Source organism: Diadema antillarum, unplaced genomic scaffold (assembly GCF_040938485.1).
Source record: "Diadema antillarum isolate AM-2024a unplaced genomic scaffold, OU_Dant_1.0 seq00001712_RagTag, whole genome shotgun sequence".
In the NCBI taxonomy this organism is placed as follows: domain Eukaryota; kingdom Metazoa; phylum Echinodermata; class Echinoidea; order Diadematoida; family Diadematidae; genus Diadema; species Diadema antillarum.
Window position 1 is genome coordinate 37828 of NW_027272401.1, and position 125949 is coordinate 163776.

Sequence of the window (125949 nt, forward strand, 5' to 3'; positions counted from 1 at the left end):
AAATTCTATTCATTTTCCCAGTCCATACATGTACAAAATTGCTCTAATATCACGGTTTGAATTGCTCTATCAATATTTTTTTTTTTAATTTTCACTTTATCATTGCCAACCCTATAGTACTTTTCATCACGTACCATCGTAATCTCTACCACCACGACCATCATTGAAGGAAACCAAAACCCAAAAAGAAATGTGGATTGAGTGAAAGCAGCAATATTGGTAGAAAACATCAGTGAAAGTTTAAGGAAAATTGGGCAATCGATGCAAAAGTTATGAATTTTTAACGTTTTGATGTTGGAACCACTGGCTGCATGACATCATGTGTGGGCAACAACATAAAGAAAATATAAAGAAAACAAACATGTTTTCACTTTTCTTGAGTAATGGAAGAGCATTTGATTAACCACTTTCAGAAAGTAGGGGGAATGATTACTACCCTTAACATAAATTATGTCAGTATCAATTAAGTTGAGGGAATGTGTAACTTTACTGATTTTTTTTTTTGGTGGAATTCTTTTCATATTTTCTTTACATTGTTGTCCACTAAAGACTTCATGGTCTCTATAGTAGTCTCTTTATTAAGTGATTACAACACCAAAATATAAAAACGAATAACTTTTGATTGTCCGATTTTTCCTCAAACTTTCACTGATGTGTACTGCTAATGTTGCTGCGTTCACTCAATTCATATTGTTCTTTGGGTTTTGGTTTCCTTTCCCAGGTAAAAAAAAAACCCAGTAGAAACCAGTAGAAACCAGTAAGCATTTTTCACTGGTCGTTACTGGTTTTAACTGGTCTTAACTGGTCTTAACAGGTTTCAACTGGTTCCAGTTGAAACCAGCAAGGTAACTCCAACTTTCCAGTAAGAAAATGAGCAATTCTAATTGAAACCAGTTGAAGACGTACTGGTACCAGCTGATACCAGTTTAAACATACTGGTACGAGTTTATACCAGTTGAAGTTGCACTGCTTACCAGTTGAAACCAGTAAAAGTCTACTGATGGCCAGTTGTAATAACAGTTCAAGTATCACTGTACCAGTTGGTAACAGTTTCTGTCGGTTGAAGTCTTACTGGTACTAGTTGATACCAGTTCAAGTGTCATTTTGTACCAGTTGATACCAATTGAAGGCTACTGGTCTATAAGTTAATACGAGTTGAAGTTCCCAGTTGATACCAGTTCAAGTCTCAATGTGTACAACGGTGCCACTTGATATATCAACCAATCATTACTACCATCATTGCTTTTATTAGATCACCATGCACGACCATAAACATCATTACTATCATTTCACAACTGGATATCATCTTATCATCATCACCACGATTATCACTTGTATTACCATCGTATACATATCACCACAAGCAATAAATCTTCCACCACTATCAATACCTTTTTGTTCATGTCATCAATCCATCAACAACAACTTCACGAAATCTCTTTCAAAGTTTTCAGCATCATCATCATTATTCTCAGTCTGAATAAGCATTGCGATTGGCAATATATTACTACTCGATCCCTCCCTCCAATGCCCACATGGCCTAGCACCCTTAATTGAATTGATGAAGAGAAACGATTGAATATTAAAACACTGATTTTTGTTTGTTTGTTTGTTTGTTTGCTTGTTTTTTGTTTGTAAGAACACTAGCCGCATTCACACGTACAAAATAGCTGGTTACCGAGCGCGCTCCAAAAGTCGAGTTCTTGTTATACTCGCAACTTTTTATAAACTTCATGATCGATATATTATAGAAACAAACACCTGGCTTTAACTGGTATCAGATTCCCAGGTGGGTTCATGACTTTAAATGTGTATAAACCATTTGTTGTCGACCGACACCCAAAAAAGGGAAGCCATGAGTGATTTGTTGTTTCGAAGTCGTGCAGTATCGTACACATAAAAAGTGATGAGATATTAGAGCTGTGATAGAAGTTTACCAGTATGAAGTTTATCAATATCAGCATAACCATTTATGTCTACCATGTGAGAGAGAGAGAGAGAAATAATCCAACCCACCACCTCCGATTCTCAATTAAAACACATTTGTAGAAGAGATTTGAAACGATCGTTTTGTAATGTGTTATTTGGCACAAAATAATTGCACTTATTTTTAATAATGGTAATCGATAACCAAATGAAAATCAATTTGCCAGATATTAGCCAGATTTAAGATCTTTTCATTAAGTTGGAGCAACGAGTATCAGTTCAGAGTCACAGAGGCTACTTTCGAGTTTTTATAAAATGCATTCATAGGAAACTGATAACTACAAGTTTAATTGAACGATGATAGCACCCATTATTATGGTTACAGATCGTTATTGAGAAGGTTCGTTATTCAGAAGGTGAGTATTCCGAAGGTTCGTTGTTCCGAAGATTCGTTACTCCGAAGGTTCGTTATTTCGAAGATTCGTTATTCCGAAGGTTCGTTAATCCGAAAATAAAACAAAGCTCGTTATTCCGAAGGTTCGTTACAGACCCTTTTTCATTGTCGGATCAACGAACCTTTGGAATAACGAACCCTATTTTATTTCCGGATGAGCGAACCTCCGGAATAACGAACCCTATTTCAGTTTCGAATAAACGAGCCTTCGGAAAGCGAACCCTATATTTTTTCGGATGAACGAACCTTCAGAATAACGAACCTGCGGAATAGCGCCACAAATGTTCGGATTAACCTAGGCCTACCGTTTTTGATTTTAGAATTTTAGGAACCTTCGGAATAACGAATATCCGAAACACACAAATTCCCTATACCTATTATAGAGGTTTGTTAACCCGAAAATCAAGAGAGGTTCGTTAATCCGGACATTTGTGACGTTATTCCGAAGGTTGGTTAGTCCGAAAATAAAATAGGGTTTGCTATTCCAAAGGCTCGTTTATTCGAAAATGAAATAGGGTTCGTTATTCCGAAGGTTCGTTAATCCAAAAATCAAACCCATTATTCCGAAGGTTCGTTAATCCAAAAATCAAACAGGGTTCTGGAACGGGTCACAAGACTGTTTGAACGTTCTTAAAACGTTTTTAAACGTTCTAGAGGACTTTCAAAAGTTGTCTAAATGTCTATAACGTCCAAACGTTTTTCTGTCGTCCTTAAAAATCATGTACAGAAAGGTTTTTAATTGTTATTTTAACGTTTATGAAACGTTTTTATAACGTCCAATTGAAACGTTTTAAATACGTCGAAAAACCTTCCAGAAAAATGACGTTCTGAAAACGTTTTGACAAAACGTCCAAATAACGAACTTGGAACGTTTCAAGAACGTTTAGAAAACGTCCAAATGTTAGCTAGGAACCAGATTTGTATCATGGTTGTATCTTAAGGTGCTCACATGCACTTTATTAGACCTTAACCGGCCAAGATCTAAACATGACGTCAAAATCACGTCCATTTTCCTTGTTTAGTTTTCGTGAAAAAGGCGTCTTTCAGACATTTTTCTTGTTTTCTTTACCAATATACATCAAAAAGGCATGAATTGACGTGAGACGACGTGCTCATGACGTTATTCTGACGTACATCTTGTCTTTAGAATTGTATTTTACACGTCATTAAGACGACTCTAATGACCACCAATGACATCTTTGGGACAACTTCCATTTGAGCAAAAATACGACATATTGACGTCAGTTTGAAAAATACGACATATTCACGTCAGTTTGACACGTTTATATGATGCAAGTATCTTCCTGTTATTTTCGTTTATAAGACATTAAATTAGTAATTTACACGTCTTTACGACATCTTTGTATAACCAACAAGGCGTCAGAAAGACGTCACAAATATGACGTCTTTTAGATGTCTTCAAACACCAATACGACTTTTTGGCGTCAGGTTGAGACGTCTAAATAGCGTCTGTTTTCTTTGCTTATTTACGTCAAACAAACGACAATCATTACGCCTTTCTGAAATCTAGATAATGAATTCTCTCTATGTGTTCCATTTGAGCAAAAAACAATCTTATTTTTGACAGTTGACTGACGTGAAACTGTCGTCGTTCTGACGACAGTATATGTCGCAAACTGATATAACTCTATAAATCTATAATTCGTAGGCCTTAATTATATGAAGTCACAAAGACGTCGCAAAACTGACGTAAATCTAACGTCACGTCATTAATATGACGTGGTAAATAGGTTGCAAAGCAATGTATTTTTTTTTTCACTAATACGTCGTAAATACGAAGTGGATAATACGTCACAAAACTGACTTGAATTTTACGTCTTTACCCAGCTAACACAAAGACGTTTTCTAAACGTTCTTGAAACATTCCAAGTTCGTTATTTGGACGTTTTATCAAAACTTTTTCAGAACGTCTTCTTGTGGAAGGTTTTCGACGTATTTAAAACGTTTCAATTGGACGTTATAAATACTTCTTTTAAACGTTAAAATAACACTAAAAAACCTTTCTAAATTTTTAAGGACCGACAGAAAAACGTTTGGACGTTATGGACATCCAGAAAACTTTTATAAACCCTCTACAACGTTTAAAAACGTTTTAACAACGTTCACAAAGTCTTATGACCCGTTCCAGAACCCTGTTTGATTTTTGGATTAACGAACCTTCGGAATAACGAACCCTAGTTCATTTTCGAATAAACGAGCCTTCGGAAAAGCGAACCCTATTTCATTTTCAGACTAACGAACCTTGGGAATAACGAACTTTCGGAATAACGTCACAAATGTCCGGATTAACGAACCTTTCTTGATTTTCGGGTTAACAAACCTCTAGGTATAGGGGATCTGTGTGTTTCGGATATTCGTTATTCCGAAGGTTCGTTAATCCGAAAATCAAGAAGGGTACTTTAGTCCGAATATTTGTGGCGTTATTCCGCAGGTTAGTTATTCCGAAGGTTCGTTTATCCGAAAAAACTAGGGTTCGCTTTCCGATAAGGCTCGTTTATTCGAAAATAAAATACGGTTCGTTATTCGGAAGGTTCGCTAATCCGAAAATAAAATAGGGTTCGTTATTCCGAAGGTTCGTTGATCCGACAATGAAATTGGGTCCGTAACGAACCTTCGGAATAACGAGCTTTGTTTCATTTTCGGATTAACGAACCTTTGGAAAGCGAAACTTCGGAATAACGAACCTTCGGAATAACGAATCTTCGGAATGACGAACTTTCGGAATAAAGAATCTTCTGAATAACGAACCTTCTAAATAACGAACTGTAACCATAATAATGGGTGCTATCATTGTTCAAACTTGTAGTTATCAGTTTCCTATGAATGTATTTCATAAAAACTCGAAAGTAGCCCCTGTGACTCTGAACTGATGCTCGTTGCGCCAACTTAATGAAAAGATCTTAAATTTGGCTAATATCTGCATGACAAATTGATTTTCATTTGGATATCGATTACCATTATTAAAAATAAGGGAAATTATTTTGTGCCAAATAACACATTATAAAACGATCGTTTCAAATCTCTTCTACAAATGTGTTTTACTTGAGAATCGGGGCTGGTGGATTGGATTTTTTTTTCTCTCTCTCTCACATAGTAGACATATGGTTATATATTGATAAACTTTATACTGGTAAACTTCTATCACAGCTCTAATATCTCATCACTTTTTATATGTACGATACTGCACGACTTCGAGACAACAAATCACGCATGGCTTCCCTTTTTGGGTGTCAGTCGACAACAAATGGTTTATACACATTTAAAGTCATGAACCCATCTGGGAATCTGATACCAGTTAAAGCCAGGTATTTGTTTCTATAATATATCGATCATGAAGTTTATAAAAAGTTGCGAGTATAACAAGAACTCGACTTTTGGAGCGCGCTCGGTAACCACTTTGTACGTGTGAATGCGGCTAGTGTTCTTACAAACAAACAAAAAACAAAAAACAAACAAACAAACAAACAAAAATCAGTGTTTTAATATTCAATCGTTTCTCTTCATCAATTCAATTAAGGGTGCTAGGCCATGTGGGCATTGGAGGGAGGGATCGAGTAGGAATATATTGCCAGTCGCAATGCTTATTTAGACTGAGGATAATGATGATGATGATGAAAACTTTGAAAGAGATTTCGTGAAGTTGTTGTTGATGGATTAATGACATGAAAAAAAAAAAGTATTGATAGTGGTGTAAGATTTATTGCTTGTGGTGATATGTATACGATGGTAATACGAGTGATAATCGTGGTGATGATGATAAGATGATATCCAGTTGTGAAATGATAGTAATGATGTTTATGGTCGTGCATGGTAATCTAATGAAAGCAATGATGGTATAAGTGATGATGGTTGATATTAAAGGAAACCAAAACCCAAAGAACAATATGGATTGAGTGACAGCAGCAATATTAGCATTACACATCGGTGAAAGTTTGAGGAAAAATCGGACAATCAATGCAAAGGTTATTCGATTTTATATTTTTGGTGTTGTAATCACTGAAAAACAGAGATTACTAGAGACCATGACGTCTTCAGTGGACAACAATGTAAAGAAAATATAAAGAGAATTCCACAAAAAAAAATCAATAAAATTACACATTCCCGCAACTTAATTGATACTGACATAATTTATGCTAAGGGTAGTAATCATTCCCCCTACTTTCTGAAAGTGGTTAATCAAATGCTCTTCCATTACTCAAGAAAAGTGAAAAAATGTTTGTTTTCTTTTATTTTCTTTATGTTGTTGCCCGCACATGATGTCATGCAACCAGTGGTTCCAACATCAAAACGTTAAAAATTCATAACTTTTGCGTTGATTGCCCGATTTTCCTTAAACTTTCAGTGATGTGTTCTACTAATGTTGCTGCTTTCACTCAATCCATATTTCTTTGTGGATTTTGGTTTCCTTCAATGATGGTCGTGGTGGTAGAGGCGACGATGGTACGTGACGAGAACTTCGGACTATAGGGTTGGCAATGATAAAGTGAACATCAAAAAATTGTTGATAGAGCAATTCAAACCGTGATACTAGAGCAATTTTGTACATGTATGGACTGGGAAAATGATTTGATTTTGTTGGACATAGCACATCTTTTGATTTTTGAATGCCGATCCAAAATGCCTTTTTAAAGCTGATTGAATTAAACTATTTATAGAGAGATTTTATCGATCAAAATCGATGATTACTAGCTCTACCCCAGTTTCTCTTCCCTCCCCCATCTTCATCTTGGATGTTATTCCTTGAGAATGTAATCATATATCTTGATATACATGAACCTGAACTAAGGAGCCTATACTACGCCTTTCTGAATCATCGTGAAGTTGGAGGATAAACCCAAGTTAAAGGGTGTGTACAGTTCTGGTCGAGGTGAGGATTTAGCTTTTAACATTTTGTGAGATATTCAGAACCCACTCTATGAAATGCCAAAGAGCATGCAATTCTAAAGGGTATCAAAAGTTTATTTGATGAAAATCGGTTTTGAAATGGCTGAGATATCCAAAAACAAGGTGAAACAAAGAGATCCTAATAAAGTTGTGGCATGTCGCCTTTTATTATTTTCACTTTTTGGGATATTTCAGCCATTTCAAAACCAATTTTCATCAAATAAACGTTGAATCCTTCTTAAAATTACATGGTCTTTCATATTTCATAAGAGGTTTCTTATTATCTCACTTAGAAATGTTCAAAACATGAATCCCTTACCTCAACCAGTACTGTACAGTCCCTTTAACCCAGTAGTTCATCCATGTTACCCAAGACCCAATGCCCATTTCGAATCTGATTTTGTGGGGCTTAATAAACATGATCAATGTTAATAACAATAGCAATCGCTGCAACTGTAGACCTAAATATATAATACTTTGATTATAATTTATTCCAAGCTTCAATTAGATTTCCAATTTACTTTTTGCAAGATATTGATGACGACGTCGAGTTTGCATGCATCCTAGTAGGGCTCACACCTGTACAAATAAAATGGAATGTCCCAGACCCCTTCACAAATTCGTACCAAAGATACCAAAATAAACGAAGAAAAAAATTAATTTAGAATCAATGATGTAGTTTGGCAAAAACTGAATAGCTGTAAATATTGAGTATGAATTCTTCTACAAGCTGCATTTTGGTTGGAAGATGAAAGCTTTTCTGATTGAATTTGAGGGGACTTTATTTCATGGCTGCATGTAAAGAAAAGAGGTGATTTTTTGAGTGAAGAGAACTCGTAGTTTGGCTTTGCGGACCCAGGTTAGTGAAGATGAAACATCTCATTTCTCCCAGCTATTTACGGAATTTTTTGAAATTTGAATTTTAACACACGTTTCTAAGGGGAATTATTTACCCGTGTGAGCCCAGTAACGCAAGTCTTGCGAGACATAGGAAAAGTGTCACCAGACGGCGAACAAAACCACACCTATAAGGCAAAGGCGAACGCGATGCCGATGACATGTGAAGTGGAAACACACACACACACACACATACACACACACACACACACACGCTTACACACACGCATACACATACCCATAAACACAAACCCGTTATGTTTCTGTTTGAAGGACGGCGTCTCATTCTCACATTTATGTAATCTGATTCTGTGGTTAGCAGACGACCATGCCAATGGTACTGTGTATAACAGTACAAACTCAACGCCTAACTGCCCAAGTCATGCGGAGTCCACGCACATGCGTACAAAAACCAACTTGTACACTGATAGTCTTTGCTCAAGTGACACAATTGGCACTTTCGACGCGTTAGGGTTACGGAAAAAAAAATCGCTCCCGGGATCCCACGCACTGACGCCGTATCTTAGGCGACGTCCGTGCGGTTGCGGATTTTGTGTCCAAGCTGCGCTACATTGTATTACATGTACATGGTATCAGCACCAGGAAATGTTTGCTGCCATCTGGGTATCAGAAGGATTCAATTTCATAAAAAGTTACTACGACGGCAACTCTTGCTGCTCAAGTGTCTTGGCAATGACAAGAATCCCTTCCTGATTGGTTGTTGCTACGAGAAGTAGATATCTAACAGAACTGACTATCAAACTGCTTTTCTATGAAATGAGACCCAGAACATGCGAGCAAGAGTGCACCGGCGGCTCCGCTTTGCTGAGATTGATCCGGGTATAATCGTCTCCGTTTAAAAAACGGAACGGTACAAAGATCGGCGTCTCATCTCGTTGCATGGTTTCAATGCTATAAGCCATCGAAGTGCAAGTGACGAGGTAAAGAATGTACAACTTGATAACTCACAAGGTGTTTCTCATAACATCGTATACTAGTATGAAGTAGATATCGTTGAAATGCGCATAGATTGTGACGATCATCATTGAACTGGAACACAGACAACGCCACAAGACTGGAGCTGGGTGGAGTTTGGAGGACATACCGTCGGCTGGCGAGCAACCGCAAGGTCCAAGCGGCCGTTCCGTTCCCCCGTGTGCTCTCTGTACGGTGCAGTGTCTACGTACTTTCAGCACATCGTGAGCTGAGCTGAGGTAGGCCTGTCGTTCTCTCTCTTACGTACAGTACACAGTACAAGATTCCCTGTCAAGTTTCAATGTTCTAGCTTCCCTCCTCATTGTATGGCCTGAGGCTGCTCGCCTTTTACTCCACTTACTAAAAAAAATCAATGCTAACCTAATGTCAAGCTTGGTTATAGGATGCAAGGCAATCAAGGCTTCATCACAATAAAAAAAGTGCTATAAAATAATTTATTAATAATAACTGCACTAGGGCATTTGAACAAAATCTCTGGTGAAATGTTCTTCTGTCTGAAATAAAAACCACCAGCTCAGTGATTTTATTACAATGAAATGCTGGAATACATTTTCTCTAACTAGTTTGTGTTAGCAAATAATTTAAGGTAGGTCTCAGATGTAAGCTTTTCTAGGCCTACTAGAGTAAAATATCCCGTTTGCGGCAGTTTAAGCATTGTTAAGGGTTTTTCCAACTTGTAAACAAATCAGGCAAATTATTTTCAACCATTTCATATATCATAGACAAGATTATTCATTAACGCAACTGTTTTCATGAAAGAAATTTACCATTGACCAACGCAGTTTTCATGATTTACGAGGGCAAAACCCGGCACAATTTTCGCCGATAAGGGCGATATGCGACGTAGTATTTCTGCTTGCGGCACGATGTACAATCCCTATGCAATACGCGCGTGCTCCGCGATCTTTAGCTGAACGCCTTCACATGTCTCGCGAACATTGCGTAAGCGCCAATTCCCATTGCGAAAGCACGTGAAAATAGCGTGCGCACATGCATTGGCCGCAAACAAGATCGCAATTCTGGCGGTGTTGTTGATGTCTTTCTCGTGTTTTTCTCATTTTTTTCGATGGTAACATCCACTTTCCGAAAAAAATGGCGGCCCACATCGGCTCGCGAAAATTCTATTTTACGTGAGGATATGTTTTCAAAATCCATGAACATCGAGAAAACGACACAAAATCCAGTTTCTTGGACCATTGTTTCTTAACTGTTATGTTAAGAAGTACCGAAAATTTCATTTTGGATGCGATATGTTGTCATTTAGGTGAGAAAATTTCACTTTCGTCAGAGATCGTGCCCATTTTATTGGTTGGTTTTTGTTGATTGCTAGTGTGTTAGTATATGTGTAGTGTGCATGTAACAGTGCAATGCTGTGTTTAGCTGTATATTACCGTGTATGTTGTACCTGCCGCGAACGGCTGCACGGCCGCTTACTGACGCAGTTACTCTATGCATGTCCACCACTTTCTTTACAACAGGTTATGTTGGTTGAGCTGACATGCTTTACAAAAATATTGTGTCACATGATACTGAATGTATTGTTATGAAGTACAATGTCACACCTAAAGATGTCAAGTCAACAATTAAAAACTTGTATGCCATTCCAGCAAAGATATAAATGATTTACTTTTGTGATATTTATATTTAATGCACATATCATATATTATTAATTCATTTCAACTTGGATCAAAAGTGCAAATTTCTTCTTTATCAATAAGAGAAAGAGAGAGAGAGAGAGAGGGAGGGAGAGGGGGAAGGAAGGAGAGAATAAAAGAAGGAAACATCAAATTGATAACAGGAAAATAACTGCAGCTAGTAGTACTGCATTTTTTTATAGTTTTGTCATGTGATCATATTCACAGCTGAGGAATATAACGACTATCCATGTTGGTAATAGAATCAATAACTGTAACAGCATGAAACGAATGATGTAATTCATTAATGATGTTACTTGAGCAGAAATAATATGAGGTCATAACAGCAAATATTTTCCCACAAAAATACAGCTGACAAGCGGAAATGCGTGCACTGTCAGTCTATGTCTATTGTAATACATTCTAGGGGTTGTTAGTGCGAACTCTCAGATTTAAGCATTTCTATTACTCAGAAATCATGTTGTAGAAATAGTGTGTATTGCAATATTTGATATAGAAACACTACTCAATGTTTAAGGTGACTGTACTTTAACATAGAGAAGATAGGCCTATATGTAAATACAACATTGGTAGAAAGTTAATGAAATCAGATGTAAAATTAGAAAGCTATGAAATCTAGTAACCTTTTCGGTCTTTGCCCCTGGTTTTATGAAAATTATTTCATTCTGGTCTGTGTGTGATTTTTTTTTTTGATTGTCCAATTAAGATTATATTAACACAGTGTGGCAGTTTACATTAAGTGTATTAAAACATTATCTCTTGCATTACAGTGAAGATGAGAATCAAAAGGTAATGCTATATTGATCAACAGTAATTATCATCATTGACATTAGCATTCCAGCTGTTTGACATATAATATACCACAAAACCAACAAAAAGTCACCAGGCAAGGATTTTTAGTGAAAGACACATTCTGAAAGAGCAGACTTTAAGCTTTAAAATGATGTGTAACTCAATTCAAATTGACTCTCCTGTCCTATCTTGATCTTGAAAATAAAACACATACTCTGGAAAAATATTTACTGAGAAAAGAGGCTCAAAAGTATTGAGTCTATTCAAGCACTTAATCTTAACAAGCCATGCTAGCTGGACAATGAATGGGACAAAAAGCAGGATGTGAAACTCTGCAGCATAAACAATAAAGGGATTATCAAATTAAGCTGAAATTAATCATGCTCTATTAACACATTTCTACCCATGACTAATACCAATGTTCAAAGTAGTAGCATCATCTTCTCAAAAATTATATGTGAAAGTGAAGTGTGTGGAAAGGGTCTTTAACAAATGAAAAGGGGACTCTATGACACACCTAATCACACTCTTCTTAAAAAAAAATAAAAGTGGTCTAGAAATAAAAATGGCTAAAAACACAATTTCCTATTTGTTTTATGATCCCAAATCTTACCATAATGTAGACAAAGTCTTGTTCTGTCAGAAAATATAAGAAAAACCCCTCAAGATTGGCTAGGTTGACTCAGCTCACATATTTTGAGTCCTGACACAAAATCAGTGTGTGCGACTTTCTGTTTGTTTTGTGATGCACGGTCACATATATTGTGGTGATAAAAAAAGAAGCTTTTACTCCCATAGGACCAAAAGCAGTCTTGTATTATATATTAGTAAATCAAGACACTGATGTATGCTTATGAACATACATGAGCAAAGGCAAAATTGCACCAATGTCAGTAAGGTTTGAATTTAATCTTCTCTTCACTATAATATAGTCACATTCATGTTTCAGAAAAACATCCTACCTCTCTATGAAATGTTTTGTTTCATTTTCAAATCAAATGTTAATTCCAGTATCCCAAATTCGTTAGATTACAGCAATGACAACAAATCATGTAATACAAAATATATTTAATATATAAACATATGTGTACATGTACATTTGAAAACAGAAACTATCAAACTACTTTTCCAAAATCCTTGTGTCATTGGAAAAGAAAGGCCCACATGAAAGCAAAGGCAAAGGGGGAGGCTGAGGGAGGGAACCTTGACCCCAACCATCCCACAGGTACCAGTCAGACCGCAGCACGTATGCTAATGAGCCGATCCAGCAAGATTTATTCAGCACTCTCATTGACGATCTTTGCATTTGAAAGGTGTCTTGTCGTGCGAGATTTTGCGAGAGTTTGACAGAGCTATGGTTTTCACAGTGTAGTGACTTTAACATACATTCATCATGGCTACAAGTCATGGTAAATTGTTCTGCAGACTCTGATCTTTATTTTGATACTAAATTTGCGTATAACATCGGATCTTATCATGGCGATATAGTCAATTGAATTTGCGTAAATTTTGCCTGCTTTTCACGGAAGATTTTGCCTTCTAAAATTCGTTTTTGGTTCCTGACCGGTTTAAGAAACTGTTGTTTCTGATTTTGGCTTTTTCGTAGAGAGGAAACTTAGATACTCATCATATATTGGAGTCAAGGAGATGCAAGCATGATTTATACTAGTTTTTCTGTTTTGAAATGTCTGTAAAATTCACTCCTAAGCCGGAAGTATGCTCCACACAAAGTGTACAGTGGCGCGAAAGAGCTCTCTCATCGGACAGTGCTTGCATTCAGCACTTGAACTTGGCTTGAACTACACGCGTGCCAAGAAACCGCAAGTGGCATCAAACCGTTATGTAGCAGCGTAATGACATAATGCAAGCGCTGAATGCAAGCGCTGTCCAATGAGAGAGCTTACTCTTGAGATTGCAAGGTTTCAAGCTGATCAGCACTGACATGGATGGATATTTTACTGGTTCCTGACCGGTTTAAGCAACAAATTGTTAAGATATTTACATGTATAGAAAGAAAAGAGATAAACTACCAAATAATGCATTTTCATTGAGATGCAAAGTGAATTCGGTATTCTTTTGACGTCTTGAACGTGTACTGCATGAATTACTTTTTTTGTCACTTTCCAAGCTCAAATTACACTATGGTACTTTTCATTTACAATAATTTGAGTAACATGCGACGATAGTTTACATATTTTCCTTGAATTTGCTACCAAATTTGTGAATATAAGGTGTATTTTTGTTGCCGAAAGCCAAAGGACAAAATCCCCTTCCACAGCTCATTACGTATGCAAGCCTAGAGCGGGCTTGCATACTAGTTGAATAAATACGAGCGAATTTTTCAGGTGCTGCGGTCTGACTGGTACTGCATGTATCTCCCCACCCCCCTGCTGGAGACTCCCCCCCCCCCCCCCCCCACACACACACACACACTGAAAGATGTTCTGCATCCCCTATTTTCGTTTGTAGTTCCCTTAAGAACAAAATAAAACATATACATGTATTCATATGGATTGTGTGAATAATCACAATTTTTTCCAAACTCACTGTAAAATGATTTAAACAAAAATACAACAACAACAACAACAACAACAACACCTTTTGAATAATGTAAAACTTGGCTTGTTCTTCTGAATTGTCATAAAATGCATATCTGCTGTGAAGGGAGAACAAATTTCAAATTTGAGTTTACCTAAATGCTAATTTTGTAATAATTCTGTAATATAGATATGAAAGACTCATGCACTTTTATGGACCTTTTAGCTCAAAATGCTTAGTGCCCACCATATGAATGTTATACGATCTTTCAAGTAAATTAACATTTTTATATGATTACTTTTATATAGCACTTGATTAATACTGCATATTATTTTTGAAGAAGACAACAACTTTAAGAACAAACTTTCACATTTTGTGATTTTTATGAGAATTCATGAGGTCATATGTAAACATGGATCACTCTTTTTTTGTAGCCGGATGCACTGGCCAAAGATTCTTAAATTGTGTATATTATCTAGTGAAATAATGTTTGAATTTCTCCATGAATCTTTGATACACATCGTGGAAAGCTCCTCTAGTGAAAAATTATAAAATTTCAAGTTATGTTTTCCTAACATAAAGATCTTTCAAGTTGCTATGTAATATTCATTATGGATGGATACCAAAAGAAATTTTTAAATTTCAGATTTGCCCTGTACTTCTAATCATTACTTTTCAACCGTCTTCTTCTTGAATTTGATTTGTTCCATGGAGTCCTTTCAAGAATTAGAATTTAAAACAAACCCCCAAAAAGTCATTTGTATATAAGTTACTGTACATGTGTCATGTAGAAGTTTGAGGTGGACACCATGGATCATGAATATTGCATGATATGAAATATTGTGATTTATGATTTAAAAGAAAAAATAACCCACATCCCAAGACTTTCAACTTTATCCAATTGGCATGTTTCGGATAGATCTGCACTTGCCATCACACAATATTTGCACGTTGCATAGTCTTGCAAATTTGTAGAATACCTAATCTCGAAATTTTAGGGTTTTTTTTTTCCAAGTCAAGTCCCCTTAAGGGCAAAACAATGGGTTTATACTGAACATTTGATTGGAAACTGCTGGATTTGAAACACAAATTTATCTTGACTACATATTTGCAGCTTGGTATGACATGATAAAATTAATACTACAGTATGCTCACTTATTTCTATTGAATCTGAAATATTCATGGAGAAATATCTCCAGTATCGTAAAAATACCCATAGTATATGTTTCATTTACCAGAATCACATGTAAATAATTACCTGCCTATAATGACAAGTCTCTGTCCATGCTCCTAATATATGGATGCCCTATCATCAAACTTTTCTTATTAATGTCTGATCCTAGGTCTCCAACATTCATGCTTAAACTGCAAAATCATGTGATTTGCAGCCCACAAGATTTCACAAGTTCAGTGAAAAAAAAATGGAGCAGATTCAGGAAGAATTGCTTGACTTTTTTTGAAGGATATGAAAGATTTCAGGATGTGTTTTTTACATAGATTCTTTAAAGAGGTGTAGCCTACTTGGCATAAAAAAGTTTGTTTGATCAAATATAGCAAACCCAGTTGGGGGCCAATATCAGCATACGTAATCCCCCCCCCCCCCACACACACACACACAAACAAAAAGAATAAAAAAAGAAGAATCTATTTGAATTGAAGGTGTATTTCCCTGATGGTTTGTTAAACCAAGTGAAAATTAACTAACGAAACTGCAGAGATGATGACGTCACAAAACTACAGACATTATAAATGTACAAGTTCCATGCCTTCCACAACTATTAATAGTGAACATGCACCAACTAGCTTATCATGTACTTACGGTATGTAGTGGTCACAGTGCCACGGTTAATGTAGTGTGTATTAGAGTCAGTATCAGGGCTGAGGGTAACACACGGCCCTGTTTTATGAAGAGTTAAAATTGATTATACAGTTGATTTCAACTGTAAGTCTATGGCTGCCTGTGTGGTAAGGAAATTTAAAATCGATTTTATCTTTTGATAAAACGGAGCCCACTGGAACATTTTCAGATGGAGGGAGGGGGTGGCTGACCAGCCTACAACAGGGCAGATGGGAGGAGGAGGAAAATCTCTAAAAATGATTATTTCATTAATCTTAGTGTTTTTTTAATGCCTCCGCCATCGAAGTGGCCGGAGGCATTATGTTTTCGGGTCGTCCGTACGTCCGTCCGTCCGTCCGTCCGTCCATCCCATTTTGTTTTTGTCGATATCTCAAGAACCTTGTGGTGGTTTTACATCAAACTTGGTATGAGGGTATATCCTGGGGGGGGGGGGGGGTAATACTTTGTTTGGATTTTAGGGTCACAGGGTCAAAGGTCAAAGGTCACAGGTGATTTTGTGGAAAAAAAAATTGACATTTCATGTTTTTCTCCATATCTCGCAAATGGTTCAAGGTATCTTCATGGAACTTAGTATATGCATGTACCGATGGGCAGTGATTATCTAGGGAAGTTGGGGGTCATGGGTCAAAGGTCAGGGGTCAAAGGTCAAGGTCAACTAATCAAAATATTACTATTTTCCTTATATTTATGCAATGCCTGAAGGATTTTTTTTTTTACTTGATGTATGCATGTATTACCCAATATATATTGTGTGGGAAGTTTCTTGCCAAAAGGTCAAAGGTCAAGTGAAAAGGCTAAATTGCACTTTTTCCTCCATATCTCGAAAGTAACTCAAGGTATCATCATGAAACTTACATATTTATGCATGTTCTACCTAACAGTGATTCTCTTTGGAACTGTGAGGTCAAAGGTCAAAGGCCAGGTTTAGATAATACTATTTTACCATTTGATAGTGAAATTATACCTTTTCTCAATACCTTGAAAATTACTCAATGCATAAACTTATAAAAGGGTCAAAAGTCAAGTAAAAATCATCAGTTCCCCAAATACCTGCACTCTGACGTTTTTATCATTTATCCAATTGAACCTAGTTCTAGGAAAGTAAACATTCAGCACATTTGTGGCAAACCTGTCATTTTAATATTTTGCCAATTGTGTGAAACTGTCATCACACATTGTCAAGACATTGTACTGTAGACCTATTAGGAGAACCATGCATTATGGCGGAGGCATACCAGTCGCCGTAGCGACATTTCTAGTTTTATTTGCTTTTGCAGTACACTAGACAAATGCAAAACAACACAGCACAAATAAACAGTATATATCACACATACACATAATGATAACAGTAGGTGTTGCATGTTAATTTCAAGCACTAGTGTAAAGACTTACAATTCAACCATCAATGCAACCATGACGCAGTCAAGGGACCAGTAATCAAAAAGGCAAATAATCTTTCATACAAGTGTGTATTCCGTGGTTATTGAGAAATTGCCTGTGGTATTGAGGATGCAAGGAATACAACTTAGCCAATATGTCATTAAGATTCTTGACTCTTATTATTCTTTTACTAAATTATCACTAGTTATCAAAATAGGATTGTTGTCATTGATGTAATTTTTGTAGTAGCAGTAGTACAAGTAATTTGAGGTGGTGATGGAGATACTTGCCATAGTCTTCCCACATATAGAGCTATTAACAAGTGTGTGAGATTGCATATTACATTACCCAAGCTAAACTCTTAACACAAGTGGTCAAAACTAGTGGAGTGATTTACTTGCAGTTTCGGTAGACCAAAGCAGCATGTCGGTACTACACAGACTTGAACAATTTCCGCAAGGAAATCTCTTGCATACATTTCCAAAAATGTGTTACTGCTTTTCATCTTGAAGAGAAACAACATTTCAACAAAGATATCATTGGCTATCAAAGCAAGTGAGAATTTTGCTCTGAATGTAGTTTTACAGAAGTTTTTTTTTTAAAGCTTGAATTATGACAGTTTTTCCTACAGCCTTTGAGTGCTTCATGGTGCACTAATTAGGGTTATGACAATGTTGTTCTGCCAAGACATTTTCACTAGCTCTTTCTATTGCGCATTAACAGTGATGATCAAATATTCACTTGTTTTTCTTTGATTATATTGAAGGAGGATTGACACCTGTGGGAAAATGTATGAATGTGATTCTAAGGCTTAATATGTAGGAATGTATATTTCCCCCACCCTCTCTTAAGTGTAGTGACTTCCACCACCTTTGAAAAAATGCTTGTTCAACCCTAGGGGATAAAAGATTTGTATATTAAAGCAAGATCACCCATGTTTCTGCTCAAAATTCCAGGCAGTTGAACCACTGTGTAAAATAGAAATCAAGGCTAAAAACAGATCATGTGAAATAATGAGGCATGGTTTTAGAATGTGTGACCTCTTTCTGTAATATATCCACTGATAACAGTAATAATGTGTTTCATTTGATTCTCATTATGGGCTTCTCATTGCAGATGATGGCTTTATGTCTCCTGATAGTTTGAGTCAGATGTGTATGTGACCGTGCATCACAAAACCAACAAAAAGTAAAACAGCCCGATATCATGTGAGGATCAACTCAAAATAGGTGAAATGGGTCAAACTAGTCAATCTTGAGTTTTTTATATTTTGTGAAAGAGCAATTCTTCTTCTATGTAATTCTGAATTTTGAAATCGTAAAACAAATGGGAAATTTGCATTTTTTATAGCTTTTCTAGAACACTTTTTTTTGTAGAATAATGTGATGACGCATGTCTTAGAGGCCCTTGTACATTTCCTAAAAACTTTTTACATACTCTTCAATTTCAGCTCAAATAACCTTTGAGAGGATGGTGCCACCACTCTGAAATGTAAAAGTAGTCGTGAATAGAATGTGCTGATAAAGTGTGGTGAATTTCAGCTTAATCTGATAATCCCTTCATTGTGGTTGCTCTGAACTTGTACATCCTGATTTTTGTCCCATTCATTACACATACATAGGACACAGCTTGGGCGATTAACCCATTGAGGGTGGGCTGATTTTGCTACAATATGCACTTTCCATCGACAGCTGCCTGAGTGTCAGGGGGGGGGGGGGAGGGGTGGGAATAGTCTTAAGGTCTTCAATAGAACCTAAACTTCAAAGCATCTTTACTCAGTAAATACTTTTCCAGAGTTTGTACAGAATTCTCTCTGTCATTTAGATAGATTAGAAAGGCCCGTTTGTATCAAGTTATGCATCATTTTGAAGCTTAGAGTCTGTTCTTTCATAATCTGCCCTTCACTAAAAATCCATGTCTGGTGACTTTTTGTTGGTTTTGTGGTGCAGGGTCACATAACAGATTTGGGATAATGTTGTCTGCTTCTTGTGATCATTCTAAATGAATGCCCATATGATATGCATGGATTTGTTTGTTTCTCGCTCAGAGTAATGAAACCAGTAGTTTTTTAAAGTGGATGCAATGATAATGAGTGCACGTGTTGTTGATGTAAACTGCACTAGCCTGTTCTTGGGCTTGCTCAGTCATTGAAATGGATTTATGTCTAAGCATTGTGTTACTGTTTTCATTACAAAATACAATAGCACCTCGATTATCTGGCCACGTCGGGACCAGCGGCCTCTGGAAAATTGATTTGGCTGGATATTAAAGAGAGATATGCTCAAACACAGCACTTTGTAGCATATCATGCCAGGAGTATACATGTTACCAATTTACTATTTTCCCATTATTATTATCTGTATGGGATTGTCATGTTTCAACGGTGGCCCGGTGGCCCGGTGGCCCGGGGCCACCAAAATTGAAAGTCGGGCCACCAAATTTCAAAAAAGGGCAAATTTGGTGGCCCGCCTCGGGCCACCAAAATTTTTTGAAAAGTACGTCAATTAATTCGTAACTTTTTGCGCCGGAAATTAGCAGTTATATTTGTTTAAAAGGATGGATGAAAAGGATTGAATGAGTGCCTGAGAGTGAGTGTTGCGAGTTTGTTGAGGTTTATTCATGAGTAGATGTATGTCCAACTTCCAATTCTTATTATGACTGGATAAAACTTTTAATGTTTTTTATTGTTGTTTTTTTCGGGGCCACCAAATTTTTCTCTCGGGCCACCAAAAATTTGAAATTGAGGATTTTGGTGGCCCCATCGGGCCACCAAACAAAAAAGTTAGAGTTGAGCCCTGTCATATGATACAAAAATGAAAATTAAATATATGTAAAATATCCCTTCATGTCCCTTCATGTTTGTGTGATTGACGTTGACCGACAATGAGATCGATATTGCAACTCGTCGAATACTGCTGCTGCATTGTACTGTAACCACTGCTGTGCACTCAGTGCCAGTGACAAGCCCAGCACCAGTCATTGACATATCATCTCACATACTGACTTGAAAGTTATAGTCCACTGTGGTGATTGGAATATGTCCCGTTGTGTATTTACACGATGATTGTGGAATGTGTTGATTTGAGTGAGATTTGGCATGGAAAAATATATGAAAAGATTTTAAAAAATGTCAGCCAGTGGACGTCCGGATAACAGAGAATCTGGATAATCGATGGCCTGATAACTGAGGTCCTACGTCAAAACACATTATCATTTTTATAATCTGTGAGTGGTATCACGTCAGGCATATAAACCTTTGATCCCGCAGCAGAAAAAAAGAAAAAAAAACTAGTACAAGCAACAAAAATGACCTCGTTATATGCAGGTGTTAGGTAAATTATATAGAGACATATTTATGATGCCAATCAATGTATTTGCGTACAACTGAAAGCAAACATATGGAATTATGTTTCTCTATTAAATCATTTTCTAATTCTTTGTTTAATAACTTGTAATCCTGTAGTTAAATCTGATGTAAGTTTGATCCATTATGAGTAGTCACCTCTGAACAGTTTGACCAAAAACAAACAAACAAACAAACAGACGAGGAATGCTTGAGGCTGCAAAATTTGGCTTGATCTTGCAATCACATCCACCAACAAATTATGTGCAATGTTAAGTCAAGTATGGTGTACATATGAATGTATGCACTCTTGCACACTTTTGAAGTGCAAATGAGTGCTTCTTGTCATGAGAAAGACAGACCATTGACTCCATCACAATTACAGTACAAAAGTCAATGTTAGTCGTTAGCCCGCCGCACACTACACGATTTTGCCCCGATTCACCGGTCTTAAGACCTTAAGACTAGAAGTGTGACGTCACAGTCTTGCCATTTTCTAGTCGTACGACTGGGTCTTAGCGCCAGTCGTAGAGATTTGACATGTTGAATCTCTACGACCAGTCGTGAGCTTTCAGCCATTCACAATGCAGCAAAATGCAAACGCACGCAGTGCGCACTGCGCGCGCTTTACAGTCGGGTCGTATAGTGTGCGGTGTCCGGTCGTACGACTGGTCTTAAGACCCAGCTTGGCTTAAGACTTTAAGACCAGTCTGATCGTGTAGTGTGCGGTGGCCTTTAGTCAATGTTGAGACTCATTGCAGTGTGTGAACTGTCTGTGACTCTGTGCATGATAACAAGAATAATTGTGTCTCCTAAACCTGATTACCAGTGAAATTTCAAGGTGTCTGAAAATAGATATTGAGTCATTAGAATTTGATCAGAGTTAGCTGGTTTGTTTGAATGATAACATATACAACTGAGGCACAACCAGATCGAGAATATAAACAATCATATATCTTGGTAATATAACCCTGTGTTATTTGTAATCCGACAAGGTATCATAAATTTCAATCTAGTATTTTGGGGGGTCGTCATATGACTGAAGGATATGGCTTTTGCATTACACTAAAATATCAGTTTGAGTATCAAGTATAGGGGTATAGAAGGGGTGTTCATTTTCATGATTGTCCTTATATTTTGATTATGTGTATTCACATTGGAATTACTGTGGTCATTAAATACCATTCTCATTTGATTTCACCATTCTCATTGGCAAAATAAAAAGTAGAAGTAGGGGGGGGGGGGCACTTCCGGGGTTTCATCAGCTAACAAGCGAAAAAAAAAAGGCCTTCACCGCAACTTCTGCTGCCACTTCTGGGTTTCTTCAGCTGACAAGCAAAGAAAAAAGGCCTTTAGCACAACTTCTGGTACTACTTCCCGGTTTCTTCAGCTAACAAGCAAAAAAAAAAAAAAAAGGTCTTCAGCACAAAAACAAAGGCCTTACCGCGTACTCACGCTTCTTCAAAGTTTCATTTTTTTATTCCCTATCGCCACTTCTGGTGGGGGGGGGGGGGGGGGGAAGGGGGAGGGGGGAGGGGGGCTACAAAAAAAGTGGTGACACCCTATATGTGTTCCTGTGTATAGTGCAAAAAAAAAGTGGGGGGGTTAAGTATTTGGGCTAATGTTCCTCTTTATTTTCTTCGGAAAGAAGGAGTTGCATGCAGATGCTTGCATACATTAACAGATCACCAATAGTAAGCTGAGCCCTGCCACCAAGCACATGAGATCCTTGCAAAAACATGATAGCCTGGGGCCGTATTCTGAGAGCTAATTAAGTGTCTGATTAGCACTTAATTACCAAATTGGTATTCTGAGAGCATGATTAAGTAAAGGGTATATTAACTACCATAGCAACAAGCGTTTTGGCGGGAAGGACCTACGCGTTTGCGCGTATCAATGCGCGTGCACCTCTGAGAGGACTTAATCACAGAGTTGATTACGAATCGGTATTCTGAGGGTATAATTAAGTATGAAAGTTAATGGAAAACTTAATGATACCAAATAGTGTCATTAACTACTCCGATATCACGCATTACATCGTGTTTTCCCTGCCACAACGATGCTTGCCGTCTTCGATAACCGAGGAGCAGTTGATTCTTGTTACCATGGTATCCGTAGAATTCAGGGAAAAAAAGAAATATAGCCGATCTTCAAGGAATTGTGTCATTTCATGTGAGCAAAAAGGTTGAGATCTTCGCGTGCCTAGGTGAGGGGTTGTAATCAAATACCAGAGTGTGCGCACGGAGCTCTTGGGTTGTAATTATAGGGGGCGTGCAGGATCTTGGAGCGCGCATTGACGGCATATTTGCGCGTGTAATCATCATTTTGGCTTCTAACAACGCGTCTGATTGGATGGAATAACAATTAGATGGGAGGGACCTAAGATAATTACAGGGGACTTAATCATACCTTAATTACGTCCTCAGAATACCAATTTTGCCCATGATTAAGGGCCTATTAACTTCACGACTTAATCACGAAGTTAATTACAGACTTAATTACGACCTCAGAATACCACCCCAGATTTGTGCATATCTACTGCTTCTTTAACCCATTGAGGACAGTTGTTTTTTTTTTGTGTGTGTGCTACAACACGCATTTTCCATAGATGCTTACCCTAGTATACGCCAGACTCATCCTCACTGTAATTTCTGGTCACGCTATGTTGCAAAGCAGTTTGACCATTTAACCTGTTCAAAATGGCCAATCTGCTTTGCAACATAGTGTGACCAGAAATTACATGTAGTTTGCAAGGTTTCTGTATAGACTGGTACTTCACCAAGTGGACCAAACTTTGTGCAATTGTACAAGATTCCATGCAGATGGAAGAAGAGATAGCATATATTCAAATTCTCATCTTTCCAAGAATATGACATCTTGCTTCCCAGCACGATCGTTCACTGTTTGTTTCATTTAAACACTTGGGCCATTAGGAGGCACCATTGTTACGACCAAAATCACTCTGAGAATGATCGCACAAAAGAAACAATCAACTGATGTTCAGGCGGTTTATTAACAGTGATATTGTGGGTACAGACTGGTAATCGGCGTCACATCAATACAACAATGATCAATAGAAGCGGTTATAAATCGGTAGTGGAATCACTTACACGTATTAAATAATCCTTTGAAAGTGTCCAAATACGATGTTCGATGCACAAATGAATGATCCGCGATGCACCGATGAATGATTCCTGCGACGTGAATCCAGAGGCACAGGTTACAATAGTCCGCGTTATAATAGGAAATTTAAATGAGAACTTACCTGTTTGAAATTTAAATTGTATTTTATGAGGAAGGCGAAGGAAGAGACTACGATGCATAAAGAGTAATAATAGGAGAGCCCGCACGCGCGTCCAGCAATATTAGTAGCTCCGAAAAATGTGAATACCAATACCAGCAGTCATCCTACTGCTATTGAGAACTACCTGAGATTATGAAGAAGGGTGGGAGAGGAGGGACTGTAGTCTCTTCCTTCGCCTTCCTCATAAAATACAATTTAAATTTCAAACAGGTAAGTTCTCATTTAAATTTCCTATTTTATTTCGGAAGTCTCGAAAGAGACTACGATGCATAAAGAGTAATAATAGGAGACTTTGAAGCTGGTAGTCACATTTTTTGGCCACACAGAACTGTGCCAATGACCATAATTACCACAAGGGGTACAATGTACGGCTTTACCTTTTATGATAATACTGCATGGCTGAAACCCCTATTCTCATTCCTGAGGGGTTTCGCGTAATATGTTTGAAATGTCTTCTCGTTACTCCAGCCTGCCTGTGCCAAAATCTCATGTACAGGCAGATCTTTCCTCTGGGCAGCAGACGCTGAGGCTGCTCTCGTGGAGTGTGCCGAGAACAAGCTGGTGTCAATCCCAGCTTCTGTCATAACTGTCTTAATCCATCGTGACAAAGTTTGGGTAGAAACCCTGTGATACGGTTTACAAAAACTTATTAACAGATACTTTTGGTCCTTCCTAATGATCTGAGTCCTTCTCAGATACTCTCGAAGGTATCGTACAATGCAAACTCGTCTGTCTGGAGGGTACGCTCTTAGGCTAACGACTTGGCCTGTATTACCAGGTCTGTGGTGCTTTAACAAGTCATCAATAACGAAATTGACAGAGTTGTCTTTGAATGTCATCTTGTCTATTCTCAAAGCATTCAATGTCTGCACCCGCTGTGCTGAGAGAAGCGCTAATAACATTGTCACTTTCAACGTTAGCTCTTTCAAACCCAATTCGCCTGCAGGTGATTTCCTCCTCAGATAGTTGAGGACAGTTCTAACGTCCCACACCTCCGTGTAGCGTGGTCTGGGGGGTCGTAAGTGAAAGACTCCCTTCACAAATCTAGTTATTAGAGGATGAGTGCTTATGGAAAACGAACTGTCTGTGAGTGTCAGAAAAGAAGCCAGTGCACTTCTAGCAGAGTTTATAGTACCGTAGCTGGCTCCCTTATGGAACAAGTCTGAAAGAAATTCTAGTGCCCATTCCGATGAGGTCTGGAGATAGTTAATGTTGTTGGCAGTGCAGAAAACTTTCCATTTGCTGATGAAGCTATGATATTGCTGTCGTGTAGATTTCCTCCAAGAAGCTACGATGACCTTGACGGTCCCTGCACTCAATCCCTGCGACCTGAAGGGTTGGCTGAAAGCCTGCAACAGAGCAAATCCAAATGTTTGTGTAAGGGGTGGGGCATAAAAGACACAGGTTGAACAAGAAGTTGTGCATGTCTACATAGGACAAGTGGTTTTTCAGTCAGCATGTCCTGAAGTGCTGGGAACCATGATTGTGTAGGCCAGTTTGGTACTATTAACAACCCTGTGGCTTTATCTGCCCTTATCTTTTGCAGACATTTAGGGATAAGGCAGAAGGGAGGGAAAGCATAGAACCATAATGGACCCCAATCCACTGTAAATGCATCTACATTCTCTGCCGAAGGATCAGGCTGCCAAGTGATATACCTGGGTAGCTGTGCATTAAGTCTGGAAGAGAAAAGATCGATTTCAGGGAGGCCGAAATGTTCTACTACTTCTGTAAATTGGGTTTTGTTAAGCATCCACTCTGTTCGATCATTAAACTTCCTTGACATGAAGTCTGCTGTGGTATTGAGCCGTCCTGGCAAGTAGGCGGCTGTGATCCAAATCTGTCTTTCAATACACCATTCCCAAATATCATGTGCCAAATTGTTGCATTCCTGGGATCTGAAGCCCCCCATATTGTTGATATATGAGACTGCAGTTGTATTATCCATTCTAATGAGAACATGAACATTTCTCAGGTTAGAGCAAAAGGACTTCAATGCCAATCCTGCTGCAAGGGTTTCTAGATAATTTATCTCATTGTTAACAGCCTTTTCTCTTTCCACTTCATTCCATCGTCCCCCTATGTTTGTGCACATGTCTGTTGCTCCCCAACCAGACCCACTCGCATCAGTGCGCAATTCTATTGTATGCCTGGGTCTGTCGATAGGATTAGAGGTGTACTGTATGTGATCAATCCACCACTTAAGTTCCTGTTTGGCTCTACTAGACAAGCTCATTTTCCTATCAAAATGACCTTTATTGGCCTTCAATGCCAAAATCTTCTCTTTTTCCAAGATTTTGTAGTAGAGGGGCCCATATTGGGCTGCAGGAAAGGTAGCAATCAGTTTCCCTATTACTCTAGCCACTTCTCGGATAGAGGATTCTGTGGCATGCAACAGACTTGTGCACTCAGCAGTGATATCTTCCTTCTTAGATTCAGGAAGAGTAACTGTCATGTTCACAGAGTTAAGGACAAATCCCAAAAAGGTGATTTCTTTAGTGGGTTTTAACACTGATTTAGTCTGATGGACAAGAAACCCCAAGTCTTCGAGGAGATCAGTCGTAGCATCGACTGCTCTTTGAGTGCTAGCCTCACTCTTCCCAATAATGATAGTATCATCAAGGTATCCCACTACCATGTGACCTGCTCTTCTCAGATGAGCAAAAACCGGTTTGAGAAGCTTTGTGAACAAACGCGGTGCTGTACTAAGCCCGTTTGGCAGTGCGCAATATTGCCAAAGTTTGCCCTGCCACACAAATCGCAGGTATTTCCTATCCTGCGGATCAACTGGTACTGAATAGTAAGCATCCTGAAGGTCGACTGAGGCTAGCAAGCAATCTGGTGTAATAAATTGCATTGCTGTATGGATGGAATCCATTTTGAAATGCTGATAGACTAGGCTTTTGTTCAACTCTGAGAGGTCAAGAATGACCCGAAGGCGGCCATTCTTCTTAGGGCGGGTAAAAATGTTCGAGATGAACTCCCCCACTTCATGTGAACAAGGTTCAATAACATTCTTGGCTGCCAGTGAATCAATTTCAGCTTGGATATTGGCCAAATCTTCATTCTTTACTTTGAACTGAACCAAAGGATTAACCCTTACAGGTGGAAAACATTCAGGCTTGAATTCAAGTTTATAGCCATTCACAGCTTGTAGTACTGTGGGATCTGAAGTTAACTTCTCCCAATTACATGCATGAAGCCTCAGTCGACCTCCAACTGGATGGTCATTTACACATGAAGTGGTAGGTCTAGATTCTATAGATCTAGTAAATTGAGGAGTAGATCTAGAATACCGTTCTTCTAGATAAGGTAGAAATGCATCATGGTCAGTTACTGACATGTCAAATGAGCAATATGTTGAATCTATATCTCCTACCTCTTCAGAGGCGGGCTGTTGGGTTACTTGTTGTGGGGAGTCTTGCTTCTGGCCTGTGGATGAGCTCTGCTCTGTGGCCGTTGCTGTGGGGGAGGTCGCGACTTCCCCTGGTAGCGCTGGTCTAAAAAAGGACGATTTGCCGTTCCATGCACGAAGCGTGAGGCTGCAGCGCTACGCGAGCCCGTCCAGCCCGCATCGCGAGCCTGCCGGCGAGCTCCGCTGTTGAAGGGCCGTCTGTACGGATGGAAAGAGCCGCTCGGACGAGAAGTATGTTTCTGCTGGGTCCTCATGACCCCAGCAGAGGCCTTATGTTGTTCTTTTAGATCTTTCATCTGTCTTGTGAGATCATCACCAAACAACAGCTGCGTGACTGGTGTAGAAGGCTTACAGAGATGCACGTATTCCGAGTTGATGTCCGGCTTAATCAGCTCCTTCCGCACGCAATTCAGTTCAAAGTGCGCATTACTCAATAGAGCAAGTGCGTCTTGCTGAGACTCGGAGATATCTCGCGCGTCGAGAGAGCGAAGAAGAGCCCCAATACCGCGAGTCAGACATTTCTGCACTCGCTGTAGTTTCAAATCACGATTACGCGTGACGGACTGCAAGTGTTCCCAAATGGGAGCGTTCACTTTAGGTGTATCGAGGTGGGGGCAGTTGCTCGGTGGGGGGTATTTTTCAACCGTTTCCTCGATGGCTTTATCTTCTAGTTTGTTGCCAATAAAGTAGTTCACCGATTTTGCGATTTCCTCGTCAACTGCCTCCCCAATCCCGAGGGGGATAGCATACTTGGCTGCCAACTGTGGTAGCTGTGCAGCAGGGGGAACCTCTTCCACCCCTTCGTCAAAATCGAACGGTCCATCACGCTCTGCGTCTTCAGACGTAGACGTATCAAAATCGTCCCCAACAAAATGGCGGACGTTAGTAGGCAAGCGGGAAAATTTCTCCGCTGTAGATTTCGATGTAGACGCGCATGTATGTACCACAGCAGCACGGCTAGTGGTTTTATCATGCGATTGGGGAAGGTGTTTCACCACTTCGGCGAGGAGATTTTCAAGTTTGTCTAGACGAGAACTAACGTCCCCGGAGGTAGACGCCCGATCCTCGGAAGGGGCTTTCGATACCGTATGAGGAGCTTTTTTGGGAATTTTCTTCATCGTCTTCTTCCCTGAATCTTGAGCCTTTCCGATGCTCACATTCTTCTGTACGTGCGCCGTACCGGCATCGCCGGAGGGAGGCGCTGGTGGTGGTAACTCTGACTTCGTGGCACAGACCTCCTGTCCACGTGTAGCACGTAAAGCGAAGGATGGATCGTGCTGCTCTTTCGAGCTCATATTTATCGAACCAACGTAACGATTAGGCTCGAAAGATGCGTCAAAACACTTCTCAGTAGGTTCCGGATGACCGGCGAAGCAAAATTTTCTCGCGAGAAGGAAAATTCCGGCGATGAATTTATGGAAAAATTTCAAACCGCGGAGCTATGCAGGAGAACCTCCTGTCGGCTGGAACGAACGCGAACGTATTGCTGGACGCGCGTGCGGGCTCTCCTATTATTACTCTTTATGCATCGTAGTCTCTTTCGAGACTTCCGAAATAAAATTCCAGGGTATTTCCACAATAGATCCACAGTATAATGTTCCCAGCGAAATGTGCAGAATCCAACGACCACGTCCAGTCGATGCGTTGAATGATGATTCACTTTATATTGTCCAGCTAGGAATCCAGCCCGTCACAGCTTTGCCGTAGCAATGTCCGTTGACATTAAAATATGGAGTCCAATGAAGGCACATTAATTCTCTGCAGGCAAAAATGTCTCCCAGACGTTATCTCCACAAACATAACAGGTCAGCAGGTAACACAGGACTGACTATAACAAGTCGCTTCAGAGCCAGAAGTGACGTAACTCTCAGAGCAGAGGTGTTGGGTACTCTGCCTACTGCAGAATTCCTCTGGCTTAGGCGCACCTGGTAAACTAGGGACGGCGAGCGACGCGGTGCGACGCTTCTGCAAATTTCTTTCAATTTCCGACGTCAAAGGACACCCAGCGACGGTTAGCGACGGCGTACAATCACTAGTTTAGACTGCGTGTCGGCGGGCGCCGCCGAGCGTCGCAAAGCGTCGGCTAACTCCCAAGTATACTTGTAAAAGACGAGCCCTCACAAATGGACCGTTGCATGTACGAAAAGGAGCTTACCTGGTGGCCGTCTCGCTGCGTCCGCGAATTAAAGCTCCTTCCCTCTACCCTACCGATGCGTCCCGATGCGTCTCGAGGCGTCCCTCGTTGAATGGCGACTATTGTTTCGTAATGAATAGAAAACTAAAGTGCTACTACTAGTGCTAAGCGGAGAAGCCATCGGCAATCCAGGATTTGCGGCCACGCACTGTTTTGACATGAAAATTACACTTACTGATACATGTGCAAAATAATTAATGTATTTTAGGTTACAGAAATGAATTGTGACATGATTCAACTCCTCAGCAATGCAACTGCGAACCAAATTCGGCAATTAGTATTGAGGAGGAAATGCCATAAATATACTATTGCTTGATGCTTTAAAAAATCGCGAGTTTACCGTTTAATTCGCGCTACTCGCTCGCTACTCATACGAATCCCCGATACGCGTGCGTGTACGTAGTGCAGCGTCCGAGTATACTTGGGCACACAATCTGCGCCCTGGGCTTGAGATGAAATTTTATGAAGCACAGCTGTGACTTGTGAGAGCTAAAACATCAAATGCAAGTCCCCGCACCGTACGTAAATTTTCATTTAAACGCAAGGAAGTTCATTGCTAAAAGGAAGCGTGATTCCGTATAGGCAAGTGTCGAACGCAACCTTCGCTAATCAAATGGAATAGAGGAGCAGACGAAGCGGAGAAGCCATCAGCAATAGAACAGGGTTTGGGGCTACGCACTGTTTTGACCTGAAAATTACACTTACTGATTTTCTAGGTTACAGAAATGAATTCTAACATGATTCAGCTCCTCAGCAGTGCAGTTTCGAACCAAATTCGGCATTAAGTATGAAGGTAGAATTGCTGCCCGATGCTTACAAAAATCGCGAATTTACTGTTTCGCGCTACTCGTTCGCTACAACTCAGAACTCCCGATATCGTTCCGAAAATCCCCGATACGCATAAAGTATTGTGTTATAATATAGCGTGTGGTATAGTGCACATAATCTAAGCACTGAGCTTGGGAAATTTCAGTAGTTGTGAGAGGTAAAGCATCAACACATGCAAGTTCCCGCCCGAGAGCGACAAGCAAGTTCATTGCTAAGCGGACGCTCGATTTCGTAGGGAAAATATCGAACGCAACCTTGACTATTAAATCCAATGCCAATTTGCGTTTGTTTCTAATTCAACGCAAAGTTTCAGGCAAAACTGTATTACTTATTTGCAGTTGCAAGTCAAATCTCTCACAGGGCCAGCGAGCCCTGGTCCCAACAACTTTTGTTATGTCATTTTAAGGCACGACGGACATCCACTCGTTGGTATTCCAGAATGCGTTCGGAATACACTTTGTACCTTTTATCTCAGTGGCATGCACTCGAGAATGCGCGCATTCTATACCCATTCCGGCCGTCGCCTGGGAATGCTCAGCTTAACAGGGCCTAGAAATAAGCCGGGCATTCCGGAATGAAACTGAGAATGCATCAACAATAAGGGTGACTTTGTCTAATCTCTCTATTGTCTGTTAAAACCTAACGGTAACACTACCAACAGGATTAATTTGCCAGGGTTCACAGCCTTTGTCTTCTAGCATGCATTCGATCAGCCCACGCTTTCACCAATGAGGTGCATTTTGTATACGTACGTACAGCCGCTACTAGCTCACCGTTTTGCTTCCTTCGCTAGCTCTCAACGATCGAACATGTGGCTGGATCTCTAGCTGGCCTGGTATTGCGAAGGTACCAAGGTAGTCTTTATACAGGCATGCTAGATTTCGAATTTTCTATAGGACATTTAATTCAGTTTTCGACGAGAAGGAATAAATCAATCCTTTTGCATGGCTACGTGAACATTTATGATATCAGGGAGGTGAGGTCTGTTCGCTATATGCTTTTTTTTTTAGGCGAAAAGAAAGACAAAACAGTATCATATGACGTTTACAGGAACTCAAAAGGGGCTTTTACTCAAGACTAGTGCTAGAGACATGTCCCTGGCTCACTCCCACTCCCAGGCCAGACTGTCTAATTGATATCTACACGTGGTTTACAACACGGGTGGGGTGTGAAGGAATGCATACGCGCATTCCTTTGCTGGCAGGCAACACTAACTTATTGATTGATCCACTCTGCTTTCATGGAAATTTCCACAAGCTTGGCCTGGCTGGGGCATAGGTATCATTCCCATTTATTCTGCCAGCACATGTTCCTTTGTTTGTTTGTTTTAGTTTTAGTTTAGTTTAGTTTTTGTTTTTGTATTGTACCGAACTTCTTCTTTGTCGGGTGGGCTGGGGAGAGGAAAGATCAAAGTGAGCTGAGAGGGAATGAGACAGGGAGAGGGGAATCAAATGGAGGAATCGTCTAAGCATGTTGTCTCCTATACTTTTGCACAGTTCCATAAATTGTCCTCAAATGCCGATCATGTGAAATTAACCGGATTTGGATCAAACAGAATTGAACTGATATGAATAATAATATGAAAATCAGTGCTGTTGCTACAATACAAACGCATTCTACGTCACTACGAATGATTACAAGTTACTGATCTTATACTGCAGGACCTATAATGTATTACAAAGCGTTTTTAAAGCGACAGGGCTGTTATGAAATTACAGACCAGCGTGGCTAACGAGCTACCCTCACAACCATGAAGCAAACGGGCAAATTACAGATAGGAAAATTATTCGACATGTATTCTAGCATGTTCCGGAGCTGCATGTTATTGCTATTTACTTTCGAACGTAAAAGCAAACATGTGACATTTATTTTATCGTCGTACGGAGTTGAATATTATCGTTATTAATTTCCGAAAGTTAAAGGAAATATTCCACATTTATTTTAGCATCTTCCGGGGCCGAATGTTATTGCTATTTACTTTCGAACATAAAAGCAAACATCCGGCATTTATTTTACCATCGTCCGGAGTGGAATATCATTATTATTCATTTCCCAACGTCAAAGCAAACGTGCGATATTTATTTCAGCATCTTCCACAGCCGAATGGTACCCTTATTCATTTCCCAACGCAAAACCAAATACTCGACATTAATTTTAGCACCGTACGGAGCTGAATCTTACTGTTATTCATTTCCAAAAAGTATAAGAAAACATCCGACATTTATTTTAGTATCATATAAAGTCAAATATTACCGTTATTTATATCCCAAAATTAAAAACAAATATCCGACATCTATTTTAGCATCTTTCGGCGGTAAATGTTATTGCTACAGATTCGAACATAAAAGCAAACATCAGATATTTATTTCATCGTCGTACGGAGTTGAATTTTATTGTTATTCATTTCCGAACGTCAAAGGGATCATTCGACATTTATTTTAGCATCTTCCGGAGCTGACTGTTATTGCTATTTACTTTCGAACGTAAAAGCAAACATGCGACATTTATTTCAGCATCTACCAGAGCCGAATGTTATCTTTATTCATTTCCGAACGCAAAATCAGATATCTGACATAAATTTTAGCACCTTAGGAAGCTAAATCTTACTGTAGTCATTTCCAGAAGTATAAGCAAACACCCGATATTAATTTTAGTATCATAAAGTCGAATATTACCGTTATTCATTTCTCGAAAATAAAAACAAAATATCCGACATTTATTTTAGCATCTTATGGAGTCGATTGTTAGCGCTGTTCATTTCCAAAAGTATAAAGGCAAACATCCGACTTTTCTTGGTGGCCCGATCGGTCCACCAAAATCTTCATACAGTTTGTATATGAAATTCTGGTGCCCGACGTGCGTTTTTTGATGGCCCCGGGCCACCGCTAGTATCGAGACCTGACGGTATACCTGGTAGGTACCTCCTAGCAACAGGGTTGGCGTCTCAATCTGGCAAGAAAAAATACGAATGTATCGAACTGCGGTACGAAACGCAATTTTAAGCGACGAGTATTATATCGTAAAAAAAACAAACTAACCAACATACCAATACAGAAAATCGAATAAAAACAAAATCTCTGTGTTAGAAATCAGTTTCCAGAGACACTTTCACTCATTTTTTTTTCACACTGAAACACAACGTGTATAATGGCGCGACTTTTCTTTCTCACAACGCAACAGGGCGGCGTGTCGTTCTTTTAAAGGTCAAAGACAATAGTAGAGGTGCACGAGGCCGCTATCATTCTTCGTGAATGAATGGTTTCAGTAACGCGTCTGCATTCTCGGACGCATTCCGGACGCCTTGAATAGAGGATTTTATAATCCCCATTCTCGGAATACGACGGAATGCCTCTATTCACAAGGCTGAGGGGAGTAACAATAGGGCATTCTCAGTGCAGGCAGAATGCGTGGACCGGGAATGAAGTAGAGAATGCCTGCATGCCGGACGCATTCTGGATTACCAGCGACTGGATGTCCGTCGCCACAGCATACAATTCATCACATTTTATTTTGCTTTCTGCTTGAATGTGCGTCATCATGCGTCCCGAGGAGTCCCTCTCTGAATGGCGACTGCTGTTTTTTAATGAATAGAAAGCGCTAAACTGTACTGGCAAACAAAGAAGAGAAGATTAATCATTATCTTACAATGTCTTAATGAAGCGTAAAGTTACTCTAAATACTACGGATTTGGAAGTAAAACGTGATTCGTTTGAGACCTTCAGCAAATTGTGATAGTCCCTTACGTGCTACTAAGTAGGTTATAGCTCGTTATTCCGAAAGTTCGTTATTCCCGAATTTCATTTTCGGATTAACTAATCTCCGGAATAACGCCACAAATGTTCGGATTAACGAACGTCTAGATATAGGGAATTTGCGTATTTCGGATCAACGAACCTTCGGAACAACGAACCTTCAGAATAGCGAACCTTCTGAATTTTGAATTGATTTGATTTGATTCATTTCATTCTCATTTTCATTTTTTTCTTTCATTCCACAAAACATAACACAAAGTAAATCTCAAATTCAATCATAAGCATAATTATATACATTACAAAGTATAACAATCAATGGTAATCAACAAACTTGCAAAGACATGCACACATACTGGAATTACAAAGTTATGTTTGAAGGATAAAAAAATGAGAACTGAGGGGTCCACTAAAAAGCATTGCTTGTAGATTGTGGACCACTCTAAAATATCTTCAAAAATACTTATTGTAAGTACAAGTACATGTACATAATACAGAAAATAAGACAAAATGAAACAAAGAACAGAGACACAACAACATGGCATGACTAAACTGAGGGGGATACGATTGAAAGGAATACCCTTAGCAAAAAAAAAAAAAAACACACACACACACACATTTAAGGGAAGAAGGGAAAGAAAGAAATAAAGAGAGTGCCTGCACGCTGGACAGAGAAACGGAAAAGGGGATTGTGGAAGTATTTCGGACAGCTGGTGACTGCACGCAGCTGTGGAAAAGTTAAGGATATAAAATGCCGAATTTCTTTATACACTTGTACTTTATAATGCCATTCTTTACTTTATAATGAATAACGAACAGCACCCACTAAGTACAGTTGTATTTAGTGGCAAGTATAGATACGAGGCCGATTGTAGTCATCATCATGAAGCATACTAACGTAGTATTTAATCTTCCAGCGCGCGTTGGTGCGTTGTTTGTAATTCTTGGTAAAACCATTGTTTTCAAAGAGAGAACATCATCTTGCTGATATAGATCTGCTCTACAAAGCTGTCACATTCATGACAGCAGTTTTAAATTCTGTATTAAACCTATGTCATTAAACTTTTCGTCTAAATTTCGTCTTTATATACACACTGATTAAATACGAAAAGGTTTAAAATGTTCATCAAAGAAGGGGGTCTGGACATTCACATGTTGGCATCAGTGACTGTTCATTCATCACGATTTATTTTTCTCTGTCCATTCACGAATCAACAGTATCATCATTCATCTAGTATTAAGACAAAAAGGTAATGTATATAGATAGGGAACATAACTGCATCACCAATAAAATGTTATTATCGATGTGTATCACAACATACCTTGGTACCAGCGCTCACACTCGTGTTCATTCGTTTGTTTTGGTTTTCATAAAATTCATTCTTTCCTATCTTGGTGGTACCTTATAAGCAGCCGTTGGGTTTGCAATTCCCTCGTCGATTGAACGTCGACGGACTCTTCGATGATTTTCAGCGTCGATTACTAACTTACCTTAACACCCACAGACACGCACGACAGCTTTCAAAGTCCCTTGGCTGTAAACTTGGAGAGGTGCTCACATGGACTGTTATCTCGGTGTCGTAACATGCCGAAACACAAATTCCCTATGCCTAGAGGTTCGTTAATCCGAAAATGAAAAAGGGTCTGTTAATCGGAACATTTTGTGGCGTTATTCCGAAGTTTCGTTATTTCGAAGGTTCGTTCATTCGAAAATTAGATAAGGTTCGACCGCATACAATCCGTTCGTGTTTTTCCCCTTATTTTTTTTTTCCTTTGCTGGTAATGAACATTTAGTTTTAACTTAACGAAGGTGAGGTGTATGCATTTTTCCCATCATTCATGGGAAGAGAAGAAGAGTGAAAGAGGGAGAAATGAAATCAGACGGAGGACACGTAGCTCAACAAGCTGTCTTTTACACCAGCATCAGTAATATCATTACCATCACTCAGATCATTTGGCCCTTTTCGTATCAAAATTAGGAACACGACCACCATCATCACTAGAGATAACACCTAAGCAAACTAATCACAAAGTACCAACAACCTCTCAGAAAACAACACAAACACTACAAAATATCACACAGCACACCGAAGAGGCTGGGATCGAACTTCCTTCGAAATATGCAGTACTACAGCAAATTGGAGAAATCGCCGTTACGAAAATACATGTGCAGTAACCGAGACGGGTGCTGTTCGTTATTCCGAAGGTTCGCTATTCCGAAGGTTCGTTATTCCGAAGGGTCGTTAATCAGACGCAGACACGCAAATTCCGTATACCTAGAGGTTCGTTAATCCGAAAGTTTGTGGCGTTATTCCGAAGGTTCGTTACTCCGAAGATTGGTTAATCCGAATCTGAAATTCGGAACAATGAACCTTCGGAATAACAAATCTTAGGAATAAAGAGCCTTCGGAATAACGAACCTTCGGAATAACGAGCTGTAACCAGAGAGACACCTGAAAGAATTTTTACATACCGGTACTTCGAAACAAAGGGAACGAATAAAGTGACATTAAACGAAAGAAATCGTACCAAACGAGGTATGAGAAACAGAGGGAATAAAACAATGAGTAAAGGCCCTCGCCGAAGTTTGCAGCAGCGAACACCGCGCGAAAATTATACAAAGTCAACACGTGGCAACTCGTTTTGACGAGATCTTGAGAAAGACATATTTTGTTCTTTGTAATCTTTATCAGTACACAATAAACAATACAAAACAGAAAATGAATTCGTTGGGACCGGAGAAATTAGTTTGTTATATCGGGTATTATTTTGTTACATCAGGATCTCCTATGCCTAATCGAGTTTCCACGGGACACTGGAAACAAAGTTCGAACGCTTTTTCACATGCACAAAATACATGCAAGAACAATTATCGCAGGAGCAAATGTGTTATCATCCAGTTCATTCCCAAAAATCTTCTTTTTTTTCAATCACAAAATTGTCCCGAAACGAGAGAGTGCCACAGAGCTTCTTTAGAGTTCTGTGGAGAGTGCCCGTCACCTTCTTCTGAGGGAATTGCTAGTAAGCCTGACCAGACGCAGTGCAATTCTATGCAGCGACAAGGGCTGGGTAGTTAGTGAATGAGTTGCCTCCTAATCCGTCTTTTGTTCGCACGAGGCGTGGCGTGGACATTCTGTTTTGAAATCGGCAAGCCGTAATTGTCTCTGATCAAAGTTACTCTGTACAATGTACTTGAAAGTCTGTGGTGTAGGGGGTCACTGAGACACCTTCCTTGCAAGACACAGTGCGATGCGTAAAAAAAAAAGACAGATTAGTGCTTGTTCATTAATTTTCTACGCCACCACGCCAATGTGCTGAATACGCATTGTATCACGTTATGTGCACCATCTTGTTGATGAACCCTATGAATTTGTTTATCAAATCGTTGCTGACCGTAAAAGAGAGGTGGAAATTATAAGTCACGAACTGCCAGCCGCATGACAGAAATGTACCAAGCAAGCAAACAAGCAAGCACCAGTGAATGCCGTTTACAAACGCAAAAACTTGAACTGTTAATAGCAAAATCGACTGAAATCGTGTTTAGACTAAGTAAGAAGCTAAAGGGCCCACTCGTACATTAATATTGCAGAGATCAGTTACTCAGGATGATTTCTAACAGAAAGAAAACTCGCCTTTTAAAATGCAAGGTAAAACTCGCTCCACATCACAATAGGGCAACGAGTAAGTTCAGATGTACATGTTTGTTGATTTACAGATCAGCAGTTGCGATCTTAACAAATTTAATTTGTAGAGGGAGACAAAGTGAAGAAACTCGCATCTGAACCTTCACCCCTCTGAATAATATCTTTCTTTCAATGCAAAATGTTTTGGGTATATTCAGTTATTGTTTACTATAAAACATAGTCATGTGTTATTTACAGGCTTTTTCATGTTATTTATTGGATTCTTTACATCTTAACTATTCCAGTTTCTTTCCCCCTGACTGATATCACAAAGTCTGCCATAACGATGTTCGCTAAACAGTTTACGTTCCATACGAAGAAATTATGTCTTTTAAACGAGGAAAAAACAAAAACAAAACAAAAAACAAAAACGAACGAATGTTGATAGCCAAATAACTTCACAGTTCTTAGGTGAAGTTCCTTCAAATTTTCCAAAGTAATACGTAGTTTTGAGCGTGAAATTGTCAGGATTTTGCTGTCTAACCCGGTAGTGGCTGCATCACATACTCGTAGTGAATTTGTGTGGGCATACGAGGCCTTTCGTATATTTCTGTGAGTAACCAATCCCTTCCTGTACAATTTGTAGTTCAGTAAACATTTAAAATACTCAATTAAGTACACAATAATAAACTGTTCGATATTTCTACTAACGGTCAAAAGAAAGGCTATAATTAGAATCATGATCTTTGCGATGACAACTCATGAGCTAGTTCTTCGATCGATATTTCCAGGCTATTTACACGCGGTTTATTCCAGTGCGCGCATTCTTTCGTCTGGCACCTTGGGTCTGGCACCTGGTTTTGTGGAAATTTTCCACAAGGAGGGGAGAAGGGTGGGGTGTCAAGTTTCTCGTAAATGCCAGAGAGTGCCTACACAATCTCTTTGCTTCAGTTACTGTTGTGTTTTTCCCCTTTGCTGGTAATGAACTTCTAGATTTAACTTTACGAAGGTTGCTAGCACGTGGTTCTTTTTGTTGTGAGGTGTATGTATTTTTTTTTTTTTTTTTTTTTTGCACCATTCATGGGCCGGAAGGGAAAGAAGTATGTTCTGCAAGCTGTCTTACACTCGCATTAGTATAACTTATCATCACCATCACTCAGATCACTCAGCCTTTTTCTATAAACATTCAGAAACATGACCAACATCATCATCAATCAAAGATTATTCCTCCCGTCTATATTTCTTTTCTGAATTATCCTCCACTACTCGCTTTAATGATTAACAAAAAATCGTAACTGTTCGTTACTTTGAAAGTTTGCAATTTCCGAAGTCTCGTTATTCGAAAAAAAATAAAAGCAACAACAAAACTGTGTTGCTGTTTTGAAGATTCGTCAATTCAAAAACGAAGGAAGGTTTGGTTTTCTAAATGCTGTTAATCCGAAAACAAAACAAATTTTGACCACATTATTCGTTTTCAGATTAACGAACCGTATTTCCCATTTTCAGATTAACGAACCTTCGGAATGTCACAAAATGTTCGGATTAACAAACCCTACTACGCTTTCAGATTACTATAGTAACAAACATGGAATTTGCGTTTTTCGGATACGGAAGAACGAACCATCGGAATATAAGTATATACACCTATCCGGTATCATCATACCTGACTCTTTTTGGAATAATAACCACCACGCAAAGAAATTAACAATGTCAAACTGAGAAACTGATTTCTTGCCTCAAAATTTTCCCTGATGCCGTCTATATATTTCTTTTCTGAATTACCCTTCCCCCTTTCCAGAATACACACATCACGCAAAAAAAAAAATGAACGATATCAAACTGAGAATTTCACTTACTTGTATTTCTTGCCTCAAGATTTTCACTCCCTTCTATATTTATTTTCTGAATCACCCCCCCCCCCCATCCCCTAATCGACTGAAGAAAAAAAAATAAACGTAGTTACAGTCATTCCGAAGGCTCGTAAATCCCAAATTGACGAACAAGGGGGGGGGGGTCGTTTTTTGAAGAATCGTCGACTCGAAAACGAAACGGGGGTCGATATTAAATCGTTGTTAAACTCAAAAGATAAATGAGTAAATAAACAAATAGATAGATAGATAAATAAATAAATACATAACAAATAAATAAATAAAATTTCGTGCCGGATTAAGAGTGTTCAGACTAAGGCACCTTCGGAATAATCCCACACACTGTTAGTTACTTAAAAGTTGATGCCTATTTAGGTGGTCAAATCTTACGTTTGAAATGAGAAAGTGGGAGCATTTGCAGACATTTAAAACATCCGACATTAACGTTTTAGCACAATAAAGAGCCGAAAGTTATCGTTATTCATTTCCGATTGTAAGAGCAATCATGCAACATTTACTAGTATTTTAGCACCTTACGGAGCCGAATGTTACCGTTAATCATTTTCAAATGTAAAAGCAAACTACCGACATTCATTTTAGCATCTTAGGGAGCTGAATGTTATCCTTATTCATTTCCGAACGTGAAAGCAAACATCCGCTATCTATTTCAGCATCTAACTGAGCCGATTGATACAGTTAGTCATTTCCAAAATTAATGTAAAAGCAACAATCTCTTACTGTTTTAGCATCGTACGGAGCAGAATATTACTGATATTCATTTCCAAATTTAAAAGCAAACATCCGACATTTATTTATCATACGGAGCCGAATGTTATATGCTGCTGTCCACTTCCGAAAGTGAAATGAATCATCTGACAATATTATTTTAGCATCGTACGGAGCCGAAAAGTAGGGCCTACTGTTGTTCATTTTTAACGTCAAGGCAGATATCAGACATTTACTTTCCCATCAAACGCAGCTGAATGTTACTGTTATTCATTTCGAGATGTAAAAGCAAATATCCAACATTTATTTTAGCATCGTATGGAGCAGAATGTTACTTCTATTCACTTCCGAACGTAAAAGCAATCATCCGACATTTATTTCAGCATCTTCCGGAGCCGAATGTCATTGCTATTTACTTTCGAAAGTATAAGCAAACATCCGACATTCATTTGATCATAGTACGGAATTGAATATTATTGTTATTCATTTCCGAACGTCAAAGGGATCATTCGACATTTATTTTAGCATCTTCCGGAGCTGAATGTTATTGATATTTGTTTTCGAACATTAAAGCAAACATCCGGCATTTATTTCACCATCACACGGCGTTGAATATTATTGGTATTCATTTCCAAACGTCAAAGGGATCATTCAACATTTACTTTAGCATCTTCCAGAGCTGAATGTTATCGCTAATTTACTTTCGAACGTTAAATTAAACATCCAGCATTTATAGCATCTTCCGGAGCTGAATGTTATTGCTATTTACTTTCAAACATAAAAGTAAACATCAGACAGTTATTTTATCATCGTATACGGAGTTGAATATAATTGTTATTCATTTCCGAACGTCAAAGCAAACATCAAACATCAAATTTAATGAATCAATGTTACTGTTATTCATTTCGAAATTTAAAAATCAGACATCCGACAATTATTTTAGCATCGTATGGAGCAGAATATTACTGCTATTCGCTTCCGAACGTAAAAGCAATCATTTGATAGTCATTTTAGCATCTTCTGGAGCCAAATGTTGCTATTTACTTTCGAAAGTAAAAGCAAACATGCGGCGTTTATTTATTATCATCGTACGGAGTTGAATATTATTGTTAATCATTTCCGAAAGTCAAAGCAAACATTCGACATTTATTTCAGCATCTTCCGGAGCAAAATGTTATCCTTATGCATTTCCGATCGCAAAATCAAATATCTGACATCAATTTTAGCACCGTATGGAGCTGAATCTTACCGTTATTCATTTCCAAAAGTATAAACAAACATCCGACATTTATTTTAGTATTATACGAAATTACCATTATTCATTTCCAAAATTAAAATGAAACACCTGACATTAATTTTAGCATCTTGCGGAGCCGATTGTTGCCGCTGTTCATTTCCAAAAGTAAAGGCAAACATTCTGACTTTTTCCTACGGGAGAAATAGGACGACTTCGTAATACACTGTATTTAGTTCTTGAGTCACTTGACAGATAAAAAAAGATCTCACCTCATGCATGCAAAATTTTACATGTATGGAGCTGCCTAATTAAGGCATACATTCGCGTTTAAGTGTAGACCTACATGTGTTTTCATAAACCCTCTTCGATCGCTACTTTCAAAGTGTTCCCCGTTCAGTGAGATCGCACCCCATAATTACGTTTTGAACTCGTGGGTTGTTACAACGCCGTCATTACCGACCGCGAATTTAAACACACGCGAAAAAGTCGGCACCGATGGAAACCGCGAAAGTTTCTGTACGCGAAAGAAACCACTTTTACAGTAGCCAAACGAAACGCAAATCAACTCATAACCAATGTTGAGACAAAGGAAAGCGTCGGGACACGTCGCTCATCGTCGGGCTATCACGAACATCATTTGTAATCTGGAGAGGTGCGTCTGGACACGTCGCTCGCTATTTAATTTGAGCACTGGCCGTGACCATTCAGAAATCTCGCTACTTCTCAAGCGCCATGTCCCGAAACGTCGGCGCTATGAAAACGAACACTTGCGTGAGCGGAGGTCACGCAACATAGAAATAATCAACAGCTTCTTTCGAGGGTGTCAGCAAGTGTCAGCAAGCGTCGGCAAGCGTCGCGGTATCATCAAAATGATGGCGCGTACTGCTTTGACCGACGCTTAGCGACGGAGTGAAAACATACTGCGACGCACTTCATTGTTCTCGCAATATGTCCCCGTCGCTGAGTGTCGCTCTCCGTCGCTCGCAGTCCCTAGTTTACCAGATGCGCCTTATATACTATCCATTCACCCCCTTCTAGCACATTCTGTAACTCTCTCCAACCTACTAGCCAGTCCAAGTTCCAGGAAACCTGGATGACTCACTGCCTAACTATGTACAAAACATCATTACCAAAAATAACTACCAATCACATTGGGCTACAGGGACAGTGCCTCACTCAGCCAAATATGTAAGCACTTCCCAGAAAATTCTGGAAAGGGTGAAATCATTCTAGATTGAGTGAGTTATAATGTATTTCCTCTTACATGCATGTACTGTGTAGTTACATTGTATACCACCTAGAAAATTCTCCACTGATCTGGTCAGCCTGTATGTACTATATCTATACCACATAGAATGTTCTCAATTAATCTGGTCCACCTGTGTACATACACATTAAAACAGCCAGGCATACAGTACATCATACATGTACATAACTACTAGTGTGTACATTTGTGACACCATCCCCCATGGGAAAAAGAAAGCCTTGCCGTAGCAAGGGTTTCTTTTACCTTCACAATTTCTCATTATCATTTACAATGAATGTGAGGTAAAATCCAAGTCAAGCTACAATAATCACATACTATCACATGCCTTTTGGATAGCTGTATTAATTCCATGTTATCTTTTCATGGATACCATTTACAATGATATTGCTTGGATTCTCGGAGCTTATATAATCATATCAAACTGTTTTGCACACATTAATGAATATGCTAAACACATACACTGGAAATAATATGCGGTGAAAACTTTTCACCTTTGATACTCTCTTCATGTTACACTCTTGACAGAGCGTCGGCAATTACATTGTTTTTGCCTGCCACATGTTTGATTTTGAGTGCATATGGCTGCGTCATCATGCTCCATCTGAACAACCTGTTGTTCTTCATTTTGAACCGGTCTAAAAAGACCAAGGGGTTGTGGTCAGTATAGACCGTGATCTCCCCTTTGCTATTTGTCAAGTACACTTCGTATTGCTGGAGGGCAAGGATGAGACTGAGAGCCTCCTTCTCAATTGTGGAGTACTTCTTCTGGTATGTATTCAATTTTTTGGAGAAGTAGCTAACTGGTCGTTCAGTGCCTTCTTCATCTTCTTGGAGCAAAACCGCTCCCACTCCTACATCGCTAGCATCTATTGCCACCTTGAATGGCTTTGCGAAGTCAGGAGCTGCCAAAACAGGCTCATTAGCAAGGACTGCCTTTAGTTTCTCGAAGGCTCTTTGACACTCATCAGTCCAGGTGTACTTTGCCTTGCCCTTCAGCAGGTTTGTTAGGGGGGTGACTACAGTGCTGAAATTCGGTACAAATTTCCTGTAGAAACCAGCCATGCCCAGAAATCTGAGCAACTCCTTCTTGGATTGGGGGATGGGAAAGCCTAGTATAACCTCTACCTTGGCTTCTCTTGGCAATACTTGTCCCTGACCGACTACATGCCCGAGATACACCACTTTGGCCTTTGCAAATTCACTCTTTGCCAGATTAATCACCAATCCGGCCTCCTTGAGTCGATCAAAAAGTTGCCGCAAGTGTGTAATGTGCTCCTCCCACGTGTCACTATACACTAGGATGTCATCAATGTATACTACACAGTTGTCAAGTCCGGCAATGATTTGGTTTGTCAGCCGTTGGAAGGTGGCCGCAGCATTTTTCATGCCGAATGGCATTACTTTGCATTGGAACAAGCCATCTGGTGTAGCAAAGGCAGAAATCTCTCTGGCTTTGTCGGTCAAGGGCACTTGCCAGTATCCCTTTAGAAGGTCTATTTTACTGACATATGCAGAATTTCCGACCCTGTCAATGCAGTCTTCTAGTCTGGGAATGGGGAAAGAGTCTGTTTTCGTCACGGCATTCACCTTTCTGTAATCTATACAGAATCTTTGAGACCCATCCGGTTTGGGCACCATGACGATTGGGGAGCTCCAACTGCTTTTACTAGGTTCTATTATGTCATTGTCCAGCATGTATTGAACCTCTTCCCTTACTTTTTGCAGTTTGCTCGGGTTTAGTCTGTAAGGGTTTTGCTTGATAGGGTCAGCATCTCCTACATCAACATCATGTACAGCCAGAGGGGTGCAGCCTGGTTTGTCTTTACACAGTTCTTTGTACTCATGTAACAGACTAGTCACATCTTTCCTCTGATTTTCAGGTAGGTAGTTCAGTGCCTCATCTACTTTCCCTAACATCTCTGAGTTAGACAACCTGGCACTAGAGGGCTCACTTCCATGCTCATCTTGAGCTTCTCCCTCTTCCTCTACTTCCTCTTCTACCACCTGAGCTACGCCTACCGGCTGACCAGCCTTTCTCTCATAGTACTCTTTCAGCATGTTTACATGACACACCCTCTGATCTTTGCGTCTGTCTGGCGTACTGATCACATAGTTCACATCATTGAGTTTCTTTTTGACATAGTACGGGCCACTGAACTTGGCTTTCAGTGGTTCACTTTGTATGGGCAGCAGTACAAGAACTTTGTCACCTGGGTTGAAAGTTCGGGCTTTGGCATTTTTGTCTGCCTTTCTCTTCATAGAGTCTTGTGACACTTTCAAGTGTTCCCTAGCTACCTCACAAGCCTTGGAAAGCCTTTCACGAAACTTTGACACGTAGTCAAGTAGGTGGACCTCATCATCCTCAGTCATGAATTTCTCTTTGATGAGCTTCAGTGGGCCCCTAACTTCATGACCGTACACCAACTCAAATGGGCTGAAACCCGTCGACTCATTTGGGGAGTCCCTCGTTGCAAACAGCAGGAAAGGGATGCCCTTATCCCAATCCTCGGGATACTCCTCACAGAACGCCCTAATCATTGTCTTTAGGGTCTGGTGGTAGCGCTCCAACGCACCTTGGGACTGGGGATGATAAGCTGACGACTTCAGCTGCTTCACACCCGAACGATACATCACCTCTTGAAATATGCCTGACATGAAATTTGACCCTTGGTCAGACTGCACTTCCTTGGGCAACCCATACCTAGTGAAAAACTGCACTAGAGCATCTACCACAGTCTTAGCAGTGATATTTCTCAATGGGATAGCCTCTGGAAACCGTGTAGACATATCCATGATTGTCAAGAGGTACTTGTGACCCGACCTAGTCCTAGGCAAAGGTCCAACACAGTCGACTAGAACCCGACTGAATGGTTCTTCAAACGCAGGTATCGGAATCAATGGCGCCGGCTTCACCGAATGCTGTGGTTTACCAGCCACCTGACATGTGTGACAAGTCTTGCAAAACTCAGCCACATCCACATTCAACCCTGGCCAATAGAAATGCCTCATGATCCGATCCTTTGTCTTTCTGACGCCTAAATGGCCGCCAACAGGTAACTCGTGAGCAATCCTCAAGATCTCACCGCGGTAACTAGGAGGGACAACAACTTGACGGACCACCGTCCAATCCTCATCAGCTGGCCTATGGGGAGGTCTCCACTTCCTCATCAAAATGCCATCTTTGACATAATAGCACTCAGGGACCTTTTCAGCCTCAGCCTCAGAACACGCCGTCTGAGACAAGCCTTTCAACTCAGAGTCTGCCTGCTGTGCTTCAACCAAGGAAGACTTGCTAAACAGCCCATCACTGTTAGCCTCGGAGCCTAATACAGCAACCCCATCATTCAAATCCTTGAAAAAGGTTTCTGCCAACCAAACACCGGAATTCTCCTCCACATCAACAGAATCCGCATCATCTTGAACAGCTCTACGAGCCTGAGACCTAGTCACAACACAATCTGGGAAAATCCCAGGAAACTCCTCCTGCAACTGCTCAGTTTCAGCAACCACCACTGGTTTCTCCGAAACAACTGGAGACGCAACCACCTTGTCCCCAGCCAAGTCATTCCCCAACAAGAAGTCAATGCCTGCCATAGGCAACTCAGGAACAACTCCAACAGTCACAGGACCAGAAACTAGGTCACACTTCAAATCCACTCTATACAGTGGCACTGACATATAACTGCCATCAACAGTCTGAATCAAGACTTTTGCATTCACTGCACTATCTGGTGGAAAAGTCATACCACCACCCACCATCAACGACTGAGAGGCCCCCGTATCCCGCAGGATGACTACTGGCTTACCTGCCTCACCAGAAGTACATGGGGTCACCTCACCATCAAACAAAAAGCTACGATAGCTCTCATCCACCTGCTTCAGCCTATCTTTGAATTTGGGAGACTGACTTTCAATGGCCTGTGTTTCACTGAACGGGACACTGTTTTCTGGTAGGACACTTTTTGACATGACAAATCCCAAGTCCTTCTTTGTTTTGTTTTGCAACTTCCAACACTGTGACTTTACATGCCCTGTCTTGTTACAGTGAAAACATTTGATGACATTTGCACTTGTACTGGACCCTTTGTCAGATTGAGGCTTTGGTGCCGATGAAGTTTCAGAACTCGTGCCTTTTTCAGAACCAGCATTCTTTGGATTGCTCGACTGATTTTTATCTCTCTTATTTCCAGAGAAATTCCTGAAAGGTGGTCTGTTGTCATTTCTGTGGGTCAGCTCATACTCATCAGCCATCAAGGCTGCTTTATGCAAATTTGTCACTTTGTGATCATCCAAATGTGACCTCACACTGAAAGCAACACTCTTTTTGAATTCTTCCAAGAGAACAACCTCACGTAGGTTATCAAAGTCCTGATCCACTTTCAGGGATCTGTACCACCTATCAAACGTCATTTCTTTTTCACGAGCAAACTCAACATGTGTCTGGCCTGGTTTGCGGTACGAATTTCTGAACTTGTGTCTGTACGCCTCTGGCACCAACTCATAAGCATTCAACACTGCTTTCTTGACTGTAGCATAGTCACGTGATTGCTCTTCAGAGAGAGATGAGTACACATCAGCTGCTATGCCAACAAACACACTTTGAAGGAGCATGGGCCAAAATTCCTGTGGCCATTTCAAACTGTTAGCCACCTTCTCAAATGACACAAAGTATGCATCAACTCTGTTTTCTTCAAACTTTGGCACCAATCGAATGTTCTTGGCCAAATCGAATTCAAGGGGAGCCCTTTCACGATTTCCAACAGTCTGTGCATGAGTCAATTCCATCTCACGCAATTTCAGTTGTTGCTCCATTTCGAATTTCCTCATTTCCATTTCTCTTTGTTCTCTTTCCCTCTCTCTTTCTATTTCTAATCTCATCTTCTCTTTCTTCATTTCCATTTCCATTTTAGCGAGCTCAAGCCGCATTTGATCAGAAATTTGAGCTTGATCTGGAGTGTCAATTTCTTCTTTGAGCTCCATGTGACCAGCTACTAAGTCAAGAATCTCTGCCTTTCTTACACCTTGTGGAACATCTACATTCAAATGCTGTGCAATAGCAGTCAAATCACATTGCGTAATCTTTGCAAGTCTTTGAGGGACAAATCTGTCCTCTGAACAAATGCCTGAACATCCATTGTACTGATTGACATTGTCACAATGTATTATGCACAATATACACTTATACAACCAACTCAACCGGTATTTTGTCTGTACCAATATTCTGGATTCCGGAATGTTCCAAATTCTAAGTTTTGGCTTAAAATTCAATTCCCGGACAAGCCCCCAATTTTGTTACGACCAAAATCACTCTGAGAATGATCGCACAAAAGAAACAATCAACTGATGTTCAGGCGGTTTATTAACAGTGATATTGTGGGTACAGACTGGTAATCGGCGTCACATCAATACAACAATGATCAATAGAAGCGGTTATAAATCGGTAGTGGAATCACTTACACGTATTAAATAATCCTTTGAAAGTGTCCAAATACGATGTTCGATGCACAAATGAATGATCCGCGATGCACCGATGAATGATTCCTGCGACGTGAATCCAGAGGCACAGGTTACAATAGTCCGCGTTATAATTCCAGGGTATGTCCACAATAGATCCACAGTATAATGTTCCCAGCGAAATGTGCAGAATCCAACGACCACGTCCAGTCGATGCGTTGAATGATGATTCACTTTATATTGTCCAGCTAGGAATCCAGCCCGTCACAGCTTTGCCGTAGCAATGTCCGTTGACATTAAAATATGGAGTCCAATGAAGGCACATTAATTCTCTGCAGGCAAAAATGTCTCCCAGACGTTATCTCCACAAACATAACAGGTCAGCAGGTAACACAGGACTGACTATAACAAGTCGCTTCAGAGCCAGAAGTGACGTAACTCTCAGAGCAGAGGTGTTGGGTACTCTGCCTACTGCAGAATTCCTCTGGCTTATATACTATCCATTCACCCCCTTCTAGCACATTCTATAACTCTCTCCAACCTACTAGCCAGTCCAAGTTCCAGGAAACCTGGATGACTCACTGCCTAACTATGTACAAAACATCATTACCAAAAATAACTACCAATCACATTGGGCTACAGGGACAGTGCCTCACTCAGCCAAATATGTAAGCACTTCCCAGAAAATTCTGGAAAGGGTGAAATCATTCTAGATTGAGTGAGTTATAATGTATTTCCTCTTACATGCATGTACTGTGTAGTTACATTGTATACCACCTAGAAAATTCTCCACTGATCTGGTCAGCCTGTATGTACTATATCTATACCACATAGAATGTTCTCCATTAATCTGGTCCACCTGTGTACATACACATTAAAACAGCCAGGCATACAGTACATCATACATGTACATAACTACTAGTGTGTACATTTGTGACACCATGCCAATCCAAGGCCTAGGCACATGATAATAACAACCATTCCTCACTGTAGCAGGGTTTGCCCAGTTGTTTATGACATCATGTATGGACGACAGTTATAAAGAAAATATAAAGAAAATTAAACATGATTTCACTTTTCTAGCAAAATGAAAGAGCACGTGCCTAACTGCTTTGAGAAAGCAGGGGAAATAATTATCAAGTTGATGGAACGTGTAATATTCATGAAACATTTTTGTGGAATTCCCTTTATATTTTCTTTATATTGTTGTTCATACATGACGTCATGAACTCTAGTAGTCTCCTCATCCAGTAGTTTCAACACCAAACCTTTAAAAATTCTTAACTTTTGCATCGATTGTCCAATTTTCCTCAAACTTTCACTGATGTGTTCAACTAATATTGCTGCTTTCACTCAATCCACATTTCTCTTTAGGTTTTGGTTTCCTTTAAGATAGTAATTTGTCTCGGGTGGGACTAGAAAGACAAGAGATCACATTATTAGATTATATGTGAGCTAGACATGAGCATAATGTGACCCGCTACAACAAAAAGGTCCTAAAGTCGTGCACGGTCGAAGCTGTGAAAATCGTGTTTGAAGTCAGAGCATTAAAATTGGTCAAAACTTACGATTTTCTGATTTTGATATATTATTAGAGTCTAACATGTCTTCTATCATCTGTCGAAATTTTGAAGCAAAATAATCAAAGGAAAGACCAAAAAATAGCGTTTTTCTGAGCCATGTTTTTTGGCATTTCAACGAAGCAGAAACTGGTTCGAAAATTTGGATTGAGCGCCACAGATAGGTTCCGCCCCTAACAACGACCAGAGTGATCTCATTGGTCAGTTTGCTGCTTGCTGCTAACCGAAGCGTGAAGCTCGCACACTGCCCAGTCGACTGGTGCGTGCGGGCGGGGTGCGCTTCGCTCAGCCGCTTCTCACATCCTGGTCACTGATTGGTTGGTGAGGAGACCGCCGACGCTGATGTGCTTGAATGAACTCTTCGGGGGTTGCTAGGGCTTACCTTCTATTGTCCAGAGGTGAAAACTGACTTGCGTGTCCCTTGATCGTGATTGCGTCGAAAGGAAGACGTTTAGGGCGCTTTTCTCGAAACAGAGATTTTCCAGACGTCTTGACATGCTCTCTTTTAGATATCGATATCTCCGCAGCCGATTATTTTTATAAAATGTGTTATATATCAATTTAAAGCAGAAAGATTAGGGGATTATATCATGCAATTTTCAAATAATCAACCTCGCCCGACTTTAGGATCATTTTGTTGTAGCGGGTCACATATAACAACAACAATGATATCAATTAAAGATAGTGATAATAAATGATAATAATGAACTTGACATGAAAGAGAATTTTACTGTTGGCATTTTTTTAGACACTGACTTTGCTGCCATGCACTCTAGTCTAATTTGGGCAATGATGCATGCAAACATCTGTACCAACATGCACTATGAGACCACAGCTGTGTGGATTAATTGCCATCAACTGTAAACAGAAGTGTTCAACAAGTTCACGAACCTGGTGATTTGTCAATGTCTTTTTTGAGAGTGTGACAGTAAGAATAAAACATATGAGGAAAAGTGATTCCCAGTGAAACTAATCCACGGGAGCATGGCAATGCCCTGTGTGGTCATTGCATCATCTTATGTGGTTAAATATGGTTGCGACCAATATCACTCTTTTGTAAGAATATGAAAATATGAAGCTCTAAAATTCCAAAACTTTCTTATCTCATGCCCAATTTTAATGCAAATATGACTGCTCTGTTTGTTTTTATTTTGCTCTCCAGACTGAAGTCAACTTCAATACATAATGGGGATCTTTCCTTTAACCCATCCGGTTCTGGGAGAATTTTGCCATATTATCACCCTAGCTATCATCACTAAATTGGCACCTTAATTTCACTGCATGCATGCTGTAAAGCAAGATATTTTCACGGCATTAAATCTTCACGAATTGCCACTGGCATTCAATGCAGTAGTATAGAAAAGAACTTTCACCTGCATTTTAATTTCATGAATCTTGGCTCTCGCGAAATTCATGAAATCAAAATGCATGCAGACATTTCTGGTTTTGCAGTAGAGAAATGTGGCGTAGAACTATTTGAATTTGTTATACCTGCAGAAAAATCAGAATTAAGAAAGTACACTGCTTTGCCAATATGGGAAGGAAACAAAAATGTGTTGCCATTTTGAGAATGATTTTTGTGATTTTATAAATTCAGCAAATAAGAGTCCTTTGAAATTTCTATGACCCAGTGAAATGAAAAAAGGGAAGAACTGTACTGACGATAGAGGGACTCAACAGAGAATCTGTACTCTACCTTGTCAAACACAAAACAATGAATACAAGTGGAGTGAAAAAAATTATCAAAAGATACAGCACCAACCCACACATACACACATGACTTCTGAGAGTTTATGTATGTATTTATTATTCCTTCATTCATCATTCATTCATTCTTTTATTTATTTATTTATCTATCTATTCATTCATTTACTTAATTATTTATTTCAATTTTCTTTTAGCAGGGTAGCTGTTCCAGTTTGCTAACTGATCTACCAGGAACCCTGCTCACATTATGCAGAGAGAGAAATGTAATGAACAGCAAAACAAAATTTACACGGAAATAGCATAAAACAAGTCAACCTACTCAAATACCAGACATCATGGTTATATCAGGGCACGCTACAGCTGCTATCTTTAGGAAATCGATGAAACATCTCATTCCTGTTTCCAGGAATTTGAAAAAGAGAAATTGCAATGATTTCTTTGTATCTACACACAACATTCAACTGCATTTTGCAGCCAGCTCAGCCTGTCTTTTGACCAGTATCTGAAGGGCTTTTTACACTCGCAAATTTTTGCTTAGTCCCGTACCAACGGTGGGCCTGGGGGGGGGGGGGGGAGGGGGGGGGGCCTTAGCCCCACCGTTGGTACCGGACTTTCCTGTTTACACTTGTTTTTGCGAAAGTGGGCTAGCCCCACCGATAATCCCGTACTATCTGGCCCTGCAAAATAGCAGGGCCTGGGTTAGCACCGCAATTGCGGTGCTAACCCCGCAGTTGCGGTGCCAAGCAAGCGAGTGTAAACAGAACGAAAAAATAATCCGGGGCTAAGCGACGGAGACAAAGTCCGACCCCCCACTGACCAATCAGAAACGAGGTAATCAAGTGCTGCCGGTGCGTGCGTGCACTTGTACAGTGCATAGCGTAATCATGAATATTCATGTGGTTTGGAAAGTATGGGGCTAAGAAATACGAGTGTAAAAAGGTCACTTTTCTCCTTAGTCCAGGACAAGAGCTTAGTACGGGATTTATTGGCGAGTGTAAAAAGCTGAAAAAATTGGTACGGGACTAACGATAGTCCTGGGTCAGAGAAAGTACGGGGTTAAGAAACACAAGTGTAAAAAGGGCTTATATGGAATAGGATAAAAATGGAAAAGAAAATTAGCAAAATGTACATGTATGGTGATGATCACCGACTGCTATGATTGTAACATGAGGAAATGTTATGAAAACACTGGTGTCTACTTTTTAATATGAGCCTGCAGGAGGACGTAAACTTATGTTTCCGCCATACAAAGGAAGTATCAGGTGACTGACTTAATGGGAGGATTTTTGTTTATGGTGGGTTTTTTTTTCTTTAGTTTTTGCCCTGTTGATGGGATAAAATGAAAATGGTATATAATACATGTATGTCTGGGAGGATTGCTCTGTCATGATATTACTCGTTAACTATCTAAACAGTTAAACTGGGTGTGTGCTTCCTTGTGGCACCATTTTTATAAGTGTAGTATATAGATATTGCCAGTTTAAAAACACTATCATTTATTTGTTAAATGCAAACTTGGCCTTTGACCTCTGTCATTTTGACCTAGATCTGACGTGCTTAGTTCTGGCATTTTAGTGTCCGTCCTGTACAAGATGCAGGAGGCATAAAGTTTCAGGGTTATTCAGCCATCTGTTTCAGATCTCACTATAGTGAGTTTCTAAGAAAACATTCTGTATAACATACATGAGATTGATGCCTTGTGTTTTTGGCCAAAATCCCTTGAGGTAAAATGTCGAAGGGCACTATGCTTCAGCTAAAGATATCTATTCTGTGGTATGTTCATCTACAAACGTCCATTTGGTAGGATGAATGAAAGTAAGTAGACAATTACATATTCAATATATATCATGAAGTGACAGCAGTGAAAGTATGATGGTCATTCTACACGATGATTATGTTTTGATTTAAAATAGAATTCTCTACAGTTATTTCAGTTTGGAAATAGTGATGTAAGTTGGTGAACAGGGCAGAAATAACTTGCAAGTTCTCTGTGCAGACATGATAGTGGTGATGAGTCAAAGGTCACCAAATGTTTGTTTAAATATCACTTTCTAATCATAACTACAGCCAGAAATAACCATTGGTAGTGTCATTGGGTAAGAAGAATAGCAATGTGGAAACCGTATATTGCCTGCGTTGGGTAGTTGGTCAAAAGTCAACAAAAGGAAGCTTAAATGTTGTTCTCTGGCCAAAACCATATGTTCAGTGTTAATTTCATTTGATGCAACTGATATAAATGGATAGTGGAGTATTTCCGGTGTGCGAAGATCAACCTTTGGTCCGTAGTCAAGAGCAACAAAATTCATCAAAACATAACTGAAGGATTGTGCACTTAATACCACTAAAAAGGAATTTTATGACAAAGTGAAGGAATCCTGGCAATTTAAATGCATCAGTAACCTATTATGGTATTTTTACATGGTACCATGCCATTGCAATTTGATAATTTCCTTTTTTTTTTCTGCTACTGGCTGCAGTTGGCAAGAATTTCCATTTTTGTCTGATTAAAAGACAAAAGTATAACAATCATTGGATACCTCACCATAACGAAATTACTGACATAATTTTTTTTTTCTGTTCAACTCAAGATCTAAAAGGGAGAACATGAAAATCCTGTCATTTTGTTAGTTGACTGCTTTAAAATAGAAAAACTTAAAAGAAACGCAGCATTTGATATTTATCTAGATCAAATTTAAGAAAAAAAGAACTGTAATTAATCATTTTTGACAGATTTTCTCAAACATTGATATCTCCTGTTTATACTCCCTCACTAGAATCCTGTCTCTTGCTAAAGTGTGTTATTCATTAATTAATAGTTTGTTTGTTTTTTCTTCTTTTTTTTTTTGCAAACTATAGCTTTGCACTAGTGTAACATAAAGTGAGATAGAAGATTAATACGCAATAAAAATGAAATTTTATTCAATATTGCTCATTCTCTTCATGGGGAAGGTTGTGGTTTACAATATTTGTCTGCTTAACTCATAGAGAAAGTGAATATTTCCCCAGAAGAACTTAGTACAGTAAAGAATATTATACTCTTTCTGATCATTTTTACCTCATCACACAAGCCTCCTTTGTGAGACTGAGCAATTAATGTGAATAGATCCTTAAAAGGCACTGAAGTGTGTTGTGCAATTGTTGCTATTTACCTTCACATGATTACTCAATGCTGTTCTCATTCCTTGTAAAGCAAGCGGATCCCTCCATTAGGACACAACTTTTTTGTGTTTCGTCTCATTTCTGTCTGTCTGTCTGTCTCTTTTAGTCCAGTTCTGTGTCATACCCCCTGTTCAGACACAAGCCAGTTTACCAAAACTCGATAAAGAAACAAGGGATAAAGAATCATTGTATAGCAGACAGACCATTCAGATGCTAATCTCAACCATTCTGGAAAAACGTATGTAGTTTCCCACTGTGCATGCTGTTACGGTCATGAGTGACAGCTGTGGGGTCACCTTTCGTGCACGCTCCCATTAAGCCCCGCCTAGTTATACCGTTCTATGGTTGCCATACGTTCAGATGCATAATGGACATGATGGAATGCTGATTTGTTTTCGAGTTCTAGTTAGAAACGATGCTCTGACTGTCGTTTCGCTATACATTGTTTCGTTAGTCAGCGTTCAGATGTATAAATTCATCTAGTATAAATTCTAGTATAATATTGATGGTTTTGTTTTTTTTGCATCTGAACACCCTGTCTATCTCAAGCTTTCTGTCCCTCTATTCATCTCATAAGATTTAATCACAGATATACTCTGGAGCAGAAGAGAAGAAAATTCCACCATGATGTCAAATTTTCACTGCAAAATGTTGAGATGATTTGGAAGGAAATTTTTTGACAACTTCCTGTTCTGAAGCACTTTTCTCTTATTTATAGGAAAAATTTCTTGCAAAAGTTCCACTCTGCCCTTGACCATCACTTATTCTTGCTCCCAAGTGCTCAAGTTGAGAACAGTCATTAATGCTGTCCCTCTGAGAAACGTTTTCTCTCATTTTCTTTTATTCATCTCTCTTTAAATTCCTTCTCATCTCTCTCTCTCTCCATTATTTCTCTTTATCTGTGTCTCCCCTTCTATCTGCCCAGTTTTTTTCTTTTTCACCGTATGTATCTATCCCTTTATTAATTTTTGTCCATTACTTTTCCAGATGTTAGCAGGTGTGCACTGGAGTGAAGCTCAATGGGCCTGTTCAATGCTTATTTCAAATTGTGGGGATAATTTGATGAGAAATGTATGTGAAAATATTCCATTCTGAAGTCCAGCTCTACATGAACAGATTAAATTTCCTGTCAAACAGAAGGTTATTACCAGTAAGTCACTCTACTTCATTTCTTCTAGAAAATAATCCAAGAGCAGAATCTTTTTTTCATTCCAAATCTTTATATCCTGTAAAGACATGGGGGGGGGGGGGAATAGTATTTAAAAGAGAGTTCTATTTAGACTTTGTGACTGTCATTAAGTTACTGATTGCCTCAGGGTTTGTTTTTTTTTTGTCTAATTTGTATAAATGGCCATCTGTGACAAACACATGCATGTACACCTGTCAAACATATGCTCTCATTCCAAGTAGGAACCAATGAGGTAAGTCAATATGGCAGACAATGAAGAAGGAGAGAACAGTAATCTGTTGACACTACATGTAGTCTTGTTTACATCTGTCTTCTCTTACAAATTATCAAATCACTGAGGGCTACATTCTAAAATCATTTAGAAATTTATAGAAAGCATCAAAACTAATGGTAGATATCAAACTTTTACTAGTACCTAACTTTCAAGCTCTATGCAAGTAGTAGTTGTGAATGTTTAAAAATCATTTACGAGGCAGTGCAAAACTGTGCTAGCACCTTGCGCTTTGCAGTGGCTTCAGATAAAACAGAACAATAAGCTATAAAATAGCAAGGACCCCCGCATCACCTCTCTCCAAATATTCGGACGAGCTACTTTCTTTCTTTCTTTCTTGTTTTGAGATTGTATGATAATGCAGGATCATAAATGCTCTTTGAGTATGAATTTCTTCACCCTTCCCTAATTAGGTAGATAGAAAGATATATAGATAGATAGATAGATAGATAGATAGATAGATAGATAGATAGATAGATAGACAGATAGATAGATAGAGACAGAAAGAAAGAAAGACGCAGACAGACATATACAAGCAAACCTAGAGCCAGAGGACCGTGCACTGGGCAACTTGCATGCATTTCAGAATTTCGGTATTTTATTTCTAATATTTTCTTCCATCTTATAATTGGACAGCAAGAGAAAGAAATATACAGAGAAAAAGTAGAAAGAATGAGAGACACAGGTAGACAGAGGACAGCAGTTCATACTGGTGCATTGGTATGCAGTTGATTTATTTGTTTGGGTTTTTTTGGGGGGGTGGGAATGTGCCATATAGGGGTTTGGAAGAGGAGACTAGCATTCTGGGGATGTCCCTTCAGCTCCCATGACATCACTGCAAATCTTCTCTTTGTCCTGTGTGTACAGTAAATAACCTCCAAGCTTATCACTATCAGCAAGTTTGCTTAGCTCCTAGCCTGACCAGACGCTGTGCAAAGCACAACGTCAGACAGACCGAGCCTCGCCATCAAAGTGGGGAACCACAACACAACTATAAAACTTATAACAATTTATACATTACTTATAGACATTTGTATGTTACTCACGTAAAGTGCATGCTTATATTACAGAAGTTACATAAGTCCATAGAGAGCCCTCACGATAAGTCCATTGAACAAAAAAATGGCACTTTCTAGCGCAATCCCAGACCGTCGGGGATCATCGTTGCAGAATTCAAAATGGCACGCTGACCATTCAGCAAATGCAAATTATGCGTGTGTGTGCGTGGCTGGAAGCAGTGCCGTGTACTTAGTATACGGCACTGGCTGGAAGTGCAGCGATCTATATCTACTGCGTGCGTGCGCTCTTTGGTAGCAGCACGCACGGTCCGATCGCGTGAACTCCCGATTATCAGATGTAACGTTCACTCATTCTGCATATAATCTTCATTTTCGGTAAGTTGTGAAATGTGTATGTCAATATCGACGACATAGCTATGTAGTGTCATTAATGAAGATTACATTTAATGAGTTTGAGGTGACAAAAAAATGATGTCAAGTATCAAAACTCAAAGCGATAGTAAAGCGATCGCTGAGCTCTCTTTGTGTTGTGGGTCATGCCGGTACAGCCCTGTCGCTATTCATACACCGACTGGGATGTGTATATAGTTACTTAGCTCCCAGGTACAAACAGTAGTAGGTGGTTTTGTCTGTTGCATAATCATCACAGCAAGTGCGGGGAGCATGCTGTGCTAAGTTTGCCAGATTAATTATCATGATGCGCTGAGGAGAATATTCCCAATTCAATGGAAATTAGAAGGTTTTCTATATGAGAAACATCTGCTGGGAAATGAACGATACCTGGGCAGGAATTGAAAATGACGGAAGAGACATGGCTTCCACATTATCTGGGGGGCATTTCATCAACGAGTTCATCGAAGGTTTTCACCGACAAATTTTCTATCAGCCAATCAGACGCAAGGATTTCAGTAGCTTTTAACAGTTGTCAGTGTAAATCACTGACAAAAAGTTTCATGAAACGGTCCCCAGATCTTCATAGAGGGTCCAGGAGGAAGTCTTGTCGGTGTATTTGTAGGTTTCTCGTCCTGGATGTAGAACAGACAGAAACAGGATTTCGAAGATCCGATGGTGCAAGGCTTTGTGTGATTTTGAGGACAATATGACAAATGCTGAAGGTGATTTGTGCTTATACGGGAAGCAATAAAGAGACTTTAGTGAACTGGTGTCACACTTAGATTTCCCTCAACGTGTTGTGAATTGGGCAGCAGAGGTTTGAAGCAGTGTAAATTGTTATTACTGTGGGGGTTTTTTTTAAGGTTATCTGATAAAGAAAAGAAACAAGAAGTCTATTGAAGTATAATGAGTCTTATGCCAAAAAATCAATATAATCTTTATATTGTAACTTGTGTTAGAACACCATTTACAGATTGATAACACAAATGCATGACTATTTTGGCATTGCTCAGTGGAAAATTACTTGCAGCTTGCACAGTGTCAACATTTTTCTCTAAAGGGAAGTTTCACCCTGAAGTGATGTTACATTGCATTGTATGAAAACAAACATCAAAGAAGATCAGGTGAAATTTGTGGAAAAAAAAATATTGGACACATAAAAAAAATTCTGACTTGTCAATGTTTAGAGAGTAAGATAAATTGGCAACTCTGTTTGATCTAGATGTTAAGCAGCTCTATATTTGTTTTCTTCATAAACTTTGACCAATTTTGATTTTTCTCAATAAGCCAGTTCGTAGTTCCACTTTGCGCATGAGCAGAAACATGGTCATTTGGAGCAACAGGCATAATGGTTTTAAAGGCCGTGTCACACCATAATGCAGGCTTGTGGCGAGGAGGTAGTTTCCAGCACGTAGAAGATTTTCAGCGGGCGAACAAGAATGTTTGCAATTTTCATTCATGCCTTGTCATACCGTACGGGGGAACTTCTGCGGCTTGACTTGCAGGGAAACAAATTTACTCCAAGTAGCTCTCCGCAGTTGGTCCGCACCTGACAGTATCTAGCGCGTAGTTGCCCGGAGGTGCTCACGCAAGTCGGATTTAACCGCAGCCAAGTTTTGAGCATGACCAAAACTTTTTCCGGGTGAGTCGCGGGAATGCCCGTAGAGGTCCACGCAGAACGCCAGTAGGAGACCCTTAGCGGCAGTACTTCCCAGGCAATTCCCACGCAGGTACTTCGCAGTCCCATATGCAGCCAAGATAATGAAATTCTGTGAGATTTCAGCCATTCCATTAGAGGAATTCCTTCACTAAGTTGTCAGCCCCCACGCGACTGGTACAAAGGTCACACAGTATACTCGCAAGTATAACGCATCCAGCAAATAAGACACATGCGCTGACTCGCACAAATCCCTACAGGTAACAAGCCCAATTTTAAGTAGCTTGCCCTGAAAGGTGTGACAGGGTCTAAACACGGTTGCGCGTAAAAAAATATGCGTGCGCACCTCCGGGTGACTACTTTTGAGATACAAGTACATGCTAGGTACTGTCATGTGCGGATATCTATGGGGACCTCCGGGTAGTCAAAATTGTTCTTTGCAAATCGCACGCAAGGCTGGTGTGACACGGCCTTTAAATTCACTGGGATAAGCATCTGTAATGTAATGATTATTCATGAGATACTTATAAATGCTGCTTGCCAGCACATCCACCTGACAGCAAAAGTGGTATTTGGCAATATCAATAGAAAGAGATTGTCAATACATTCAATGCAAGATAATGAAATGGATGCTTTTCCAAGTGTTAACTGCGGATTATTCTGGTCATCTGGTCTACGCAACTCTATTCTTTGTTTGAACAGGATTGTGAATCCCATAAATTGTTATGTAAAGCTTATGCATTATGTCGCTCTAAAAAGAGTTAAGTGCCCCTAACCGACTGAGAAAAGATAAAGGTCATTCGTACCAATGCGCCCATGAGCTAACTCCGAACTAGCTTATACTGTGGCCCAGACAGAACTAACCCTTCTGAAGGAGACATGCAAAAACGATATTCTAATTACATGCAAAGAACAAGTGTGAAGAAAATCTTTATCAGGAAGAAAATGAAAATTGGTAATTTTTTGTGTGCAAGCCAAATGGAAATGGTTAGAAATTGATTTTAAAACAACTAGATCACACAGAGTTGCCAATTTGTCTTATTCACTAAACTTTTGCAATTCATATTTTTTGTACATATTCTATTTTTCCCTTCAAATATTTCCTGATTTACAGTGAATTATCTGTTTTCACTCAGAGCAGCATAATCTGGGGATGGGAATGCCCTTTAATTGTGTCCTTGTCTTTATATGAAATAGCTAATATGTTTGTCGACACAAAACGCACATTGCCAAAACACACACACACACACACACACACACACACAAATGGTTTGGTCATGATATTAGCAGAATTCACGTGAATTCCATAATGGAATCAATAACGTATCTGACAGGTCGGCAGGGTTCTGTAACAATATGTTATCAGCGTCCAATTGTCGATCAAAGAGGAAGGGCAGCTAGAGTATTTTGCCCCATTTATTTTTATCATTGATTAATGATGGCAGGGGAAAGAACCAGAAGGCAGTCACCAGTCACATCAATGATTGCAAAGTGCACATTAAAAGTTACGACTCTTTTAGTGTTTCCACTGTAAATGTCTTTTTTGATGGCTAAGAGCACATCAGTCACACGTGCCCCAGAGCAGTGACCTTATGGTATATACCACTGCAATTTGATAGGAGCTCTGACATCATTTGTTTTTGTTTCAGTTCATTTCATTTTTCCATTTTGCTTCCAATAAACATGACAAAGTGTGCCGTCCACAAAGGAAAAGATCAAGTTTTATAGCATTGTGCTTTATAGTGCTCACATAGATAGTCATGTCTTGCAAGGAAACATAGTGTGTGTGATGTCAAACTATGTTCGTGGGAGAAATTCTGGAAACATCATCATAACCTGAGCTTGACTTTTAATTGTGGCTGGAGCACTGAAAGAAAAAGTAAGGGTGTTGTAAACAATTAAGATCTTGTGGAATTTTGCTGTAGGAATCATTATGCTATCCCTAAATTGGCACCTCTCGATATGATTCCATTCGTGCCACTGGAGAAGCATTCTATGGAAGTTCAAAAGTCATCAGACTGTGGAAAATCAGAAAAAGAAAACTTTGCTAAATTGAGACAGACACATTACAGTTTATCTTGTAAAATGTGTTGTCATGTCATGGAATAGTTATAGGTTTAGTGATGTAGAGATTTTGTACAACTCTTCAAACAAAGTGATCAACAGAATATGATCAACAAAGGGCTGAAATTAAAAAGATTTAATGCATTACCCTAAATATGAACTATTAACAATTAATGGAAACTCCTAGTCATAGTATACTAACTATCATATCATAGAAATGTGAGTCCTTGGACTTGATGGGTTAAACATGTAATATAAATATGAAGAGTTTGATAACAAAATGAGTTAAGTACCATTTTTAAACATTTTAAAGTAAGTCCATCACCAGATATAGCAAAATAGAACCTTTTCAATAATACATACATTTAACTAATAAGGAGTATTTTTTAAGTTCTTAATGATTAAGAATATTCCTTATTTTTTTATTATTTTTAGTGACTCTAACAGTTTGATTGCAAATGTCTCACGAACAAGGATGGAATTAATTGGTTTTGTGATCAAACTCTTCATATATATATTCATAATGTGTATTATGTTATAATATTTACATATAATAGAATATATATATATATATATATATATATATATAGAAGTATTGCAACAAGTTCACTCGGTTGACATCAGGTACATAGATTGCCTGATGATTGCCCCTAAATGAAGGTGATACTTCTGTCTAAAGCTCTTCCTTTGAGGATATCGAGCACTCTTCATAGAAGGATAGAATCACCAAGTGTATATATATATATATATATATATATATATATATATATATATATATTTATATATTTATTTATTTATTTATTTATGGAAAGGGGATGCCTCCAATATAGAGGATATTTGCCCACTTCATTGGAATAGAAAAAGAGTTTGGAATCTAGACTACACTATGTAGCATCATGAATGTACTATCTATGTCTGCCCTGTGCATAATTGACAACTTGAAGGACATTTCTTTTTGTGTGTTGGCTGTCGAAAAGGGGTTTTTGTGTTAGTATGTTTTTTGTTGTTGTTTTTGTACGGGGGGGGGGGGGGGGGGGGGGGGGGTTCCGAAATGTCCTGTTACACAACCAAAATTTTAAATGCGGAACTCTTTTGGACCTTAATCACCTTTGCATGCAAGTCATTTCGATCATGAAAAAGACTTCAATAAAAAAAAAATGTGAGGATGTGATGTACCAAAATTCCTTTGAAAATCAGACATGTGTAAAGATTGCTTGCATGGATTCAAGATTCCTTTGAAGGTGTCCTTGCAGATAGTGGTGGGAATTTTATGGGTCCACACCCAAACAGAAATATTGGTCACAAGCACAAATGCAAATTAGATGAAGTCATTACTTCTGGGCCCCATTTCATAAAAAGTTGGTATGATAGCAACTCTTGCTGAAATGGCAATTGTCATGGTAACGATAACAATCCAGCTTCCTGATTGGCTGTTGCTATGGGAAGTTGCCACTCCAGCAAGAGTTGCTATCCTAACATCTTTTATGAAATGGGGCCCAGATCTTTGTCAGTGGTTTGTATAATTGTAAGAAAGTATCATAAAACCCATTTTAAGTCAGAAATTCAACTAAACTTTCTTCCACTAGAACTTCTCCCCAAATTGCTTAAATAAGATAACTTGAGAGCAATTTCGTACAGAGGATATGATTTCTTCCTTGTACTGTAGTTTCATTTCAGATGGGCATTTTGTAAAGATTTCTGTGCAGGGTCAGTGGCAGGATTGTGAGACAAAACACTCATTCTTTTTTCAGTTCAGTTATCATTCATTTCCATCCAACAAAAGAGTGAAACAGAATGTTCAAAATATGACAAAAGTCTGATAAGAAATAAGGAAGATAGGACATTTTGAAATTTCACATTTCTTCAGAAAACATTTCTTGACCAGTCCTTGAATATTCAAATGAGCAAGTTGGTGATGAAATGCCTTCACAATTGTTTGCAGATGTCATAGTATGAAATTCAGAAAATTTGTTGCTTTTAGGTACTGGTACAGGTAAGAGCATATTGATTGATAATGTTGTATGGTTTAGGAAAGTTTTGAGGGATGTATAGATTGAGCTGGAGGTACGGAAGGCTCTGGATTAGTGCAGCTGATGATGCTTATTTATTTTATGATTAATGTAATATGTTGAGAAGGGAGAGGATATTTGTTTGTGTATCTTATTTCATCCGGTGATTACAGATGAATAATTGGCAGTTGTATATTGCGCCCCAAAGATACGGTAATAAATCACCCATATTAGTTTATGTTGTATTCACAGTGAAAGATAAAGATATATTAATAGGTTGAATATTTGAAAATTGATGTTGATATAATGTTATATATGATTTTTTTCTGTTTTAGAATGTTGGCAAAAAGGTGCCTCTCTTATGTTTTATATGTCATTTGAATGTTGTTCATGTAATTGTGTATTGTATATTTTTTTTTTTGTAAAATGCATGTGAACAAAACAAATATCCATGATATGGACAATAAAGACTGAAATTAATGAAATGAAATGAATGAAATATTCCCATACTAAAATATTTAAGTGTAAACATTTGCTTTAACTTTTATACTATTTCTTTTTTATTTACTTTGAAGTTAAAACATGTTTTATTTTAAGTGATTTTAAGGCAAATTTTATGTTTAAACAGCTGAAATAGATTTTTGTCATTTCTGTAAATGAAATAAGAAATTGTGAGAGCATGACATCGACTTGGTGATTTGAATATATATGCACGACAACTGGTGAAGGAGTGTTAACCGAAAAATTATGAAGTTAAAAATGTCATAACTTCTTATTTCCTATCCAATTTTGATCATTTTTGCACTCTTCTGCAGGGATTTTTTTCTCTCTTTTTTGATGAAATTGATAAGATTTTGGAGTGAATTTCTTCTTTAAAATACTGTAGAAGTGACATTTCCTTTACAAAAATAGAACATTTTGACACTAGCTGTTGTCACAAAATATGTAATTTAGAAGAAAAATACTTTCACCTAGATTTCATTAGATATGGTTCAGTGTGTATAAATCGGGGGGTGTTTCATCAACGTTTGTCAGCGCTGACAACTTGAATCACCATAGTAACAGTCAGTGACCAAAGCATCTCAGCCAATCAAAGCCAAGGATTTTGCTGAAATTGTCAGCGTTGACAGTTGTTGTCAGCGCTGACAAACGTTTGTGAAACACCCCCCTGATTCTTTTTTTGGCATCTACCAAATTGTTGCCATTTCCTAATTAAACTTATCATCTCATATTTCTTGTTGATTTTTACAATGGACACTCAAGTACATTGATGCCAAGGATTATGAAAGGAAAGAGTCCCTTTAAAGGTAAGGCTATTTTACGTTGTTGTAGATTGCTTTCTTGTCGATTTCAGACAATGTGATATCCACTGGCTGTAGATGGTTTAAAAGCATTCAGTTATTGGCATGTGCTGAGAAATGTGCTGAGGATTTTCTTCTGCTCTTTTTTTTTTTTTACTAAAGTCCAAGATTTCTTATATTACCAAATTAATAGGAGATCTATAAATGGATAGACTTGATTGTCCGTATCTTAGTATCTCTCAAATTTTTACTGATTGGTAGCTGTTTGCATGACATTTATATACAGCTTAAAGCTTTTTCTTTTGGATGTATTCAACTTGACATGATGATTGTGGGAATCATGAACAATGGAGAAGATAGAGCACAGGAGCTGAGACTTACACTTCTTGGCTGATTTCTTCTGAATTTCTATATTCAGCCCTCGAAGTTGAAAGTCACAACCCAAGCAATCTGATTGTAATTTCACAGGATAATCTTTGTTTGAGTGTGATGAATCATAAATGTCTACATGAAATGTTTTGAGAGATTAACTTAAAAGAGATTTGATTATCACTGTTATAGTTATTATCATTATTATCATTATATTCAAACTAGTTATGATAAAACTCAGCGGCACCCTTTCCTGTGTAAAGAGCATTACTTAAATGAAAACATGTATGTACAGAAGTCAAGAGAATAGCAAAATGAGCTTTTTACAAAGTGTTGTTTATTGTCATAACTATGGCAGGAATGAGTGAATAAATGAGTGCCACATTTGACCACTGTAAAAAAATTGATTCACTCACCAGAGTTATGATTTATATGAATATATAACCCTGTGAATTGACCCCTGGTCACATAAACATTCCACTCCTGAACACAACAGTGAACAATACTCTATCAAATTAATACTTTATTGGTGAATAAATATTTTATATATCTTTGACGTATCGGTTCTAGTTATGACATTTCACATGAGCAAACTAAATGAAATGAATAATTATAGTGACATAACTGTTATTACTTTGCATAATGAACAAAAGGACTGTACAAATGATATGAAATAAAGTAGATACCTAAATGCTGATACGCTCTTCATTTATTAAAAATATTTTCTCTTACATACAATTTATAGAGAGTGACGCTGACAGTCTGTGAATTTTTGAGTTGCATTGTTATGATCAGAAGTTTGTTCCAATAGATTATACCTTTATATATTATGCAACAGGAAAATCCCCTTTAAGGTGCTCTCTTTTGCACATTAAATCTTCATCCTTTGGCTATAGACATGATAGAAGTATGATGGTATGAGATACTCTAGCTTTCATTGATCCACCCATAACATTTTAAAGTGCTTAATAGTCAAAGCCCCTGTAATTGATACACATCAAGTAATATACCACTGCTTTATAATGAACCTTAGAAACTGTCAATAGAGAAGATAATGTGAAAGCACACTTATAATAGCAAACATTTCATCACAGTAAGTGTTCTTCCTTACTGCAATTCCATGCACAATATATGTTTTCAAAGTACGATTAAAAAGGTATTTCTTGGCAAAGAATGCCATAATCTATATTATCATCTATATAGGACGTTTTAGCGGCGCATTAAAAACGCGTATTGTAGTCCGCTCAATTTTTAACGTTCAATATCAGAGCATATTGAACGAATCGCATAGACCAACGTATTAATTCCCCATAGGCTACCGTTGTTACTTGCCGTTCAAGATCACACGATATTCAATTCTGTCTCGTTTATTTCGTGAGCGCTTGCTGAATGCGCAAACGCTTGCTACTAGTGCGCGTCATTTTGTTACATTTTTCACAAGCGCGCAAACATCTTGCTAGTTGTTTGTTTCATACGCAGTTTTAGGGGCTTCCCCTTTTCAGCGCTGGGATGGGACTGCCGAGTCAACTTCAAAGACGAGTAGAAGCCGGGTAATTTTGTGCAGTTCATGGTTGCTCTACTTGATTGTATAGATGATAATAATTATATTGGATGGCCTTGATTCATGGAATACCAGGGAATATTGCACTCGTCAGAGTCAATATTGCACTCATCTTCGATTCGTGCAATATGGCCCTAACTTGTGCAATATTCCCTGGTATCCCATTCATAGCCATCCAATATGATATAAATACAATATGCCAACCAGTTTGAGACCACATTGTTCACCTATAGTCAATATGATATTACCACCTGACCTGTGTCTGCATCAACAAAAGAGACAGTATCAACTTTGTTAAAGGCATAATTTACTATTTGCAGATGAAACAAAAACCCAACATTTAAATGCTTTTAAATAGTTCTAAAATGTGAGCTAGGGATAGAAACAACTACTGTAAAAATTTGAATCCTTATTAACGATGAAGTATTGTTAAGTACACAAAATGTAAACAATAGTTATAATAAAATATGTTTCCAGACAAAACCATCTACAGTTATGGTTTATTAAGCAAAATACTGATATCTCCTTATATTTTAGGCTTTATTGCTAAAATTTTAAATGGTAGGATGTTTTGTGATACAACAGACCTACACATACTCTCTAAAAAAAATCGAGTGAAAATATTCACTCTTAAAAGAGTGAATACAAAAAAGAGTGAATTTAGAGTGAAATTGGAGTGAATTATGAGTGAAAATGTTCATTTTCACTCATTTTGGAGTGACCTCAAGGATCACTCGAAGATTTTGGGGTGACCCCTGAGGTCACTCCAAAACGAGTGAAAAAGAACATTTTCACTGAAAATTCACTCCATTTTCACTCTAAAATCACTCTTTTTTGTATTCACTCTTTTAAGAGTGAATATTTTCACTCGATTTTTTTTAGAGAGTAAGCATCAAATGTGATATCTTTACTTTTTTTTTAAATCACTGCTCCCAAAGGTAATCTGGACCTTTGATCATATAAGGAGTGATTGTCATATCCTATTGAATATTTGAAGAGCTAACTCCCTAGTTATGACATTTCACATGAGCAAACTAAATGAAATGAATAATTATAGTGACATAACTGTTATTACTTTGCATAATGAACAAAAGGACTGTACAAATGATATGAAATAAAGTAGATACCTAAATGCTGATACGCTCTTCATTTATTAAAAATATTTTCTCTTACATACAATTTATAGAGAGTGACGCTGACAGTCTGTGAATTTTTGAGTTGCATTGTTATGATCAGAAGTTTGTTCCAATAGATTATACCTAATATATTATGCAACAGGAAAATCCCCTTTAAGGTGCTCTCTTTTGCACATTAAATCTTCATCCTTTGGCTATAGACATGATAGAAGTATGATGGTATGAGATACTCTAGCTTTCATTGATCCACCCATAACATTTTAAAGTGCTTAATAGTCAAAGCCCCTGTAATTGATACACATCAAGTAATATACCACTGCTTTATAATGAACCTTAGAAACTGTCAATAGAGAAGATAATGTGAAAGCACACTTATAATAGCAAACATTTCATCACAGTAAGTGTTCTTCCTTACTGCAATTCCATGCACAATATATGTTTTCAAAGTACGATTAAAAAGGTATTTCTTGGCAAAGAATGCCATAATCTATATTATCATCTATATAGGACTCTTTTTTGTATTCACTCTTTTAAGAGTGAATATTTTCACTCGATTTTTTTTAGAGAGTAAGCATCAAATGTGATATCTTTAATTTTTTTTTAAATCACTGCTCCCAAAGGTAATCTGGACCTTTGATCATATAAGGAGTGATTGTCATATCCTATTGAATATTTGAAGAGCTAACTCCATTCTTATCAAGTTGAGATATTTGTGATTAAGGCTGCTAAAAGACAACGAAAATAATAAGAAAATACAGGATATTTTTAATCATAACTTCTAGAATATTCTGTGTTATGTCACAAGTGAGGTATTACTGGAAAGGTTTAATTTTCTATCTGATGATGGACTTACTTTGAAATGTTTAGAAATGGCACTTAGCTCATTTTGCAATAAAACTCCTATTTTGATGATTGCATTGCTCCTGCCACCATTTATAGAATTCATTTTCAGCAAATTGATTGTCAATTCATAAATTGCATCGCTCCCAAATCACAACTTCAATGATGCGCACATCCACTGCTGCTGCAGCAATATATCAGACAATATCAGAGTATTGGAAAAAAATGAATCATCCTGGGCTAAAAAAGAGACTTTGCCTATGCCAAGGCACTCCAGGTTGTGTTTACCTCCTACTTCAAAGTGTGTATAATTGTGGCATGTTAAAGGCATTATTTACCAGTTGCAGATGAAGCAAAAACTTAGCTTTAGTGCTTGAAAATAGTTCTAGAATGTGAGTTAGGGATAAAAACAAGTAATGTTAAAATGTTGATCAGTACATAATCAATTTTAAGTATTGCTAGATCTAAAAAAAGACAAACATTAGTTATATCAAAATTGTTTTTAGAATAATCCATCTACAGTTATAGTTTATTGAGAAAAACAGTGATATCTCTATATATCTTAGGCTTTATTGCAAATTTTTTTATGTGGTATGTTTTGTGATACAACTGACCTATACATATGCATAAAATGTGGTAACTCAAACATTTCTTAAATCACTGCTCCCACTGGTAAATAATGCCCTTAAAAGGATGGTATAGTTTTGGTTTAGATAGGGCTGCATGTTCTCATTATTATTTTTTTTTTGCAAGATACTAACAAACCTCTTAGAATGAATATGAAAGAGCATACAATTCTTAGAGGAATTCTAAATTTATTTGGTGAAAATTGGAGATATCCAAAAACAAAGTAAAAACAAAGTGGTCCTAATAAAAGTTGGGCCTCGCCTTTTATTAGGACTACTTTGTTTTTACTTTGTTTTTGGATATTTAAGCCATTTCAAAACTTATTTTCATCAAATAAACTTTGAATACCTCTTAGAATTGTTTGTATATTGCAAAAAGTTAAAATCTGAATCCCCATCTCAACCAAAACTATACCATCCCTTTAAGGTACAAGTGTTTATGAGAATGTTTAGTGTAAGTGTTATTTGCCTCACCTTACATTAGGACATTGAAAAGCACTCTCCCACGCTTCTACAAGCAAGTAATTTTTAAGATGTTCCATATGGAAAATCTAGTTTCATTTTCTTCTTTATTTCTTACACGTTAACTCTTCCAAGTACCTTTTCAAGTGCAGCACATGATGGAAATGTATTGTATCAGTATGATCAATCAAAGAACCCAATACACATTACTCAAGTAAAAGGTTTCAACTATTTTATTTGTAGCCATTAAACAGAAGGCACAACTCTGTAAGCACTGCAATTGCCATTCTAAAACTTGATCATCAAAACCTCTACCAGTGTACACAATCTTTTATCAATTGTCAATTCTTCCTAGCACTTGCAAAACTATTTTGAAACTTATTGCTTTTAGTCAGAACTGCTTGCTGAAAGCAATTTCTACACATACTATTTGCTAGTTTGAATTTGGTTCAAGCCAGAATACTTTACATGCTGTACAGGGCTTTGTAAAAGTTTATGTCCAGCTCAAAGGAAAACCTAAGCATACATAGATTTGGATTGAGTGAATGCAGCAATATTAGTAGAATATATCAATGAAATTTGAGGAAAATCAGACAATCTGTTTAAAGATTATGAATTTTCAAATTTCGGTTCCACCATTGATGTGTGAGAAGACTACTACAGTTTGTGATGTCATGTGCACAGCAATATAAAGAAGATATAAAGAGAATTTCACACAATTTTATTCTTATGCTCATTTCTTCCACTTGTTGCTGACATGTGTTAGGGGTTATATTATTCCCCCTGCCTACTGAATGAGTTAAAGGCCAGTGCTCTTTTTTGATGTGCTAGAAAAGTGAGAATACATTGATTTTTCTTTTTTCTGTATACTGATGGCACACAGCATTGTGCTCTTCTCATCTAGCAGTGGCTGTACCAAAGTTTTGAAAATTCATAACTTTTGAATATATTGCCAGATATTCCTCGGTCTTCACTGATGTGTTCTACTTATATTGCTGCATTTCCTCAATTCACACATATATTTGAGTTTTGTTCGCCTTTTAGAAAGAACTTAAATCCCAATGCCACCTTCCCTCACTTGCGAGTGCTCAGATACTTTAGTTTGAAAGTTCACCCTTCTCAACCTAAATCACTTGGATCAGATACTTGCAAAGTTTCAAATATATACAAAAATGAAATTCTCAACTTAATGCATGGATACAGTACTCAGAGTTTGTAAATAAGTCTGTGTTTGCTGTAGATTATCCATACAAAAATTTTTGTTTATCAGTGCTTCTATTTGTTAAAGGTAGAATACAGTTCTAATTCACCTGCACAAACTATTGATTTTTGCTCTACAGTTGACACATGCGCAGAAGAAATGTTGTGAATTAATGCTGTGATAACATAATTTCAGGTGGGTAAGGACAACAATGTGAAATATTAGCCATGATGATATGCAGACAATATTGCAATCTCAGAGCATATCTGATCATGGTTGCTGTGTGATAATAATTCATTACAAATCAGTCCATATTTAGTATCCACTGATCTTCTGTACAAGAGTAAATTGGAGGCAGCTTGTTGGGAAATACTACTGCAAGGTACAGCCGATCAACATGTGATGCTGTATCTACCCACTACTTAATAGGAAAAGGTGCTTTAATAATGAATATCTTGTCCAGCATTCAAAATTATTTTACACTTTTGATGTCAAAATACTTCAAAACAACTCATCATCCTGTTTCAGCCAGACAAGTTTCTTTGTAGACCCTTTGGATACACTGCAAGCAGATTTCAAGTGGGGAAAGATTAATTTTTTGCCCTTCAGAGAACTGTTTTTCCTGTAATGTTTCAATATTGACATTGACAACTAGTGCATACATGATTATTAAGTCATTACCTGAATTCAAGTCCTGGAATGTTATTGTGGGGAAGGGAAGAGTGGGGAGGGTAATAGGTGCAGAGAAGGAGTTTTGTGGACAGATGCTCAAACACACACACTCACACAAACAGAACTTCCAAGCTGAAGGAATGTTCCCTGACAATTTGGTTTGTTAGTGATTTATTTCAAATGTGACATGAAAAGCGAGGATGACTCACAAATTTGCATAAATTATTGTATCAAATTTAATGTCCATACTTTAAAGTCTTAAAGGGATGGTACAGTATTGGTGGAGATGAAAATTGGGCTTTTATAAGTTTTGCGAGATACCAAGAAAACACTTATGATATAGTACAGAGCATACCATTTTAAGAGGAATTCATAGTTTATTTGATGAAAATTGGGTTTGGAATGATTGAAACATCCAAAAACAAAGTAAAACAAAGCGATCGTGATAAAGTGTGGGTCCCACACTTTATTAGAATTGCTCTTTTTTGGATATCTCAGCCATTTCAAAACCAATTTTCATCAAATAAACGTTGAATTCCTCATAGAATTATATGCTCTTTCATATTTCATAAGAGGTTTCTCATTATCTCACCAAAAATGCTATAAATCTGAAATTAGGTCTCAACCAAAACTATACGATCCCTTTAAGCAAAGACCTACTACCCACTTACAGTATGTATTATCTTGGGATGGATGTTAGTCTCATACCAATTATACTTCATCACCCTGTTTTTGTTTTTGTTTTTGTTTTTGTTGTGGGGGTCTTTTTTAAATCAGAAGAGCTGAAAACATCTGCACTTATAGTACAGAACAAGTGCAGTATTTTTCCCGTTATTATACAATAGAGCATTAGCCAGCAATGTCCTTTTCCCTTTCAGTGGATCTGTGGCAGATGTATCCATTGAGTGGATTACGAAATTTGTATGTTTTCAGTATCACAGAGGGATATCCCCCACATTCTGACATATAGTCTTGCATCTACAGAGCCAAATATGAAAATTTTACTCAAAAGCTGCAAGTTGCTAACATATATGGAATTTGATAAGTTATGTACCTTTACATGGATTGGAAAGAAGGCACCTCATGTTCCCAATTGAAATTGGCTATGTTAGAAGAGCCAGAAGAATTCAGTCTCATTAGTGTGTCATCATTAACTGACTAGTTTTTGTCCATCTGGCATTCTTGTGTGTATATGTGTGTTTGTGTGTGTGTGTGTGTGTGTTAAAGATTCCACTCTATTTTGGTATCCTTGATATATACAAAAGCTCTATGAATAGGTCTAAAATCCTTCATTGCATCAGGCATACAAGTAAATACTAGTAGTGGTTTTGTCCAGATAGTCTCTGTCCCAGACTTAGGTGTGGATGTGCTGACTTATATCTCAGGGGAGAAAAGCCACATTGATAGAGTCAGAAGGCTAGACTACTCTGGTGCAAGCCATGTCAATTGTCCCTGCTCATGTTACAATGCGCTCGTACACATCATGGACAATGCTCCACTGCCTCGCAAGAGATTTGATAACCACCCATCCAAATCCAAAAACCATGAACCATTTATATATTTCAGCACTGATGTGGGTACTGTCATACAGTGTTTTGTGCTCTCACAACAATTACGGACAAGATATATGGGAGCAGTTTGTGGGGCAAGTACATTCTCACCTCCCTGGTACGTTGTATCCACTTGCTCGTTGGCATGGGGGGAGATTGCGTGCACTCCAGTGGATGCTCGCAGTTCATCCATAAGCTCAAGATCATTTCTTAGGAGGAACAATCCAAGAGGATAACTTTAAAGAGTTTGCTGCCTTTGTTCTGGAAGTTAACTTTTGCTCCCTGGAGAAGACATGTATTCACTACGATGCCATTATCCGCTCGGTAGCTGATGTGGAGACCACGCACTCTGGAGCACCATCACAAGGAGCGAGTCATTTACATAGTTTCATTGTGGATTATTAATGAAGGACCACGAATAAACATGGCTACAACTGCAGAGAAACGAGAATTAGGTCCTTGATGAAGTTATATACCTGCATTTGAGTGTTTGACTTTTTGAGGTAGATTAAACTGAACTTTGTATTAAAGAATCTCTGTGTCTAGAGCCAACATCATCAGTATATAACATCAATATGCTGGAGCTGCTTGAAGTTGATGACACAGATGGTAAGGCTACGTACTTGTCTCTACTTTTACCATTCTTTTAACCTTCTTTTCAATTCTATCTCCGTGGATATTGTTCTTCCCATTACCCCCTGCTTTGTTATCTTCCTTCTTCCTCTTGAACTTTTTCTTTGCTCAATCACATCTTTCCTTCAAGTCATACCCAAGCTGTATGGTTTACATTTACTTTTTGCATCCCCAGTTTCTCTTCAGGAAAATTATCCGTGTTGTTTAAAGTTCATAACGATTTTAATTAGCTGGTATGCCATTAAGTTGCCTATGACTGGGAGTGGGGGTTGTCACTGTCTCCACGGGTCATATCTACTGTCCACCATCAATAGTCTTCCCCTCATCTAAAGGAGGACTCACTAGGCACTTTGTACATATGGTGCTCGAAGCTTTAGTCGAGATTCCTAAAACCCTGTTTTTATGGATTCATTCCATTTTTATTCACCTGTTCCTTCCGAACAATCATCTAACACGAACACTAGATGATAAATCTTCATGGAAACACAGGGTAAGGTGGTTGGTATCAGATATAATATACACCTGCACATCTAGTGGTGGTGTGATTCAAAACCTACTAAACCCTTTACTTAATTCAGAAAAAGTATATCAACTTGGTGTACATCGACGAGGCCCAACCTGTGTGTGTAGGTTCTCCTGTGTTAATTCTAGGCATTCTACCATGATACCCATCCAGTGTTTATTAACTTTGTTTGAATTTTGTGATTTGTCTTCCTGTTCCTCATAATTGCAAAAGAGGACGGTAGAAGCAATGTATCCTCTATTATAAGGAGGTTCTCTTGTGTTTGTGTTTTGGTTTTGAGGAGTATGAATGGGCTATGGAAGGCAGGCTGAAAAAACATACCACTTTGCAACAAGGACAGAGTTCAAGTTCAAGTTCAAGTTTGTAAAGCATTTATTTTCCATCTTTTTCATGTTGTATATCACATGGACAGAGAGATCATACATAGTAACAATCAACTTATAGGCAAATGCTGATGTTTGTCTGTCATGCATTGATTATGGTTGCTCGTCAAAGCTGGTGTTGCACCTCAAGCAGATCCTTTAGATATCCAAGAATTACCTTGAATTCCAGCAATAGATCATTTTCCAAGACAGGGCAGCACTGTTCCATCATGGCTCTTCAGTTCTACATGCTACTATTATAGACATGAGACATTTCTTGAATTTTATCCAAGGGTTTTTGACTCTCCTTGTCCTAGACAGGGGCGGATCCAGGAATTCCATAAAGAGGGGGCGCGATTACAAAATTAAAGGGGAGGCGCACGCACCCCTCTTTTTATTTCTTTTGTTTCAGCAAAAAAAAATAAAGGGGGGGCGTGCGCCGGTTGCGGTCCTCCCTGGATCCGCCCCTGCTAGACAACATCTGCAAACTTGATATTCGATCTTTAGCAGAATCATTAAGGTAGTAGGTGTATATGCTCTCTAAACAATTGTAAAGTAGAAGTTTGGGTTTGGGAGGTTCTTTTCCGTGTTTTTTTATTATAATGTTATTATGTGTTGCAACTAAGTGTAGAATATTCGGACTAGGTGTCAAATAATGACCATTGTAATCAGCAGACTTCTTGTAGATGATTGATATAGATTGTGACAGAGAGGATGAGTCATTCCAGTGACAACATTGAATCATCTCTGCAAGTTTTTGAAGATAACAAGATGTGCATTTTATCACAAACCTTCCACTTTGTTTGCACATTTATGTGCTATTTGACCATCCCCCTGTTGTGCAGCCGTCAGTCGATTCGCATCAGCCCAGCCATCTCGTATGTTTCTTCTGTGTGAAAGAGCACCGTGCTCTGTGCCCGTAGAAGAATACATTGCAGAACATACAATGAGAGCAGAAGAATAGAAGCATTCAGTGCACTGTATATGCAATATATCACAGGGTTTCATGAGTTTGGTGCTATTCATGAATCTATAACAATCTCACGAAAAATGTTAACTCTGATCTTGAAATGAGTGCGATGTGCATGTGTGCATTTCTCAGTCCATTGTTGTACTCCACGATTGCAAATTTAACCACTCGCAAAGTTCTTGTGGAGTCTTGATTCGGGAAAAATTAAACCCCCTAAATCTGTGCCATTTGCACTACCTACAACAGATTGTCTATCACAGTTTCTGCATAATCTTGACGAAGCAGTCTCCTATACACATCTTATTCACTGCACAATTCTTTGCAGGAATTTGATTACTTCTCTGTAAGTGCAGTTTCACTCCATGTTGAAGTTGGCTAGAATTAAAAGAATCAAATCATATGTAGAGCATTGCACTTGTTTCATCAGAATTATAGACCTACAAACAAACGTTGTGGAAGATGAGAGATAGAACAAGTGGAATTGCTGTTGGGTGATGAAATAATGATGTCTTCCAATTTGCATGTATTTGATGAATACGTGAAACTTTTAATGATGTTATTTCTCAACCAATTTCAATTAAGGTTGTGTTTACTGTCTTTCTCCTTGATTTTATTGTATGTAATAGAGTCAACCTGAACATTTAAATTTTTACTTAAGTGTTCGGGGGGGGGGGGGGGGGGATGAATTGAAATTGAGATAGGAAATTCTTTCTCTTGACATTGATTGAGAAAGTTAGTCTCGTGTTAAGCAGAAATACATACTGTATACACCATATTTGTAGTGAGTCTAATTTTTTGCGAATCTGGACTACCTGACAATTTCGCAAGTGGTTAAATTCGCGATCGTGGAGTGCAGTATTGAACAGAGAAATGTACACACGTGCGTCACATTCATATCGGGGATCAGAGTCATTATTTTCACATGTCTTTAGTTTCGCGAATAGCACCTGACTCGCGAAATTCGCGAAAATAAAAATCTCACGAAATATTCGGCGTATACAGTATTTTTCGCAAGCTTTTTGAAAACAAAAATAAAGTGCTTGCATTCTTTTCATACTTGCATGACAGCATGTAATTGCATGACAATAATATTGTCACCTTATTGACCTGCATCTTCTTGCCCAATGTCTGTTACCTTACAAGTATTGATCACATTTCCCATTTGAGGGCACCATTCCAGAAGAAAATATATGCACATATCATAATTAATACATCTCAAAATAGAGTTTGCAATTTTTTATCACAAAGAAGTTGAGTGTCCTTTCATATGAAATTTGTTTGATAATTATGTTAATTTCATTTCTTTACATCCATGCCCTCCCTGTTTTCTTATGGCATGCCAATCCAAGCACTTTGAGGAGAAGGCAAATCTTTAACATTTTTTTTAATTCCAACTTATGTCACTTTAAAGGTATTATTCACCATTTGCAGATGAAACAAAAACCCAGCTTTAGTGCTTCAAAATACTTTTAAACTGTGAGTTAGGGATAGAAACAACCAATGTAAAAATTTGAATCAGTATAATCAATGTTAAGTACTGTTGAATACACACAAAATGTGAACAATAGTTATGATAAAAAATGTTTCTGGACTAAACTGTCTACATTTATGGTTTATTGAATAAAATAGTGATATCTCCCTATAGTTTTGGCTTTATTGCAAAATTTTGATGTGGTACGATGTTTTGTGATACAACTGACCTACACATATGCATCAAATGTGATATCTCTAACATTTTTAAATCACTGCTCCATATGGTAAACAGTACCTTTAATCTCTGTAAGCCATCACAGACATGAAACATTGGGCAAGAAATTGAGAAAAAATACTTTTGGACAGGATTTTAGCAAACAGGTGAATTAAATCAATATTCATGCAAATATATTATGTCTAATAGGTAGCCCCACATGCACATTTTCATGTGAACATTTTTAAGGAAACTTTGGGTAAAGGTGATGAGACATAAAAACAGTACTCAGTGTATTTGATGGTGTATTACAAAGCCTGTGAATTGTTTTCTTTTTCTTCTTCTCCTTTCAGGTAGGCCTTTGAATATGTCAACAAAGCTCCTACTGAGTTTTGCATGTATCTCTCTTTTTGAAGAGTTTCCCATCTTCATTTTCAATATATGTCATTTGAAATCATTACTTGAGTACGGTACATGTTGTGGTTCTAACATCTTGTAAACCAATTTTGTTTGCATGTAAAGTTGGCTTTCTCCATTTTGCCACAAAATGGGGCAGTTGGGATGGTAGGCCTACTTGAAAATACTGCAAAACTTTTAGAAACAGCCAGCAGTAGCACAGATTCTGTGAAAAAAATTCATGAATGCAAAGCATTTGAAATAAACCAAATTTCAGTTTTAATCTGGTGCAAATCTCAACTTTGATACCCTTTTATTTAAAAAAAAAGAAAATACAAATAATATGCACAAAATTAGACATACAGACAAGGACACACACACACACACACACACACACACACACACATATGCATACACATACACATACACACCACCAAAAAGAAACTCATTTCACATTGGAATGTCAATGATACATGTATAAACATGTAACTTTGCATGTCCCTGCTGGCTTGATTTAGTAACCACTTATATTTGTTGGTTAGGTACATCCAATTTTAATGTCAAACAATAGCTGAGATAATCATATACTCTCAAAACATGACAATAACTCAAAATTTGAGAGGGCAAGTGATCATTGGCCTTGTAATGCCAAAATCTCTCACGGAAGAAGTTATAATTTTCTGTATAATCAGCCATTTAGGACAATTTGTGTACAGTTTCTTTTGATAATTAGTCCTACTTTCGTTTTTGATGCTGTACTGGTTCATTAAATCTCAATTCGATGTGAAAAATGAATACTTTGAATAAACACTTTATGGGCTAAGCATACAATTGCTTTCCGTAGAAGATTCAACTCCAAACAATGAGAAGTTGGTTTTGGCAAGAGGCCATAACATATATCTGTAGTGTGTCTATGAGAGAAAGTGGTATAAAAAACAAATTATCAACAATTCACGCACTAGTTTCTTGATAGCGGTGGAGCGATAACATAATGTGAAGTTACAACGTGTTTATACACGTTGATATTGTATTGTAAAATGAGTTTCTTTTTGGTGTGTATATATGTGTGTGTATGTCTATTTGTGTACATGTCAGATTTTGTGCATATTTTCGTGTTGGTTTGCACCAGCCAAACCTCCCAACGTCATGCACAGAAGTGAAACCAAAGAGTTACCTCCCTGTTACCTTACCTGTTCTTTCAATTCGTAGCAACAAAAGCAAGTGATCAGTGAGAACTTTTACAGTATAGGACAATTTTTGAACAATTGGAGCTGCCATCCCAGAATTGAATGTTCACCATATACAGTGTATTATAAAAAAAAAAAAGAATCTTTACATTTTCAGAAATGTTGTGATATTCTTCTGATTTCATAGTTTCAATAGTCAGTGGTAGGGGGTCAGTGAGACGGGACCTTTCATGTGATTAAAACATGATATATGATTATTTATATATATATATATATATATATATATATATATATATATATATATATATTTCACCATTGCAACATGATAATGGTGCAATGTAAGTGGAAGTATCTTGTCATTTGGTCATATTACAAGGGATGCATGCTGTGTGGTCATTGCAAATTAACCATTTTTTACCAACAAGTTCTGTCATTTGTAATTGCTGATAAACCAAGCGTGTTGAAAACTACAGGATTAAGAGATGATGCAGCCCTAAGCTGTTTTAATAAACATGAACATGGGAGCATCACCAAACCAATGGTGATGCCAATACCTGAAGTGTATCTGCATATTATCATGTACAGTCCAACCTCTCCTATCTGGCCTCCCTTTATCTGGATCTCTGTATTGTCTGGCCGCGAACTCACCATGATTTTTTTCCTCAATCTAATTATTACAGAGAAAAGGGGGATTCTAAACTCAGACAAAATTCTTGCACAAACTCGCATGAATCACATATTATTTCCAATTTAATAAACATACATTCACATCAAATTTTCATCTAAATAACAAGCATTCAGACATTCACTACCACATGTGTTAGAAGAAGCACTCTTTAAATCTGAAGTACAGGGCAAAGTTAATAATGATTACTTACAGAGGGGCTTCAGCTTGCTTTAAAGCTTCAGATGATTTATGACTTTGAAGCTGTTTGTAAGTTCAGTCAGGAATTTGCACACAAGATTGGTGAAAATTCTGATATTAAGTTAGAAGATTTAATGAGGAAAAGACTGATGTTTGGCTTCATCAAAGATTGGAAAGGACCCAACAAATTGTTGTTAAATCATTTGATATCAATGTCTGAAAGGTACATCTATATTAGCAAGTGCAAAAACACAACATCATGTTTATCTGGATTGATATCTTTTATTCAGAACACAAAATACATAAAACTTACTTTTTGCCAAACAAAAGAAAACTGAAGACATTCATTAGAATAAATGGTTCCTAGTAGAAAATGTATTTTTATCCTTCTCCTCAATCAAATACCATTACCCATAAGTATGTGTGTCTTATGCAGTTTGATGTAATTCTTTTCATTTGTGTTGTTTTTGCTTGTTTGTTTGTTTTTTTAATTCTTGCATTTTTATCCTACTGTATAGATTCATAGACATGATTACTGTTGTCTTGATGGACATGCCAATTATTTCGTCAATAAAAAGTTTCAAAGGAAAAACAAAAACTTCATCAAGAAACTGTTACATTGGACTTCTCAAAGCTGTTGTTTGGTTGATTCGGTCAGGGAAGTCTCTGCACACTTACCTTGCAAGTGATGACTGCTGTCTTTAATAATACAAACTATTTCTGCTCATTTTAATATTTACAAACCAAAGACACTAATTGGGAGCATACCAGGTATATGAGTCTTTTTTTAATGCAATACAGATGGAAAGTCAACATGCATGATTTTTTTTTTCAGATCTGAAATTTAATTACAGCACAAAATGCTGTGTCATTTCAGTAGATGGTCAATGCCTTGTTGTGGTTTGTTTGCTTACACTCTATGTCTCAATTACTACAAAAACTCAGAGCTTGCAAAGTATCGATCATTTGAAGCCCTGTCATAAAAAGTAAATAGCTTCTTCCTCTACCCCCCCCCCCAAAAAAAAAATGAATTAAAAAAAAAAACTGTACAAAGGTCACTTTCAGGTTGCTGTCGGCTGGTGGGGTGTTCAGCAACTACGCCCATATAATATCTCAATTCTTTGGTGACTGATAATGTTCAGCAACTATGCCCATATCTCAATTCTTTGGTGACTGATAATTGATATGACTGTAATGTGTACATCCATGCACATATTAACCCAGTATTCATCATGGAAAATTCCACAAGGAGAGCAGGCATACAATATTAGATCATTTCCACATGAAGGATTCCACCATGAAAAGTGAACATCCACTAAACATTTGTCTTTTTCTCTTTAAATAGAAAGATCACAGTCTATGCTTACTATTTTTCACATTCTTTTTGCTTTCAAACAGATGCATGCAATAAGTCAATAAGTACATTTTTATTTTGTAATCCAAGCATTAAAATGTTCTTGAAACAGAGATATTTTTACATTCTGCACTAAAGATGGTAGCAAAAGAGGATTCCTGCTGGAGAATACCAGTCATGCTCTAGCTACACACTATTCAAACACAAATTCACTGACTGCAGAGTAAACATTAGAATTTTTAAAGTCAGGACTACTTTTAAATATCAGCTGATTTGTTTGCCCACTTGGCAGTAAAAGATTCAATGTCATTACAGGTGACATAGTTTGATATGTGCATGTTGTCCTTTGTGAGGAATTTTACTTGTCAATTTTCCATTTGTAATAAGTCTATTTTCATTTCATTTTTTTCATTTCATTTATTTCCACATCCTGATAAAAAACATACAAGTAATACTAGAACAAACACATACACAGTAGAACATTCTAACAATACAGAAAAATGTTCAACTTATAACAATTCCACACCATACAAACACAACATAAAAGCAATTCGTTCAGTTTGTGGGGGGATCAACATAGACTGTTTGGTCTTTCTATGGCTGATCCCAAGTATTACAAATAAGATAGTTACATTGATGGAATACGAACAAGAAAACTATACTACCGAAAAAACACATACATTTAAGAAGGCAAGAGTCTCCATAGTGGCATGCTTATACACTGAATAAAACTTGAGACTTATAGCATATCTTTATGAACAAGAAAAAATTTATAACGTCTTTTAAATATTGACAGTCTATTAGACAACTTTATTACATTTGGCAAATCATTCCATAAGACAGGTCCGGTATATCTAAAAGTATATCTTGAAACACAGTATTTAAAATTTGGGATATGCAATCTATTCATCTGTCTAGTATTGTAATAATTCTTATTTTGGATGAAGGAAGTATCAAGAAACTTTGGCAAAATGTTGTTCATATATGTGTACATGAAAACAGCGAGAAAGAATTTGTGCATATCAAAAATCGTCAATAAGTTATGCTGTTTAAATAAAGGACCTGTGTGGCTAAAGAATGATAGATTACTAATCATACGAATTACACGCTTTTGTAAAATAAAAATGCGCTCTAAGAGGTACTTTGCACAATTTCCCCATATTATGTTACAGTAAGATAAATGAGGCATAATCAAAGTATAATATAACTTTATAAGAATTTCAGAGGGTACGATTGCACGTATGCTATTGATTGCACCTATTGCTCTGGAGACTTCGCAGCATACTTCGTTGACATGATATCTCCATGTTAAATGATCATCAATGATGACTCCAAGAAATTTGGTAAAACAAACAACCGGAATTTTAAATTCAGCAATGTTAACATCAAAATTATCAATACTTACTACTTTATTTCTTGGTCTAAAAATCATACATGATGTTTTATCTGCATTTAATTTCAATTTATTGGCTATGAACCACTGATTAACTTTCTCTAATTCACAATTTAAGATTGCACTGATACTTTGTATATCTTCACATGAAATAAAAAAGCTAGTATCATCTGCATATGAGATCAACTCTAAATATTTGCTAGCATACTGTAAGTCATTTATATAAAGAATAAAAAGTAATGGGCCTAGAACTGACCCCTGAGGTACACCGATATTTACAGTCACACGGGGAGAAGAAAAACCATTATATGTTACATATTGCACACGATTTGAAAGATAACTCTTAATCCAATTCAAAGCTGTACCTCTTATTCCATAAAACTGCAGTTTACTCAACAGTATAGTATGGTCAATGCAGTCAAAGGCCTTCGACAAATCAAAAAATATTCCTACTAACAGGTTCTTATTTTCAATGGAAGTTGTGATTTTGTCTATAAAATCTAATAATGCCATATATGTGGAGTATTTTTGTCGAAATCCAAATTGTTTATTGAACAATATATCATTTTGGGAGAGGTAAGACATGAGACGAGTATGAACAAGTTTCTCAAATATTTTGGAAAACACAGATAAAATAGAAATTGGTCTATAATTTGATAAGACATTCTTCTCTCCTTTTTTGTATATTGGTATAACTTTGGCTACTTTTAAATTTTCTGGAAATATACCCTTTTCTATAGAAGAATTAAATATATGACACAATGGTGTTACAAAATAATATATTGACTTCTTTACAACTGAAGGATCGATGTCATCAAATCCAGAACTCTTATTTGTTTTCAATTCTCGCACAATCTTAATTATCTCGTCTACATGGATAGGTTGCAAGAAAAAAGAATGTTCATCTAATATTTTCATTCCCTCCTTTTCTTTTAACTTTGAGAGCTGCTTCCAGAGACAGGCTCATTCCTACTCACACTGTTTTAATCCTTGAAAACATTACTTCATTATGCAGTATTGTTTCATTGAACAATAGTTGTTTGCAGTGTACTTGTAGTCTGTTATATATTCGTGTATTTCTTGTATTGACAGGTTATCTCTCATGACCATTTGAGTACATTCTTTGCATAAAATATTTTGAAATGAATTGAACAGAGTTGAACAGATGTCTTAAACCATTTTATTCATCAAAAGACAATATATGAATTACATAGTCAATAGTTCATTTTATATTTAGTTGATATTCTCTACATCCAATATGATTAATGTTGTGTCATCAGGGTACAGGTACAAAAAAAAACAACAACAAACAAACAGTACTACTATTTACAAATGTGACCACTTAGCTCAAAACTCACAAAAGAAGGCCAAAATGAATTTCTGCCTCTCTGCATAGTTTAAAAAGAGGAAGCTCTGAGCTTTATAATGACGCATACCTTTCAAAAAGTGAACCATCTGTAGCCTTTCAAAAAGTGATTGAAATGAAATTAGAGAGAATTAGGAAATGCAGTTTCATAGAAAAGGGAGAAAAGAGGATTCAGAGATTTGGGTCATTCGGGCTTGCTTTGCTAAAGATAGCATTAATGAAAACATGTTCTGCTTTTCAGTGAAAGCAGCACCTGTCAGAAAAAAAAAAATGTCATCCGGAAACACTGCTAATATCTTCAGTTCGGTTTGGGGGTTTTTGTTTTGTTTTGTTTTTGAGCCGTCAAATCTTCATAGTGAGTAGTAAATGGATTAGTTTCCCAGGAAGATGAGCTTTTTAGCTCACCTGAACCAAAGGCTCAAGTGAGCTATTGCAATCGCCCTTCGTCCGGCGTCTGGCGTCCGTCGTCCGTCGTGCGTCGTCCGGCATCCGGCGTCCGGCGTGCGTAAACTTTTTACATTTTCATCTTCTTCTTAAAAACCCCAATACCGATTTTCATCAAACTTGGCAGGTAGCATCCCTAGGGGGTGAGGAACTCAATTTAATGAAATGGGCACTATGCCCCACCCAGGGGGCCCCCAGGGGGGGCCCAAACCCCCCAAAATTAAGGAATCTGTAGAAATCTTCTTCTCTAGAACCAGAAGTGATAGAGCTAAATTAATACTATGAGTTAGTACATTGATGACTGTAGTTTCAAGTTTGTTCATGGCACAATCAGGGGTGCCCCCCTTGGGACCCAGGGGAGGGGGGTGGGGAGGGGTTCTAATGGGGCTTAAATTGTACATTTTCATCTTCTTCTTGAGAACCCCATGACCCATTTTCACCAAACTTGGCAAGTAGCATCCCTAGGTTGTTAGGAACTCAATTTGTGAAAATGGGCACCATGCCCCACCCAGGGGGCCCCCAGGGGGGGCTCAAACCCCCCAAAATTAAGGAATCTGTAAAAATCTTCTTCTCTAGAACCAGAAGTGATAGAGCTAAGTTAATGCTATGAGTTAGTACATTGATGACTGCAGTTTCAAGTTTATTCATGGCAGAATCAGGGGTGCCCCCCTTGGGACCCAGGGGAAGGGGTGGGGAGGGTTCCTAACGGGGCCTAAATTGTACATTTTTATCTTCTTCTTGAGAACCCCATGACCCATTTTCACCAAACTTGGCAGGTAGCATCCCTAGGGGGTTAGGATCTCAATTTGTTGAAATGGGCACCATGCCCCACCCAGGGGGCCTCCAGGGGGGCCCAAACCCCCCAAAATGAAGGAATCCTTAAAAGTCTTCTCTAGAATCAGAAGTTATAGAGGTAAGATAATACTACAACCTATGAGTGAGTACATTAATGACTGTGGTTTCAAGTTTGTTCATAGCATATCCAGGGGTGCCCCTCTTGGGGGTGGGGGGGGGTAGTTTGCAGGCACAAACCCTTGTTAGTCGTATAGGAGTCTGCATGCGCCAAGACTAATACACGCACCACTACACTGTAGCCCCTCTTGGGAGAAGCTTCAACACAGGGCCTATGGCACAGTGCCAAAGTGGTGCATGTAGTAGTCTTGGCGCAGACTCCTTTACGACCAACAAGGGTTTGTGCCTGCAAACTAGGGGGAGGGGGGGGGGGGGGGTTGGTTGGGAAGGTCCAAATGGGGGCCTGAATTGTACATTTTTATCTTCTTCCTGAAAACCTCATGATGGATTTTCGTCAAACTTGGCAGGCAGCATCCCTAGGGGGTCAGGATCTCAATTTATCAAAATGGGCACCATGCCCCACCCAGAGGGCCCCAGGGGGCCCCAATTCCCCCAATAACATATTTTGATCCATCAGGGAGAATCTTTATCTGTGACTTTTTGTGGGTTTTTGAGATGGGCAGTCAGAAACGTCTTAATGGTTTTGGAACACAAAAATGCTCACAGTGACTATATTGTGCACATGTCGTAAATAACCAATCCCACATGAGCTGTAATAAGGAACCCTTTTTCATCATTTTATAACTCTTTGCAATTTTTAGTGTTTCCATATTTTGAATGGTGTATATGTGTGTGTGTGTGTTTGTGTTTTTTTGCAGATATTGTATACATCTGTATACATGTAGGTACTATACATCAGAGCTTGACATTACTGGTGGCCTGGGGCCACTGAAAAATAATGCCAAGCCACCAAAACTTCCAAAAAGGCTATCTTTTTGATGGACTGATCAAGCAGCTAAAATTCAAAATGAAATTGTGCATGTCCTTGTAATTTGGGACCACTTTATTTCTTTTTCAGGCCACCAGAATTTCAGCTTCAAATCTTCTAGCAGCCCAGATGGACCACCAAAGAAAACAGTTAGCATTGAGCCCTGTATATATCTTACACACACCACACATGTACACATATATATGTTTAGAAATTTGTTATATTTCATAATTTGTGATTTATGATCTGGATGATTCAGTGTGCATCCAAGCTCATTCTACAAGGCTTCTAGGATATCAGAGGATGTACTTAGCATCTAATCTTAACAAAAGACATTCATAGAGTAGTTCCTTTCCTTACCCCTTATTGATGATGACAATACCCCCCCCCCAAAAAAAAAAAAGAAACACAAAACAAAACAAAACAAAACAAAACAAGAAAAACAGAACTGTGTCAGACCTCTGAGACTCCCGCAGACCAGACGCCACCTGAAAGTGTTGACGCTATCCCCGGAAGTACTCCGTAATCCAGGAAAGGCGGGCTCCACAAACTGAAGGGGCAGAAGTATTGGTCCCACTTCCTTTCCTTGTTAACTTGATCACTGCCGGAGACCTTCCGTGCCAACGACCAGCCGAGGAAGGCTTGAATTAAGCGTTGCCCAATCAAGCTCAGCGATGAATGCCTGCATTGTTACGACCTGCTAGTCATCAGCGACAAACATGTCATGTTCACTTGTTTTCAATACCTGTCGTGGACTCTGCCATTTTGCCTTTCTAATTACATGGCTGAATATCTGGACATATATACCTCGTTAGCTCATTCACTCTTGGATAGGTCAAGGAAATCACATCTGGTTGGGATTAATTCTCTGTGTGATGTTGTTAGCAAGGAGGTGTTTTCTTCATACACTTTGTCTCTAGGCCAATGGATAATGTGGAAGAGTCTGAAAACAAATCATCGTGTTCGCTTTTAGCTCTGTCATCACCGTTACCAACCTGTTTGTACCCGTTTTCAATGGCCTTTTGAAATGATGATTATGGAGGTTTAAAGGACTATACCTCACTTATACCACAATTGTCCAGGAAAAGAAAACGGATTGACAAGAAGACTAGACAACGTCCAACAGTATATTTGGTCTCAGAGAGAGAGAGAGAAGTTTATGCTGACATCACTGATTTTGATGTGTCATGTCAGAATGGTATCATCTCACAAATGGATCATCATCAAATGCATTAGATTCAAACCTGAAACAGTCAAAGTGGCTTTCTAAACTTTAAAAGGACAAACAAAGAGAGGAAACAGTTAGTGTGAGTGATATTTGTTATGTTCAGGTCATCAGTCATGCATTCACAGTGTGATTTCTTACACGACCCTTGGAGTTTGAAGGTCGGAAGTCGGCTCGGAAGACTTTCCAGTCGACTTGTTTCAAAAGGCAGGTATACCAAACTAGGACTATCTGGTTATTCGTATGCACGTTTAGTTAGTAAGTTTTTGCTTGACTTTATTTTTATCCCAAACAGTCATATTTTGCATGTGCTTTTGTCGTGGTGTGCTCATCGTTTTGTTCTTTTTGTGATGCTGCGGATCGAAATATCAACACTTGAACACTCCTGATTCAGGAGCCTCTGATTGTTAAAACTTCTCAGTGAATGCTTCTAAAGCACTGATGAAGTGGATACCTATGTACTGCAGCTCCATTCAGTATATTCCTACATTTGTAAAGAATGTAAAGACAGTGTGAAATAATGAAGCTTTGGAATTATGAACCTTATTTTATTTTCGAATTAATGAACCTTCAGAATAACTGAACTCTTTTCATTTTGGATTAACAAACTTTCGGAATAACAAACCTTATGTCATTTTCTTATTAACGAACCTTCAGAATAATGAGCCTCATTTCATTTTCATATTAATGAATCTTCGGAATAGCAAACCTTCAGACTTATAAAGCTTCTGAATAACGAACTGTAACCCCTTTAGGAGAGGAGACTGATAATAGACACTCCCTGAATCAGTCCACTGTGTAACATGGCACAGTATCCAGCACTCTGGCAAGATTTCCATAATTTATTTGGGATTGGCTTTCCATGAATACTGCATCTGACTTGCAGTCTTCATCCATGTAAAGCAAGGTGTGCCTCAGTCGTACAGTTATTAGCTGACTTCTCTGCAGTCGCCCGAGTGTGAACTGCACGTCGGTTTTTCATTCACTCCCTTCCCTCCACTAGGAAAAACGTGAAAACAAAGAACTATCTGATATTTGATTATTATTTAAAGCTTTGTGTATGTGGTACACCCTGACATTGGGAGCAAAAATGTATTTGAATTGTGAAAATAATTTTCACCCAAAACGTACTCCAGTTGCACACAATAAGTAAGTACTGTAAAACAAGGAATTTTCGCGTGCACTTTAATTTCACGAATTTCGCGAGCGCCAAGATTCGCGAAATTAAAATGCACGCGAATGTCCTTGTTTACACTATATGCATTGAACACCAGTGGCACTTCGCGAAAATTTCATGCCACAAAAAAGGCTGTCGGCTCCAATTCGCGAAAAATTCATGCCGCGAATATATCATGTTTTACAGTATGCTGACTGCGTGCATGCCGCACTGCACGTACGCAGATCTTTCTTCACTTTATACTTCGGTTTTGCTCTTTGCAAGAATGTGTCATTGTTCCCTTTGGAGGCATCTGCCATTCATGTCCTATCAGAGGGACTGAATGTTTTTTTTTTTGGGGGGGGGGGGTTGGGGGTTTTTTGGGGGGTTTTGGGGGTTTTTTTGTAGAGGGGACAGCATTGCTGTGCTGGTCATTCATGTCCTATCAGAGGGACTGAATGTTTTTTTTTTGGGGGGTTGGGGTTTTTGGGGGGGTTTTGGGTTTGTTTTTTTTTTTGTAGAGGGGACAGCATTGCTGTGCTGGTCTTACTAGGCTTCAAAACAGGAATTTGATCACGCTCAATACAATTATGATGATGTGATATGATGTGATGTGATGTGATGTGATGTGACGTGACGTGACGTGACGTGACGTGACATGACGTGATAATGATATGATTTATTATATGGTATGATAATATGATACCTTGGTATATGATATGAGGTAGGTATTTTTTTTCTGTTCAATCGTGAAAACAAAAATTTGTTTTTTACTGATACACAATGAAAATATGGTATACAAAATACATTTATACAAACTTTCATACAATGTGTGTACAGTTGTACATAGATTTAAATATGCATACGTATACAAGTAATTGCCACTGTCATCATTATCATAATAGAACTACAAAACATAATGTGTTACTCTATACATATGGTCCAATACCTTCCTTCGATATGTATAGGCTTATATGTTATGCTAAGTTTAATCATGATAATTACTTAGATTGTTACGCAGATGCCTTTTAAACCAGACCAGCTAATTGTTGCGTACTGTAGTTGGCAATTTTTATGAAAATATTGTCATCTACATACAGAAGAAAATATCTTGTTGATGGAGAGCATTCTCACCAGAGAAAGTGCCATGGGCATAAAAATTCAGTGTTGTTTGAGTGTAGCACAGTCATGGTGGGTTAATCCCTTTTGTGCAACTTCTAGTAATGATTGATTGATTGATTGATTGATTTTATTTTCCGTATAAAAACAACAACGGCTGGATGGCCCATATTCAGCGATGCCAACATGGCGTCGCTGGTCTTCCATGGGGTCCAGAACATGGAAGTTATACAAATACAATGTGACATTGTGAAATACATAACTCTTGTAAAAATGTACATATTTGAAATACAGTATACATAGATTGAGAGAAAGAAAACAACAACAACAACATCGAATGGCGAATAGCAAAAGAGAAGGATACAAATGAAAGGGAGTGGAAAAATGATAAATCATAACTTTCAATAACCTGTACTAATTCAAATAATTCTGTAATAACTCTTTTTCATCAGCAAAAAGAAAAAAAAAATTAAATCAACGGGGCAGTGACCTTAAACATACTTATTTTAGATTTAAATATATGAACACTGGGGGAAATTTTGATATCCATGGGAAGGTCATTATATTCCTTAGCATATTTATACTTAAATGATTTCTTTAAATATTCAGTTCTAGGTTTGGGAAGTCTTAATTTTTGCCCAAAACGGGAGGGGTAGGAATGAATTACAATTTCAAATTCATCTTTTAAATAAGAAGGAGTTAAATTGTTCATTATCTTATACATAAGAGTAAGGGAGTGATGATGCCTTCTTTGGTCAAGGAGTTGCCAATTCAAAGCGTTATGCATTTCAAGAACAGAAACATGAGAATCAGGTTGTAATCTTAATATAATTCGGCCGGCCCTATTCTGTAATTTTTGTAGCTTATCTAGGTGTTTCTTAAACGATGACCCATATATAATGTCTCCATAATCAAAGTGAGGAAGAATCAATGACTTATAAATTAATTTCAGAATCGATTCACTTACAGAGTGTCTTAGTCTACCGAGAAAACCTACCATCTTTCCAATACTCATCAACATCTTTTCAATATGATATTTCCAATTTAAATTTTCATCACACCACAGACCCAAGTATTTAAAAACACGTACTTGATTCAGAGGAGTGTTGTGTAGTGAGACTCGTAAAACATTTTGTTTGGACATCATGTGGTTGCTTCCAAATAACATGCATACAGTTTTCTGACAATTTACACTTAACTTATTTTGACACATCCAGTTATACACATTTTCTAAATCCAGATTAAGAGCAAGTTCAATGTTGTATACTGAAGAATGAGAAAAATATAAAACGGTGTCATCGGCATATAATTGCACTTTACATACTTTAATATATTGTACCAAATCATTGATATAGATTATAAAAAGCAGTGGTCCTAAAAGGGACCCTTGAGGGACCCCGCACGTTATATTAGATTCGGAGGAAAGTTTGGAGTTGACCAATGTTTGGCAGACTCTGTCCGTCATATAACTTCTCAGCCAAGCTCGGGGGGTACCATCAATGCCTATTTCCTTAAGCTTCTTCATTAGTATATCACAGTTCACTGTGTCGAAAGCTTTTCTGAGGTCGACAAAAACAGCTCCTGTATATTCATTTCTATCAATTGCATGAAGCCAGTCATCCGTGACTTTCATAAGGGTAGTAATAGTTGAGTGTTGTGGTCTAAAACCAGATTGCACAGACGTCAGAATATTGTTTTTGTGTAGGTAAGCTAGTATCTGTCTTTGAACAACTCGTTCGAGAATTTTTGAAACACATGACAATATTGAAATAGGTCGATAATTTGAGGGATAATCTTTATGCCCGTTTTTATGAATTGGAATGATTTTTGCCCTTTTCCATGGCTTGGGAAACTTACCACTTAACAGAGATAGATTAATCAAATCAGCAATGCTATGTGATATATCAAAAGCGCATAATTTCAGCATATAAACAGATATCTTATCAAAACCAATGGATTTAACCTCTTTCAAATTACGAATGATTTTACAAACTTCACTTTCCGTCACCAAAGTAAATTCAAGTATATCATTAACAGAGTTAGCTTTACTGTGAATAAAAGGTGCATCAGGAATTTGCTCTGCTAAAGTACTTCCCACTGTGGCAAAAAATTCATTAAAATGATCAGCAGTTTCAATAAAATTATCAGAATTCACATGGACTGAGCTATCACATTTCTTATTTGGTATGATAGATTTCAACAAACTCCAAGTAGATCTGGAATTTTTACTATTTTGGGAGAATTTATCAACATAATATTTTTTCTTTACTTTCCGAACTTCCGCTGTAACTTTATTTCGTAACTTTCGATACTCATTCATCATATTTTCATCTTTACATTTATATGCTTTTTTTTAAGCTTTATCTCGTTTCTTCATAAGTCTATAGATATCAGAAGTCATCCAAGGTGAAAAATTATCTTTTACTCTATTACACCGTTCAGGCATATGTTTTTCAATAACATTTAGAAACAAATTCTGCCATAATTCAACAGCTTCGTCGATAGACTCAGATTCTCTAATCTTTTCCCACGGTTGATTGTGAATATCAATTCTGAAGTCATCAATATTTAAATTTTTCCGACTTCTGAAATTTATAATTCTTGAAGAAAATGAAATGTCAGACTTCCAAGTCATAATACTAATCGAATGATCACTCATTCCATTGTGAATTACATCAAAACTCTTCACTTTAAAGGGATTGTTAGTTACAATGTGATCAACCAAAGTAGCAGAAAGATTAGTTATCCGGGTCGGTTCAGTGCAATTTATCTGTGTCAACGCGTACGTAGTATTAAGATCAATATACCTTTTGGTGACACCAGATAAAGGCTGGGACAGTAAATCACAGTTTATATCTCCTACCAGGACTGTATCACAACCTAAACTGTCTACATAACTAAGGAAATTTTCATATAAATCAAAGACACCGATATTACAAGAGGGGGGTCGGTACCAAGTAGTGAACACCATTGCCTTTGAACGCTTCAAATAAACCTTTACTGCAAGCACTTCTAACTCATTCAAACTTTCATGTATGAGGTTCTCAAAATGAATCGACTTATGAACATATATCGCTACTCCTCCACCTTGACGAGTTCTATCTTTTTGCACCAGTGAGTAATTTTCTATATTGAGTTCATGATCGAAAATAGATAAATCAATTTTAGTTTCATTTAGAGCGAGTAAATGTATGTCGTTTGACGTCACAAACGCTCTAACTTCATCTATATGTCTCAAGAGACTATTGACATTTAAATGTGCAATCCTTAGACCGTTACCTCGTACATCTTGATGCAGTTCCCCTGAAGTAGGCAAATTTCTTTGTGTCATATTGACCTCATGTAAATCAACATCTGCAGTAGTTTCACAATCAATATAAAAAGGCATCTGCTTAAATAAACAAATATTACACTGCCAGTCGTTAAAAGTTTCTGTCAAATCATCATAAACTCCTTCAGAAATACCAGAACAAGCAATATGAAGCCACTGCTGGCAGTTAGTACATCTCAATCCTTTTTGATTTTTTTCACAGGTTTCTTACAACAAACACATGGAAATTTATAAATACTAGACTTCATTTAGCAGGGAAAAAGACACGTCCGATCATGACGCTGGCTCTATGCTTCTAAGGTCTAAGGTACAATCCCTAAGCTGTCACATTACCTGAACATGGGCAGCCAGCCAGCCAGCCATTCACCCGTCTGTGCCCCGCCCTTTCTTTCTTTCTCTCATGCAGGCACTCGAGCGAGACCTCCTCAGGCCCAGGCACAGGCCCAGACAGGCCTCGTTAATAGCCTCCAGAGCATGCAGAGTGAAGAGGACTACGTCTACGTCCCCAACATGACTGGGGCCAAGCGGGACTCCAGGGATGTGCGGGACCTGCTGGAGGACAGCCGCCATGTCCTGGTGCAGCGACTCAACGTCGTCGAGCTCCTGCCCAAATTCCGCCAGGAGCGCTTCATGAACCACGAGGATGAGGAACTGATACGGAATGAATACCGCCACCCTACCAGCTCGGAGAAAGCAGGTACATCAATCAAAGCTCCCAATTTCTGCCCCTGCAGTTCACTGTTCTGTTTACATCCACCAAGAAGGTTATGTTGTTTGCCTGCATTAGTTTGTAAGTATTTGTTTGTAAGTTTGGAAAATAGCTCGAAAGGTGTGAATAGATTTTGATGAAATTTACAAGAAAACAGTTGATAATGACACAAGGTACAAATGATGTCCTTACATTTTGGTAGTGATCTGCATCACTGTCTGGATCCAGGAATTTTTATGCATTTTTGAAGGATTCTTTATCTCAGATAGCCGATAGGGCTGATAAACAAGAGAATTCAAGCTGCACATATTTGAGGTGGACTGAGCAAACGATCAAGGCTTAGCAGGAAGCTTTAATGGTAGAGACACTAGAAAGGATTCTTAATCACTGAAAAATTGGGCATTTTTAGTATGACGATATAGTGGGTGGAACTCTCCAAGTATTTTTCTTGTTTTTTTATTTTGTGGCTGACAAGACTCTGTTTCGACAATGTGTAATACAGGCCATTTCATTGATGAGTGCAGAATGACAGATATTTTTCCTCTGAAGACGTAGCAATAAGCTGTTTAATGTACCTGTAGCGGCATAGGAACTTTAATATTGACAACACTATCCCTCAACAGGTAGACATTAACACCCCCGAAATAGTAGAGCAACCCCAAACCCCAAAACAATGCATGCTCTGTTCAGTACCCTAATTTGCATAGTAGAACACCCAAGCTAATTTGCATAGAGCACATGCCTTCACCCCCAAGGCAGCGCAAACTCTTTGTTTATAGCAGAGTGAGTTTGGAAGCTTTGAGGACAAGCAGTGTCTTCTAAGAGCAGTGAGGAGAGTTATATTTGTGACCAGGATACGTAACAGTTGGTAAGTCCAATTCATAATTGATATCCTTCTTTGATTTGTGTATACACATATATTCCTCATTAATTGAGAACAGAGTAATTAAGTTGTTAATAAGTATCTGAACGAGAGTAAATCTCTTTGTTTCATGCTCCATGTCGATGTGTAGACATATTCAACCCACACAGGGTAGAATTTATTGAAATCAACTTTCCATGAGTATGAGAAGAATACTTTGGTATATTACTCAATGTATAATATGTGTTGGAAAGGTGTTGTATTGCTTAGTGTTCCTAGACAGTTTGGAAGACTAACTTACAATGACATATAAAGGAGATGAAGTTGTTTGGAGCATGGATATTCAAAGTGTAGTAATTTGCACTTGTGCACTGTATATAGTGTATATATGCCTGTGTGTGTTTTAGGGCCCAGAGCATGGCTGGGGGATAGAGAGAGAGAGAGAGAGAGAGTGATGGGTGCAGTACAGCCCCAAGTAGAGATAGTTGCCATGGAGACCACTCCAGAACAGTGATGGTCTGTGTAGTTAGCTGTGCGGTGCACAGGATAGTTTGGTAGAGGGATGTAATCCAGAACCCTGTACAGCTGTAGTTCAATAAGGAAGTTAAGTACTGAAACAAACAAAAGAACTGCCCAGTGAAGCTTAGGGGCTTGTGCCCATCGTAGTTGTACTAGCACTGGCAGTGGTAATATAAACAGTGTATCTAATTTGTTCTTTATTCAGCCTGAATGGATATACATAGGCTTTTACACAATTGCTACAAGTAAGTTATATGAAGTTTGACAGCAGTTTGGAATACTGAAAGATATATGTCATATTCAGACTACATTATATATTTAAAGTGCATGTTGCATTAAGTAATTAAAAGGTTTGTGATAATATTACCTAAACAGTAATAATAATGAACAATTGGTGTTGAGCGTAAGTTACATTTAAGTTTGAGCACTGAGAATATGTTAAATTGGTGTATATCAATCATTGATTGAAGTTGATACAAGTGTAATTAATATTTAAATGTTTTCTCTGTATTTTGTCACAGTGAACCACTACACTACACTTCACTACACTACACTTCACTTCACTACACTACACTTCACTTGACTACAAGTCACTTGACATCGCTATACACACATCACACAGATGACATTATGCTGTTGTGAGCTGCATGAGCCGGATAACTGAATAAAGTCACTTAATAGCCAGTGGAAAGCAAAGGACTGCGTCTATGACAAGTGTTATGATTCAGATTCTGACTGTGCGTGTATATGAACAGTGCGTTTGCAACGTTAGAAATCTACAAATGTAGTAAGGTCCTGCAGACGAGGCTACATTTTTAAGTTCACAACTCTTCAGCTCAATTTATAACTCCAACTCAAGTCGCTCTCTTGAAGCTATATGGATAGTTTCACGATGGAGAGCACCGGACATGAATCTGAAATCTCTCAACCAGCTCAAGATGAGGTTAAAACATTGCGACAGTCCTGTCAAGGTTACATGGGTAGCCTTACTAAAATGTACAAGGAACTCGAGGTTCTTATGGCGACGTTTGATAACAAGGATGCAGTTTTGAAGAAGTACAATCAGCTTGAAAGTGTGTTCCAGCTGTATGAAGGCAGATTCAGAGAATATCATAGCAAGCTAGTTGGTGCCGATGCGGAAACTGCATTAGAGAAATTCGAACAGAGCAAACAGAACATAGAGGAGTTTCGTGGCAGACTGAGGGACTGGAAGGAGGCTGGTGAGAGGCGTGGCGCTGAATCGGTTCGACATGACGACAACGCTTCTGTGAGGTCTGCGACAACGACTAGCAGCCGGTCATCTCGAAGGAGCAGCGCGAGTTCATCGTCTACAAGGCGGAGGGAGGCGAAAGTGAAAAGGGAACTGGCCAAACTCAAGAAAGTGCAGTTTGAAAGATCACAAAGGGTGAAACTGGAACAGTTTAAGTTAGGTCAGGAGTTAGCAAGGATGGAGATCGAAGATGAGTTAACAAATGCAGAGGTAGAAGAAAAGTTGTGGGAAGAAGAGGTAGTAAATGAAGAACTTCATTCAGGTGAACCTCTTCAAGAAGTTAATGTGCAAAATCACAATGTTCAGGTAGAGAGTACAAATCTTGAATCTTCTCCAGCAGTAAAGAAAGAGCTTAACCCACATGCCCAAGTTTTCACAAGTAGAGAAGTCAAATGTGAAAATGATGCTGCTACTCTTGAAAATAACATGTCTCACATGTTTCAGGCCTTTAATTTGGCAACAAATATGCCAAAACCAGAACTAGTGACATTTGGTGGTAATCCAATAGAGTATTGGAGTTTCATGAACAATTTCGATGTAGTCGTAGCAGACAAGGCATGTGATGATCGTATGAGACTAACATACCTGATACAATATTGTACTGGTAAAGCTAGACAAAGCATTGAGAATTGTGTTCTGTTGGGTGCTAAGGAAGGTTATCGTAAGGCCAGAGAGATTTTGGCTGAGCAGTTCGGCCAACCATACATTGTTTCTCATTCCCATATACAGCAGGTTTTGAATCGATCACAGGTGAAGCCGAACGATGGAGCGAGACTGTGGGACTTGGCAAGGGACATGCGCAGGTGTCAAATGGTCCTCTCTCAGATGGGATATTCAGCCGATATGAATAGTTCTGACAATCTTCTCAAGATTCAAGACCTCCTACCAATGCACCTACAATCTGAGTGGGCCAAGCAGGCACACAGGATGATGAACAACAGGGTCTGTCCAAGCTTCGAGAGCATGACTGAATTCATCGAGCAGTCGGCAAAGCTTGCGAGCAACATGTTCGGACAGAACATAAAGAAGTCATCAAAGCCGGCTGTAGGAAGTGGGCCAAAGAAGGGACCTCAACGCATGACTTTCACCACTCAGGCAAGTATGAGGAGTGAAACTTCTACTGCATACCCACAAGGAGTGAAATGTCCCTGTTGTAGCCAGCAGCATGGACTCAAGAAATGTCAGAAATTCAAGGAAAGACCCTTTTCTGAGCGCATCAAACTGACCAGGCAACTACGTCTGTGTGATAACTGTCTTCAACCTTCCCATTTTGCTGTTGGGTGTTCAGCAAAACCACAGTGTGAGAAAGCTGGATGCAACAGGAAACATCACACTCTTCTTCATCCTCCACAAAGCGGAAAAAGGGAAGAAAGACGGAATGATTCATCCGCGCCTACATCATCAACTGGGACCAGCATGGCGACTGCAACCAGTGATCCAACAGCATCAAAGACAGAAGGAGGTCAGTGTCTCAGTACCTCTTCATCGAGGAAAAAGGTCTGCCTCCGCGTCGTTCCTGTAAATGTTACAGGAAGTGGCCAAGTAATCCAAACTTGGGCATTATTGGACGAAGGAAGTGACGTGTCTCTCTGCAGCGACAGACTGGTGAAGCGGTTAGGCATACAAGGAGCTCCAAAGGACTTCCAATTGACTACTGTCGGTAACAGTCTATCTAGGCAGAAGGGCTTGGAAGTTGGGCTGACAGTGAGCAACATCACAGACGGAAGGACCATCAATCTTCCTAAGGTTTGGACTGTCAAGGAGATGAACATCTCACACGCTTGTATTCCTACACAGGCAGACTTGGCAGGATGGCCTCACTTGAAGGGGATCACACTACCCTACATTGATGAGGAAGAAGTACAGCTCCTGATTGGAGGAGACACCCCGGAAGCCTTCTGGGTGTTAGACCAACGTAGGGGCAATCCTAAGGAGCCATATGCTGTGCGCACACCTTTGGGATGGAGTCTGTTGGGACCGACGTCATCCAAGAGCAGATCCTCATCAGCTACTGTCAACTTCGTAAGACAAGAAGAAGACCCTCTGCACAGCCAACTCAAACAGTTTTGGGAGCTGGATTTTGGAGGCTATCTCCAGGAAGAGAAGACGGGCATGTCAATTGAGGACCAGCGGGCTTTGAAGATGATGGAAGATACAGCAAGGAAGGTTGGTAACCATCATGAAGTCGGCCTACCATGGCGATACTGGCCACCTGAGATGCCATCGAATCGCTATCTGGCAGAAGTCAGATTGAAGTACCTCAAAAAGAAGCTGGAGAAAGATGAAGCACTCCATGAAAGGTACACAACCACCATAGGCGAGTACATTTCCAATGGCTACGCAGAAGAGGTGAAAGACGAGTCTGATCACCAATCCAAGAGTTCAGACGGTGGAGAAAATAAATCAAACGAACCGCAGGAGTTGAAGTGGTACCTCCCACACCATGCAGTCGTGCACCCTCACAAACCGGAGAAGGTGAGAGTAGTCTTTGATTGCGCTGCTCGCTATCGTGGCACAGCTCTCAACGATCAGCTACTACAAGGACCTGATCTAACCAACAACTTGGCCGGAGTACTCATAAGATTCAGGCAGGAAAGAGTTGCCTTTGTTGCCGACGTGCAGGGGATGTTCCACCAAGTCAAGGTTCCAGTCAAAGACCGAGATGCGATGAGATTCCTGTGGTGGAGGGATGGTGACCTGTCCAAGGAGCCTACAGAATATCGCATGACAGTACATCTTTTCGGTGCGACATCTTCGCCAAGTTGTGCGGGGTTCGCACTAAGAAAGACTGCAGAAGATGCTCTTGGACAGTTCAACAAAGAAGTCATCGATACAGTTCTGAACAACTTCTACGTGGATGACTGTTTAAAGTCTGTGAAGTGCCGAGATGATGCAATGAGTCTGGTGGAAGACCTGAGATGCCTTCTAGCCCAAGGAGGTTTCAGATTGACTAAATGGCTCTGCAATGACCGAGACGTCCTTGCTTCAATTCCCGAGTCAGAGAGGGCTGAGTCCGCGCTGAATCTGGATCTCGAGGATTTGCCAGTTCAACGGACACTTGGAATCCTGTGGGACATGGAAACGGACTCCTTCAAGTTTGAAGTCCAGGTAAAGGAGAAGCCAGCAACAAGGCGCGGGATTTTGTCTGTTGCAAGCTCCCTCTATGACCCTTTGGGCTTCCTCGCCCCATTCGTGCTACCAGCTAAGGTACTCCTGCAGAACCTATGCAGACGAGATTTGACTTGGGATACAAAGATATCACCCGAAGAAGAAAGACGATGGCAAGAGTGGCTGAATGATTTGCCTTTGCTCACGAAGATCCAAATAAGCAGGTGTCTGAAGCCGGAGGGATTCCAGGAAATTGAATCCACTCAACTCCATCACTTCTGTGATGCGTCTGAAGTTGGATACGCGGCTGTGTCCTACTTACGTCTGACAAGCAAGTCAGGCGCAGTACATTGTGCATTTGTCCTAGGGAAGTCAAGATTAGCGCCAATGAAGGTGGTGTCAATCCCAAGATTGGAACTGATGGCTGCTGTCCTTGCAGTGACCATGGACCAATGCATCAAGGGAGAGCTCGAAATCAAGATCGATGAGACTGTCTTTTGGACTGACTCTACTGCGGTCCTACAGTACATACGAAGTGAAAGCAGACGATTCAAGACGTTCGTTGCGAACAGAGTCGCACGAATCCATGCGTCCTCTGCTCCTGAGCAATGGAGACATGTCGACACAAAATCAAATCCAGCAGATGATGGATCTCGTGGACTGAAAGCATCCGAGCTTCTGAAAGATCAGCGCTGGATTATCGGACCGGATTTCCTTGCAAAGGAAGAGAAGTTCTGGCCTTCACCTCCAGATGTGCTTGAGGTTCCAAGAAGTGACCCGGAAGTGAAGAAAGAGGTTCATGTGTTTGCGACTTCTGTAAGAGGTAACATGCAAGACCTCTTCAGCAGATATTCTTCATGGAATAAATTGAAGCGAGCCATGGCGTGGCTTCTCCGGTACAAGAAATGGCTTCTCGCAAAGGCAAAGGGTGAAGGGAACGGCGACATGAAGTCTTCATTGTCAGCAGAAGAGCTGATAGAAGCGGAGAGAGACATCATCAAATTCATGCAAAGAGGTGTGTTTGGTGATTATCTCGACGGCAAGGAACTGAAAAGCTGTGCTGTGAAAAAGCTGAATCCAATCGTGGTAGACGGTATCGTCCGAATCGGTGGCAGGCTCGGCAATGCTCCTCTTGACTACGATGAGAAACATCCTGTCATCTTGCCTCATGATCATCACGTTACGAGGCTCCTCATTTTACACCATCACCATCTGGTAGGACATTCTGGAGCAGGAATGACGTGGTCCTCCCTGAGAACCAGGTATTGGGTGATGAGAGGAGGAGTTGCAGTGAGGAAGGTTGTAGGAAAATGTTTCAAGTGCAAGAGGAGGAACGCACCGAGAATGGAACAGATGATGGCTGAGCTTCCGCTGCACAGAGTCACACCAGACAAGCCCCCCTTCACATACGTAGGAGTCGACTACTTCGGGCCGATTCTGGTGAAACAAGGCCGCAGTAGAGTAAAGAGGTATGGCTGTCTGTTCACCTGCATGACCAGCAGAGCAGTTCATGTTGAAGTCGCTCACTCGCTCGATACAGATTCATTCGTCAATGCCTTGCGACGATTCATTGCTAGGAGAGGCAAGCCAGAGAAGATAGTGAGCGACAATGGGACAAATTTCAGGGGCGCAGAACGAGAGTTACGTGAGAGCTTACAGTCCCTCAACCAGTCCAAGGTGAACAACTACCTCCTAGACCAAGGAATACACTGGTCTTTCAATACCCCAACGGCGAGTCACATGGGTGGGGTGTGGGAAAGAATGGTGAGATCGATTCGAAAGATTCTAGGCAGCCTGCTCGGACAACAGACAGTGTCTGACGAAGTATTGTCTACTGTGCTGGTAGAAGTAGAAGGTATTCTAAACTCACGCCCCCTTACTCAGTTGAGTATGGATCCACAGGAGAACGAACCCCTGACCCCCAATCACTTGCTGTTGATGAAACAGAACCCCAGCCTTTCACTCGGCAAGTTTGACAAGGGAGACTGCTACGGAAGGCGCCGGTGGAGACAAGTACAGTATCTGGCGACGGTCTTCTGGCGGAGATGGCAAGCAGAATACCTTCCTCTGTTACAAGAACGACAGAAATGGTTGATTCCGCGTAGGAACTTGGCTGTGAATGATCTAGTCCTTGTGGCAGATGAACGCGCACCGAGAGGCCAGTGGCCGCTTGGAAAGGTGTCCCAGGTGTACCCGGGTAAAGACGGACTAGTCCGCCAGGCGGAAATCAAGGTGGGATCTGTATTTCTTAGGAGACCGATCTCCAAACTCTGTATGCTGGAAGCTGCAGATGACCAGTAGAGTGATAACATTGTCAATGTTGATATTCACAGCTATACGTGATAGTTTAGCAAGAAGTGAAATATTGTTTATGTTTGATGTTCAACCGTTCAAATGTTGTCAAAAGTTTAAGTACATCTGTTAAGAATGCCGCCTTTATATGAAGGTAAGAAATGACCTTCCTGTAGTCAGGTCATTGGGGGCCGGTATGTAGCGGCATAGGAACTTTAATATTGACAACACTATCCCTCAACAGGTAGACATTAACACCCCCGAAATAGTAGAGCAACCCCAAACCCCAAAACAATGCATGCTCTGTTCAGTACCCTAATTTGCATAGTAGAACACCCAAGCTAATTTGCATAGAGCACATGCCTTCACCCCAAGGCAGCGCAAACTCTTTGTTTATAGCAGAGTGAGTTTGGAAGCTTTGAGGACAAGCAGTGTCTTCTAAGAGCAGTGAGGAGAGTTATATTTGTGACCAGGATACGTAACAGTTGGTAAGTCCAATTCATAATTGATATCCTTCTTTGATTTGTGTATACACATATATTCCTCATTAATTGAGAACAGAGTAATTAAGTTGTTAATAAGTATCTGAACGAGAGTAAATCTCTTTGTTTCATGCTCCATGTCGATGTGTAGACATATTCAACCCACACAGGGTAGAATTTATTGAAATCAACTTTCCATGAGTATGAGAAGAATACTTTGGTATATTACTCAATGTATAATATGTGTTGGAAAGGTGTTGTATTGCTTAGTGTTCCTAGACAGTTTGGAAGACTAACTTACAATGACATATAAAGGAGATGAAGTTGTTTGGAGCATGGATATTCAAAGTGTAGTAATTTGCACTTGTGCACTGTATATAGTGTATATATGCCTGTGTGTGTTTTAGGGCCCAGAGCATGGCTGGGGGATAGAGAGAGAGAGAGAGAGAGAGTGATGGGTGCAGTACAGCCCCAAGTAGAGATAGTTGCCATGGAGACCACTCCAGAACAGTGATGGTCTGTGTAGTTAGCTGTGCGGTGCACAGGATAGTTTGGTAGAGGGATGTAATCCAGAACCCTGTACAGCTGTAGTTCAATAAGGAAGTTAAGTACTGAAACAAACAAAAGAACTGCCCAGTGAAGCTTAGGGGCTTGTGCCCATCGTAGTTGTACTAGCACTGGCAGTGGTAATATAAACAGTGTATCTAATTTGTTCTTTATTCAGCCTGAATGGATATACATAGGCTTTTACACAATTGCTACAAGTAAGTTATATGAAGTTTGACAGCAGTTTGGAATACTGAAAGATATATGTCATATTCAGACTACATTATATATTTAAAGTGCATGTTGCATTAAGTAATTAAAAGGTTTGTGATAATATTACCTAAACAGTAATAATAATGAACAATTGGTGTTGAGCGTAAGTTACATTTAAGTTTGAGCACTGAGAATATGTTAAATTGGTGTATATCAATCATTGATTGAAGTTGATACAAGTGTAATTAATATTTAAATGTTTTCTCTGTATTTTGTCACAGTGAACCACTACACTACACTTCACTACACTACACTTCACTTCACTACACTACACTTCACTTGACTACAAGTCACTTGACATCGCTATACACACATCACACAGATGACATTATGCTGTTGTGAGCTGCATGAGCCGGATAACTGAATAAAGTCACTTAATAGCCAGTGGAAAGCAAAGGACTGCGTCTATGACAAGTGTTATGATTCAGATTCTGACTGTGCGTGTATATGAACAGTGCGTTTGCAACGTTAGAAATCTACAAATGTAGTAAGGTCCTGCAGACGAGGCTACAGTACCTATTCCGAGAATGGTACCGTTCGATATAGTTTGTATATTTGTCAGGCTACCTTTGCTCAAGCTTTATGGGAAGCAGAACAAACTTTTGACGGTTTCTAGATCTGTCCTTCATGATGATTATTAGAGACAGTATGTCGTGGGGATTGTCCATTTGTCCCTCTGTCCCAGGTTTTGAGAAAACCCTTCAGTGAATTTAGTTTCATGCTTTGTAGATGTAAATGTGCTTGTTACCTGTTGAGGAAACACCCTCAAGATCAAAGGTCAAATGTCATGAGACTCTGGTGAACCTGTCACTTTCCAGCTGTAACTTGAGATAGGACTCCCTATGGGATATCATAGGATAATGTAGTCTGGTATAAGAGTAGAAATTGATTTTTTTTTTAAATTGTTAGTTGACATGATGATAACAATGGGATAAAAGTAAGGATGACTAAACATTAGCAAAACTGTCATTTTCCAGTTGTATCTTTTAGCTTTCCTGTGCTACTAAATCTATTAAAGGACAAGTTCACCTTTATAAACATAAGGATTGAGAGAATGTAGCAATATTAGTAGAACACATCATTGAAAGTTTGAGGAAAATCAGACAATCCGTTCAAAAGTTATGAATTTTTAAAAATTTTTGCGCAGCAACCGCTGGATGAGAAGACTACTGCAGTGTATGAATAACTTGCGTACAACAATATAAGGAAAATATAAAGAGAATTTCACAAAATTCCATCTTTTGAAAAAAGTACACATTCCCCTGACTCGTTACCGACAAATGTTATGGGCAATATTATTCCCCCTGCCTTTAGAAAGAGGCAAGTCAAGAGCTCTTTTATTATGCGAAAAAAGTGAAAATATGTTGAATTTTCTTTTACATTTTCTTTATACTGTTGTACGCATATGACTCACAAGCTGTAGTAGTCTCCTCATCCAGCGGTTCCAACACAAAAATTTTAAAAATTCATAACTTTTGCATCGATTGTCCAATTTTCCTCAAACTTTCACTGATGTGTTCTACTAATATTGTTGCATTCTCTCAATCCTTATGTTTATGAAGGTGAACTTGTCCTTTAACAAATATTATGCAAGTGGCACTTCATGGTCAGTTTTCAGATTTGTGTTTTGATATCATCATTATACATTGCAGGTTTGTAAATCCAAATTCAAACTCGAAACAAGCCACAGGGGGGAAAAAAATCTAAAGCAATTAATTTGATTGTGATGATGATGATGATGCTGCTGTGCAAACAGTGATCGAGTTGGTGACTCCGTCAACACTGAACAGGCTGCAGTAGGGGAAAGGTGTGTGACTAGTGGAAATTTACAGGAAACAAATATAATAGGGGAAGTAATAAAAAAAGGAATTAGCACAAGAGAAAAAGTAGTGTACACACACACACACACACTTATACCAGTCAAAGTCTGCAGTAAACAAAAAGCACAAATGTGAACATGACTAGACAGAGATAAAAAGGGAACTCGACAGGATCAATATTGATTCCAAGTCCTTTCCGAGTGGGTGAGCTTTAATTGACAAATGAATACAGAGTGTGCTCCGCAGAGTATGACTATTGGCAGGAGGACAAATTACATAGAAAAAGAGGGGGAAAAAATCCATGTACATATGTAGAGGGAGAGAGAGAGAAAGAGAAAGAAAGGAAGAGAGAGAGAGAGAGAGAGACAAAGAGTAGGGAAAACCCCTAAGCACCCACCCCTTCATGCAGTGTCAATACTGAACCTTTTTCTACTACACACATTCTAAAGCTTGGTTCGACAGTGCCTTCACGTGTTTCATTTATAGCATAGCCTGCAATATATTGTACATTGTGAAAGGGGAAGTGCTGCATGCAGATTGTCGAAATTGCTGCATTTCTTATGAAAACAGGATTGGCAGTATTATGCAGAAAGATTGCTCTTTGAAATGAGATATTGGCATTGCCATGTTTCTTTTCCTCTGATGGCATGAAAGTTATATATAACTGGTGCAATTAGCCATGGCAGTAATATATGAATATATATGTTTATTACTGTCATGGCTAATTGCACCATTTTCTTTTTATTAATCCATTTGGGTACTCAGTTATGTCGTACTATGGTGTGATTAATTCTTTTTTTTTGGGGGGGGGGGGGGGGGCAAAGTAATACAAGCTATGCTTTTGATATATGCTCCCCCACTTTGGTTCTTATGGCTGTTTTGTTACCTCCGCCAAGGGAGGAGGTTATATTTTCGTTACCGTTGGTTTGTTCGTTCGTTTGTCTGTGCGCAAAATAACTCAAAAATTAGACAAAGGATTGGGATGAAACTTGCAGGAAAGGTTGAGAATGACACGAGTAACAAACGATTAACTTTTGGTAGTGATCCGAGAATTTTTGGGAAATTTATGAAGGATTTTTGATATTTTGGCAGGGAGGGTCAGTGAACTTGGGAGTTCAGGCTGCGCGTATTTGAGGTTTGCATGCGCGTACTAAAGTGCGTGCTCTAGTTTCTGCTGGGGTGAGGCGCGCTGTGCAGCTGAGGGTTTATGACGTAACAAAGGCTTCTATGTTGGGAAATCGGCGACTTACACAGCATGGGTGGAAATATCTCTATGGAAGAACAAGATCAGTGGTGAAAATGATTTGCATGCTTGGCGGAGGTCTGCGCTCTCAGAGTGCTTTTCTAGTATTACCATTGGTGCAAAAGTGTATAATTAGAGTATATGTTTTAATTACTTTTGTTTGTCAAAAGAAAAGACAAAATGCTATTGCATAGTGATAGTCATTGTAACTCAGTTATGCTTGTTTTTGTGTTTTTGTGAATACAGTGTGGATATAAATTCAGTTCATATCAAGTCCAACCCAAATAGCAATTAAGCTACCCAAATTTATTTGAAACTATTAATACAGAACTTATATTGCAAGAAGCTTCTTCTTCATACCACACCTTCTTCCTCTTGTAGGTGTGTATATAATTGTCCCCGCCGAACGAGTTCGAGCAGGGGACTATGAAACGGGCTCCGTACGTGTGTGTGTCCGTGTGTCCGTCCGTCCGTCCGTGTGTCCGTGCTAACGAGAGTATGCTTGTGTGGCTAGGAGAACAATAGTGCACAATAGATGGCCTTTATTCCGTCAGGCTTGTGTGGCTAAAATTTTTGCTCGTGTGTCTATTTAAACAAAAGGGAGAACAAAGGGGTAGACACACAAGTATATCACCGTGAGGTCGTCCGTCCGTGTGTCCGTCCGTGTGTCCGTGTTTGCGTCCGTGTGTGATCAAAATCTTCAATTTGCTACTTCTCTGTCATTTATGAGCCAATTTTGATTCTGTTTGCTTTATATGATAGCACTACATGGGAGCTTTGAAACTTCTACATAGAATTTCAGTCGTGACCTTTGACCTTGACCTTTGACCTATATTGTACATTTTGCTACAAAATGCTACTCCTTCGCCATTTCTAACCCGATTTCGATTCCGATTGCTTTATATGATGGCACTAGGTGAGGGCTTCAAAACTTCTACACAGAATTTTGACCTTTGACTTCTTTGACCTTTGACCTTGATTTTTGACCTATATTGTACATTTTGCTACAAAATGCTACTCCTTCGCCATTTCTAACCCGATTTCGATTCCGTTTGCTTTATGTGATGGCACTAGGTGAGGGCTTCAAAATTTGTACACAGAATTTTGACCTTTGCCTTCTTTGACCTTTGACCTTGATTTTTGACCTATATTGTACATTTTGCTACAAAATGCTACTCCTTCACCATTTCTAACCCGATTTTGATTCCGTTTGCTTTATGTGATGGCACTAGGTGAGGGCTTCAAAACTTCTACACAGAATTTTGACCTTTGCCTTCTTTGACCTTTGACCTTGATTTTTGACCTATATTGTACATTTTGCTACAAAATGCTACTCCCTCGCCATTTCTAACCCGATTTCGATTCCGTTTGCTTTATGTGATGGCACTAGGTGAGGGCTTCAAAACTTCTACACAGAATTTTGACCTTTGCCTTCTTTGACCTTTGACCTTGATTTTTGACCTGTATTGTATATTGGCTACAAAATGCTACTCCTTCGCCATTTCTAACCCGATTTCGATTCCGTTTGCTTTATGTGATGGCACTAGGTGAGGGCTTCAACACTTTACACAGAATTTTGACCTTTGCCTTCTTTGACCTTTGACCTTGATTTTTGACCTGTATTGTACATTGGCTATAAAATGCTACTCCTTCGCCATTTCTAACCCGATTTTGATTCCGTTTGCTTTATGTGATGGCACTAGGTGAGGGCTTCAAAACTTTTACACAGAATTTTGACCTTTGACATCTTTGACCTTTGACCTTGATTTTTTACCTATATTGCACATTTTGCTACAAAATGCTACTTCCGGCGGGGACATATATTACGCACCGCGTAATTTCTACTTTTCCTTGTTTTTTTTTTCATTGTGGTTATTTTTAAATTCTCTAGATGGCCAGCAAGCTTTCTGATGATACATCTATAGCTCTCTGCACTTCATATCCCAAAACCCTCCACCAAAAAGGAGGAATGTGATCTTATGATAAACACAGTTTTGACAAAATTGGTCTAAAGTTTTGATGCAGCCAACCATACAGGAGATAAAGCTCATAGGCACAATGGCCCGAGTTCACAAGTATGGAAGCAGGAGCCCGTCAAAAACATGGATATACGTCGCGTAGCAATTCGAATTACTACGCGACGTAAATAATTACGTCGCGTCGTAATTCAAATTACTACACGACGTAATTATTTATGTCGCGTAGTAATTCGAATTGCTACTGCTCAACGACTAAACGTCACGACATTAAATGAATTAGTGTCATATTGTAATTCCCAGTGCTACACAACGTAAATAATTACGTCGCGTAGTAATTTCAATTAAGACGCGACGCAAATAATTATGCTGTGCTGTAAATAATTACAATGCGACGTAATTCCGAATTACTGCTCAACGACTAATGCAGCGAATTAATGTAGCGACGTTAAATCAACCAATGGGATCGTTCGTAATAGCGTGTGAAAAACAGGTACTGAAGCGCATGCAATCCGCTCACTGCGTGCTGATGAAAACCGGAGCTGACTATACAGCAGGGTGGTGGAAGTTCCTTTCCACCTCCCTGCTATACAGCGAGCCATATGCCATTTCGTTGACAGTACAATCCTATGAGATGTTTATAACCTAAATTATTGGGCCTACATTGCATCAGAAATATATGTATTCAAGGTATACCAGCTAACCAAGTACTCTGTACTGACAAACATGCTGTAGGAAATGAGTGTTTAGCCCTTTGGCAGGTGCACCGTGATGCATCACTGAGCAAATAATGAACGATTTCATTGGTTGATTTAACGTCGCTACGTTTATTCGCTGCGTTAGTCATTGAGCAGTAATTCGGAATTACGTCGCGTTGTAATTATTTACAACACTACGTAATTATTTGCGTCGCGTCGTAATTGGAATTACTACGCGACGTAATTATTTACGTTGCATAGCATTAGGAATTACAACATGACACTAATTCATTTAATGTTGTGACGTTAAGTCGTTGAGCAGTAATTCGGAATTACGTCACGTAGTAATTCGAATTACGACACGTAGTAATTCGAATAACGACGCGACGTAATTATTTACGTCGCGTAGCAATTCGAATTACTACACGACGTATATCCGTGTTTTTGACGGGCTCCTGCTTCCATACACAAGGGTGTTGAACTCAAATCCGCAGTTTAAATTGAGTTTATTTACTGTAAAACCAAATGCAAAATGGGTTTATCTTTAATATACCCCTATACCACAGAGAATATTTCTCAAAGTTTGTTGCTTCTAGCCACCCACCAAAGCGTATTGGATCGCAGTCTGATGAATCCGACTTGTGTTGGTCGACTATCAGGTCATTGTCAGACATGTCGCGCGTGATCCTCATCGCACGATCTTGCCTCATCGGATCACCGCCTGACATGTGTGACACTGACCTGATAGTCGACCAACACATGTCGGATTCATTGGACTGCGATCCGATACACTTCAGTGGGTGGCCGGAAGAGATAAACTAATTTGCCTCCGATGAGCAACCAATGAGAGAATGGGGGTATAACACACGCACATACGCCAGTATGCATGCATTGTAGTACATCTGTCGCCGGCATACATAACGTCACGTGTCACACGCATTTACACAATAGAAATTTGTGTAATTCATAGATCAGATTTGAACTGCCTTGCTGTGTTCTGGCCAGTAGCAACGTCCTTATTAACTGTACATTATTAACTGTAAAGTTTAGACTTTTCAAATAGTAGGCACCCTATATATTCATATCATCCAATGCCAAAAATTGTTTTCACTTATTTTTTAATCCACAGGTTTTGGTCTCTTCTTGTCTCTAGATTCCTGACATAAAGTTGATAAACGAATTCAACTGTGCTTCACCATACTAGTCCACCATGTTATCTTTCTTTTTGTTTCCAGGATATAGCGATTTTTTTTTAATCTTTGGTTACATGGTAACACAGTCTATTTTATTCTGTCAGGAAGTTCTATGCATAAAAAAGAGGTTTCTTTGCATATATACACTAAAGATGCCACACTCAGTAATTTGACTGTTTGTATGATATTATCCTCAAAGTGTAAACACAGTTCTTAGAGTTTGCCCTCTTTCAAGAATACAGCAAATTAGATTGCTGTATGTGCCATTATAGCGAGTCTAATTTTTTTCCTGAATCAGGTCTTTCTGACAATTTCGCGAGTGGTTGAATTTGCCATTACTGCATGAGTACAGCAGTGGATGGATTCATGTATGTATGCATGTTGCATTCATATAGCGGGATCAGAGTTGAAATTTTGCTTGTTTAAAAATTTGCTGATAGTACTGGAGTAGCAAAATTCATGAAAATGAAGAAAAAAAATAACTGTGAAATATATAGCATACACAGTTACTCTTCTGCATCCTCAGAGGTGTGAACACAATTCCCAGATTCTTTCCTCTTTCCAATCCCTTTTTATTTTAATGCATCTCTACCTTAATGGGATGATAAGTTTGGGTTTAGATGGGGCTGTAGGTTTCCAACTATTTGTGTGTGTGTGTGTGTGTGTGTGTGTGTGTGTGGGATAATGAGGGACTTCTTTTGAAATATGAAAGAACATGTCATTCTTAGAGGAATTCACAGTTTATTTGATGAAAATTAGTCTTGAAATGACTAAGATATCCAAAAAAGTGATGGGAATAAGATGTGACAGGCCACAACTATCATTGGAATCTCTTTATCTTACCATGTTTTTGGATATCTCGGTCATTTCAAACCAATTTTCATCAAATAAACTTTAAACTCCCCTAGAATTGTATGCTCTTTGCCATTTCATAGAGTGGTTTCTAAATGCCTCAGAAGATGTTAAAAGCTGAATTCTCACCTCAACCGATACTATACCATCCCTTTAAGGATGTTTTCTGGACAAGGTCCTCCGTGGAGACCCCCAGGGCATGACGTTCTTGATTGACCACCTGGAGGCTGAGCACCCGGACCTGTACAAGGAGGTGACCGGTCAAGAGGCTAAGATGTCCATCAAGCGGGCAAAGACCATTATTGACCGTAGGTCCACTTAGCAAGTGCAGAGCATCACTGATCCATATTTATTAAGAAAGTGTGAAGGAATGTTGTCAACATGGGGTGGAATACAGCACAGAGTTATCCTTATCATTTTTAAGTTACTTACAGAAGAGAAAGGATCCGATCCAAACTGGATGAATGTTCATAGGCTAGTTAAAGGGAAATGAATTATCAAAACCCAAATACATCGTAGATGTATGTGGATTGAGTGAATGCAGCAATTTTGGAAGAATACACTAGTGAAGTTTGTGGGAAATCAGACAGACCTTTGAAAAGTTATGAATTTTAAACTTTTTGTGCTGCTGTCGCTGGATAAAAAGACTACAACACTTCATTATATGTCATGGCAGGACAACTACGTAAAGAAAATATGTAGAAAATTCCTCAAAATTCTCTGTTTTATACATCCCTTTCACTTGTTAGTAGCATATGTTGATGATAATATTATTCCCCATACCTTCTGATAGAGGTAAGCCAAGTGGTCATTCATATTGCTAGAAAAGTGAGAATGTGTTGAGTATTCTTTAATATGTACATTCTTTACATAATTGTCCATGTATGACATCACGATTTGTTGTAGTCTTCTTATCCAGTGAAGGCTGTACCAAAACTTTCGAAATTCATAACTTCTGAATGGATTGTTCATTCTTCTTCAACTTCACTGATGTGTTCTACAATATTATGCATTCATGCAATCCACATATACACATGTATATTATATGGATCGCAATCTCCTTTAAAGAGTTTTACCTCCCAAACCAATGTTCAAAGTATTGTCTTGTTTCAAGGTTTGTTTTCAAGAGAAAGCAAAATGATTATGCAGCAAGGTGCTTTCTAACTTGTTATTTGAGATACCATCTCCCCTACAAGATGTGCTGCAAGAAAAACTTATATTCTCTCCATCAAGTATTGTTTGTGCAATTACAGAGACCTGCACATGTAGCAATGCAGACTTCTAGAGGAAAAGGATTGAATCATCATACATAGGCAACATTCTGATGTACTTTATATGTGCAAAAACCAAGAGGAGAATAGTGAGTTGAAGATCTGGTATAATCAGTTCAGATGATCTTTGCATGATGTTTTGACTGATGTCACTCTCTGCTGAAAATATGTAAAACTTTGAAATACTTCAGCTTTTCATATTTCAAATCCAAATTAAAAGAAACTTCCACCATTTTCTTTGTAGAATATTTGAATCAACTTGAACATGGCGTGAAAATGTTATGAGATCTACCAAGGGTTTAAGGGTTTTTGAATTCGTGACTTCTCGTTTTGGTCATGCGTTGTGCAGTAAAAATTGACAATCATGTGTATTGTCACACAGGCTCGAAAACCAGCCAGCTCCCCGGCCCGCTGGCGGCCAACCTTCTCAATTACATGACGGAGACCATCCAGAGGGGCACTGACCTGGAGGAGGCCCTGAAGAAGAAGACCGAGGACTTGGTAAAGCAGGATCATGACATGAGGAATCTGTTATCACAGCTGAGGCAGCTCAAAAGGGACAAGAATGACCTTATCAAGGACAGGAAGGAGCGAGACAAGGTGAGAAATAGGGTTGTATATGATTGTGAGTTTCTGATACCTTTTTCACACTTTACCTGGCAAATTTCATCCTGCAAGGCACCATGAGTAAACTCTCGAGCAAACTGTTACTTGACTTTTCAGAAATCTTGCCCTCAAACTGTCTCTGGTGAACTCACAGATATCCCTGTGCCACAAGTTCCCGGGTAGCCTTGTAAGCAAGAATGGCATCGGCAGGTAAACTCCTGGGTAAATTACCAGGTGACTTTTCAGAAATCCCACCTTTAAACCATCCCTGGTAAACTTTTGGGGTGTCCCCGTGAATTCCTGGATGACGCTGCAGCATGAAAAGCATCTGGGGTAAACTCTCGGGGGAGAAGCGAAGGTCAGTATACAAGCAGCATCTTGCAGGCTGTTTTCACAAATATACACTGTAACGTGTACTTGCACCCCAGAAGAGTGGGGCACCAGAAATTGAAGCGGGAGCTCATTAGCTGGTATGGAATTAAGTTTTTCTTGTTTGTTCATGTTTGAGTCCCCATTAAATCTCACAGGTGATCACCCAAGTGAGTAGTGTGAAAGGGGTGTCAATATGAGGACTTCTAAGGTGGAATAGGAGTAACTAGCATTGATGCCAGTAATTCTTTACTTTGTCAAGAAACACTCCACCTTTGGTATGTTCTATTCTTTTTATTGTTTATATTCTGATGAATGCAGCAGAATCACTATTAGCATAGTAACAGAGGACATATGTGACCTGCTACAACAAAAGTATCCTAAAGTCGCTGACGGTCGAGCCGAGAAAATCGAGATTGAAGTCAGATCATCAAAATCCGTCAAAACGTTTGCATTTCTGTTTTTGACATAAATTTGTAGTCTAATGTGTCTTCTATCATCTGCCGAAATTTCGAAGCTAAATGATCAACGCAAAGGCAAGAAAAAAAACAAACGTTTTTCTGGGCCATGATTTTCTGACTTTCAACGGAACAGAAACGTGTCCGAACATTTGGATTTAGCGGCGCAGCTAGACCCCGCCCCTAGCAGCGAGGGAGTGATCTCAGTGGCATCCTGGTTACTGATTGGTCGTGCGTAGATCGCTGGCTCTAAGCTTGAATGAACATGGGGGAGGTCGCTAGGAGCGTACCTTCTTTAGTCAAGCTGTGAAAACTGTCTTGCTTCCCCTTGATCATGATAGTGTCGGAAGGAAAACTTTGAAGGCGGTTTTCTCGAAACGTTGATTTCCTAAACCACTTGACATGTGCTAATAAAATCATCCATATCTCCGCAACCGAGTACTTTTATGAGTCATGTTATATGACATTGAAGGGGACGAGTAAGGGAATAATGTCATGTCATTTTCAGAAAATTGTCCTCCCCTGACTTTTGGATCCTTTTGTTGCAGCGGGTCACATATGAAGGATTTATGGTACAGTTGTATTTATGGTACAGTGTATTACAAGTTCAATATATTTAAGTAAGTTTTGTAGATGTTAAACTAGAGTGTTGAGTGATCGAGAATCAAAACAGGATCTGAACATATGTTTTAGTTTTGATACAACAGCTGCTGTTTTCAAAGCATAGGATAAGACAATGATCACATGCATGAATATGTATTTACAAGTGCATTATGTATATACACATAAAGAGATATACTTGTGTCCATTGAGAATATATCACTTGCTGTGTTGAAGTCAAGCCTCTGTTGGTTTCTTTGAACAGCTGAAGGGTGATATGGAGCGGCTGCGATTGATGCTGCAGGATTCTCAGGACCGGGTGATTCGGTATCAAAAGGAGGCGCAGAGGGGAGGAATGGATAAGGAGAAGAAGTAGCAGGAAGAGGATGAGATCGATGCAGAAAGGAGAGGAGCAAGAATTTTTAACGTGAAGAAAAAGAAGAATTGAAAGAGAGAAGAAAGAGCAGAGCTAGGGTTGTTAGAAAATGATTTTAAGAAGTTGGACCAACCTGTGAGATTTGTTAAATGCAAGGAACACAATTCAACTGCAGTTTGGATAAATCAGATATAGTCTTCAGCACTTTGTATTTTCTCTTCCACAGATTTTTTCCTTGTGGGTAAAACTTTATGAATTGGATGGAGACCAAAACCATATAAAGCACAACTATAAGAGATCACTTACCATATTTCCTTTTTTTCTGTCTTATTTCCCATGTCTTCTCCTTCCTTCTTCCCCTCTTTAGGTCCTATTCTATTCATCCATCCTTCATCTCCATCATCTCACTCCTTGCCTCTCTCGTCCTCCACCTCTGTCTTCTTCCTCCTCATTCTTCCTGTTCTTGTTTCATCCCCACCTGGTCTTTCTTAATTCCTCCTCCTCCTCCTCCTTCTCCTCCTTCCTCCTTGTTTCTCGATTTTCTCCTTAATCAGTATTCACTTCCTCCTTTCTCTTATCATTCATCTCTACCTTCTTCTGCTCTTTCTCCTTCCTCCTTCCTTCTGTTTATCTTCCACTTCACCCACCTTCTTCATCTTCCCTCATCTTCTTCCAACTAACCTCATCCTCATCCTCCATCAGGCCACCTTCAAGAACTTTCACTTGGAGTGCCAGCTCAAGGAGTCTCAGAGCAAGTTTGCCCAGGAGCGGCGGCAGACCAAACACCTTCAGCAGTCGGTAAAGAAGAGGGAGGTTTGGATGAAGGAGCACAAGGCCACCTTCTTCTCGGACCGGCAGAAGGTGGAGGAGCTCCAGACGGAGCTAGAGAAAATCGATGTAAGTTTTAAAGGACAAATTCATCCAAATGGTTCCAGGACAATTACCCCCTTGACAATTACCCTAGCCCCTTCCCCTGACCCTAACCCTAATCCTAATCCTAATCCAGAACCTAATCCTAACACTAACCAAAATACTTACCCGAAACCCACTAACCCTAAGCCCTAATCTTTATTCTAACCCTTTTACAACTGGTATTTAGCAGGGGTAATTGCCCTTGGGGGTTATTTTCCTAATATGCATCCAAATATATGTGTTGAATGAGTGAATGCAGCGCAATATTAGTAAACATAAGTAAAAGAATCTGCAATCTGCAAATAATTTATTCTTGCATAGAAGATCAGTGGATATCTGCAGTGGCCCAACTTGTGGTTCATAATGTAATTGATTATAAAACGTTACATAGCAATCACAATCAGATATGTCCTCAGATTGCAGTACTATCAGCTTACCTTTTGGCAAAATTTGATTCTTCTTGAACCCCAGAACCTGTGATTTTTATTTTTTGTTTAATTATATATAAACCCATAATGTAACTCGCCACACTAGGTCTGCGCACTCAGGTGCCCGAAGTCATGCCCCAGGCATTGTTTAGGCATGCAAACAGTTGTTTGTGTGTTGTTTTTTCCCCCAACAGAACATCCGCGACTCGGGGTCGGGTCTTTCTGACAGGATCAAGAACCAGCTCAACGAGGCACACCTCATGAATGAGAGCTTGAGCATGAGGCTCCACAGTTCTCAGGAGAAAGTTGAACAGGTTAGTTACTCCTATATAACCCTTTCCTCCTGTGCTCCCACCCCTCTCCTCCTGTGCACCCACCCCTCTCCTGTACCCCACCCCTCTCCTCCTGTGCCCCACCCCTCTCATCCTGTGCCCCCACCCCTCTCCTCCTGTACCCCACCCCTCTCCTCCTGTGCCCCACCCCTCTCCTCCTGTGCCCCACCCCTCTCCTCCTGTGCCCCACCCCTCTCCTTCTGTGCCCTACCCTTCTCCTCCTGTGCCCCACCCCTCTCCTCCTGTGCCGCACCCTCTCCTGTGCCCCACCCCTCTCTTCCTGTGCCCCACCCCTCTCCTCCTATGCTTATCACATGCAAACCCCTATAAAGTATACGTTGTTGAATTCTATTCATATTTGGTCAACATCATTTGAGTACTACACACTGTTACAATCTATCCTATTTACACGTATGTTCTCATAAAAGCCTCTCTTCGTGGAAGAGAATGGTTTATAACAATATCATGTAGGCCTACATGCTTTCGGTCGTGATTTTGTTGAAATGGCTTTGAGGACGAGACAAATCAAGGAATAGATACTTAGTCGCACTGATTGTTTAACGGAAGGCAGGTCGCTACTCGAATTAAATTTCAGAATAAGATCAATAAGTGTATTGCTATGCGACTTGCGCGGACTCAGACGACTTGGAAATACTATTACTTGAGACACGATCACAGAGTTTTTATTAGTTTTTTTAGTGTACATTGTTGGTTAACATGATTATTACAGATAAAGCCTGAATGGAACTTGCATATTGACATGAAGTAGGCCTACTGTCTAACCACAAGGTCTCAGCAACCAAATTGCTTTGATTATGCAGTCGCGGGTCCAGTGGGGCGTACCGGGCCCGCGGTTCCCCTTTGTTTTTTTTTGTTCAAGTAAAAGAAATAGGAAAAAAAATATTCACCAGAAAATTGCGCTGCAGTCTTTTTTTTTTTTTTTTTGACTTGTCAGCCGATAAAATCCGGAAGTGGCCTTTTCGGTGTTCTTTTTTTCTTAAAGTGGCACCAGAAATATTGTTACAACCCTCTTTTAGGTATTGCTGGATCCGTCCCTGTTATGTGTTTTAGTGTTTTAACTGCTGTATTCATCTTGTTGTAATTACCCTTTTCTTCTACAAGGTACAACATTAAATTTTTCTTTGTTTTATTTCAGGTTACAAAGTATAGAACATATCTCAGTGTTTAATCAAAAACCGGTTTAAAAGAGGCAACACGTCTTGGAGTAATACAGTCCCACTTCCATACGTTAGTAAAAGAAGCAAGTATCTCTAATTTAATTTCTAAAGCTCAGATGTAATCAAATACACCCTTCTATCTTTTCCTATTCCTTCTCGTGATTGCGTTAAAAAAATCAGAGTAACATTTTATTAATGACAGTATGATGATTTCTGCTGGAATATTTACTTGTTTTTAATGCTAGCAAAAACTGAAACTCTGTTAATGACATGACTTATAAGATAACGTTTCGAGTTAAGAATTAAGACGACTACAAACTCATATTGACTAGATAAAAAGACGGTTTTACATGATAATGTATGGCAGGTTTGCATTTCAAGTGTTGAAAGGCTATCCTTCGGTTCGACGCATCCTTTTGTCTTAATTTCGAGTTAATGTACGTACGAATAAAAATAGAATAAAATACAAAACGTTTCGCTTTCAATTCTTTTTATTTCCACTCTCAAAATTATTTCAGTGAACAATAAATAACGAAGAGAATTAAGTGATGACGCAGACATACATGAGAGCAATAATACATTACATTCATCAACAGGGATCATACAATGTGACATAATTATGATGATAATTAATGATAAAATGTATTAGAGAAAGTCATAACAAGTTCATAGCACCATGAGTGAATGGTAGTGTAGCAAGAATGTTGCAAATTACTATTGGCTAATATACGGAATAATGTACTGAATGACGTTATAGTATCTAAAAGACAATACCTCCCACAAATATCAGTCGTTTGTGTCTTAATAGTTAACTATTACTTTGTCAGCAGCACCATCTTTTGGTGTCGTTGTGCAAGTATTTCAAGGTACTTAGCAGAGGTGAGTAGACGTACCATGAGCATCGCGATTTTAGTACAGCATTAACACATTTCAACTATGACTCAAGGTGATATTGCGGTCTAGTTTGATAAAGTGTAGATCAGAATACATTGACAACAACATAGGTAAATGAACCTTTGAGTGGTTTTGACAGGAAACGAATTCAACCAGCTCTAAACTTCCCTTTGGTAAAACTTAAGGTTCACATAAATAAAATCTTTTGCAATGTCATTAGTGAATTGCCGAAGACAAACAAATTATTGCTGCAAATGACATTTCTAACAATGCTCCCATTAATAAAAGTCGTTTTTAAAATTCAGCACTTTCCCGAATACCCTGAGGAATTATTGAAAGATTGCATTCTATGACTTCCTCAAAAATACTACTAAAAATGAAAACGATTAAGTTACGTAGTTTCCATATGTAATCACTAACCTTTTCCAGAAAAAAAAAATTAACTGACACAAAAGTGCATTAGGTCCAGTCATTTGTCTTGAAAAGGTGGGGTGAGTTACCAGTGAACCAAAGCTCTGAAAATCAAGTCACAGAAAGCCAATCACACAATTTTTTTGTTTTATTTAAATTCAAGTAAAATGAGTCCTAATATGAATCATATTTATTGGATAGGTCTTAGGCAATTGGTAAAAAAGCAACAAACGACCCACAAAATGAAGGCAGAAAATTCATCGACGTTGACGAAGAACCCATTTTTTTTTTTTGTTTTTGTGCAAATGACACTTCGGACAATGCCCACTCTCACTCGCTGGAAAGTAGGTTAAAATGCAATCATTTCTTGGAATAAAACACTGCGCACTTATGGCAAGATTACATCCTCTAAATTCTCTAAAATGAAAAGAAAAAGAAAGTCACGTAGTTTTCAATTCTATATTATACTATAAATTAGATATTTCAATAAAACCTCATACCCTGTGTTATATCAAAATGCTTTCAGTACAATTGTTTTCTTGAGCTGCTAAGATCATTATTGTTAGCCAATATATTTTTTTCCATAGGAGTCCATCAAAAATAATCAAAATATATGAAAGTTCCAATCTGACGGTACAGTTAAGAATTTCTATCAATCGCATAGGTCTTAAAAACCGGGCAAAGGACGCAGTGTTTACAAAACGAATCCAGAATTTCGACGAGTTTGGCAAACAACTGATTGTTGCAAATGACACTATAACAATACAACCCATCACAATAGATGGTCTGTTTGAAATTCAGCATTTCTGTGAATACACTGCGGAATTATTGCACTATTTCTTTTCGAAAGTTCTTTAAAAATAGGATGAAAACAGTAAATGATCAAGAAAATCACATAGGTTATATATCTAACCATTAACAGTTTCCAGAAAGCAATCACCATTAATCATAGTTTATCGAGTAGGTCTTAGGCAGTCTTGATAAATGACACACGACCGACAAAATGAATGCAGAAAATTCAACGAGAATACCAGATAGACACCTTTAGAAGAATACAGCCGTCTTCACCGAAGAAAACGAAGTCACTGGAGAATAGAATTGTTAGCTATGGCACGTTTGAAGGTTTTGAAAAAAAGTAATGATATTATGGTCTCCTTTGATTGTTTGTATAATCTTTCTTTGTTTGATGGAAGGCATACGGACACATTAGGAATGCACATTCTGTTCTCCTCGAAAAGACGAACTTTCAGAAAAAATGGCAATCTTAATTCATCAAACGTCCTTATATTTCTTTTCATTTTTAAGAAAGCCCTATGGTGCAAAAGATACATTTGGTCATGCGACAATGATAACAGGTGTGATGCGTCATTACATTTACGTACAAACCAGGAGATTATAAACGGAAGAAAATGCGCGTATAGTTGACTTCCTCACAATTCTACGCTTAAATAGATTAATCAACAAGTTGTTCAAGCACTTAAGATAAAATAGCTTACTTAAATTGATGTAAGATGCATTTTTTTTTTCACAAGAATGGAAAATGAAGTGCAAAAAGGGCAAATATTGCCATACATATATGTTATGGTCATTACCGACCTGGTATTTAGACAAGTAGTATCAAATAAGATCAACACGTTATTTGATTAATCAAAAGATTATTTCAAAGGCAGCTTAGGTACTTTATATACAATCATTATTTCTTATAATTGCAATCATATCCGCGAGGAATATGTTGTACTCCCTGAGAAGATCTCTTTTCGTGCATCTCCTGATGACAGTGGAAGACTCTTGCGTCATCGGAGTCGTTGCCGTAGTCGTTGTCGTCGTTGTTGTCAGATTGTAACACTAAGATAATTTCAGAAATATAAAGAAAAAAGCATGGTACATTATTATTTTACCCGAATGATTTAAATATTCACACGCACACACACACACACACACACACAAACCCACAGACTTTTTTATGTATACAGTGAAAATAACTACAAAACCGTACTGGAAAGGTTGATTTGGGAAAGTCCAGTTCTCCGTAAGAATAACCGTATATAGTGTGTATATTACGTTAGGAAAGTATTTTACGCTTATACATGTATATATATATATATATATATATATATATATATGTGTGTGTGTGTGTGTGTGTGTGTGTGTGTGTGTTTATTCTTGCGACTGGTTTTACTTACATTCTCGAAGCTCTCAACAGCAAGCGCGATGTTGCCAATACTTTCTATGAGTTCATTTTCCAGGATCATCTTGTATCTTCTCAGGGTGGCAAGTTTTTGCATCAATGCTGCAGTATTGAGCTGGTTATTCTTCACGCCACCATTGGAAGGGAGCACATCGGAGAGAGAGAGAGAGAGAGAGAGAGAGGAGTTAAAGATTGGTTTGTCTGTCAGCAAATTTGATTACAGTACAAGCAACGATTCAGGTAAAGCATTGTTTATTGTGCCTAAGATATAAGACGTTACTGTTGATGCATCTCATTGTCATACTATAAAGCACCTCTGTCCTTTGTAAATTGCCATTTTCTTTGAAATTATGGTCTACAAAACATGAAGACTGAACGCCATCCCGTGGTGGAAGACACATTGTGGGTCTCACCAGACTTGCAGAAAGCTCTTAGATATAAATGTTAGGGAAGATTATTGAAAATTAGAGAAAAACCCTAAAGAAAAGAAGAAAAGGAGGAAATTTCCTCTTTTAGATAGTAGCACGTTTTAAGATGTAAAAACTAGTGAGGTCATAGTTTCATAGTATGTAGGAGTAAAGAAAATTATCAAAGACCATTCGAATAACATTGTGTAGATCTAGAGTAGGGAATAATATATCCATCAAAATTTAGTAGAAAAAAATTGTATAGTGAAACCCCCCCCCCTCCAAAAGAAAAAAATACTAAAGATGTAGATATTATTAAGAAATACATTTTGCTGTTCCTATAGGATCTTACTGTGTTATCGTTGGACGCTACAGGTGGGCATTCACTTCTTTCTTCATCTGCGGTGAGGTTTCTCTGAGCCTTCTGTGAAAGAAATCATGACAAGCAAGGACAATGACTAAGACACACCTCTAACCAATAGGCATGTTGCATCTTGGCATCTGTTTACAAAATATACACATGATATGTACATGTACATATATATGTATTTTTTGTATATATACATACATACATACATACATATATAACGCTTTTTCCAGCAATTGAGGGAAATTCAAAATAAATGATACTAGTAATTTGGGGGAATTTGATAAAAAGCATGGACATATTCAGAAAATATGCAAATATTTTTTTTTTTAATTAGTAACTTAATGGGTTCAATACAGAATTGAACTGACAAGAAGACAAAATGCATCTTATAGGCACTAAATTTATCATGTTAATGAGAAAATGCAACTCTTCCCTAGATAAACCAGATAAACTTATATTCCCCCAATGACCCGGTTTCCATGCACATTCAAGATATACACCGATTTTTTTTTTTCATCCCTGCCAATCTTCCTAAATTGTATTGATGGAACAGTCCTCAATCTATACACACTATGCCATTTTTGTCATACTGTGGAGTAATCCTGAGGCCCCAGATTAAGGGGAATCAAAAGTTTCCCCTGTGGAACGAATTCCACCTAAGATATCGCGATTTTAGAAGTATGTTGCCTATATGAACGCTTTTGTACGATATATATATATATATATATATATATATATATATATATGTACATACAAACAACAACTCATGAGGAGACCATGTATATTTTTCATCATCCACATCTTGCCAGTTTTCATTTAAGTAACACATGATCACAGCAAGCATTAAAGTAAAAGTATGTACGATCAATGTTTTATTACGTTTGTACACGAAGCTATTCAATAATTCCCTACCCTGGCAATATTCCTTAGTATATCAATCGCATTCAGTAATCTGTTCTTCTCGGAGGATGGAACTGGTGCGCTCATGGTTGCGGTCAGGAAATACGTTGATAGCACACACAGGGTAAGTATTCTGAGACTCGTCAGCCCTGTAACGAAAACACAATTTGCCAAGCGATATTGTATTACATTTCCTGCAATGTTCACATCTCCTCAAGGTGCAGTCGCATACTCAAACATTGCTATCCAGATATGTTTATAATACATATATATATATATATATATATACATATATATATATATATATATATATATATATTAGATACATAAAGTCCTACATATTTATGTATATATATATATATGATATATATATAAAATATATATCATATATATCTAATATATATATATATATGTATATATATGTTTATTATATACTGTATATACACGCTTTCTTCATAGTCAACAATTACAAATTCACATCCATCTACAAGCGAATAATTGTTATCGAATATTCTGCAGCATTAATGGCGAATAATCTCATGTTTTACGAAAACAAAATAACTATTGTGGATTCTTTGCCACCTTGTACTCGGGTACATAATTACTCGACATGCAACCTTACGAAATTTTGTCCTACCTTAGTGGCTATAATTCTAATTCAAATCATGATAAAGATACAAATTTTACTTTAGCTATAATACACTTCGTCACCAATAGTGAAGCGTAGAACAAAATATGCACCAATTCTTCTGGAAAGATTTAGAAGACGAGTACATTACCAAATCCAAATCTCGTTCTGGCCATTGCGAAGTGTCAGAGAAGATTTCTGGAAACGATGGTTTGAAATCAACCCCCTTGTTGAAATGTTCGGTTTGTTGGTGATGAAAGTCCTGCTTCTGGCGATCCGATGTATGAAGAAAAGGGCGATCAGAAATTTCTTTTATAACAGAGAATTTCAAACTTACTCTATTTTTACGCCCTCACACACCGAAACATAAATAACTAATCGACTTCCTTATACGGTGTACCTGAAAAGCGTAAACTGTGTTCTGGAAGTTTATAAGAACAAAATGAACAACCCGCGCGTACAATTCATTTTATAATTAGTTTCCAAACTTCCTGTAGTGCATTCGATGTATTTTGATTCGGTATCATTTACATCTACACCAACAACACTATTCATGCGAGCAAAAGTTACTCTGATTTTATTTGCAGATGTATACATATCTTTTTGTACTTTTCATGAATTTATGGAGTGCTGAAACCTTTGTGTGTGTGTGTGTGTCTGCGTGTTTTTTTTTTGTGTGGGTTGTTATGATGCTGTTATTTGAATTCCTTTTACTTCTTTATTGCAATAGCGTGCTTGTGAACTGGAATTATTTTCGTAATCGTTAACGCGTTCCTTTTTGAAGTGTCATACCTTACACTAATAACAATTGCTAATAATACATACTTTTTTTTTGTCCAGTGAATCGATATGCTATTTTTATGTTCTACATGACTACATTACAGAAGAAGGAAATCTATGGAAAACGCTATGTAACTCTGTAAAAGACATGCCTTGATTAAGAGAGTCACATAAATAGATGGAAAAGACAATGACCTGAACAGAAAGAGACAGAAAAGACACAGAGAGGAAGCAATTATCCAAACAAATACCGGAAAAACACACGAAAAATAGCAGTAGGGAGTTGTGGGAGTACCCGTTATTTTTTCCCTTAGACAAATTCTCTGACAATTTACCTCTTGCTCGTCACACACATACACACAGAGACATTCACATACATGTATGTATGTGTGTGTGTGTGTGTGTGTGTGTGTGCGTATGCATGTGTGTATATATTGTATATATATATATATATATATATATATACAATATATATATATATATATATATATATACAATATATATACAATATATATATATATATATATATATATATATATATAAACATGACGTATTTCTTATGACTACGCAATTGTAGGTGTTGCCTGTTTGAAAAAAAATACCTTTGACGACAACCGGACGTGGAGAAATAAGTATAGAATCCCTCATTTCTCTAATGGTTAGAAAATTACATTTTCTGTAAAACCTCTTAAGAGACTACACACACACACATACACACACACACACACACACATATATATATATATATATACATATATATATATATATATATATATATATATATATATATATAGCAAAACTCATCTAGTGCTTGAATTACACAGCGTTGGCACATACGGAAATAAATGAGTTTCGTGAAGTGGAGTTTAGTGACAGGAAATTATTTGTTCCCTTGTCACAAAACACTGGTACTTTTGAAGCCATCATTCAACAGATCTATTAATGTCTTTTTTTTTTAAATCAAGATACATGTTCTGCCATATCATTTACACATACAAAAAGTCATCAGATCTTCAGAACTTCGCTAACGATCTTTAACGATGTTTATAGTGTTTGTTCGGGAGTTTCATTAACGCTGTATTCAAAACATTGTTCTCTTATTTTCTGTGGAAATTTTTTTCGACATATACCTCATCGTCTAGTATATCAAGCCATTGCAATTTCCAATTATTTTTCATCTTAAGAACACCCTTCCTTCATATTTTATATTCCACCGTGTCTTTAACAGTTTCAATTGTACAAATAGCATGCTAGTACAAAATTAGATAATGCACATGGAGTAATTACGGAAGGTTGAAAAAAAATCGGTAAAATTATGAGAGGCTGTCATAGGTTTCGAAACCATGTCACAAATCTGAGATACTAAATGGCATGATGAGATGAAACCACAGTATAATATTTCGATATTGGGTATAATATTTGATATATTGCTGCTGACTTTGTTCAGAGGATACGGTAGGAATAGATTTTACGATATTTCCAATCAAATATTCCACAGTAAAAAGGTTTAAAACAACGTCAGGAAACGCGAAAACACCGCGAATGAAAACAGATACCACCTTCTGCTGAAACTAAGACATGAATTGTGACAAGTTGTAACATGCAAATTATCAAAAATCAAGGAGACCACTACGGTGTACACCTGACAGAAGGTCTTTCGAAATTAGCATATCTACTTTCTTTCCTGTTAGGATCAAAGAATTTCTTCTTCTCTCCTCATTTGCTCACTGTTTATATTATAGAATAAACAGTGAACCTTTCTTTAAAGATAGATACTAGACATGCAAATCAATAAATACTGCAATTATTGATAAACATAAGTAATCACATATTGTCCAGAGCTTTAGCAGTATCCATGGTAAAAAAAAAAACCAAATAGAAAATCATAGGCATACAAAACTCGGTTCGGATTCAAACCCTGCTCTTCACCGGCTATCAGGTGGAAGCTATCAGGAGGTCATGGGTTCGAATCACATCCGAGTATATATGCTCATCATCATTCTAATTATTGTTGTTATTTTTAGATCATGAC

The 125949-nt window shown here is 38.5% G+C and overlaps 1 protein-coding gene across 1 annotated transcript; it reads left to right on the forward strand.

The window, feature by feature from the left end:
- The first annotated feature begins 8738 nt into the window (after positions 1-8738).
- Positions 8739-114489, forward strand: LOC139711851 (uncharacterized). The gene is made up of 5 exons (XM_071623702.1): positions 8739-9396; positions 93373-93663; positions 110968-111117; positions 112463-112680; positions 114379-114489. The coding sequence occupies exons 2-5, from the start codon at positions 93441-93443 to the stop codon at positions 114487-114489; spliced, it is 702 nt and encodes a 233-aa protein (XP_071479803.1). The 5' UTR covers positions 8739-9396; positions 93373-93440.
- The last annotated feature ends 11460 nt before the right edge of the window (positions 114490-125949 follow it).

What these genes read in the sequence shown, in the direction of transcription:
- LOC139711851 (XM_071623702.1), top strand. Translation starts at nt 93,441, where the DNA reads ATGCAGAGTGAAGAGGACTACGTCTACGTCCCCAACATGACTGGGGCC. An exon ending in TACCAGCTCGGAGAAAGCAG is followed by an intron (nt 93,664 to 110,967) that starts GTACATCAATCA and finishes CATCCCTTTAAG; the next exon opens with GATGTTTTCTGGACAAGGTC. An exon ending in ACAGGAAGGAGCGAGACAAG is followed by an intron (nt 112,681 to 114,378) that starts GTGAGAAATAGG and finishes TTCTTTGAACAG; the next exon opens with CTGAAGGGTGATATGGAGCG.